Raw genomic sequence first — 144,179 nt, forward strand, 5'->3', positions numbered from 1 at the left:
ATCTCCAAAGGATGAAATTTAAAAAACTGAGATTATTTGAATAGAAAAAAAGAAAGTTTGAAAACCAATTCAAAACATATAAGATCACAAAGAAAAATAAAAGAAAAGCAGCAAGAGGAAAAGGTGGCCATGTAATGCAGGAGTTGGAAAAATGGGCCCCGGGGAGGCTTAGATGACTATTCTGTTGGTGTGGATGACTGACATGGCACTGGTGTACTAATACAAGATCAGAAGTTGGCATTTGTTTGTACAGTTGAAGACTTAGGCTTTACTGATTTTGATGTCACTCTGCTGGGTTGCCCAGGTAGCCTAAATCCTTGCAAATGCCATTTCCTTCCATAGGTAATGCATCATCCATTAGTTTGAGCGTGGCTGAGTTTGTCCACCTTGAAATGACACTTCCCAAGTCCAAAGTGAGGCAAACTTTACGACAACGATTATTCCAACCTGAACCAGTTGTGCAATACATCTCATAAGTGTGGCTATCACATCCAGCCAGAAAAGAAGATGTTCCCCTGGCAATGCAAGTCACACTGATCCCATAAGATGATATTGAATATTCTAACCCGATAACTAATATAAGTCATTCCTCCAATTATGAAATAGTTCACTACAACCTTAGAAGGATTGTGTAAGTTATAAACTATGAACAATTCATCAACTTATAAGAAATTTATGATTTGGATCTTCCGTGAAACTTCTAATGTTCTTAAGTCATGTATAATGTAAGCTCGAATGCTCAAACAAGTATTAATACATATGAGAATATAATAGTGAAAACTAAAATATGATTTGTTACATGATGTCATGATTGTTTTGGGTTGTATCCCCGACAAACAAGTCCTTATTCCTCCAATTAAGAGTTAGTATATATTGCTTCGAATGGATTGCCTAAGTCCACAAATTGGTTATGAACAATTCATCAACTTGCAAGAAATACATAACTTAGATATTTCATGCAACTTTTATTGCACCCAAGCCATGTATGATAAAAGTGATGTAAACTTGAATGCTTAAATAAAGATCAATGCAAACATGGATAGAATATTGGAGACAAAAATTATAATATATATATATGTATTAATAAAATTTTATTTTGTTACATTATATCATGCTTTTAAGAGTTTTGTCTCAACAAGCATGTCCACATCTCATATGTTGTAACTCACTTTGAAAAACATTTTTCATAGTCTTCAAATATTTACATATCAATGTTTTAAACTTTTTCACTTTTATGGCCTACCAAACTGGTTTGATCATTTTGAGCATCCTTATATGATGCAACATGTTAGTTTAAAAATAAATTAAAATACTTTATCACAAATATGACTTACATTTGATAAAAAGTATTTCAAATCATCAAAAAGTAAAAGATTTTTTAATAATAAGAGAGATAATTTTATCAATATTTTTAATATTAATCAACATTATTTTGCATTATATCCAAGAATAATCCACCCTCATTTCTTCTTAGTTGGATACTTAGAAAATAATTTAGATCACCACATGGACCCATGTGGTCTTAGGTCGTTGAGGGTTAACTTTCTTTTTTTCTTTCTTTCTTTTTCCTTTTAAATCCAAATAGATTTTAAAATAGATGTACCATAGGGAAATTTTCTCAAATGACAAGTACTATTAACATTTCTCCTTCAAAAATTGCAAAAGATTGATGGGTCACTACTTGAACTTGTTACATAATAGTTTTTATAATAGTAATGAAGTTTGTAACCCAAAAATGAATCTTATTATAATAGTTGATGTTGTTAATAGCAAGTGAACTTAAATAGAGAAAATATGTACATAGCAGAGAAATGTGACTTAGCTACTTAATCTTATTATGATGGTAGTTTTTAGTAAATATGGAAACTAAAAATAAAAATTGATTCTACAATTTATATTTTATAACTAATCCTCAAAATCCTTTTTATGGGGTGCTTGGGCCAAAAATTTGTTCAAGAGAAATCAAACTCAATTGTCACCATTTTTTTTTTTAACCATCCATGCAAACATCATTGCTTTTAAAACACTGTTTAAAAAATAAACCATAGATTATGTAGTTGTTGAAGTAAACATTAATAACATCTAATTGTAATTCAAAGATGATCAACTGAGGCATAATTTACCATTTAGAGTATTACATACTGTTAAAACATAATGGGAGAACAACTTGTATTGAGAATGATCCACAAGGAAAGAGAATGGCAAAACTCTCAAGTTCACCAAGACTCGTCTGCTAGTCTCATGGTTAGGATTTCAATCTCACAATTACCATTTCACATATTTGAATCTCCATGAGCACTAGCAACAACCATTGATGCACTGATGCACAAGTTTTCAAATGCTTGCAGAAGACATGTGCTTGTTCTTCTATCCTCCAAAATTTTCAAATTCATGAATTAGTCAACTATAGGAAGCTTTCCGATGAAACCGGGCCCATATCCTAAAATTCAAAACAAAGGCAATAAAATAATAAGAGAGAGCATAGGGGAGTTGAATTACCAAGAGACAAACGTGTAATTAAGTATTTTCTTAGATGCATTTACTGTTTTATATTTTTAAAAGGAGAAAATAGCTTGTTTATATAAAATACAAAAAAAATTAAAGACTTACATTCACATGATAATAGTTTTAAAAATTGTTTAAAATTTTGAAGTATTAAAAATGTTTTCTTACCTCAAATTTTAAAATTTTTTGATGTAATTTAAAAAAAAAAAAAAGGTAAGTCTACTTTTTGTACAAGAGTTTCTACTTTTTATATAGAAATAATTCTTATTTTTGTTTTTTTCTCTCTTAAAAGTATATCTAAACAAGATCAAAGACTGCATTAAAACTTCATCTTGTCATAATGAATATACCGTCTAAAGTAAGCCACTAAATAATATGAATCCTTTGCTCTTTACCTCATTGTAGATTGAAATTTCAAATTTGTGCTCAATTCCAAGGCTTTTGAGAAGGATTCCTCACTCCCAAGAGTACTTTAGAAGATGAATCCCTATGTTAATTGCAAAAAAACATCTAGTGAGTAATAATGTGAATTCATCCTATTCTTAAGACAAACTTTGTCACAAGTATCTATAGTACGAATGCTCACAAATTATCAAACTTACAATTATTCATGTGAAGGAAAATCCACCCAAAGTATCCTGATTTCTCAAAAACAGAGTCAATTAGGAATATGACCTGGTTGTAGGAGCTTCCTATAGAGCAGATAATATTCAAAATAATTGTCATTTTTAAAGATTAAGCTTGATCCACAACACAAAATATTAAAATTATAACCATTCCATATATGGAAAGAAAACATCTCAAAAGCAAACTTAGAAGATAAAAATAGATATAAAATAAATTTTTGCATAGAATTGAATAATTTTTTTCATAGACTCTAAAAAGTAGATGAGACAAAAATAAATTTCAATTAAAGGACACACTTCTAGAATTCTAAAAGAGCATATAGTATTTTTTTTTAATTTTTTCATATTAGACTTGTTATTCACCCAATTGAATATGACAAGAAAACAAGCAGAATAGTAACAGTTACAGCTTTGACCGTTTCACTTTGGGACAGTGAGGCTGTAGTTCTAACTCATTGAGCTCCTTTGTTAAGACCACCTGCCCATACCAAATTAACAAAAGGGAAAAAAAGAAATGACTTAAAATCCTTTTTTTTTTTTTTTTGGGTTTGCGTGTGTCATAAGGGTGTAATTCACCATAAAACATCTTGTAAAAACTGAAGAAACCTTATATGTAATAGATGACCCGAACTTGCTAAGAATATTGTCACTATCATTGTCCTATCAATTCAGTTTGTGATGTACCAGCTCAATTGCCTGTTAGAATGATTAAAGTAATGAATAACTTTCCATTAGTATTTGGTGAAATAGAATAAATACCATCAAAATATTCAAATATGCTCACAGTTCATCATAGTGTGAGAGTTGATTGCATTTCTTTCATTCCATAAGAATCTCCACTTTTTAGTCCTACTATGATGGGGAAATTAAATTAGGTTATACTTACCAATCAAAAAATCAGAAAAACTAGTTTCAAATTTAAGGGAGAGGTACAAGAAAATAATGTTGTCATAAAATAGAATAAAATATTAAAAAGCAAAATCAAAGTTTTGAGGAAAATGCCAATTCACTTCCTATAAATTTGACAAATCTTGTTTGAAAATCTGAAATGTGTTTAACCTATTTTCTATATTTTTAAATATTTTTGTAAATAACTTTAATTTGTAAATACTTAATTTTCAATCACTCTCCATATTTGTATAATTATTTTAAAAACAATATTTAGAAAAAAGTTAAAACCACCAAAAACAATTAAAATATATTCTTGGAAAACACTTTGTTTTTTGTTTTCTGATTATCAAACATGTTATGACTTTTTTTTTCCTTAAAAATAGAAAACCATTTTTGAAAACAACTCCAAACACACCCTAAGGCTCTTTTAGCTTGTTGCCTTGTATGCATAAGCAGAAAAAAGGAACAAAAGATGAGAAACACGGTGTTCAACTATATTTCCAAGTAGTTTCAAAGGTTTGATGAGAAATGCTACATGCTAAAATGAACCATATTACTAGGCAATTGAAAAGTTTGAGAGAGTGATACCTCTTGCTTTTTTGTAGTACATATTTCCAAGCAAAGGGAAGAATAAATTAGGGAGCATGCCTGAGTGATTAAGGTACACAGTAAAATCAAATAAGAGGCTTCATTAGCATAATAAGATGCAAATTTGGTTTAAAATCAAACAGAACTCAAGCAAAATCTTAATTACCTTGTATTTATTAATGGTGATGGAAATAGTATTCTGGCTTTAAGCAAAATGAACCACCAGATGTAAGGCCCCTTGCATCATGAAATTGAAGCATATTGAAAACAGAAAAAAGAAAGAAAGAAAAAATGCAACAAGACTTTTAATAGGTGTATCAACCATGTATCTCTATGTGAAATTATTGCCATGTGAAGCTGGTGGCAAATTCGATTGGGCTTAAAACTCTTTTTGGACCTGATTTAATTTTTTTTTAAAAATTTACATGGCCTAGAATGATGCATTTAGTACTGCTCTTTCATGTTTAGGATATTTACCTTTGCAGATGCTAATAAGCTGCATCAATGGCCATGAATTTTGCTTTCATCTACATCAGTCCCTTTGATTGCCATCCTGCATCTAAAAAGTAAATTCCATCATTATCAAGAAGCAAAAGCAATATTTTGAGTTAGAAATGGAGATTGTTTTTTATATCAGACTTACAATTCAATAGACTAATAATCACCTGTGTTTGGAAGAGGATAGTCCCAATACCTTAAATAGGTTTGTTTGTAAAAATCTTCCTCTGCACCATATCCAACCCAAGATCTATAGGCAGACCAACGAATGTAATCATAAGCAGGTTGTTTTTCCAACTCTTTTTGACTGCTTTTCCATGTTGATATGATTAAAAAGGCATGGCCCAGTAGCCATTTTATTTTAAAATTAAAATAGGAAATATAAGATAAAAAATGAAAATAGCATATGTACCATGCTTTTCCTAGGCCCTTTCATCTTCTTTTCACCATCACCATATTAGAGAACGAACAACCAACACCATATTCACTTCAGACATGGAATCTGCAGGATGAAACTCAATATTCCTTTCTGTTAGCATAATAATGAAAAAGAGTTATATGTTTTCAATGTAAAAGGCAAAAAAATAAAATCAAGAGCATTTCATTTTGAATATATATTCAGAAATTTTTTTAATGCAAATATAAATTGTTGCACATAACTGATGAATTAGAGAACTAAATTTCCAATCAGATAGAAGGATGGATGTGAGCAACAAGAGAAAAGAGCGACTATCATCAATTGGGGTACTTGATTGACCTTTTTACTGCTGTACAATGCAATCTATCTCCAGATATGGGAGGATATGAGCAATTTAGGGCCATTCTTTTCCTTTGTTCTTCATGAACCTCCTTTTCAGAATAGGACATCTCTCTTGATTATGTAATGTTGCAAGTATTGATAGGACTCAGTTGTTGCCATACATTTTACGTGGGGTTTCCAGAGTCACACACTGGCTAAGCACAACCCCCTCTGTAACAAGTATCTGAAGACAAATATTTTAAAAGAACTGTTAATGATTAAGATTAAAAAGGGGAAAGGAAAATAAACAAAGAAAACATAAAGTACTGTGCTCTTTCTGTGTGACTTTTAAGCTTCTTTAAGAAATAATAAAATCATTTGAATTAACAAGTGGAACTGAGATACGGAACAACATGAAGAATAGAACGTTTTAGAGAAAGAAAGTTACTAGCAAATAGAATATTTGGTGGAAGATTACAGAGAATTGTGGGTACCTGATTGAAATTGTTATTGTTAGACAATGCCATCTATTTCCATCTAGGGGGTGTAGGCAATATTGGGCCAATCTTTTCATTTGTTCTAGAATAGGACACCCATGATTACAAGTCTTGCAAGTGACGGTGGCAGCCCTTCCTTTGGCACAAAGGATAGAGGCTTCTTCATATTCTCACAATCTGAAATCGCAAGTTATTTAAGGTTGGTGGTCCAAAATTCTTTTGGAGAGAACCTCACATCTGGACAATTACATAGACCCAACATACCAAGAGCTGTGAGATTTTGCAGGATATTGCATGGAATTGGCTCTAATTTCTTGCAATTCCAAATGAAAAGCATCTCAAGAAAGGAGGGAAAGTTGCCTCTTGGAATGCACTTGAGAGACAAACATCCCAATACATGTAGTTGTTCAAGACGACAAGTGTTGTTGCTGTCAATTGAAGTGTGGTGCATAATTCCCTCAGGTAGAGACTCTAGTTTCTGGCAATCTATAATGAGTAGCTTCTTAAGGGTGGTGGATAGCTTACCTTTTGGTAATCTAATAAGAGATGGACAATCTACAATTTCTAAGCACTCAAAGGCACATCTGGTGCTCACCATTCCATCGGCCAACGTCTCCAAAAGCTCACAATTTTTCACCAAAAGAAGTCTTAGCATGGGCAACATATTTGTCTCTAGGAATGGCACAAGTTCTGGCAATTATCAATTACCAAATCTATAAGAGATGTGAGGGTGCATAGTGCATTTGGCAGCTTCTCTAAGTTGAAACATCCTTTCACTTCCAAATATTGAAGATTGCAAGGCAGCCTTTGCTCGTCCAAGGATACAACCCCATCACACCCATCCATCCATAAACCACCAAGGTTTTCCAACCCAAATCCAGGCTTCCTCAAACATGCCGGCTCATCACCAAGGTTTACCTTCAACAACTTACTTACAAAGACCTAACTACCACCTCTCATTAAGGGATTTTATCTTCAATTTATATTATGATAATATAAATTTGAATGAGCACATTTGAAATTAATACAAGTGAGGAGAGACATAATGAGAAAAAGAACAACCTGGGATATATGCCCTTTCTGTGCATCCTGAACTACTTGACATACCAGATGCTAGTAGAAAGGTCCTCTCTAGGTCAACAGTAACTACAATATCATGTAATTAGTCAAAAAGATGTAAATTTGAGGGGAAAAATATGAGAAAGTTAAAAACAATCTGATGAAATACAATGGTCAGTTTAGAAGTTCGAGAAAGTTATACCTCTCCTGTTTTTGCAATACATATTTGCAAACAGATGGCAGAATCCCAAAAAACCAAGGTGTTAAATAAAGGAGCATTCCTATGTGATTAAAGTACAGAAAAAAAAATTAAATAAAAGGGCTTCATTAACATAATAAGATTCAAATTTAGACTGGAATGAAACAGAACTAAAACAAAATCTTAAATACCTTTTAACAATTAATGGTGATTGAATCAGTATACTGAGCTTTAAACAAAAAGAACCACCAAACATAAGGCCTTTTGCCCATCCCTTGGTGGGAAGTGAAGTTGTTGCCCAAATTTGATAGGGCCTTAAAACTTGAATCACATGTAAATCCAGAAACTAGAAAAGAATGGGGCATTTAGTACATCTTCTTTCATGTGTAGGATATTTAGTATTTACCCTTGCAGATATGAATGGCAGGAAATTCTGTGCAACATAAATTCCATCATTATTAGAAAATGAAAGCAATATGTTAGGGTTGAAAATGGTGAAAATTATGTTCCATCAGAACTTACAATTCAATGCATTAATACGCGCCTTTGTTTTGGAAGAGGGCAATGCCAAATATCAATATTAAATTGTGGTAGGAAGGCCTAACTTCTGAAAAATTTGGAGAACCCCTGATTACATAACAAAAGGGCGACTCACATATTATAGAGAGAGTAGTAATTAGCAAGTAGAACCTTTGATGGAAGATTACAGAGAATTAGGAGTACCTTATTGAAGCTGTTATTGTTGTACAATGTCATTTATTTCCACGTAGGGGATGTGGCCAATCTTGGGCCAATCTTTCCGTTTGTCCTTGAGACACCTCTTTTCTAGAATAGGACACTCCCAGATTTCAAGTATTGCAAGTGTTGCCCGCCCTTGGGCACAAAGGACCAGAGCTTAGGGCAATTGTAGAGTTCAAGGCTTTTAAGAGAGATGAGGCTTTGGAGACTTATGGAGGCTATGGATTTCAAGTTGTAGAGATTTACCAACCGGAGACATGTGATAGATGTAGGAAGAAGAAGGTGAGAGCTGGGAAAAGAAAGCAGATCTGGGAATGGACCTTGAATCATGAGCTTATCAAGAGAGGTGAGTGTGTGGAGGCCCCACCCAGATAGATGCCACCTCATATTCTCACAATCTGAAATACAAAGTTCTTCAAGGTTAGGGTTCAAAAACGCTTCTGGAGAGGACAAGACATCTCGACAATTACATATTAGCAAAACTTGAAGAGATGTGAGATTTTGCTGCATATTCCCTGGAATCGACTCCAATTGCTGGCAGTCCCAAATGGAAAGGGTCTCAAGTGTTGAGGGAAAGTAACCTCTTGGAATGGACTTGAGAGATGGACATCCCCATACATGTAGATATTCAAGATGACAAGTGTTGTTGTTGTCAATTCCCTCAGGTAGAGACTCTAGCCTCTCACAATTTATAATTATCAGCTTCTTAAGGGTGGCGGGTAGCTCCCCTTTCGGAAAGCCAATAAGAGATGGACAATCTTTAATTTTCAGGTACTCAAGGGCACAACTATTTCCATATATTGGGAGTACCTGGTTGAACTTCTTGTAGTTTTATAATGTCATCTATTTCCATATAGGGGATGTGAGCAATCTTAGGCTAATATTTTCCTTTGTCATTGAGGCACCTCTCTTTTAGAATATGACATCTCCCCATTACAACTCTTGCAAGTGTTGGTGGTGGGTCAATGTGGGTAGCTCACCTTCTAGAAAGCCAATAAGAGACATCTTTGAACCCCTATTAAGACCACCTGCCCATACCAAATAAAAAGGGGGAAAATGAATAGAAAAAACTCATATCATATCACAAACAGAACAAATTAAAATAATAATAATAATAATAATAATAAAATCATACTTTTTTGTGTCTTAAGGATGTGATTCACCATAAAATATCATGGAAACATTGATGAAACTTTATATAATGCATAACTCCAAAATCAACGAAGAATAGTGCAAAAGGTGATTGTATTTCTTTCACTTCACAAGAATGGAACCTTTTAAGCCGTGCTACACACTATATAATGGGGAAATTAGTTTATAATTATTATAAAAAAATAAAAATAAAAACTTTTTTTGAAATTTAGCAAAGGTGTAGAAGCAAAATTTGTCATAAGGAGGGAAACATGACTGCTCATTCCCCTATTAAGAGAAAATATGAATCTTTCAATGGATGAATATGTCCTTTCTCTATTCTTCTTGCAATAAGGGTTGAAGCTTAGGACTCATTCAGCCTTACACCATCGCAATTCTTTTATATGGAAAAGGACTGCAATAGGATATTCTCCATTGACCAAATGTGAAGCAAAAAAGAAGATAAGAAACAGAAATTAAACTAAGACAAAGTACAATTAGGAAACAAGAATTTACCAACTCATTTACAAAAATACTTACAAACTCCCCAATTATACCAGCTCTCTGTAACTTCATCAATGCATTTGTGAAATGCTAATCTGGAAATAAATTATATAACATAAGGAGTGGAAAATTATAAAATCAGACACCAACACATAAATATGTGTTTGTGTATACCATCTTAATGGAAAGAAAAACTATTTACTTGTGGCCCCCTATGCTTGCCAAGATTTAGCTTATTTAATATAGTCAGAATCTGGTGTATGAACCTCATCCACGTCTTCAACACCTGAAGAATAACCCTAATGCAACAATAATTACAGATTGCATAAGTACGGAATGCAAAGAGAAGTGAAAATCAAGGGTATATGGATTCTTTATAGATTAATATTCAAGGAATAAATTCTGACTATATATGGCTAAATTTAATATTTAGCCATTGTCAAAGTGCTATGATAATAATTGAGTTAGTTTTTCAAATTCCAATTATTCTTAAAAATTAGTAAATTAATTAGAGAATTTAAAACATTAATTCTCATTTGATTTGGGCTCAATTAATTTAACATATGTTTACCTAATAAAAAAATTTGAGAAGGTATAGTTATGCGCATATGAGAAACAATATAATTATTGCTCATTCTAGACTAATTTTTATCTTCTTTTTTTTTATTGATTCTATTTTTGAATTTTAAATTATTTTAAAAAATTACTAGACTCATCTACAAATCTAATATGTTGAGTTTTGCTTAATTTAGAGTTTCTTTGCCTAACCAAAAAATTCATAAAATTATAATTATATGTGGAGGAGAAACAACAAAGTTTTTTTGGACTAGTTTTATGCTATGAATTTCTAATAATAATTACGTTATTATTTTATTTTTAAGTTATTTTTAAAAATTAATAAACTTGTTAACAATATTAATATATTATGTCTTGTTTAATTTGGAAGAGAATTCACTTGTCCAGTTAGAAAATTTTGAGAATTATAGTTCTATGTCAAAGAGTTTGTCCACAAATTCCAATATTAATTAGTTTAGTATTTAATTTTTATTTCTTTATTAAAAAACTACTAAACTTTTTAATAAATCTGATGTATTAAGTTTTGCTTAATTTGAAGTACATTTTTCTACATAGAAAATTCACATAAATTTCATTGTGTAAAAGAGAAATAACAGTCATTTAAGTACCAAATCTGGTTCAAGAATCTTTGATAGTAATTTTTGGTGTTTGAGTTCTAATTTTCTTTAACACTTGTTAATAGATCTAACACATCGAGTCTTATTGGATTTTGATTCTATTTGCTTAATGAAAAACCTTATAAATTTTGGTTTATAGTTAGATGTAAAGGAGAAAACAAAGAAAGTCATTCAAAATCAATTTTGGTCGACTTTCTAGTATTAATTGGATCAATTTTTTTAGTTTCATGACTTTTTAGTATTAATTAGATTGGTTTTAAATTATAAATTATTTTTAAAAATTGTCAAATCCTATGCATTAAGTCTCATTAGATTTGGAATTTGTTACACACTCCTTCGACTATGGTTGAACTAGGCATCATAGTTTTCCAATAGATTAGGGAGAATGATGAGAAAAGGTTGGGTTGCTTAGGTCGACCCTTTTGAGATGATCAAGTTTGTCATGGATTAAAGTAGGAATAAGAGATATGAGATAGAGTTCACTGTGTACTTTTTCTAAAATATGGTCTTCTTCTTGTAGTTACCTTTTGATAGATTGATTATGGGAAGACTATAAATGAGATGTTCGTTAGGTATTATTTTAAATGATTTCTATTATGTTCATCTTTAAGGCTTTAATCATTATGAAATGATTATGACATAACTGTTAGGACAATGAATAGTTTTTTCAACAACTTTTAAGGTTTGATCATTATTTGACTAATGAGGGGGTCATGTCCATTTTATAATTAATGCAAAGGTGCTCTTTGTGCGAAGGTCAGTCTTTCAAGTAGGTGGTTGTATTATCCAAACAGTGGTCCTCTTTTGTGTGGGGATGACCCATTTTGTGATGTGATGATGGTAGTAGTCTAGTCACATTTATTGCATTACAATGTGGTGGGTCTCATAATAGCTTTGTGGCTGCTAATGATGGGCGTAGTGGTGCACCACCTTATTAGCTAAACATATGGCAGAGGATTTCTATTTCACATATTGAAAGTTGATTAAAGGATGGTCTTCTTAACCACAATTTAGGGATTATTGATTATATGACAACTTTAGAAAGTCTCAAGAGATAGATAACTAAGCTTTGACTATAAAATCTTCAATTGTTGATGTTGTTGCAATATGTATTAAGACTTTTACTATCTCTGTAACACTGACTGCATCCTTTACAGAGCAAGCTCGCTTTGATTTCAAGTAAGGGAATCAATTGAGTCATCAAAAGGTTGTATTGGAGGATGAAGTGGATAAGGTAGAAGAGATCAAGGAGGGCAAAGGAGAAGAGGGTGATGGTTAGGGAGGAGTGTGATTGTTCTCTTCCTTGTTTTGGAGAAATATCTAGTATCCTTTAATTAATTAAACAAATCATCAATCTTTGGCAAAAGGTATTTATTCTTAATGGTGACTTCATTCAATTTCTTATAATCAATTCACAACTTAAAGAACCATCTTTCTTCTTAAAAAATAGTATAGGAACACCCCATGGAGAATTATTACTTGGTCTAATGAATTCCTTATCTTGAAGTTTTCGAAGTTGAATCTTCAATTCTCGTAACTTAACTAGGGTGTAATTGATGTACGAAATATACTTGGACAAACTTCAATGGTAAAGTTACATTCTCTCTTAGGAGACAATCCAAGTAATTTTTCAAACAAAAAAAACATCAATAAATTAATTAATAACATGAAAGGACTGCAAATATTTTTTTTTTTCTTTAATTTCTACTTAAACACTTGTCAAAAAGTATTTACCATCTTTCTTTAATCTTAATTGATAATACTAATTTAATGGAGGACAAGGAAATGGTGCACCCTGATCATCAAAGAAATAAACTACATCCCTTCCTAAGATATGAATCTTTACCTTTCTTTTAAAATAGTCAATAATAGCATGGTGGGGAGGATAAAAATTTATGCCTAAAATTACATCATATTCTAACATCTCTAAAACAACTAAATCTCCTTTTAATTCATGATTTAGAATTGTCATATTACATACTGTACATATTCTTTTTCTCTCTAAGTTTTGTCCCATAGGAGGACTAATAGATAAAGAGGATCTATGTCCCTTAAGTACTAATTCTAGTGCATTCATGAAGAAGGCAAAAAAGAAAGAGTAGTTGTTCTAGAATCAAATAGAACTTTTGCTCAAGAATTATAAACTAGGATAGCATCTTCCAAAAAGGCAAGAGCGTTATCTTCCTTCACTTTATCTATAACATACACATGTCCTTGAATAATACCTCCTTAATTACATTAACTCCTATTAGGATCATGACTAAATTCCATGAACTCCTGATTTCTATTGAAAATTAATGGTCAATTTCTTTGGTTTGTGATGGAAAGGTTAAATGACATTGTGGTTTTGCAAAAACTAAGGACGAATTTGTTGTCCAAAAGTCCTCTGGTTTTGGTTTGGGAGAAATCCTTCACAAGACACTCTCTCCATTATTTCCCACACCTAAAACAATCTTACCTTTACACCAAATTTGTCCAAGCCCTTGTGGCTGCTATGGGAGATTTCTCTTTTCCCTTTTAAAATTACTCCTTGAGGTAGAAGGCCCATGTCTGTTATTCTACCTATGTTCTTAAATCCTCTAAGTATTGTAATCTATTACTCAACTATTAAAGTCATGTTCACTATTATTCAATATTCTCCTAAGGATAAAGGCACCATGTTCTCCTTCATACATTCCCCCAAGAAAAGAGAAATTGGTAAATAGAATGTAAGTAAAAAGTCATGTATGTCTTTTAATAAGCATGTGCAAATCTAGATATGCATGATATCAAAAGCATAAATATAGAAGAAAAAAAAAAGAAGAAAAAAAAAAACATGTTCAAACTCATTCCCTTTGTTATTGAAAGCTTTGAAGGTTGCACCCTAAGACTTTTGAAAATAGTAGAGACATCTCATAAGTTGGTAAAAATCTATAAGTTTCATCAACTCTCATGGAGTCAATGTTCTTGTTTTCTTCTATAACAATTACCTTGTGTTTGAACCTTTTAGGAAGAGATTTAAGGATTTTCATAACTACCTTAGAATAGAGAATCTTTTCCCCAAGGTTAAACCTCAAGTTGAAAATATTACTTAATTTAAAAATGAATCCAGCAAACATTTTACCATCTCATATCCTTAAACTCTCAAATATAGCTCTGAGCATTTGAATCTTAGACAACTTCACAACCAAGTGCCCTCATGAATAATCGATAGTATGTCCCAAGCCTCAAAATTGCTATCTTAGAAGACAAAAGTTAAAAAAACATACACCTTATCCTTTTATATATAATACAAATAATGACCAAATATTTCATAAATAATTGTTGCGACTAATTTATACCATATTAATCTTAAAACCAATAAAATAATTGAAAATAGAAACACATATTTTGTTTTTTTAATAAAATTTTTTAAAAAAGAATATAATAAAATTATTTTAAAACTTGTATTTCTTTTGTCTATATATTCTTTGTTTGAAAAAGTTTGATAGTAAAGATTTCAAATTTATATTTTATTCTTTTTTCCTCTCATTTTTATGTTTCTATTCATTAAAGTTGAAAGTTAGTTTCAACATACATCTTTAAAATATATGTATTTAAAATCATAAGTAATTAGATTAAAAATAGAAAAAAAGGGTTTTAATTTTGTTTACTTGAAAAAAAAATGGTAAAAGTCTAATCATATTTGAGAAAAGTTAAAAGTTCTCCATGGTTGGAAAAAGGTAAGGTGTTGGAGCAATCAAAAAAGGGTGCTCCATAGTCCATGGTCGCAATGGAAAAAAAAAAGATAGAGAGAGTGAAGATCAAGTGTTGCATATTTTAGGAAGCGTGGGAGAAAAACCCCAAAAGGTTATCTATCTAAATTATATTTAAATATTAATATTATGGGTGAAGGTGATTAAAATAGTATTAATTAGCATGCCTCAACTCAATTTTTGTTCTCCAAATAACTTCAAATTCTATGGAAGAGAGCATTTTTGTCTTGCTTCATTTTACAAATGTTCAATAAATTCATGGAACTAGAAATCAAGTAAAACCCATTGGTGTTTCACTTTAGTAGCCAGGGGAAGAGAATGGTAGAAGTGTCAAGCTTATCGAGAATCCTCTTTTGGTCTCTCTCCATATATGAAAACTTCCTTCACAACTGAAACAACAACAACCCTTGATGGCATATGTTTTCAAATGTTTTAGCTCCTTTCTTTTCTAATGAAACAAGTCTCATATCTTGAAATTCAAGACATAGGAAATAAAACCATAAGTTGAATTTCCAAGTTCAAATGATTCTAGAAAGAAAAAACGTGTAATTAAGATTGCATTGAGATTTTGTCTTGTCACAGGCAATATATTGTCCAAAACAAGCCACTAAATAATACAAATCCTTTGTTCTTGCCTCATTATAGATTGAAATTTTAAGTTCATGCCAAGAATGCAAGAGTTTCTAGGGCTCCCAAGAAGGGTTTTTTTCACTCCCAAGAGTATTTCACAAGATGAATCCCTATTTTGATTTCAAAGAAAGAACATGTGATGAATAATAATATGAATTCATCTTATTCTTGAGATAAAAATGGTCACAAGCATCCAAAAAAAAAGAATCTACAAGACTAGTGCTTACAACAATATCAAACTTACAAATGTTCATTTGAAGTGTGAACTACAAGAGAAAATATTGAAACTTTAACCTTATTATGAAAAGAAAACATCCCAAAAGCTCAATCAAAAGATAAAAATACATATAAAACATATTTTTACACATAATCGAATCACATTTTATTCATCCACACTCTCTCCAAAGAGTAGATAACATCAGCTCCTATTTCTCAATCCTATTCCATATCCTACAATTATGACAATTTATTGAATCCCATAAGAAAATTTGAGTGAAGTAGGAGTCTGAAAATTGAATAACCTTCAAAAGAATGACACATGATGCTTAGAAATGCAAGAACTATTGAGACAAGGTAAAAATGAAGACTCATATCTTCAGTAGAATAACATTAAAGCTCAACTATTTAGATCATAAAAAATAAGCATTAGGTAGAACTAAAGATTGAGATACCAAATTAAAAGCTCAATTTGAAACATGGAAATCATAAAACAAAGGCTTGTTCTATATTTGAAGTTTTTTCTTCTCTCCACTATCTAATTTTATTTCTCTTATCATTTATTGAAGATTTGATTGATAAAGGTTTCTAACTCCTTAAGAACCTCAGACCTTTGGTAACACCACTCGCCCATACTATATGAAAATGGGAGAAAACTCATATCATCTCTTTTTTTTTTTTTTTCTTAATTGATGAGACTTTATATGTAATACATGACCTCAAAACCTTCTTAGAATAGTGCAAGAGGTGATTAACAAAAACTTTCAGACATGAAATTGGAATCATATGTACTAAAATTAAAAAAAATGGAGCACCAAAGGTAAGAAATTCCACTTTCATTAAATAGAAATTTCATGTTTAGGATATTTACCTTTGCACCTACTAATAAGTTGCCCCAAAGGTAAGAAATTTTTCTTTCATCTGCATGTACAACATAAATTCCATCATTACCAAAAGGTAAAATCAGTATTTTGAAAATTGTTTTCTATCACAACTTACAATTGAAGTATGGCAGGAAATACTTCCTTTAACCAATAAGGACAAAGCTAAGAGCACATTCCATGATTCCAGAGTTTTTGGATGCATATAGATGAATCCTTTAGTAAGATGTTAGCATTCAGAGCCTATAGTTGCAGTCTAAAGCCAAATTTCCTAGTCAAATGTTAATCAATGAGGAATTAAAAAATAGATAAGTCAATAATAAAAGTATTCCACTCACAATCACTAAGTACAAAATGCGACAACAAGGATGATAAACCATTCCCTTAGAGGAATTTTTTTTTAGCATGATGAAATTCTCAACTCTCCTAATGATGTGAGATCATGTTGCTGTAGACCCCCCATTTTGTCCTCTTAGCACATGTCCTATTAGGTATTTGTTCCGTATTTTACAACAATTCCCTGATGACCCATTACTACTCGTGTAGCCTATCTTTTCTAAGCCACCTTGGGGACTTTGGTTGAGGGATTTATTTAACTCCATTGTGACTCTTGGCAACCTTAGTTTAGACTTAGGCCCATTTGGGAACCATAGGCCCACTTATGCACCATTAGGCTCACTTAGGCACCATAAGTCCACTTAGGCACCTTAAGCCCATTTAGGCACCTTAGGCCCACTTAGGCACCATAGGCCCACTTAGGCACCATAGGCCCACTTATGCACCATAGGCCCACTTAGGCACCATAGGCCCACTTATGCACCATAGGCCCACTTAAGCACCTTAGGCCCACTTAGGCACCATTAGGCTCACTTATGCACCATAGGTCCACTTAGGCCCACTTAGGTACCTTAGGCCCACTTATGCACCATAGGCCCACTTAGGCCCACTTAGGTACCTTAGTGTCACGGACTTAGTCGTTCACTAAGCTCGTGCGGCACTTAGACAAGCCAATACGCTTGATCTTGCTAAGTTAGCCTTGCTCCCCAATGCTTAGCTTGCTCGGCTAAGACACTCGCGACTCGAAAGCTTAAGAAGCTTGGTAGGCAACTCCTTAAAGAATGGAAGCTCTTTATTACTCAAAGAAGCCTTTACAAGTGCTTGGATGCTCACTTGCTTGGTTAGGAAGTGATTTGGGTGGTGCCTTGGCCAAATGAGGCCCTTACCTATTTATAGGCACCAAGGGAACTCTCTAGAATCTTGGAGGGTTCCTTACAAATCAAGAATATTCTAGAACATCCTACCCTATTATATGTACAACCCTATGTACAAGAACATACAAGAGATTCCTAGAAGTCTCTAGAAAGCCTTGGACTCCTCCCATGCCTTCCACCATAGTGTAGAGATGTGTGGACATCTCTAGGCATTTCTATAACCTTCCACACTCTTCCCACCAATGGCTTAGTGTAGATGGCTCCAGGAGTCTCTAGAAGCTTCCCTCCTCCTATATAAGCCCATGGGGAGGGTCATTTGAAGCATCCTGTGACACTCTCCCCCACCGATGCCGTCGACGTCCTCGTCGTTGCCTCATTCTGAAACCTCTCGATGTGTTTCCAGAATTTTCTCAAGGCATCCGCATGTTCCCAGCTTACCGGCCTCTTAGGTAGTCCTTTCCATCGGACTAGATACTCTATCACAGGAGGGACCCCTTGTCTCCTAGTGACCCGTTCAGCTAGGATATTCTTCACCTCTTTCTCCCGTGAGGCCTCAGATGGATGCAGACCCATGCGCTTTCGATGCTTAGAGTGTTGCTTCCTTTTACCCATTGAGTTCACCTTTCCCTTAGTGACCTCTTCCATGCGTGTGCGGGCTACCTCAGCTCACTCCCCTTTTTCCTCTTTTACTTGCACCCCTGCTAGTAAGGAGGTCTCAGGCGTACTAGGCTTCGGGTTGAATTGGAGGGCACCTAGTAGCTGCATTGAGCCCATATGTGCTTCGTCCTCCTGCTCCCTCTCCTCGATCATGGCACTAAGCGCCTTCCTCTTTGGACAATCTCGTGCCCAATGTGGTCCGTCACATAGGAAGCATTTGATTTTAGGCGTGAACTCCTTCCTTGCCGCCTTACCCCTTTCTTCTTGGACGTTAGGCGTCTTGCCTGATCCCTTTTTAGGAGCATTGTGGTCCATTAGATCCTCGTCTCCCCCACCCATGGCGTGGCTATCTTCCAAAGACTCATCCTTGGAGGAGTCTCCCCTCTTATAATCCGTTAAAGACTCTGCTACTGCCATAGTGGTGGCTAAGTCTTGAACGCCTCGACGCCTTAATTCCTGCTCGGCCCACCCTTGCATTATCCATGAAGTTGAATAGCAACTCCTCCTCAGTCATGTTAGGAATCTCAAGCATGAGCGAAGAGAATTCCTTGACATAGTCGCGTATTGAGTCTGTGTGCTTAAGACGCCGCATGTTTTTCCTAGCCAGGTAAGCCACGTCCTCCGGGTAGAACTGCCTCTTGATCTCCCTCTTGAAGTCCTCCCACGTCTCTATGGTGCAAATGCCTTTCTCCATATCGGCAAACCTTCGACGCCACCATAGAGTAGCTGTGTCAGTAAGGTAGAGGGTCGCAGTTCTCACCTTAGCCACCTCATCCGTCAATGCGATAGCCTCAAAGTATCGCTCCATATGCCATAAGAAGTTATCCAACTCCTTGGCATCCCGATTGCCACTAAACCTATGTGGCTTCGGCACCTCCACCCTAGATGCCTCCTGTGTGGCCATGACCCGTGCTGACACAGCAGCCTTGTAGATGGCCAACTCCTGCCTAACTTCCTGGTCTCGGGACTCCATTCGAGTGGCCAAGGTCTCTATCCTTGACTCCATGCTAGCAAGCATGCTCAAGACCTTTCCTTGGAAGGACACAAACTCCTCGTGCGACACTAGTCGAACCTGTGAGATTAGCACCCTCTCGCGAAGGTCTTGGATCTGCTCCCTTAGATCCTCTAAGCCCTTCTCCATGCCTTGCTCGATCAAGTCCAACCCCTCCCGAGTGTCCGCCATGGCTAGCTCCACCTTGGCTAACCTTGCCTCCATGTTGGCAACGGCATCACGAGATTTATCCTTCTTACCCCTGCCCCGTGTAGTAGGCTCAGTCTCCCTTCCACGGGTTTGCTCACTAGTCTCCTCCACGTTAGAGCCCGACATGCTTCCTTTCCTATGCCCACCTCGTAACCGCGCTCTGATACCACTTGTCACGGACTTAGTCGTTCACTAAGCTCGTGCGGCACTTAGACAAGCCAATACGCTTGATCTTGCTAAGTCAGCCTTGCTCCCCAATGCTTAGCTTGCTCGGCTAAGACACTCGCGACTCGAAAGCTTAAGAAGCTTGGTAGGCAACTCCTTAAAGAATGGAAGCTCTTTATTACTCAAAGAAGCCTTTACAAGTGCTTGGATGCTCACTTGCTTGGTTAGGAAGTGATTTGGGTGGTGCCTTGGCCAAATGAGGCCCTTACCTATTTATAGGCACCAAGGGAACTCTCTAGAACCTTGGAGGGTTCCTTACAAATCAAGAATATTCTAGAACATCCTACCCTATTCTATGTACAACCCTATGTATAAGAACATACAAGAGATTCCTAGAAGTCTCTAGAAAGCCTTGGACTCCTCCCATGCCTTCCACCATAGTGTAGAGATGTGTGGACATCTCTAGGCATTTCTATAACCTTCCACACTCTTCCCACCAATGGCTTAGTGTAGATGGCTCCAGGAGTCTCCAGAAGCTTCCCTCCTCCTATATAAGCCCATGGGGAGGGTCATTTGAAGCATCCTGTGACATTAGGCCCACTTATGCACCATAGGCCCACTTATGCACCATAGGCCCGCTTATGCACCTTAGGCCCGCTTATGCACCTTAGGCCCGCTTAAGCACCTTAGGCCCGCTTAAGCACCTTAGGCCCGTTTAGGCACCTTAGGCCCATTAGGCACTATAGGCCTACTTAGGCACTTAAGGCCCGCTTAGGCACCTTAGACCCATTAGGCACCACTTTAGGCCCACTTAGATACACATGGCCCATTAGGCACCACCCTAGGCCCATTTAGGCACATTAGGCCCATTTAGGCACCCTAGGTCCATTTAGTCACACTTGGCCCCTTAAGCACCACCCTAGGCCCACTTAGACACCCTACGCCCATTTAGGCACGCTTGGCCCGTTAGGCACCACCTTAAGCCCACTTAGGCACCATAGGCCCACTTATGCACCATAGGCCCATTTAGGCACCTTAGGCCCACTTAGGTCATTTTTTGCATGGATGCATGGTTTGCATGGCTTGCATGGTTGCATAGCTCGTATGGCTTGCATATACTTGATTTTTTTTGTTTTTATCTTTCTCTATTAATTAGTTTTATTCATTTATTTATTTATTTTTAGGAAATTGCATGAGCTTAATAATCATATTCATTTTTATTTATTTATCTATTTATTAGTTTATTTTGATATAAAGTTACTTGAGTTGATAATTCATTTTAGTTTTGCATGTGATCTATATTTTTTAATTTCGTTTAAAATTGCATATTTTGGATTTTTAATTATTAGTTACACGTTTTTTTTATTATTATTGTAACCCTTAGTTTTCTTTTATTGGTATTTTTATTTTCTTTTTTTATTATTATTTGTTTTGCATGGATCCCACGTGTTCCGTAAAAGAAAAATGAAAAACACCATTAGAAAGGAAAGATGGAGGCAGTCGGTGGATTGGAGAGAGAGGAAGAGAGAAAAGGAAAAGCAAAGAAAAAAAAAAGAAAATTGGAGGGGATGGAGGGTGATTGGAAGAGGAGAAGAAAACCTTTTTCTGCCGTTTTTTCCATCACCGTGGTTGTAGAGAAGCTGACTAAGTGATGGAGAAAAGATTAAGAAAAAAAGAAAAAAAAATGCACTATTAAGGGGAGGTATGATGGATTACTGAAAAAGATTGAGGGTGATCTGAAAGGAGAAATGACGATTGTTTCTACTGTTCCTTATATTTCCGTGGTTGGAGAGAGGAGCTAAGGGGTGATTGAGAAGAGATTAAAATAAAGAAAAAAAAAGAAGAAGAAAGGGCACGTGGAACAGGATCCAGCATTCTGGAGAGGAGAGGGAGAGACTGCCATACACAGAGAGTAAAGAAGAGATCTCCAACTTTATGGAGAAGATCATCGAAAAAATGTTGGAGGGTGGATTCACGGATGAAGGCTGGATTTATTATTTTTAGAGAAATTGACGTATTTGGGAAGGGAACCATCAACCAGCCGCACCATTCTTGATACACTTTCAGCACGCATCAGAAGAGAGGGAAGAACGGGAGGATTTCGAAGCAAAAGAAGGAATGCGACATTTGGACTCACCGATGGTAACAACCTGAACACCCAGATTGTTTTGGTCGACCCCGTCGCTGAAGTTGACGTAGTCAAGCTGGAGTTGGTGTTTGTGTCATCTGAATTTTCCTGTCGCATCAGTATTCCGAATCTTCATTTGGCCGAAAACCGAGAACCAGTTGAACAACAACCCACCCATCTATGCCTCCTTGAAAATGGTAAACTCTCAAATTCCCATCATCGTCAAGGGTCGATCTATGCAACCAGGCGACACTAAGATTCTAAAGAATTTGCTTTTCTCCATTCTTTTGCCACACGTTTCCATGTTCATCCAACTTCTGGAACACAATATCTGTATTCTGATGGCTATCAGAATAGTTGAAAACCAATTGCATGGAGTTCTTAAATTTATACTTACCGTTCCTTGAGACGAGTTCTGTACTGTTTATCTGCTGATAGGGAAGAATAGTATTGGCTGAAGAACCAAAACTCCATCAACCAGTACACCATTGTTCTAGAGCATCATCGAAGAAGAGAAAACAGCTACACGCCACCAAGTTGTTTTGGTAAGCCGACTAGCTAAGTTATATATATATATATATATATATAGGTTTTAAGTAGAATTTAAAGTTTTGGTTTATTTTTCAAGTGTGATTATTATATTGGGTGAGTGGTTTGACTTATATTGTTAGCCCCAACATGTATTTGTTTTAACATGGCAGCATGAATAATTAGTTCCCAATTGGTGTCTCAGCTGATTCATGTCCTCTCAATGGTCCCTGACAGTGGTGCCATTTGATATGTGTCCAGCTGGTGTTCCTTGATTGTGGTCCTCAGAAGGGAGTAATCAACAAAATTTATAACCTATTACACCATGTACTAGGATAGCCTTAGCTAGCATAGCATAGTGGCTCTAGGGTCGTTCACTGGGATGGGTTTTCACTCCACAATTGATATTACTTCAAAGATGAATTGGTGTTTTTTCATTTCAAGGTTAGCTTTAAAAGAAAACATAATCTTTGGTGGAAAAGGTTGGTTTTAAGCTAACCAAAAATAATAACTGATTTTAATTACAAAGAAAAGTGTTTCTTGGAGTTTAGATCACTAGGCTCAGGTTCCTCATACAAAAAGGAGAGTTTCGATCACTTGTTTCTTTTCCTCGCATTAGAGAATTAACATATAGTCAATTCTCTAACCGGTGTAGTACAGATGCTTCCCCTTAATGGGTTCAAACACTAAATCCCTCTCAGTGATGCATCTTGCAATGGCTCATGCCTCTCACCTAGCATTTACCATTAAAGGTGATCTTTAGCCTTGGATTACCCGTCAAAAGCTCGCAAGAGATAACTAATGGATGTCTCCTTGGAGTACAAAAGCTTACCAAGTGTTGACTATTCTAGAAAATCCTACCTTCAAGTCACCTCCCAAAGGCTCGCAAAAGGTAAACTAGTGCATCTCAATGGATGGAGATCACTTGCCTTACCAAGTGTTGGCCCAGGTGATTTAGAGGCGTTTTAAGTTAACTAAAAAGATAAAAACCATTAACGGGTCACACTTTCTCTTCATTAAAAATTAAAACAACAAAACTTCCAATTTATGCATGCGGAAACTTACCCGACTTCCTTCACTCCAAGAGACGAAGAGCCTAGCCTCTCATCCTCTGAGGAAAAATCCTCAGAGTTTGATTAGCTAGAAATAAAAAGAACAAGAAAACAAAAATATATATATATGAAAAGCAGAGTAAGTGCTCTGTATTTTACTTCCTTCCAAAACTGTACAAAGGATGCGTCTCTGAGAACAAGCTCCCGAGAGATTGATGATTTTCTAAAGAAAATTACAAACTATATATAAGAGGTTATTCACCCTTTGTTCTTACTTAAAGACTAAGGAATCCTATGATAGGTGGGTTACAAGGAGAGTTTGGGGATTTAGACATCAAATATCTAAAGTAAAAAATCTCAAAATTTCGGTCGCAAATATCGGGAAGCTTCAGGAGAAATTCCGTTGCACTGTGCAAAATGGCTGCGAAATTTTCGCAGCAAAAGGACAACATTTTCGCAGCCCAAGGCTGATTTCGCAGCCATGCAAAAATTTCCTTCAGCTTGGAGTGATCTACTTGCAATGGTTGTAACTCCTTCATTTCAACTCCGAATCGTGCACTGTTTGAAGCATTGGATTTTTTACTTCCTAAGCTTCGAAACGACATATATCATGCATAAATTGAACTCCAAGAAGTGCTCCAAAAGTGGCTGACACGACTGTCATCAAGAATGCTTCATGTTAGATTTCTCTTTGCTTCCCCTCCTTGCATTCCGGATTTTCTTATGGCAAAGGACTTCAAATCTTTGGTTCTTCATGTTTCTTAGCTTTCCATTGCTTTGCCATGGATTCCAAAGAACTCTCCTCAATCTCGGATTGCTTTGGTGATCAAATTACTAACAAAAACACCAAAACTTACACAATTTGATTAGAAATGATTGCAAAGGTCCTTAATAAGTTAATTGGGTTAAAAGGTGATAACTACTACTCAAAAGTGTTTAAAAGAGTTAATTACAAGCTATCAAATAGCACTTTTTGAGTAGTAATCAATGAATCTCACTCTTGTTTAATTTTTGATTTATTACACTAAAGATTAGAATTGTGTTTAAGGTTAGTTTTGATTTATTATATTAAATTCAGAAAATAAAATTTTATGTAGTTTTACTTTGAGAAAAAATATAGTTTGATCTTTATTTAATTTAGTTTTGATTCATTTAATTATTAGTTGTTTATTTATTTATTTGCTACTAATTTAATGATTTGTAATTTATTTATTTATTTCTTATTTATTAATAAGACTAATCCTATGGGTTAAAAATTCATTTTTTTTAAAAAAAAATATGTTATAGGTAGTTTGAATCGGCTTTAGGTTTAAGTAAAATTTTAGTTTGTTGAAATGATTGATTTTATGCGTTAAATATTAGATTTTAGACTTGCCTTAGTTAGTGTTAAAAACGTTTGTTAAGCTTAAATTTTATTTTAGTAATGTAAGTTTAGTTAAAAAAAATTAATTCCATGAGTTCATATTTCGTTTTAGTCATATTTATTTATTTATGTGTTATCTACTTATCCATTTGTTAATGAGTTTGATTTTATAGGTTAGAAATTTAGTTTTAAAATTTGTTTTGGGTAGTTTTATAATTTAATTTTTGGTTAAGGTAAAATTTTAGTTTGTTGAAATAATTGATCTTATTTGTTAAATATTTGATTCTTAAATTTGTCGTAATTAGTGTTTAATTCATTTTGAGCTTAGATTTCAATTTAATAATGTAAATTTATTTAGGAAATTGATTCTATAAATTCATATTTTGTTTTAGCTAGCTTTCATTTCATTTGATTCATTTTAATTATTTTAGGTATTTTTTTTATAATTCTAAGTTATTAATAAATTCAAATCCACATTTAGAAGGTGTCTGTGTTTAGTTTACGCTGATTTAACTTCACTCATCTATTCAGTTAGGTATTTTCTATAATATTAGCTCACTAATAAAATTAATTCTATGATTGAAAATTCATGTTTGCCCTGATTTAATTTGGTCTATTTTAATCAATCTAGATGCGTTTGTGTGTTTAATCGATCACGTGTTAATTTGTGATTATTACTCTTAATTGATATGTTCCTTGAATATTAGTCATTAATTTAATTGATTTAAGTTTGAACAGTTTATTGCTTTAGTAGTCTCTGGTAAAATTTACTTTTTGGAGGCCATCGGAAAATAGTGAAGATTGGCCTCCATTCTTACTATTTTAGTTTGCTCGATTGTAAAAAAAATAATCATTTTATGATTTTGTTTTTTCTTTTGTTTTGCTTGGTATTTTGTTTATTATGTTCTATTGTTTTTCAAATTATTTTATTTTAAAATAAAATAAAATACATTTATCAAAATGTTCCTCATAAAAATCTATTTTTAAAAAAAAAATCCATTTAGAGTCCTTATAATCCAAATCTCATTTTCTTAAAATAACATGCAACCATTTTTTGATCAGTTTGCATCTTTCTCGATTTTCAATCAAAATTTTGGTTTTGAATAAAACACGAATCAAAGTTTGTGGTCCCAAATAAATGGGATGATTCTAGGCTAGACTTTTGTATACCAATTGGGGAATTGGTGAATTTCCTACATAAGAAAAATTTTCAAGACTCTTCCATGCTACCAGTTTTCACTCAGCCACTGACCCTTTAGATTTAAAATTTGTTTTAGCAACTTTGGAATGTTTTTAAAAAATTTTCCAAATCTTGTATGACTTTCCTCACTTCTTGAACTTGAAATTTAAAGTTTCGTTTGAGTTAGAAAGTCATTCTAGAATAAAAGATATAAACGAGTTTTTAAGGGGACTCTGCTTTCACCCAGATCTAGACACCCGAGATCTTTTTGCAAAATTAAAATACCGACAACTTTTTAAATTTGATCCAATATTTTTCCTCAATTCTAGGCTTCTTGAAATTGATCTTAGACACCTACTGTGCATGATGAAATTTGGACATCTAATTACGTTGGAGCATTTTAAAAATATTTTAGAGTACTACCTAACCCTGAATTTGTTTTCCTTTTCATATAGACACCTTGAACGATGTATGTGATTTTTTGTACGGATTTATGTGATGTCTTATTATTTTTTTAAAAAATTCATTTATGCATGTCACTATTTTTTTTACCTAATCTGGACCTTTTGGAACTTTTTGGTGTCTTTGCTGTAATTTTTCATTCAAATGAGTGTTTGGATTTTGGTATCTTGTTCTAGATATGTAGGAGTAGCTTCCTGAAATTTTTGTGATGAAATTCCACTCCAAGACATTTTTTTTTTCAATTGTTTTGTGATGCTCTCTTTACTATATGCATGTTGATGACTCAGTACTTGCTTGAATTTGTTATCTGCTTTTGGAGTCATTTGACTTACCTTGGTTCACTTTTGGATTTGGTACTGTATATTAGATATAATAGAGATGTTATATAATTTATACTTTTCCTAACCATTCTAACATTTTTGGAGGAATCTTATAAATTATGCATGTTATCAAGGTACGTTCTCTATCATTTCTTTTCGGAATTCCATGAACATGCATGTTGTCATGAGCCTTATTTATGCTTGATATGATCCTTAAGTGCTTAGATGTGTGCTTGATTTGCTATGATTAAATACATGTCGTGTGTTATATTTCTATACTAACTCTGATGTTTTATGATAGCGCTTAAGAAACGGTTCGGGTACGCATCCTAACTCTTCTTTATTATGATTTGATCTTGTTTGACATGCTATTTTTTTGAAATCACCTTAGTCTACCTAGGTATCCTCAATTAATCAATTAATTGTTACATTTCCCTCAACTTAGTCAGTAGAGACCTTTGTAGGGGTTAGAGGGGTGCTACCTTTTAGAGGTACCTTCCCAATAGGTAACCTGATTCCTGGACCTAGACTCGGGTTTTCCAAAGACACACTTTTCCAAAAACTATATAGTCATTTTTTTTCTAGGGTTTTATTTCTTATTTTAATTTCTGTGGACCCGCATTTTTCACGTGCGTCCCCACTCGATCAGCGAGACTCGCTTTTTTATTTATTTGTGAAAAATTGATTTTTGAAAAAAAAAAGTTGGAGTCGCCACTTATTTTATTTTTATTTTTGAAGGGAAAATAAAACAAGAAATAAAACCCTAAAAAAAATGACTCCATAATTTTTGGAAAAACGTGTCTTTGAAAACCCAAGTTTTGGTCCGGGGATCAGGTTACTTATTGGGAAGGTACCTCTAAGAGGTAGCACCCTTCTAAGCCCTAAAAAGGTCTCTACTAATTAAGTTAAGGGGAATATGGCAATTAATCGGTTAATTATGGATACTAAGTAGGCTAGGTGATTTCAAAAGATTTGCATGCTAAACAAGATCAAATTGCCATAAAAGAAAGGTTAGGATGCGTACCCGGACCGCTTCTCAAGCGCTATCATAAAACATCAGAGTTAGTATAGAAGTATAACACACAACATGTATTTAATCATAGTGAATCAAGCATACATCTAAACACCTAAGGATTATCAAACATATGCATACTTCATAGTGACACGATTGTTTACAAAATTTAGAAAGTAGGCGATAGGGGGGGCGTACCTGGATAGCATAAATAACTTACAATACGCTCCCATAAGACATGAGGGATTAGATAATAATAAAATAAAGAAACCCTAGCATGCTTGTTATCTAATTAGCATAACAAAAATTATCAAAGTATATGAAAACATTAATTATCACACACATCTTATATACAATTCCTAAAAAAGATAGACATAATTTCAACAAGTGACAAAAATGGCAACAAAAATAATTTTTGAAAAGATTTTCTTATGTAGGGGTTTCACCAATTCCCCAATTGATATACACGAATTTAGCCCAGAATCATCCCATTATTTGGGACCACAAGCTTTGATTCGTGTTTTTGTTCAAAACCAAAATTTTTGTTGAAAACCGAGAAGGATGCAAACCGAACAAAATATGGTTGCATATTATTTTTAAATAATAAAAAAAAAGAGATTTTGATCCTGAGGACTCTAAATGAGTTTTTGAAATAGATTTTTAAAATGATTTTTTTGAGAAAAGTATTTTATTTTAAAATAAAAGGAATTAATTTGGAAAAAATAAAATATAAGAAATAAAATACCCAACAAAACAAAAATGAAACCTCAAAGTAAAATTTTTTTAGTAATTAACAAAAATGATAATGGTGATGGTAGAGGCCAATCTTCATGATTTTCCAATGGCCTTTGAACAAAAAGGAAACTATCAAAGCAATAAATTATTAATATTTAGATCAAATAAGCTAATGAAATATCCATCAAGAATTAGCAACAAGGATTCAAGAAGCGCATAAATTGAGAATAACAATCCATAATTAACATAAGATTAACTAAACACATAAATGCCTCTAGACTAAAAAAATAAATTAAATCAAGATTAAACTTTATCTAACGGGATTAATTAAACTAATGTATTCAAATCACAAACACATACAAGTGAAGAACAAATTAAAACTAAATTAAATTGTAATTAAAAACATGAACTTTATTTAATAAGATTAATTAAACTACTAAATTACAATTACAATCACATCCAAATTAAAAATAAATAAAAGCTAAACTAAATCGGAATTTCAAATATGAACTTTATCTAACAAGATTATTTAAACTAATGAATTAAAATCACAAATATACTTAAACTAAAAGATAGGTTAAAACTGAACTAATTTAGAATTAAAAAAATATAAACTTTATCTAACATGATTATTTAAACTAATAAATTAAAATCACATACATATTTAAACTAACAAATAAATTAAAAATAAACTATTTTGGGATTAAAAACATGAACTTTATCTAACATAATTATTTAAACTTAAGAATTAAGATCAACTAATGCATTTAAACTAAAAACGAATTGAAATCAAACTAATTGAGATTAAAAACACAAACTTTATTTAACGTGATTATTTAAAGTAAAGAATTAAAATCAACAAAATACATTTAAACTAAAAACAAATTAAAATCAAATTAATTGGGATTAAAAATACAAAATTTATTCGATATGATTATTTAAACTTAAGAATTAAGATCAACAAAATGTATTTAAACTAAAAACGAATTGAAATCAAACTAATTGAGATTAAAAACACAAACTTTATTTAACGTGATTATTAAAAGTCAAGAATTAAGATCAACAAAATATATTTAAACTAAAAAAACGAATTGAAATCAAATTAATTGGGATTAAAAATACAAGCTTTATTTAACGTGATTATTTAAAACAAAGAATTAAGATCAACTAATGCATTTAAATTAAAAATGAATTGAAATCAAACTAATTGGGATTAAAAATACAAACTTTATTCAATACAATTATTTAAACTTAAGAATTAAAATCAACAAAATACATTTAAACTAAAAAACAAGTTAAAATCAAACTAATTGGGATTAAAAATACAAACTTTATTCGATATGATTATTTAAACTTAAGAATTAAGATCAATAAAATGTATTTAAACTAAAAACGAATTGGAATCAAACTAATTGAGATTAAAAACATAAACTTTATTTAACGTGATTATTTAAAGTCAAGAATTAAGATCAACAAAATACATTTAAACTAAAAAACAAATTAAAATCAAACTAATTGGGATTAAAAATACAAACTTTATTCGATATGATTATTTAAACTAAAGAATTAAGATCAACAAAATACATTTAAACTAAAAAACGAATTGAAATCAAATTAATTGGGATTAAAAATACAAACTTTATTTAACGTGATTATTTAAAACAAAGAATTAAGATCAACTAATGCATTTAAATTAAAAATGAATTGAAATCAAACTAATTGGGATTAAAAATACAAACTTTATTCAATATAATTATTTAAACTTAAGAATTAAAATCAACTAATGCATTTAGATTAAAAATGAATTGAAATCAAACTAATTGGGATTAAAAATACAAACTTTATTCAATACAATTATTTAAACTTAAGAATTAAAATCAACAAAATACATTTAAACTAAAAAACAAGTTAAAATCAAACTAATTGGGATTAAAAATACAAACTTTATTCGATATGATTATTTAAACTTAAGAATTAAAATCATTAACAAACTTAAACTAAAAGATAGATTAGAATTAAACTAATTGGGGATTTAAAAAGAAAAAAATATAAACTTTAACACAAAGAATTAATCAAAAACTAAAATTTCCAAAAAAAAAAAAAAAAAAAAAAAATCTAGGCTAAATAAAAGTACTATATAGAAAACTAACCTTTGAAGTGAAAGAGAAAATCCTCTCTTGATGATTAAATGACAGCCCGATCTCCGTTCGAAGTCCCTTGTTTTTTTCCAAAATTCCGTGTGCTCTGCCCCCCCAAAAAAAATCCCCCCTATTCTTTTCCTTTTCTCACCTATATATATCACCCCTCAAGACCTAAATTTGTTTCCAAAAAGGAAAATTCTCCTCCTTCCTTTCTTCTTCTCTTTTTTTTTTTTTTTTTTTTTCCAATCAAAAGCAATCTTCCCAATTTCAAATTCCCCTCCAAAACCTTCCAAGGAGAGTCCCATCTTCCTTAAACTCTAATGGTAAGTTTCCTTGCAAAAACATGAAATTTTTGAAGTTAAATAATTGCATGTATAGATAAATAAGTAAATAAATTAAAAAATGGTAAAAATAATAAATAAATAAATAAGTTAAGGAAAATAATATAAAGAGGAAGATAACCAATAAAAAGTGAATGATAATCATAAAATTAAAATTAAAAACAAAATAAATAAATAAATAAATAAAATAAAATAAAATAAAATAAAAGTCTTCGTAGGCCTAGTGTGCCTAAACGGGCCTAAGGTGAGACTAAGTGGGCCTAGGGTAGTGCCTAATGGGCCAAGTGTATCTAAAAGCTATCCTAAAAAAACAAGAAAAGCCTAAGTCTAAGTTAGGGCTGCCAATGGTCACAATAAGGGATCAAATAATCCCTCAACCAAAATCTCCGAGGTGACTCAGAAAAAGGTAAGTGGTATGAGTAGCCATGGGCTACCAAGGAACTATTGTGGAGCATTGAAAACGAATTTTAAAGACATGTGCTAAAGGGACAAAATTGAGGGTCTACAAATATGCCCCTCTTCGGTATAGATCACGAGTGTAGAGAATGTGAGTAAAAATACGAGTAATGAGCAGAATGAAGTGAACTATACCGAAGAATTAAAGAAGAACCAGAGATTTTGTCCTAGCACATGAAGAGGTAAGATCAAAAGATGGGGTCTCAATGATATGGATGGGACAACTCTATGTGGGGGAAAATGACAATAAAGAGAGAAGGCATGTGACGAGTAGCACATAGATGGAAAGAGGTGAAAAGGATGATTCAAAGTCATAGATGACATGAATGACTCTGGATCATGGACAAGGTGAACGACTCTGGATCTAAAATAGGATAAAAGACTCTGGGTCATGAGCTCAGGGCTCTAATCAGAAAGAATGACTCTGGGTCAAGATGGAAAACGACTCTAGGTCGAGAGCCCTAGGCTCTAAATGGAAAAGAAATAACTCTGGTCCGTAATGGAAAATGACTCTGGGTCGAGAGCTCCAAGCTCTAAAATAGAAAATAATGACTCTGGGTCGAAATGGAAAGTGACTCTGGGTCGAGAGCTCCGGGCTCTAAATGGAAAGGAATGACTCTGGGCCGTAATGGAAAATGACTCTAGGTCGAGAGCTCCAGGCTCTAAAATAGGAAAGAATGACTCTGGGTCAAAATGGAAAGTGACTCTGGGTCGAGAGCTCCGAGCTCTAAAATAGGAAAGAATGACTCTGGGTCGAAATGGAAAGTGACTCTGGGTCGAGAGCTCCGGGCTCTAAAATAGGAAATAATGACTCTGGGTCGAAATGGAAAGTGACTCTAGGTCGAGAGCTCTGAGCTCTAAAATAGGAAAGAATGACTCTGGGTCGAAATGGAAAGTGACTCTGGGTCGAGAGCTCCAAGCTCTAAAATAGGAAAGAATGACTCTGGGTCGAAATGGAAAGTGACTCTGGGTCGAGAGCTCCAAGCTCTAAAATAGGAAACAATGACTCTAGGTCGAAATGGAAAGTGACTCTGGGTCGAGAGCTCCGGGCTCTAAATAGATAGCCGATCAGGATACTTTCCGACTCAAGATGTCGGGTCGAGGCCACTCACAAGTGGCTAGAATGATGAAAACGAAACATCTCAGGGATGTGAATAATGCAAATGACTCCGGGTCGTGAGCTCAGGGCTCGGGGTGCTATGAATGACTCTGGGTCAAGATGGAAAATGACTCTGGGTCGATGAATAGCTCAGGGCTATGAGCTCCGGGCTCTATGACTGATCGGCTAGAAGGAGAATGCGATACGCAAACTCCAGGTCAAACCACTCATGGGCGACCAAGTGATGAAAGCTCAGCTAAGAGCTGGAAAGACTCTGGGTCTATAGGAAATGATAGCTCAGGGCTAGCGGGCTCAGGGCCTAGAAGGAATGAATAACTCATGGCTACGAGGCTCAGGGCCTAAAAAAGGATAGCTCAGGGCTAGCGGGCTCAGGGCCTAAGGGAAAAAGGATGCTCAAGGCTATAAGACTCGGGGTCTAGAAGGAATGAATAACTCAAAGCTATGAGGCTCAGGGCCTAGAAGGGAATAATAGAGAAGACCAACTCGAAAGTGGACATGAAATAAATTGGCTCAAAGCCACATACTCAAAATGTCAAGGGTCGGACTACTGAAACTAAGAAGGGAAATATGCCCCAGTATCCAGGGTGCTCACACTGCCGAAACAACCAGTAAATCAATCATCCGCTGAAATCAATAGGTCAGAAACTGATGCATCGCGACAAACCTCTGAAAAGTCTAAACTGAAGGAACCCTCTATGTCTGAAAAGCTGCTCTGTCGATGAATCTCAAAAGGTAAATCTCAAAGAGTGTATATCATGGCTCATCTAAAAGTAAACCTCAAAGTGTGTAAAATACTGCTCATCTGGATAATCCAATCTACAAGGTAACAATGACGAAAACAAATCTGTCTCATGAACATCTGGCTAAAGGATCCACCCACACTCCTCGGGTGAAACCTGATGCGATCCGTCTCTATCTCAACAAATCCATGTAGGGAGGCCCTGATACAGTCGATCGTCGGAAGCTCTGGGCTAGTGCTCAATCTAAAACCAAGCTGGCCACTGTCTCAATCTCAAGGATACTCAAAGAAAATGGGGGAAGTATGCCCCAGTATAAGATCTAACGTCAAAGTCATAAGCTAAACAACCGACACCAGTCATCAATCCTCATATCACTGCCCAAATAAATCTCGTAATGGAGAGGGGAATATGCCCCAGTATGGATATCGGATGTCGAAGTCGTGAGGCAAACAAACTAACAATGATCATCCATCCTCGTATCGCTGTCCAAACACAATCTCATCAAGGAGAGTGGAATATGCCTCAGTGTGGATAATCTAATGTTGAAGTCGTGAGGTAAACAAACTAACAATGATCATCCATCCTCGTACCGTATACAATAACAGATAAGAATCTCGGAGGAAGGGGGGAATATGCCCCAGTGTGAATATATGATGCATAACCAAAGGATGAATCCGACATCATCAATCAACTATCCTCAGCTCAACAATAATCCGCTAAGAAGTCAGAATGATGTATCAACCAATGTCTCAAGGGAGACACTCTAAATCTAATCTCAAATGAATAGCCAAAATGATGAGGAATGTGGTAATCTCAAAAGTAGAAACCTGTCTCTAATGAATCCCTGACTGAATCTGATAGGAATCTGGTAACCTCAAAATGGGGAAATATGCCCCAGTATGCCTAGTCTATACACTGCACTGAAAACTGCCTCCAACTCAATAATAATCCACTAGTCTATCTCAGAAGTACTCCGGGAATGGAACCACTAGGGGCTCAACGATGCTCCACTAGAACTGATATAGTCTCAACATACCTCACTAGGGATCTCTGATCGGTGAAAATACCCAGACTCAAAGAAAGTGCTCCACTAGGGGCTCATCTCAGCCAAATGAAAGGGGAATATGCCCCAGTATGGATATCTAATGCACAACCAAAGGATGAATCCAATATCCTCAATGAACTGTCTCCAAACCCAAAAATCCATCAAACATCAATATGCCAAGCAAGAGAGAGACCAAATGCTTCCAAAAGTATCTTCCATAAAAGAGAACATAGTAACGACCAAACTTCAACCAATCTACCAAAAACCTGTCCAAGTGAAGACTGTCAAAGATAACGTCTGATCTCGTGGCCTCAGGGTGGTCTTAAGACACGGGACGTAACGTAGGCCAAGGTGATAGGGTGAAAGAAATGAAGGGAAACTAGGCTCAAATACCCAATGATCAAACCCGTACCCTCGTGCACAAGATGTAATGCATAGAAAAATCTCATGAGTCATGGACTTAGAAGTAACCAAAGGGAATGTTGATAATGAAATGAGAGAAAGGATGAATGGTCAAGCCATCAATGAAATATGTGAATGATGTGAAGAAGGTATCAAATCAGTAATGGGTATCAATATGTAAGGAATGAATAAAAGGTGGAACAAAGATTTGGAAAGAGGTAATGGGATACAAAAGAAAACAATGGGAAAGTGGAATGAGTGATGATCAACCCATGTTAGTACAATAAAGGAAAGTCATATCACCAATGATGGAATGGTGGGTATAAGACAATGATCCGGAGACCCTAGTAAAAAAGTCACTCATCTCTCATACCTAAAATATATCAATCATGATCCAAGAAGCATAGGATCTCATAGAACTCTCAAATGAACCCTCGACACTCCAAATGCATAACAGGAGTGGCTCAAGGACTGAAAAAACTCATAAAAACTCACAAAAACCCATAATGACAAATATACCCAATAAATGAACCTCAAAAGGTGGCATAAATACCCAATGGAATGAGATACCATACATGAGCATATCCTTGCGCTTTTCTTTTCTTTCTTTTTTTTTCTTTTTTTCTTCTTCTTTTTTTTTTTGATTTTTTTTTTATTATGATTTTTTTTTTTTTTTTTTTTTTTTTTGCGCATGCTCTGATCATCAATAAATCAAACTCCAATGGAAAAATATAAGAAATGAACAAACTCTCTCTGACCACTGATGGATACATGAACCCCAACCCCTGAGATAACCTCTCAAACTAAAATCTCCGAATCAATGTCAAATGATGGAATGAATAGAGTGATATGACAGCCCTCCTTGCACTAAGACGTGAAGAATCATCAACCCAAGGAAGAGAATAGATAAGATGAAGCAAATAATGATAGGGACAAGAAAGAGAATGAATATGTGGTGATAATAAAATAGAACAAATAGGGTGATAAGAGGATGGTAACAAAATGAGAAGATAGACCTATAAGTCTAAAGCTCATGAGACTTTCCTAGCAAAGCATCCATGTACATCAAAGGGCCCCAACCCGGGTGTAGAAATGGTAATCAAAGCTATAAGAAAGAAATAAGGCTATAATATACCACGTGAGGCTCAATGGGCTAGCAATGGTTTAATATTTCAATAAAGGTGATAAGGTGTAAGGTTAACCGAAATGATGGCCACCCATCCTGCGACTACGGTCTCAAACATAATACTTCTTCAGCTGATCCACGTTGGTAGGCTCTGAAAATTGGTTTCCATCTAAGTCTGTCAACCATGCAGCCCCTTCTGGAGTCAACTCCTGGATAACATAAGGTCCACTCCAACTAGGTCTAAACTTTCCTCTAGGGTCTCCAATCAAACCTCTGAGAATCCTCAAAACTAAGTCCCCTTTTTGCAATGGTCTAGGCTTGACTCGTTTCTTGAAGGCACGAGCCATCTTTCTCTGATAGGCCTGAACATGATCTGCTGCTCTCAATCTCCTCTCATCTAAAAGGTTAAGCTGATCAAATCGAGCCTGAGCCCACTCTGTCTCAGAAATCTGCTGCTCAAGGGCTACTCTCAATGAACCCATCTCTATCTCGACTGGCAAAACAGCCTCTGTACCATACACTAGAGAGTAAGGCGTAGCTCCTGTAGAGGTGCAAAGAGAGGTGCGGTACGCCCACAATGCAAAAGGAAGCTTCTCTGACCAATCTCGAGAAGTCTCAACCATCTTCCTCAAAATCCTCTTAATATTCTTGTTTGCAGCCTCTACTGCCCCATTGGTCTGTGGCCTATATGCTGAAGATCTATGATGTTGAATGCCATACTCCTGCAACAAAGTGTCTACCTCAGCTCGGAAGTGCGCCCCTCTGTCGGAAATCAACTCATGAGGAACCCCATAGCGGCAAATGATGTGTGATCTGATGAAACTAGCAACCCTAGCAGATGTCAACCTCGCATATGATGCAGCCTCCACCCACTTGGTGAAATAATCTATGGCAACCAGGATGAACTCGTGACCACTGGAAGATTTTGGTGAAACCTTCCCAATAATATCAATACCCCATACTGAGAATGGCCATGGCGAGGTCAAAGCGTGTAACTCTGATGGCGGTGCATGAATGAGATCACCATGAATCTGACACTCTGGGCATTTCTGGACAAACTGACAACAATCTGTCTCCATAGTCAACCAGAAATAGCCCGTCCTCATAATCTTACGGGCTAGCATGTGTCCTCCCATATGCGAACCATAAACTCCTGAATGAACCTCTCTCATCACTCGATCTGCAGAGGCTCGATCTAAACACAACAGAAGCATACCATCAGTTGATCGTCTGTACAAGGTATCTCCGCAAATCACAAATCTAGTAGCCAAATGCCTCAGTGCTCTCCGATCCTTGGTAGTGGCTACCTCAGGGTATGTGCCAGATCTAAGGAACTGATAAATGTCATGATACCAAGGTAGGTCATCTTGGACCTCTGTCTCTCCAATCAGACAACAATAGGCGGGTGCAGACCTGGACTCAATCAGTAATGGACGTATGACTACATCAATCGGAATGTCCACAGAGGAAGCTAAAGTAGCTAAGGCGTCAGCAAATCGGTTCTGCGCTCTAGGCAGATGAACATATCTCAAGTCGTCAAATCTCGCAACCAACAACTCTAAATAAGCATGATATGGCCTAAGCTTCACGTCCCTAGTCTTCCAATCCCCCTGAATCTGCTTGAGTACCAGATTGGAGTCACCAAACACCTCCATCTGTCTAATGTCAAGCTCCAATGCAGTCTCTAAACCAAGGATACAAGCCTCATACTCAACTATGTTATTCGTGGCAGGATGTCGATCAGAGAATGCCAAACGAACGGACCTCGGAATATGATCACCCTGAGGGGATACCAATAGAACACCTATCCCATACCCTGACTGATTGGCTGCACCATCGAAGTACATGCACCATCCTGATAAGCTGGTCATAACAACAAACTCCTCATCTGGAAAATCATCATCAACTGGTCTATCCTCAGATGTCGGTAGTGAGGCTAAGTGATCGGCAACAATACTTCCCTTAATAGACTTCTGAGAAACATACTGAATATCGAACTCTGTCAAAAGTACAAGCCATCTCATCAATCTACCAGTCAATGTAGGTCTATCAAACAAGTATCTCAACGGGTCCAGGCGGGATATCAAATGTACTGAGTACTCTGTCATGTAATGCCTCAATCTCCTAGTAGCCCAAACTAGTGCTAAGCATAGGCGCTCAATCATAACATATTTCATCTCATACTCCAACATCCTCTTACTTAGGTAGTAAATAGCTCGCTCCTTTCCTAAGTCATCAATCTGAGCTAACATACATCCCAAGGCCATGTCTGAAACTGACAAATATAGAAGAAGTGGACGTCCTGGCGTAGGAGGCACTAAAACAGGAGGAGAAAGCAAATACTCCTTGATCTTCTCAAATGCAAACTAACAGTCATCATTCCAAACTGTTGGCTGGTTCTTCCTCAAAAGACGAAAGATAGGCTCACATATGTCTGTCAATCTGGCTATGAACCGACTAATGTACTGTAATCTGCCCAGAAAACCTCTAATCTCTTTCTCAGTCTTTGGTGCAGGCATGTCAAGTATGGCTTTGATTTTATCTGGGTCGACCTCTATGCCCCATTCACTGACTATATGTCCCAATAACTTCCCAAAAGTCACTCCAAAGGTACACTTCTTGGGATTCAACCTCAATCTAAACTTCCGGATCCTCTCAAAGAATCTCTCTAAAGCATCTAGGTGATCTGCTCTACCTCGGGATTTCACAATCATATCATCCACGTAAACCTCGACATCCCTATGCATCATGTCATGAAACAAAGTGGTAGCGGCTCTCTGATAAGTGGCTCCTGCGTTCTTCAACCCAAATGGCATAACTCTGTAACAGTAGGTACCCCACTCAGTAATAAAGGCTGTCTTCTCCATATCCTCTGGAGCCATCAAAATCTGATTATACCCTGAAAACCCATCCATGAAAGACAACATCGAATGGCCTACGGTGCCATCAACCAACAAATCAATGTGTGGAAGGGGAAAGTCATCTTTAGGGCTGGCTTTATTGAGATCTCTGAAGTCAACACAAACCCTAACTTTGCCATCCTTTTTAGGAACAGGGACGACATTAGCCAACCACTCTGGATACTCAACTACTGATATGAACCCAACACTGAGTTGTTTCTGAATCTCCTCTTTTACCTGTAGACTCCAACGTGGATGCAACCGTCTCAATTTTTGCTTAACTGGTCTAGCATGTGGTAGGGTAGGTAAATGGTGCTGGACTATAGAGGGATCAAGACCTGGCATGTCCTCATAAGACCATGCAAAGACATCCAAGTATGACCTGAGTAAATGGATGAGTCTATCTCTCTCATCTGTAGATAGGGGTGAACCAATCTTCAGCTCTCTAGGCTGATCCTCTGTGCCAAAATCAACAGTCTCAACGTCCCCTGCAGCAGGTGAAACTCTCTCATCTATGGGACCAGAGTCATGATCAAAAGAGTCCCTATCCGAATTGGGCTGTGCAATCTCATCATCTATATCAAATATCTGTGTAATGGGTGAGTGGGGTGCAGACGTAGAGATACTATCACAAGAGACAGGCGAATACTAAAAAATGCTCAAATCCATAAATGAAGCAACAGAAACATCGTCAGAGCGGGAGACAAATCCCGATAAAACATCAAAAGAAAGAGGTGGGTCCACAAGGTCGGACGCTCCCTCAACTGGGCTAACAATGCCCTCAAACAAACTACTATCATCCTCTGGAAGCTCTGGAACAGGAAGAGTCTGAGTCCCCTCAAAAACCTCAATGGTAGATACTCCAAACATATCAAATGCTGAAACAGGCTGAAGCTGAACAATGCTGGTAATCTGGCTCACGGTCATCATGTCCATCTCATCACGGTACTCATCATGGGGAACAACTCCATCAATCACCTCAGTAGGATCAACGATCACCCCATCACTCGTGATCTCCTCTGGAAAGCATAGAGACAACATGCTAGCTCGATCTGGAGACGTGGGAGTAATCGTCAAAGGGAAAGAAGAGTCGGGAGTCCCATCACTCAACTGTAGCTGGTGAAATAGATGCTGAAGCTCGGTCTCTCTGTCTGTATGAACCACACTATCAATCTCCTCTAAACGAGGTCGAGTCTCTGATCCTCTAACAAAGTAGTCAGCCAAACTCATCCTATAGGGTCGAATAGGATAATCAAATGGTGTGTGGGATAAACGGGCTCTCACCCTCTCCTTGCGCAGCCGCGCCATGTGACGGTAATCGGCCTCAGTAGGGATGAATCCAAGTCCAAATGTCGTATCATGGTCAATGGCAGCTATGAACTCGCTCGGTCCCTGCTGACGTCGTCCTAACCCCATGCCAGGTAGAAAGGTCATACCCCTCATCATATCAAGGACCACTGTGCTACTGTGCTGATCAAATGACATAGCCACAAAGTCTCTATGAAAATCCTCAATCTCGAGAGTCTGTATCTCATCAAAAGTAAATCCAGTCAAAAATAGGTCATCCTCACTGTGACTAATCTGAAGTACTGGCTCGGAAGAGGCTAACATATCCCTGGTAGACTGTACTGTGATAACCTGCCCATCATGAATGAACTTCACCTTCTGATGAAGGGAAGAAGGAATAGCTCCAGCTACATGAATCCATGGTCGGCCCAGTAGCAGGTTAAAGGATGTAGGAATCCTCAAAACCTGGAACAAAGTGGAAAATGTGGCTGGACCAATCTGCAAATCAATCATCAAGGTACCCATAACCTCCCTCTTGGTGCTATCATACGCCCTGACTGTCTGAGTAGAAGGACCAAAATCTGAAGGCGCGAAACCAAGGGCTATAGCGGTGGCTAAAGGGCAAACATTCAGGGATGAGCCGTTGTCCAGTAGGACAGACGGGACTCTACGGCCTGAACATCCAACTGTGATGTATAGAGGGCGCACGTGGTCTAAACCATCGGGTGGCAAGTCATCATCTGAAAATACAATGCAAGTGGCCCTGCTAGCCGTCATCATATGAATCAATCCCTCTGGAGTGGTGGTAGTCTCTACTCTGATCTGACTCAAGGCTCGAATCAAAGCATCTCTATGAGTACTGGATGATGCTAATAAACTCCAGATGGAAATGCGAGCCTGAGTGCTCTGTAGCTGCCTCAAAACCTCATCATCCTCTCTCCTAACCTCCTCATGAGAGGCTGTACCCTCAAATGGTCTGACTGCTGGTAGTGGTGGCTGAGCTATCCTCCCACTACGAGTCACAATCTGTATCTCTCTCCCCTCTGAATCATCATCCTCTGGCCATAAGGTGAAAGGGACAAAAGTATCCTGATATCCGATAACTAAGGGTGTAGGATAAGTCAACTGAAATGGTGCCTCGTCCGGGATCAAACTGAATGGTGCAGGAGTCTGAGGGACCACTGAAACCCCATCAATCTCATAGCTGTCATGCAAAACAATCGGCTCGGGTAATCCATCATCCCAACTCAACATGTGTATACTGTCATCCTCTATAAGGTCCATGTGATGAATATCTCCTGAAGATGGTTGCATTGCGTGTGTAGAATGAGCAGGAAGAGGGTTAGTGGTCACACTTGGCTGCCCCAAGTTGACCAAACCCTGATCTATCAAATCCTGAATAGCATGTCTCAAAGCAGTACAATGGTCCATGTCATGCCCTGGTCCCTGATGGTAGGAACAATGTAAGTCCATCCTAAAGCGAGGTGGTATGGGTTGGGGTAAAGGCCTGGATGCTAATGGAGTCAATAATCCACCCTCTGTGAGCTTCTGAAAAGCTCGACTCAAAGGCATACCCAACTGAGCAAACTGACGTAGTGGCCTCTGCACATAAGTAGTGGTCTGCGGAGCTCGGGGTCGAATACATGGGGCAGGAGGCCTCTCTGCGACGTGTGCAGCGAAAACAGGCTGTGAGACTGGATGTAGGTAGGTAGGAGTCATAGGTCTGGAGGGAACAGGTGGCCTATACTGCACATGGGGTGAAGGTGGATAGTAGTACCCAGGAGTCTGCCCAACTGTCTGATAGCGTCTAGAAGGTCTCATCCCTGCTGAACTGATAGCACCAACATCTCCTGATCTCTGTCCTCCTAAAGGCCTCTTCCCCTTAGAATCAGTAGGGGAAGACTCAGACCATAATCCTCTAGCAATGCCCTCCTCTATACCATACAAAGCCTGTACCAAAGATCCAAAATCCGTATGAGGAAATCCCATCAAGTGTCTAGCAAATCTAGGCTGCAAGCTCCTCATGATCATGCTAATCTGATCCTTCTCTGAAGGACGGTCTATAATCTGTGAAATCTTCTCCCTCCAGCGGGAATTAAATGAAGTGACTGACTCCTCCGACCTCTGTCTCAAAGCCTCCAACTCTCTCCTCGAAACATCAATGACAGTGTTAAATGCAAACTGTCTCAAAAACTCCTGGGCCAAGTCGTCCCAAGTCCTACGGCGTGATACCTCCAATGAAGCGAACCAACGCTGTGCAGCTCCACTCAGGGACATAGGGAAAATCATAACCATCTGGGCCTCATCCAGTCCATGGGCCCTCATAACAGTACTATAGAGTCTCAAATGGATGCGAGGGCATCCTATGCCTGTGTATCTCTCAATCTCAGGCATCCTGAACTTGGCAGGTAGACTGGCCACTGGTGCTCCATCAAAATCCTCCCAAGTAATAGCTCCCTCTGAAGTCCTCATCTGTCTCAACTTCTGCTCAAGTTTATCCATACGAGCATGTGGGTCCTTTGAAGCCGGGATAGGCGATGTGATAGGAGGCGGGGCAACCTCGATCTGACTATGCAGAGTGAAAGGTATAGCCTGTGGTACTGACTGACTAGGCAGAGGTGGTGGCGGTACTGTGGTATCGAACTGGGTACTCTCCTGAACTGGGACCTGCTGGGTCTGCTGTCCATCTATCCTCTGACCAAGGTTAGCTATAGCCTCCTGGATAGAAGCCATGGCTGCGGCAAACTGGTCAACGGTAACTACCTGTGAGTCCATATCCCTCTGATCTGATCCCTGATCTGACTGGTCTGATACTCTGCTCAATCTGCCTCCAACTCTAATCCACGAAGGTGAATCCAGACTGGTCACGATAAACTCTCCTACAAGTAGGGAAAACACTGGATAAGGTGCGGTACGAAGACGACTCTGTATGAACAATTGATAAGTGTGCAGGAAAATAGCCCAAATGTACTCAATCTGATACCCTCCTCTGATTACACCAAAAGGAGACTAAGGAAGGGATAACTAATTCCAATTGTGACCAAGGTAGCTCTGAAGGTCCACAGATGCACCCACGTGTAGGAATGAAATCTTAATTGGGTCTAGGCTAACCTACAAGGTTAAGGTGGCTCTATAAGATAAAATGGGCGGGTCAAAGGATCCCTAGCAGAAGCGATCGTACCCTCCGGCGGTACGCAACCCTCTGCACGCCTCCAAGGAGACGGGGTGCTTCCATGCAAGGTGGTCATCACCTCCACACATGCACTTCCTCGCGTTCCCAGGGGGTTTCTTAATGGTGAAGGCTTTCCCATCTCTCAACACTCAGGGATAATCTAAAGTGCACAATGAAGGATGTGGGTGCATCCGAAAAACCTAAGATCTAAAGTGAGATGGTGAACAAAGACAAGCAAACATATAATCATGCAAGAGAAAGGGTTGTCATGCAACAAGCAGTCATACCAAGCAGATGAATATCATACAATCAAAGTCCTATCTAGCATATGTGAGAGTGAATCATGCTGAAGTGAGCAAACAATCAAGTGATCATCCAAGGAAATCAAGCATGTCAAGATAGCAGACCAAACAAGTAAATCAAATCACCTTGCCTAGGAAAAAAAGAGGTACCCACTAATTGACCAATTAAACGCCACATTTTCCTCAACTAGTGTTCAAGCTTGATCCTCAAAATCCCCAGTGGAGTCGCCAATTTGTGGACCCGCATTTTTCACGTGCGTCCCCACTCGATCGGCGAGACTTGCTTTTTTATTTATTTGTGAAAATTGATTTTTGAAAAAAAAAAGTTGGAGTCGCCACTTATTTTATTTTTATTTTTGAAGGGAAAATAAAACAAGAAATAAAACCCTAAAAAAAATGACTCCATAATTTTTGGAAAAGCGTGTCTTTGAAAACCCAAGTCTTGGTCCGGGGATCAGGTTACTTATTGGGAAGGTACCTCTAAGAGGTAGCACCCTTCTAAGCCCTAAAAAGGTCTCTACTAATTAAGTTAAGGGGAATATGGCAATTAATCGGTTAATTATGGATACTAAGTAGGCTAGGTGATTTCAAAAGATTTGCATGCTAAACAAGATCAAATTGCCATAAAAGAAAGGTTAGGATGCGTACCCGGACCGCTTCTCAAGCGCTATCATAAAACATCAGAGTTAGTATAGAAGTATAACACACAACATGTATTTAATCATAGTGAATCAAGCATACATCTAAACACCTAAGGATTATCAAACATATGCATACTTCATAGTGACACGATTGTTTACAAAATTTAGAAAGTAGGCGATAGGGGGGGCGTACCTGGATAGCATAAATAACTTACAATACGCTCCCATAAGACATGAGGGATTAGATAATAATAAAATAAAGAAACCCTAGCATGCTTGTTATCTAATTAGCATAACAAAAATTATCAAAGTATATGAAAACATTAATTATCACACACATCTTATATACAATTCCTAAAAAAGATAGACATAATTTCAACAAGTGACAAAAATGGCAACAAAAATAATTTTTGAAAAGATTTTCTTATGTAGGGGTTTCACCAATTCCCCAATTGATATACACGAATTTAGCCCAGAATCATCCCATTATTTGGGACCACAAGCTTTGATTCGTGTTTTTGTTCAAAACCAAAATTTTTGTTGAAAACCGAGAAGGATGCAAACCGAACAAAATATGGTTGCATATTATTTTTAAATAATAAAAAAAAAAGATTTTGATCCTGAGGACTCAAAATGAGTTTTTGAAATAGATTTTTAAAATGATTTTTTTGAGAAAAGTATTTTATTTTAAAATAAAAGGAATTAATTTGGAAAAAATAAAATATAAGAAATAAAATACCCAACAAAACAAAAATGAAACCTCAAAGTAAAATTTTTTTAGTAATTAACAAAAATGATAATGGTGATGGTAGAGGCCAATCTTCATGATTTTCCAATGGCCTTTGAACAAAAAGGAAACTATCAAAGCAATAAATTATTAATATTTAGATCAAATAAGCTAATGAAATATCCATCAAGAATTAGCAACAAGGATTCAAGAAGCGCATAAATTGAGAATAACAATCCATAATTAACATAAGATTAACTAAACACATAAATGCCTCTAGACTAAAAAAATAAATTAAATCAAGATTAAACTTTATCTAACGGGATTAATTAAACTAATGTATTCAAATCACAAACACATACAAGTGAAGAACAAATTAAAACTAAATTAAATTGTAATTAAAAACATGAACTTTATTTAATAAGATTAATTAAACTACTAAATTACAATTACAATCACATCCAAATTAAAAATAAATAAAAGCTAAACTAAATCGGAATTTCAAATATGAACTTTATCTAACAAGATTATTTAAACTAATGAATTAAAATCACAAATATACTTAAACTAAAAGATAGGTTAAAACTGAACTAATTTAGAATTAAAAAAATATAAACTTTATCTAACATGATTATTTAAACTAATAAATTAAAATCACATACATATTTAAACTAACAAATAAATTAAAAATAAACTATTTTGGGATTAAAAACATGAACTTTATCTAACATAATTATTTAAACTTAAGAATTAAGATCAACTAATGCATTTAAACTAAAAACGAATTGAAATCAAACTAATTGAGATTAAAAACACAAACTTTATTTAACGTGATTATTTAAAGTAAAGAATTAAAATCAACAAAATACATTTAAACTAAAAACAAATTAAAATCAAATTAATTGGGATTAAAAATACAAAATTTATTCGATATGATTATTTAAACTTAAGAATTAAGATCAACAAAATGTATTTAAACTAAAAACGAATTGAAATCAAACTAATTGAGATTAAAAACACAAACTTTATTTAACGTGATTATTAAAAATCAAGAATTAAGATCAACAAAATATATTTAAACTAAAAAAACGAATTGAAATCAAATTAATTGGGATTAAAAATACAAGCTTTATTTAACGTGATTATTTAAAACAAAGAATTAAGATCAACTAATGCATTTAAATTAAAAATGAATTGAAATCAAACTAATTGGGATTAAAAATACAAACTTTATTCAATACAATTATTTAAACTTAAGAATTAAAATCAACAAAATACATTTAAACTAAAAAACAAGTTAAAATCAAACTAATTGGGATTAAAAATACAAACTTTATTCGATATGATTATTTAAACTTAAGAATTAAGATCAATAAAATGTATTTAAACTAAAAACGAATTGGAATCAAACTAATTGAGATTAAAAACATAAACTTTATTTAACGTGATTATTTAAAGTCAAGAATTAAGATCAACAAAATACATTTAAACTAAAAAACAAATTAAAATCAAACTAATTGGGATTAAAAATACAAACTTTATTCGATATGATTATTTAAACTAAAGAATTAAGATCAACAAAATACATTTAAACTAAAAAACGAATTGAAATCAAATTAATTGGGATTAAAAATACAAACTTTATTTAACGTGATTATTTAAAACAAAGAATTAAGATCAACTAATGCATTTAAATTAAAAATGAATTGAAATCAAACTAATTGGGATTAAAAATACAAACTTTATTCAATATAATTATTTAAACTTAAGAATTAAAATCAACTAATGCATTTAGATTAAAAATGAATTGAAATCAAACTAATTGGGATTAAAAATACAAACTTTATTCAATACAATTATTTAAACTTAAGAATTAAAATCAACAAAATACATTTAAACTAAAAAAACAAGTTAAAATCAAACTAATTGGGATTAAAAATACAAACTTTATTCGATATGATTATTTAAACTTAAGAATTAAAATCATTAACAAACTTAAACTAAAAGATAGATTAGAATTAAACTAATTGGGGATTTAAAAAGAAAAAAATATAAACTTTAACACAAAGAATTAATCAAAAACTAAAATTTCCAAAAAAAAAAAAAAAAAAAAAAAATCTAGGCTAAATAAAAGTACTATATAGAAAACTAACCTTTGAAGTGAAAGAGAAAATCCTCTCTTGATGATTAAATGACAGTCCGATCTCCGTTCGAAGTCCCTTGCTTTTTTCCAAAATTCCGTGTGCTCTACCCCCCCAAAAAAAATCCCCCCTATTCTTTTCCTTTTCTCACCTATATATATCACCCCTCAAGACCTAAATTTGTTTCCAAAAAGGAAAATTCTCCTCCTTCCTTTCTTCTTCTCTTTTTTTTTTTTTTTCCAATCAAAAGCAATCTTCCCAATTTCAAATTCCCCTCCAAAACCTTCCAAGGAGAGTCCCATCTTCCTTAAACTCCAATGGTAAGTTTCCTTGCAAAAACATGAAATTTTTGAAGTTAAATAATTGCATGTATAGATAAATAAGTAAATAAATTAAAAAATGGTAAAAATAATAAATAAATAAATAAGTTAAGGAAAATAATATAAAGAGGAAGATAACCAATAAAAAGTGAATGATAATCATAAAATTAAAATTAAAAACAAAATAAATAAATAAATAAATAAAATAAAATAAAATAAAATAAAAGTCTTCGTAGGCCTAGTGTGCCTAAACGGGCCTAAGGTGAGACTAAGTGGGCCTAGGGTAGTGCCTAATGGGCCAAGTGTATCTAAAAGCTATCCTAAAAAAACAAGAAAAGCCTAAGTCTAAGTTAGGGCTGCCAAGGGTCACAATAAGGGATCAAATAATCCCTCAACCAAAATCTCCGAGGTGACTCAGAAAAAGGTAAGTGGTATGAGTAGCCATGGGCCACCAAGGAACTATTGTGGAGCATTGAAAACGAATTTTAAAGACATGTGCTAAAGGGACAAAATTGAGGGTCTACAATTTCCCTTTAAAATAAAATAAAATAAGTGGCGACTCTGATTTTTCCAAAATCAATTTTTCACCAATAAAAACGAGTCTCACAATAGAGTGGGGGTGCACGTGAAAAATGCGGGTCCACAAATTGTTGACTCCACTGGGGATTTTGAGGATCAAGCTTGAACATTAGTTGAGGAAAATGTGGCATTTAATTGGTCGATTAGAGGGTACCTCCTTTTTTAAAACAAGGTGATTTAGTTTGTTTGCTTGCTTGGTTTGCTATCTAACATGTTTGATTGCCTTGAAGGATCACTTGATTGCTTTGCTCACTTCAGCATGATTCACTTTCACATATGTTAGATAGGACCTTGATTGTATGATACTTATCTGCTTCGAATGACTGCTTGTTGTATGACAACCCTTTCTCTTGCATGATTGTATGATTTCTTGTCTTTGTTCACTATCTCACTTTAGATCTTAGGTTTTCCTTATGCACCTACATGCTTCACTCTGCACTTTAGATTTTCCTTGAGTGTTGAGATATGAGAGAGCCTTTACCATTAAGAAACCCCCAGGGAACGCGAGGAAATGCATGTGTGGAGGTGATGACCACCTTGCATGGAAGCATCTTCTTTCCTTGGAGGTGTGCAGAGGGTTGCGTATCGTCGGAGGGTACGATCACTTTTGTTAGGGATCCTTTAACCCACTCATTTTATCTTATAGAGCCACCTCAACCTTTTAGGTTAGCTTAGACCTAATTAAGATTTTCATTCCCACATGTGGGTGCATCTGTGGACCTTCAAAGCTACCTTGGTTACAATTGGGTTCGGTTACCCTCTCCATAGTCTCATTTTGGTATGATCAGATACGAGTATCAGTTTCAGCATACATGGGTTGTATGCTTGATTACCTTTAAGTCGATTCCTACAGAGCTACTCCTGTATAGCGTCTCATCCAGTGTTTCTGTGTTTATAGGAGTATTTTTGTGTCCAATCTGGATTCACCTTCATGGACTAGAGTTAGAGGCAGGTTGACTAGAGCATTAGATCAGCCAGACCAAAGACTAGATTAGAGAGATATGGACTCACAGGTAGTCACTATTGCCCAGTTTTCCGTGGCCATGGCTTTGATTCACGAGGTTATAGCCGACCTTTCCCAGAGAATAGATGGGTAGTAGGCCCCGCCTCGGGATAGTGCACAATATGACTCTACAGCATCACCACCTTCTCCACTCGATCAGTCGGTTCCACACCCTGCACCGTATGTTTTACATAATTAGACTGATGCTACCCCACTTCCTGTCGTAGCACCCGTTCCGATCTTAGAGGATGCACATGCTCATATGGATAGATTCGAGCAGAGAATGAGACGAATGAGGGTTTCAAATGGAGCTATTAGTTGGGATGATTTTGATGGAGCACCAGTGGCCAATTTACCAGCCCAGTTCAGGATGCCAGATATTGAAAGGTATATGGGCATAGGTTGCCCTAAGATTCATTTGAGGCTATACAGTAGTGTGATGAGGGCCCATGGGTTGGATGAGGCCCACTTGATCATGCTTTTCCCCATGTCCTTGAGTGGTGCAGCATAGCGTTGGTTTGCTTCCTTAGATGCCTCACACCGTAGGAATTGAGATGATTTGACCCAAGAGTTTTTGAGACAGTTTGCATTTAATGTTGTCATTGACGTCTCGAGGAGAGAGCTAGAGGTCTTGAGATAGGGACCAGAGGAGTCAGTGACTTTGTTTATCTCCCGATGGAGGGAGAAGATCACTCAGATTATTGATCGTCCCTCAGAGAGAGACCATATTAGTGTGATTTTGAGGAGTTTACAGCCCAGATTCGCCAAACATTTGATGGGATTTCCTCATATGGATTTTGGATCATTGGTACAGACTTTATATGGTATAGAAGAGGGCACTGCTAGAGGATTGTGGCTCGAGTCTTCCCCTCTTGACTCAAAAGGGAAGAAGCCCTCAGGATGACAGAGACCAAAAGATGTGGGTAATATTAGTTCAACAGGATCGAGACCTCTCAGGCGTTATCAAACATTTGGGCAGACTTCAGGAGCCTATTACCCATAGTGTTATGTTCAATATAGACTGCTCAGGCCCATGGCTCCTATAATAAACACCAGACCTTAGATCTTGTTTTTGTTGCACAGGTTTCAAAGTGACCTCCTACTTTATACCCTCGGCCCTGAACCCCACAGACTGTTATTCCTCTTGTATAGAGACAGACATGACAGTTCTCCCAGCTAGGTATGCCTTTGAGTCGAGTTTTCCAGAAGCTCATGAAGGGTGGTTTGTTGACTCAGTTGGCTCTTAGACCTATATCCCAACCCGTGCCACTACGCTTCAGGATGGATCTGCATTGTTCCTACCACCAAGGTCCAGGGTGGATTGTTTACTCATTAATCTTTTGTTTTTTGAATCATGTGGTTTTTCCTATATGACTCAGACTCCATGTCACTCAGGAGGTACCACTTCCTCCCTTTATTTACAATCATTCTTGCCACATTGAGGGCAATGTTGATCTTGGTTGGGGAGAGAGTAAAAGAAGGAAGTATTGTTAATAATGCTAAGTTATTTTGTTAATTAAGTACTTTTTGCTTAATTTAAAAAAAATGCTTAATTTTAAAAGTTTTTACTCTACTCTCCATGGTTATTAAGGAAAAATTCTCAAAATGAAATGGGAGAAATTGAGTTCTTACCTTTTTACTTGAATATTAGAGTCGTATTATGTTTATTGAAGTTGATGAATTATTGAAACTCTTATTGATTTCAACCTTATTTCTTCCACTTTAATCTTACCACACACTATGCACATAGGTTCCGTTTATAAGATGAAAAACTATCTCACCACTTGAACTTAAGAAAATTTAGACTTGATACCTTTGACCTCGTTTTAATAGTGTTGAGACACCTGATAAAAAGCCAATGAGCCTTTGAAAAAAAAAAGAATAAAGTGTTTCGCTTGCCTTGAAACTCGAGCAAGGTCCGAGGGGTATATGGCGAAAGTCTTTAAAATCCGGTGCCTTAAGCCTTTATTAGTTGGGAGTCACCGACCTCAATGCTCGTCACAAGGGTGAATAGGTGGAGTTTAACATATTGTAGGTGCTTGGGTATTAAATTTCAATTTCAAAAGTCCGGGGTAAAAATCCGAGGAGTTAGTGGTCAAAAGATCCTTAAAGCTTGATGCCCTAAACCTTGACTGGTTGGGAGTCATCGATGGATCCCCGTTACATGGATACTTTAGAAAACAATACCTTTAGCATTGCACGCCTACAAGAAAAAAAATTGTGAAATAAAAGAGATGCGTTCTTAGCCTATTGGAAGTGGTCAGTTTGCTAAAGTCTGAGAAAGAACTAGGTTGGGGGAAGAGATTAGTTCAGAGTACTATATTCGGAAACTAATAAGCTTAACACAAATTTTTGTGGAAGAGTAATGATTGAGCCTAGGAGAGTGAAAATCCTCTCATTACTTAAATTTGCGTAATACCTACTTTGTATGAATTATGATCAGGTAAGATTTTTTATATCCTCTTGTTGAATGATGGGTTTTGCTTCTTTAATATTCCGTGTGAGAATATGCTTTACAATCATGTCACTTATGATTTTTTGGAGTGATCAGCATGAACTTGTAAATTATTTTACTGTCTTATTTTTGTTTTTCTATCCTTCATTGCTAAGGGACTAGCAATATATCGGTTGGGGGGAGTGATTACTACTCAAAAAGTGCTCTTTTGTAGCTTCTTATAAACTCTTTTAAACACTTTTGAGTAGTATTTATTACCTTTTAACTCAATTGGCACATTAAGAACCCTTACAAGTGTTACTAATCTGTTTTTGGCAAGTTTTGATGTTTTTTTATAGCTTTTTTATCATTAAAACAAGCCAAGAATGAGGGAGAACTTGGTATAATCCATGGCAAAGCAAGATTGAAGCTAAATTACATGAAAAATTCAAGATTTGGAGAGCTTCGAAGCCTTTGCCAAATCAATCAAGTATGCAAGGAAGAGAATCAGAGAAGAAATCTAACACTGAAGAATTTCGCAACCTCTTTTCACCATTTACGAAATTTTTGCAAGCCAGAAGAAATTTTCGCAACTCCTTTTCAACATTGCAAAAATTTCACAACTCCTTTCAACCTTGCGAAATTTTCACAACTCCATATCTAACTTGCGAAATCTTCATGTAATCTTCAGATATTTGCGCACCGACTCAGTTAGATTTTTACCTCAAGATATTTTGTGTAATTATCTATTCTCTCCTTGTAATCAGCTAAATATCTTTTTAGATATTTAGGATATCTAATTGAGGGGTTAAAAATATCTCTCTATATATGTCTTAACATATCTCTTTTTGTAATATCTATCTCAGAATCTCGGAAGACATTCTTGGGGATCACTTGTACATTTTTTAATAAGAAATATATAGAGCTTTGCTCTGCCTTACCTACTCACTTTGATTGTATTTTCTTTCTAGCCAAACAATTTCTGAGGATGTTTTCTTAGAGAATGAGTGGCTAGACTTTTTGTTTCTTGGACTGAAGGAAGCTAGGTAAGGGACCCGGATACAAAAGTGGGAGTTTTCCTTGTTTCAATTTTTAATGAAGAGGAAGTTGTGACTCGGTAATGGTTTTTATATTTTTAGTTAACTTAAAATCCCTTATAATCACCCAGGCCAACACTTGGTAAGCTTTTCGGACTCAATCCATAGAGATCCATTAGTTATCTCTTGCGAGCCTCTGGGAGGTGGTTTAAAGGTAGGATTATCTAGAATAGCCAACACTTGGTAAGCTTTTGGACTCCCTGGAGACATCCATTAGTTATCTCCTGCAAGCTTTTGAAGGGTAATTCAAGGTTAAGGATCACCTTGAATGGCAAATGCTAGGTCAGAGGTACGAGCCATTGCAAGATGCATCAGTGAGAGGGATTTAGCGTTGAAACCATTAATGGGAAGCAACTGTAACACACCGGTTGGGAGGATAACTGTAGGTTAAATCCCCAATGCAAGGAAAAGATCTGGAATATCCCCTTTTGTATAAGGAACCTGAGCCTAGTGACCTGAAACTCCAAGAAACCTTTTCTTTATAATTAGTATCAGTTACTATTTTTTTGGTTAGCTTAAAACCAACATTTTTCAACCAAAGATTATGTTTTCTTTTAAAGCTAACTCATAAAAGAAAAGGCACCAATCCAATTCTTTAAACTAATATCATGTGTGAAATGAAAACTCATCCCTGTGGACAATCCTAGAACCACTATGCTATGCTAGCTATGCTACCCTAGTACATGGTGAATTAGGTTTATAAATTTTGTTGATAACTCCCGTCTAAGGACTGAATCAAGAGTACACCAATTGGGGACGAATCAATTCCCCAATGACCAATCTTAGGGCAACACGTGGTCTTCCAAGAGCCTTCCACCTGGAAAAAATGATCTGCAAAAATACACCCCAAAATGGGGGTCTACAGTATGACATAAGTTATAACACCCATTTAAACCCTAAATCAATATCTAATATCAAGTTGAGAGAACTTCAATGATTTCTACGATTATTTTTTGTTGGAGATCTAAAGCATGTAATCAAATGTTATAATATATAATCAATATCTGAAGAGAATAAGGATATAAATATACACAACAATCATAAGGCATGACAATAAATGACTACTATTAAAAAAAAAAAAATTAGTCGATTCAATTCAAGTAGAGAGTTATGGATTTCTTTTAAAATGCATGTGCAAATGTGGATATCCATGGTATCAAAAGCACAAACATAAAAAAACTATCTTCAAACTCATTCACTTTGTTCTTAGAAGCTTTGAAGGTTGCACTTTATTTTTTGTTTGAAAAATTTTGATGGTAAAGATTTCAAATTTATGTTTTATCCTTTTCTCCATCATTTATGTTTTAAAAAAAATAAAAAAAAAATGGATTGTTTTAATTGAAAATAAAATAAAATAAAAGGTTAATCATATTTGAATAAAGTAAAAAGTTCTCCATGGTTGAAAAAACGTGAAGGTGTTACAACTGCTAAAAAATAGGTGTTGCATGGTCCACGATTGCAATGGAAAAGAGAGAGAGAGAGAGAAGGACAGAGACAGAGAGACAAAGAGACAGAGAGAGAGAATAGAGTGTTGCTTAGTGGATGCTTGTTGGTTTGAAAAATGGTAATGTTGCAGTAGTGTTGCTAGAAAGGAAAAAAAGGAATAGGGCAAAAGCAAAAAGAAGATAAAGTCTATCTTTTCATTTTTTTTTCAATTATTCACTTTATCATTATTATTATTATTATTTCTTCTTTCAAAAATTATTTTATTTACAAAATAATTATACTACATGCATGCGCAAAACCAATATACTACATATAAAAGGCACATATAAGATATTATTTTTATTTTATTTATTTAGATTTTGGCCATGGAGAATCGTTTGAAAAAATGTAGTAAGAATATTGTATTTATTGGTGAAGATAATTTGGCATTAATATTTTAGGCATAATCACTAACTTAAGGCCAATGCTTTCTGGTTTTTATATATATATATATTGAGGTTTTGCCTAGTAAATATGTTTTGATTGTTTTGATATCTAGTTGAGTGGGATGGAGGAAACACTTACCTATAGGCAAAGATTAAAATTTCATATTTTTCAGCAAAATATCGTTGATATATCAAATATCAATGGTGCCCGACATAATATTAGGCACCAATTATCAATCGATGAGAATTTCGAAAAAATTTCGGTAATATCGGCGAAATATCGATGATATATCGGTTTGGAGGTGAAAAATCGATGAAAAAATCGAGCATAGAGTGACACACGAAGCAACAGAGGAAGACTGTTAAAAAATCATCGATTTTTCAAAATGCCGGGGATTTTTTCAAAATTTTGGCGATAGACCAATGCTTTCTCTCCATAAGGTACAATGCATTTAAGGCAATTAATAAAATTGTACGTAAGGAAATGCTTGGCTACTTGCAAGAATCCTCTTTTGCCCTCTCTCCATGTATGAAAACTGTTTTCCCAACTGAACCATTGATGCATTGTATTTCCATCTCTCAAATCCAAATCTGGGTGGGCAAAAGCAGCAACCATTGATGCATAAGTTTTCAAATGGTGGGATTCACTTGGGTTCTACCTACATTCTTTTTTAGATGAAACAAGTCTCATATCCTGAAATTCAAAACATAGGTTGAATTATTACTAAGTTCAAATGATTCTAGAAAGAAAAACGTGTAATTAGGATTGCATTGAGATTTTATCTTGTCATAGTCTGAAAATTGAATAACCTCCAAAAGAATGACACTTGACACTTAGAAATGCAAGCACCAATTGAGACATGGTAGAAGTGAAGGCTCAATTTAGATCATAAAAAAATATAAGCATTGGGCAGAACTAAAAGACCGAGATCACATATTAAAAGCTTAATTTGAAAGATGGAAAGCAAAAAACCAAGGCTCACCCTGGATTTGAAATTTCTTCTTCTCACCATTGTCTAATTTTATTTCTCTCAACATTTGTTGAATATTTGATTGATAATGTTCTCTAACTCCTTGAGGCCCTTAGACTCCTATTAACACCACTTGCCCATACCAAACCAAAGGGGGAAAAAACTCACATCATCTCAAAAACGGAACAAAAAGAAGAGAATTAAAATTAGTTTTGTGTTTTTTTTTTTAACTGGTGAGTCTTTATATGTAATGCATGACCTCAAAACCTTTTGAGAATAGTGCAAGAGGTGATTAACAAAAAATGTTAGACTATAAATTGGAATCACATGTACCAAAAGTAAAAAAGAATGGTCCACTAAAGGCAACAATTTTGCTTTCATTAAACATAAAATTTCATGATTAGGATATTTACCCATGCAGATACCAATGAGCTGCACCAGACCTAAGAAATTTTGCTTTCATTTGCATGCCATCCTACATGTACAACATAAATTCCATCATTATCAAAAGGTAAAGGCAATCTTTTGAGTTGAGAATGGTGAAAATTGCTTTCTATTAGAACTTACAAATTAAAGTGCGGCAGAAATGGCTTATTTTGGCCAATAAGGACAAAGCTAAGGGCACATTCCCAATTCCAGAGTTTTTGGATGCTAGAGAAGTTGGAGTGATGGGACCATGCATATAGGTGATTGTTTTAGAGAGATGTTAGTGTTTAGAGCCTATAACTGCAGTCAAAAGCCAAAACTCCTAATCAAATTTTAATCAGTGAGGAATTCAAAAGTAGATAAGTCAATAATAAAAGTATTCTCCTCACAATCACTAACCACAAAATGACAGTCCCTTCAAAGGAAAAGATTTTTGAGCATGATGAGTCTCAACTCTACAAGAGATATGAGATGATCATGCAGCCTTTTCTATCGTCTTTTCAGGTTACCGTGATTAAAAGGCTTTCACATTTGCTGCGGGTCACGAAATTGGGCTGCATGATTGAACTTTTTACTGTTGTACAATGCTATCTATCTCAGGGTGGGTTGTTGGCAATTTCATGAAACCCTTGGAGCTTCTTTTAGAAATAATAGAATCCTTGAGGTAAAAAAGGACAAGAAAAGACTAGAACATATTTAAACAAAATAATAATTAGTGAGTAGAATCTTTGGTGCAAGATTACAAAGAATTGGGGTGCCTGGTTGAACTTGTTATTGTAATACAATGTCATATGTTCCCATGTAGGGGATGTGGGCAATCTTGGGCTAATATTTTCCTTTGCTCTTGAGGCACCTTTGTTTTAGAATAGGACATGTCCCCATTACAACTCTTATAAGTGTTAGTGGCAGCCCTTCCTTTGGCACAAAGGACGAGAGTTTAGGCAGTTGTAGAGTTCAAGGATTTTAAGAGAGATGGGGGTTTGGAGATCCATGGAATGGACTTTAGAGATGAACATCCCCATACCTCTATTCATTCAAGACAACAAGTGTTATTGTTGTCCATTAAAGCATGGTGCTTAATTCCCTTGGATGAACATCCCCAGTTTATGACAATCTTCAATTAACAACCACTTAAGGGTGGTCGGTAGCTCACCTTTTGGAAGGCAAAAAACTGTTGTATGAACCTCATCCACATCTTCAACACCTGAAGACTAGCACTAATGCAACAACAATTAAAGATTGCGTAAGTATGGAATGCAAAGAGAAACAAAAATCAAGTTTTATGGATTCTTTATAGATTAATATTCAAGCAATGAATTCTGATTATAATTAATATATGTGTGTGTGTGTGTGTGTGTGTTGAATATATATACTGAAGTACTAAATGAAGAGCCCTAAGAATATAACTATTTTCCATGTATATAGACAAAGAACATGAAGGTGCAGCCAAACACATGACAAGGAATGGAAAAGTAGGAAGGGAGTAAAAAAGGCTTTAGAGTCAAAGGAATGTTGGAGATGTTACATGGGCAGACCTACTTCATTCTACCTCCACTAAAATTCTTCTCATTGTTATCAAGTCCTAAAGTATACAATTGTCCTGTTATTCAAGAAATTTTGGCTTGTGGTGGTCTATGGCTTTGAAAGTTGGACTAGGACCTTAGGAGAACACTTTTGTTATTGTGGCATAGAGATGATAGATATCCAGATGGCAATTTTCAAAAAATGAATTTGCAATATGGAAACTACAAGTGTGTCCAAAGTTGTTCTACATGTTTCATTAAGACAAGAAATTATTCTGGGTGTCACACCTGGTGGCATGTTGGCAAAGCAGAAATCCATACTTCATAGAGTATGCTATTCATAACTTAGACCATGCCTTAGCAAATTTTGCTCTTGCCAAAGCAGGAGTCCATACTTGACACTTTGTAAGAGGATCCAAGGGTTATCATTTTAGTTTCTTTAACTCTTCCCTCTTTTAAGCTCCTCATGGTGTGGAAAGGATCCACTCTTCCCTCTCAACATTAGCTAATTTCCTTCCTTTGGATAAGTTATTTCACCTCTTTATCAAATCATTCTTCAATAAATTCATCTGAATATTTTTTAATTCTGCAATCTTAACATTACCATTACAAATATTCTTACAATTCACCAATATCTTGCCAGGTGTCTTTGAGAGTCATGAGGTTCAATATAAAGAGGAAAAAAAAATGAAAGAAATAAGAATAAAAAATAAAAAATACGAAGAAAAGAAAAGGCGGGAAGCAGAGGGAGGGCATTGTTCAATCTCATTTCTTGCACCTAGACCAAAGCACATAGCAAGGGAGGTACTAATTGTTGATTGAACCAATATTTGCCCTCTCTTCTTTACTTTCAACAACTAACTTACAAAGACCTAACTACCACCTGTCATTAGAGGATTTTATCTTCAATTTATATTATGCTAATATAAATTTGAAAGAACACATTTTTGAAATCAATAAAAGTGAGAAGAGAGATAATGAGAAAAAGAACAACCTGGGATATATTCCCTTTCTGTGCATCCTGAACCACTTGACATACCAATTGCAAGTAGAAAGGGTACTATCTAGGCCAACAACAATTACAATGTCATGTAATTAGTCATAAAAGTTGAAGTGGCATAAGCAGAAAGACAGAAAAAAGATGAGAAAGTTAAACACAACCCGATGAAATGCAATGTTCAGTTTCAAAGTTTGAGAAAGTTATACCTCTCCCATTTTTGCAATACATATTTCCAAGCAAATGCCAGAATCCTAGAAACCTAGGCATTGAATAAGGGAGCATTCCTGTGTGATTAAAGTACAAGACAAAATCAAATAAAAGGGCTTCATTAACATAATGAGATTCAAATTTAGATTGGAATGAAACAGAAATAAAACAAAATCATGAATACCTTTTATTAAGTAATGGTGATTGAAATAGTATACTGGCTTTAAGCAAAATGGAGTACCAGCTTCAGGGCCCATTGTTGTGGGTTAGTTCTACAAGTTGACCAAGCTGCCCATCCCTTAGTAGGAAGTGAAGTTGGTGCCAAATTTGATAGGGCCTTAAAACTTCCTTTGGACCTGATTAACAGAAAATTTACACATGAAACTGGAATCACATGTAAACCCCAAAATTAAAAAAGAATGGTGCATCTAATACATCTCCTTTCATGTGCAACATAAATTCCACCAATATCATTAGAAAATGAAAGCAATATGTTGAGTTGAAAATCGTGAAATTGTGTTCTATCAGAACTTACAATTCAATGCATTAATTCGCACCTCTATTTTGGAAGAGGGCAGTGCCAAATACCCAGTTATTAAACTGCGGTAGGAAGGCTTGTCATCCGAAAAGCAAGGAAAAAGCTAAGGGTACACATTCATGAGAGTCGAGGTTTTGAGCACAAAACATCGTAGCTTATTGTTGACCATGGCAAACCCCTGATTACAGAACAAAAGGGAGGCTCAAATATTATAGAGACAGTAGCAATTAGAATGTCGAACTTTTGATGGAAGATTACAGAGAATTGGGAGCACCTGATTGAAGTTGTTATTTGTTTTTTAATTGTAGTACAATGCCATCTATTTGCACGTAGGGGATGTGGGCAATCTTAGGCCAATCTTTTCCTTTGTCCTTGAGGCACCTCTCTTTTAGAACGGGACATTCCCTGATTACAAGTATTGCAAATGTGGAATTCAAGGTTTTTAAGAGAGATGAGGCTTTGTACACTCGTGGAGGCTATGGATTTCAAATTGCGGAGATTTCCCAACCGGAGAGTGGTGAGAGATGTAGGAAGAAGAAGGTGAGAGCCAGAAAAAGAAAGCAGATCTCGGAATGGGCCTTGAATAAATAGCTCACCAAGAGAGGTGAGTGTGTCGAGGCCCCACCCAGATGGAGGCCACCTCATATTCTCACAATCTGAAATACAAAGTTCTTTAAGGTTGGGGTTCAAAAACGCTTCTGGAGAGGACACCACATCTGGACAATTACATATGTTCAGAAGTCGAAGAGATGTGAGATTTTGCAGCAGATTCCCTGGAATCGACTCCAATTGCTCGCAGTCCCAAATGGAAAGTATCTCAAGTGTGGAGGGAAAGTAGCCTCTTGGAATGGACTTGAGAGATGGACATCCCCATACATGTAGCCATTCAAGTCGACAAGTGTTGTTGCTGTCAATTCCCTCAAGTAGAGACTCTAGTCTCCAACAATCTTCAATCGCCAACTTCTTGAGGGTGGCGGGTAGCTCACCTTTTGGAAATTCAATAAAATATGGACACTCTTTAATTTCCACGTACTCAAGTATACAACTGTTCATCATCATTCCATCAGGCAGTGTCTCCAGAACCCTGCAATTTCTCACCCCAAGAGGTCTTAGCATAGGCGGCAAACCTGTCTCTGGGAATGATAGGAGTGTTGGGCAATTATGAATTAGCAAATCTGTAAGAGATGTGAGGGTGTGTAGTGCGTTAGGCAGCTTCTCTAAGTTGTAACATCCATTCACTTCCCACTATTGAAGATTGCAAGGCAGCCCCTGCTCTTCCAAGGATACAACCCCATGACACCCTTTGATCCATGAATGTCGCACACCACCAAGGTTTTCCAGTTCAAATCCAGGCTTCCTCAAACATGCCAGTTCATCACATTTAGCAATTCCCAGATCTTCAATGGCTATTAAGCTCCGTGCAAGCCTTTCCCATAAACAACTCAGGCTTGAAATTTTCCAAATGTATAATTGGGTGAGTGAGGGGACATCAACAACCCAACTTTTTAACAACCCAACTACTATTAATTTAATAAGAAGTGGAAGTCGTGGAATTGAAATTTCCAATTCTTAGCATTCTTGAACATGAAGCGTCACAAGGGAAGGTAACTCATGAGATAAGTTGATGAGTTTTGGACATTTTATTGTTATAAGCTCACGGAGGCAAGGAAACAATGCTTGGGTTTCCTCATGAACCAATTTAGGAATTAACAAATCTTTCCATTGGGGCATTTTCTCAAATCTCAGATGTTCTAAAGCCCGAAAAGAATTCGCAGTCTCCCCATAGAACTCATCGCCTATGCTTTTAACTTCATTCATGCCTTCAATCACCAAGTTTTTGAGGAAAGGTAGTCCCCCTAGTGCTGGCAAAGATGTGCAATTTTTACAATTTATAAGATCCAGATACACCATTTTGGAGAAGGATGGATCTCCTATCCAATTTGGGAATTTTGAGCCACCATAAAATCTAATATCCAGTTTTTTCAAACTTTGATGAGGTTGCAACCACTTAAGGACCTCTATCTCGGTGCTTTCATTCCTTGAATTGCCATACTTTTCACTCCATACCATGATTAAGTCTTCAATATTCCGTCCCTCCTTCGAATTGACTTACCTCGCATCTCTTGGATCCAAAATATTCTCCAACCCTGAAATGCTAAGCTCTCCTTGGAGATTCAACAAGTTCTTCAATTCTTTTATTTGTGACCCATTACCCTTGCTTAGAAAAAACCTATTCAACGTTTGCAAATTTATCAACTTGCCAACTTGTGGAGGCATCTTTTTCAACATAGTTGAACCTCTAATATCAAGATGGCGAAGATTAATTAAATTTATGATGCTCATAGGTAAATTAATGAGTTGCACACAATTGCATAATATCAACGATTGTAAGTTGTAAAGACCACTCACTGTTTTAGGTAATTGTTTGATTTTTGTAGAAAACAAATTAAGAAATCGTAAATGTTTCAAATCACCAATCGAATCCGGTAACTCATTTATTTCATAACCACTCAAAGAGAGCACCCTCAATTGTCCCAACTTTGGCAACAAGCCATTAAGCACCTTATTACTTAAGTAGCATTTCTTCTTATTATCTAGTGTGATGGGTAGTGCAACAAATGTTCGTATTTGCTTTGGTTTATTTAGGACTTCAAATTTTTTGAACACATCCTGCTCACCACGCACGAATGACAAATGACGAGTCCTTTGAGAGACCTTATATATATTCTCGAAATTGAAACATATTTCTGTAGCAACTTCTTGAGCAAGATCATTAATCAAGTCATGCATTATGAATTCGGATTTACTATCACTTGATGGTTGGAAAAAGCATTTTGATAACAATTCATTAAAATAATCAGCACCTAGATCTTCTTCCATTTGACAGTTATCTTCTTCTGCTTGGTGAATTAAATCCCCTGCCATCCACAATAAAATTAGCTCTTTTTGCTTAAATTCATAGTCCTTTGAAAACAACGCACAATAAGCAAAACATCTTTTTAGATGTGAAGGGAGATGTTGATAGCTTAATCTTAGCACTGGAAAAACACCACTCTTATTCCAAATTTTTCTACTCAGTACACGTTCCCATCGATCCTGTGGTTCGGAGCGTAGAAGCCCACCAAGCATCTTTGCTGCTAAGGGCAGGCCACTACATTTCTCTACGATCCTTTGTTGAATTAATTCCAAATTTGGATGTTCATTGGCATTCTTGTTTTCAAATGCATGTTTCACAAATACATTCCAACAATCATCATTGGATAAAGGCTTGAGCAAATGGTGGAAGCTGTCTGCTCTCATCAAAGATGCAACATTCCCATGACGTGTTGTTACTGCAATTTTACTTCCTCTAGCTCCGGACTTAAAGGGAGTCTGTAAGTGATTCCATCGCTCATAATTGTTGATGTTCCACACATCGTCCAAAACTAGCAAAAACCTTTTTCCAGCCAGATTATTGCTTAACTTGAGCTGCACTTGATTAAAGTTATCCCCATCACGGACTTCATTCGGAGAGACAGCATTGAGAATTATCTTCGTTAACTTCTCTACATCGCTCTCATCTGATACACACCCACACCCTTGGCTCAAAATGCTTCACTATTTCTTCATCCCTGTATATCAACTGGGAGTTTTCCCCATCCCACCTATACCTACAATGGGAATTACCCCAAAGTTGCTTTCACCTGCTTCATCCTTCAACAGCATCTCAATAATGACTTCTTTATCTTTATCCCTGCCGTGAACAGCTTCGTTAATCAAAGATGTAGAAGGGGGTCGTTGCCAAGCAGAAGCTGCTTCAGATGCAAAACTTCCCCAACTTGTTTCAACACCCGGGACCATATCAAAACCCAGCTCAGCTTTCCGGGTTGAACTATCGCCTAACCGCCTAGTGATTTCCTTGATCTTGGTCCCCATCTCAATATTAAACTTAACTTCATCAACAGGATTGAAACCAGTAAAGCAAGTCGGGATGAGGCTCCGTACCTTACTTGTGGTGGCCACCTGATCAGCACCTTCTGACATCAACCTGCATCGCAACAGCTCGGTCGCGAACTCATCCAGCACATCTTCCATGTCGTAAGCCAAGTCTCGGAGATTGTCAAGCCAGTTTTTCACGGACGGCTTTGATGTCTGCTTCTCCTCAGCTTCGTCCAGCACTTCATTAATCATCATCAGTTTCTCCTTCCAGTTTTCAAGTTCAGCAATGACCCCCTCTTGGCCAGCAAAGTTGAGCAACTCAGGGAAAACCAACTTACCGAACAGAACTTGGAGGGCAGCAGAAAGAACAGACTCTCCAACAACCTCCATCGACTAGTTCTTTCCAGAAATCGAAGGGCAGGCAGTGGAGACAAAAGAAACAAGCGAGATTGAAAATTTTATCAGCGCAGACGTGAGCAACTGGTGTAGATTGCAATGGTGGTTGCTGGGTCAACAAGGTTTGGAAAAGGAAAGCGTGGCAGAGAGAGGGGCACATGGGCTGCACTGATATAAAAAGATCAATTATGAAACTCCATGTTATATTATAGCCAATTGTATGTGAGGGTTTAAAAAATAATGTGAACTGCTGTGGTGGTTGATGTGGTGTGTGCTGCCATTCAATTACTGAAGAGAGAGTATGATGCACACTGCTCTATGTTTAGAAAATCCTAAGGGCAATTATGCAACCATATGGGTTTAAAAAAATGTATTATTTTAAAGAAGGCAATCCTTGTCTTTTATACCTGCTAGATCACGTAGAAATAGTCTCTCAAATAAGCACTTCAAGGATGTAAAAATAAGAATTCCATATTTGCCCATACTCCTCCAGCCACATAAGCAATTCGATGTGGGATTGCCGTCAAATGCCACGTAATCAAAACACTTGGACTTAAAAAAAAATGAAAAATGAATTTCCTCACATTTCCTCATGCCTCCATAACCTTTCCCAAAAACAATACCCTAACAAAGGAAAAAAGACAAGCTCTTTCCATATGACCTTAATTCTTTCTTCGAGCTTTTCTGCTATATGATTATCATTGTTCCCTTTCAAGAAGGCTTGAATAAAAAATCTGGTCTGGTTTTATATAAGTGTTCACACTATCCTATAGAATAAGTGTTTGATTTTGTTGTTCTTATGTTTTGTGGTTTTTATTACAATTTGAGGTATACCAATGTAAGGTAATCACTTTACAAAAGAGGTGAATAGTAATAGTCACTTTTTACAAATTTAAATTTAGAAAGTAAGTGATATTGCAAGTACATGGAGAAAACACAAATGCAAGTACTAGTTTTTATGAATGGTTCGGCACAAGTCCGCCTACATCCATCTCCTTAAACTTTTAATTGAGTGAGGGTTCTATAAATCAAAACTTCAATCCGAGTCTTCAAGTTTCACAATTGGATTATAATTCTAATCAATCCTTTTAAACTTGTGACTCCAAGTACTCTTTTAGAAAATGATTTCACGCACCATTTACAAAACACCTTTAAGATCACACCACATTTGGAATTCCTCAAGTATTACCCCACACATGAGCCTACCTCACAAGGTATATGAGAAAAGATTTGGCAAGAATATAACTTCTGGTTTATAAATTGGCACAATGGAATAAAAAATCTATAATAAATGGTACACAAAGCTTGGAGCCTTTAAATAAAAGTTGAAGACCTAAACTAATTGTTAAAAACAATTTGGGATCGATTAGTCAACCAATTGGTCACTAGTTTTGGGTGATAGAAGATACAAAAAAATGACTATTACATCATAGGAGCTCAACCAGTTGTACCAATCCTCAATCAATTGAGTGAACAATAACCAATTCAACCAATTGAGTCACTTCAATCAAGCATATGCAAAATATGGAAAATTGATACATAAATGACTTTTAATGACTCAAATTATTTTAATATGAAAACATAACATTGAAAAAAATACCCATTTAAATGATGAAATATATGTCAAAATATGAGTTTTAATCCTTGAAATAATCAATTTTAATTTTGACATGTAAAATTCATTGAAATATGCATAAATGAATTCTATAATTTTCACAAAATTCTTAGGAAAACCTAGGTAGATAAACTCCTTTTCATTTTAAAGACCTTTTAAACTATGAATAGTAGTTGGTTTTCATTTAGAAAGATTCTTCATTACTTTATAAAAGAATAAAGTCGATTTAGAAAATTGGATGATTTTAGGTACTTGAATAAAAATAAAATTCACTTTGAACCTAGTGCATCAACAATTTTATAAAAAGATCCTAGACATGAGTCTTGCTTGATTTCCTCTTTAAGGTCTTCTCTTTTTCTTGATTTCACTTTATTATGTTGTTGTGATTGGTTCTTTGGAATTCCTCTTGCTAAAAAACACTTAAAATAAATTATTAGTTTCAAACCTTGTTTTGTTATTAACAAAACCGAAATTAGTCAAACTTTTGTTTCACAGTCTCTTTGCCATGCATATTTCTTTAAAAAATAGAATCATTGAGCTTCTTAATGTGTTTGGTCAATGAGGAACATTTGCTTATGTTTTTGTTCCACTTCATAATATTAGAAATCTCTTTTACTCATGTTTTCTATTTTGTAATTTCACGTATTCATTAATTGGCAACATCCAATTTTAGCTATAGAAAATTTTGTTAAGTTATTTTCATGGATGAAGAGCATTTGACACAATTCCAATTTTAGATCTTCACATTTTATGGTTTTCAAATCATATTTATGATGGACAGTGGCAAGGTAAAATTGTAGAACATGCATTAAAATGATGCCCAAGGTAGCAAAAAGAGGGGCCAACCCATGGATGGAGAGGTCGACTTATCCCCTTCTACGTTGTCCTATTTTAATGTTGGTAGTAGCTAATATAGGAGTCGACCTTTGATTAGAGAGGTTGACCTTGATTAGATAGGTTGGTATGGACATCGCATCTTTTGCATGCGTCCCCACTCTATGGTGAGACTTGTTTTTTATTGTGAAAATTTTGATTTTTTGAAAATTATTTTTGGAGACACCATTTATTTATCATTTTTAAAGGAAAAAACAAAATAATAGAGAAAAACTATAAGTGTGACTCATGAAGGAAAAAACAAGTCTGAGAAAAATTGAGTCGAGGTCTAGGGATCAGGTTACCTATCGAGAAGGTACAGCGATAAACCGTAACACCCTTCTAAACCCTAAAAATTAGGTTTCTACTAATCAGTTAAGACAAGTGTGACAAATGATCAATTAATTGTGGATACCAAAGATCTTATAGAATGAAAGCAAATCCTGCACAATAATGAATAAATAATTAAGATGAAGATGGGAGCATACTTGAGCAGCAAATCAATAGTGTTTTCATGAAAAACATGGTTAACTCAATAATGACAAGCACAAAATATCTCACGCAAGTTATAGAGCAAGGCAAAAATAAATTAATATTGAATAAATATAGCAATCAGAATTAACAAACGAATGGCGAATGTCTCATGTGTTGGGCCCCACCAATGATCAATTTATTTTTGCATGAATTAATTCCATATATTTCATTATTTTTAAATTGTAAAATTGTATTCATGCTTATTAAAAACATGAAAAACGGGAAAAAAAATGGCAACTAGTTTATCAAAACTGAATTTTATTTTCTAGTATCTCCAAAGGATGAAATTTAAAAAACTGAGATTATTTGAATAGAAAAAAAGAAAGTTTGAAAACCAATTCAAAACATATAAGATCACAAAGAAAAATAAAAGAAAAACAGCAAGAGGAAAAGGTGGCCATGTAATGCAGGAGTTGGAAAAATGGGCACCGGGGAGGCTTAGGTGACTATTCTGTTGGTGCAGATGACTGACATGGCACTAGTGTACTAATACAAGATCAGAAGTTGGCATTTGCTTGCACAGTTGAAGACTTAGGCTTTACTGATTTTGATGTCACTCTGTTGGGTTGCCCAGGTAGCCTAAATCCTTGCAAATGCCATTTCCTTCCATAGGTAATGCATCATCCATTAGTTTGAGCGTGGCTGAGTTTGTCCACCTTGAAATGACACTTCCCAAGTCCAAAGTGAGGCAAACTTTACGACAACGATTATTCCAGCCTGAACTAGTTGTGTAATACATCTCATAAGTGTGGCTATTGTTGAGGCCTCGCGTCCCTGGTGATCCACGTAGTTGCCAAATGAATGGACGCACGATCTCAACCTATAGATTCTTGATTCAGTCGTTCTACCTGCAAAAGGCGTCCGGACAGGGTGTCCGGTCGCACCCTTCGATGGTTTTGTTAGCCATGGTTAGAGAGAGAGACATAAATCAGTTGGCCTTTTACTAGGTATAGAACAGCTTACCTTCCTTTTTGTGTGAAGGCTCATATATATAGTATCAGAGGCTTCGTTTCCCTCTTTAATGGTAGGGAGATATTTTGTGTTGTCATGATGGCACTAGGTGGTGGCAGGGCCATCATCACCCTACGGGAGGCTGACAGAGATCGTGGTAGGTGTTGTCACTGTCAGAAATCGTGGTAAGTGATCGTGGGAAGTGATCGTGGGAAGTTACTTGTCGTCACTTCATTCTTGTCCTTTCACACTACAGGTGGCGGACGTGGGCCATGGCAGGCTGTTGCGGTAACGTGCAAGACTTGCTTACTTCAGTCAATGATCCGGGCAAACATATCCGGATAGCATATGTCGGTCGTCCGGATGCGTTTGTGGAAGTCATCCGGATGTTATGCTTATGAGTGTCGTGTGCCTCTCCTTGGGGTAGTCCGGATAGGAGAAGCATGCCAAGTACTCTTATGGAAATCCGGATGAGGGTGATCCGGATGATAATGCGTGCCACGTGTCACCATGAGGTGTGTGGCACGTGTTCTCAGGAGGAGGGGTCCCTACAGCTATCACATCCAGCCAGAAAAGAAGATGTTCCCCTAGCAATGCAAGTCACACTGATCCCATAAGATGATATTGTATATTCTAGCCCGATAACTAAGATAAGTCATTCCTCCAATTATGAGATAGTTCACTACAACCTTAGAAGGATTGTGTAAGTTATAAACTATGAACAATTCATCAACTTATAAGAAATTTATGATTTGGATCTTCCGTGAAACTTCTAATGTTCTTAAGTCATGTATAATGTAAGCTCGAATGCTCAAACAAGTATTAATACAAATGAGAATATAATAGTGAAAACTAAAATATAATTTGTTACATGATGTCATGATTTTTTTGGGTTTTATCCCCGACAAACAAGTCCTTATTCCTCCAATTAAGAGTTAGTATATATTGCCTCGAATGGATTGCCTAAGTCCACGAATTGGTTATGAACAATTCATCAACTTGCAAGAAATACATAACTTAGATATTTCATGCAACTTTTATTGCACCCAAGCCATGTATGATAAAAGTGATGCAAACTTGAATGCTTAAATAAAGATCAATGCAAACATAGATAGAATATTGGAGACAAAAATTATAATATATATATATATATATGTATTAATAAAATTTTATTTTGTTACATTATATCATGCTTTTAAGAGTTTTGTCTCAACAAGCATGTCCACACCTCATATGTTGTAACTCACTTTGAAAAACATTTTTCATAGTCTTCATATATTTACATATCAATGTTTTAAACTTTTTCACTTTTATGGCCTACCAAACTGGTTTGATCATTTTGAGCATCCTTATATGATGCAACATGTTAGTTTAAAAATAAATTAAAATACTTTACCACAAATATGACTTACATTTGATAAAAAGTATTTCAAATCATCAAAAAGTAAAAGATTTTTTAATAATAAGAGAGATAATATTATCAATATTTTTAATATTAATCAACATTATTTTGCATTATATCCAAGAATAATCCACCCTCATTTCTTCTTAGTTGGATATTAGAAAATAGTTTAGATCACCACATGGACCCATGTGGTCTTAGGTCGTTGAGGGTTAACTTTCTTTTTTTCTTTCTTTCTTTTTCCTTTTAAATCCAAATAGATTTTAAACTAGATGCACCATAAGGAAATTTTCTCAAACGACAAGTACTATTAACATTTCTCCTTCAAAAATTGCAAAAGATTGATGGGTCACTACTTGAACTTGTTACAAAATAGTTTTTATAATAGTAATGAAGTTTGTAACCCAAAAATGAATCTTATTATATTAATTGATGTTGTTAATAGCAAGTGAACTTAAACAGAGAAAATATGTACATAGCAGAGAAATGTGACTTAGCTACTTAATCTTATTAGGATGGTAGTTTTTAGTAACTAAGGAAACTAAAAATAAAAATTGATTCTACAATTTATATTTTATAACTAATCCTCAAAATCCTTTTTATGGGGTGCTTGGGCCAAAAATTTGTTTTGTCACCATTTTTTTTTTTTACCATCCATGTAAACATCATTGCTTTTGAAACATTGTTTAAAAAATAAACTATAGATTATGTAGTTGTTGAAGTAAACATTAATAACATCTAATTGTAATTCAAAGATGATCAACTGAGGCATAATTTACCATTTAGAGTATTACATACTGTTAAAACATAATGGGAGAACAACTTGTATTGAGAATGATCCACAAGGAAAGAGAATGGCAAAACTCTCAAGTTCACCAAGACTCGTCTGCTAGTCTCATGGTTAGGATTTCAATCTCACAATTACCATTTCACATATTTGAATCTCCATGAGCACTGGCAACAACCATTGATGTACTGATGCACAAGTTTTCAAATGCTTGCAGAAGACATGTGCTTGTTCTTCTATCCTCCAAAATTTTAAAATTCATGAATTAGTCAACTATAGGAAGCTTCGGATGAAACCGGGCCCATATCCTAAAATTCAAAACAGAGGCAATAAAATAATAAGAGAGAGCATAGGGGAGTTGAATTACCAAGAGACAAATGTGTAATTAAGTATTTGCTTAGATGCATTTACTGTTTTATATTTTTAAAAGGAGAAAATAGCTTGTTTATATAAAATACAAAAAAAATTAAAGACTTACATTCACATGATAATAGTTTTAAAAATTGTTTAAAATTTTGAAGTATTAAAAATGTTTTCTTACCTCAAATTTTAAAATTTTTTGATGTAATTTTAAAAAAAATAAAAGGTAAGTCTACTTTTTGTACAAGAGTTTCTACTTTTTATATAGAAATAATTCTTATTTTTGTTTTTTTCTCTCTTAAAAGTATATCTAAACAAGATCAAAGACTGCATTAAAACTTCATCTTGTCATAATGAATATACCGTCTAAAGTAAGCCACTAAATAATATGAATCCTTTGCTCTTTACCTCATTGTAGATTGAAATTTCAAATTTGTGCTCGATTCCAAGGCTTTTGAGAAGGATTCCTCACTCCCAAGAGTACTTTAGAAGATGAATCCCTATGTTAATTGCAAAAAAACATCTAGTGAGTAATAATGTGAATTCATCCTATTCTTAAGACAAACTTTGTCACAAGTATCTATAGTACGAATGCTCACAAATTATCAAACTTACAATTATTCATGTGAAGGAAAATCCACCCAAAGTATCCTGATTTCTCAAAAACAGAGTCAATTAGGAATATGACCTGGTTGTAGGAGCTTCCTATAGAGCAGATAATATTCAAAATAATTGTCATTTTTAAAGATTAAGCTTGATCCACAGCACAAAATATTAAAATTATAACTATTCCATATATGGAAAGAAAACATCTCAAAAGCAAACTTAGAAGATAAAAATAGATATAAAATAAATTTTTGCATAGAATTGAATAATTTTTTTCATAGACTCTAAAAAGTAGATAAGACAAAAATAAATTTCACTTAAAGGACACACTTCTAGAATTCTAAAAGAGCATATAGTATTTTCATATTAGACTTGTTATTCACCCAATTGAATATGACAAGAAAACAAGCAGAATATAGTAATAGTTACCTACCTCAGCTAGAGCTTATTACAAGCTTTGACCGTTTCACTTTGGGACAGTGAGGTTGTAGTTCTAACTCATTGAGCTCCTTTGTTAAGACCACCTGCCCATACCAAATTAACGAAAGGGAAAAAAAGAAATAACTTAAAATCCTTTTTTTTTTTTTTGGGTTTGCGTGTGTCGTAAGGGTGTAATTCACCATAAAACATCTTGTAAAAACTGAAGAAACCTTATATGTAATACATGACCCGAACTTGCTAAGAATATTGTCACTATCATTGTCCTATCAATTCAGTTTGTGATGTACTAGCTCAATTGCCTGTTAGAATGATTCAAGTAATGAATAACTTTCCATTAGTATTTGGTAAAATAGAATAAATACCATCAAAATATTCAAATATGCTCACAGTTCATCATAGTGTGAGAGTTGATTGCATTTCTTTCATTCCATAAGAATCTCCACTTTTTAGTCCTACTATGATGGGGAAATTAAATTAGGTTATACTTACCAATCAAAAAAATCAGAAAAACTAGTTTCAAATTTAAGGGAGAGGTACAAGAAAATACTGTTGTCATAAAATAGAATAAAATATTAAGAAGCAAAATCAAAGTTTTGAGGAAAATGCCAATTCACTTCCTATAAATTTGACAAATCTTGTTTGAAAATCTGAAATGTGTTTAACCTTTTCTATATTTTTAAATATTTTTTTAAATAACTTTAATTTGTAAATACTTAATTTTCAATCATTCTCCATATTTGTATAATTATTTTAAAAACAATATTTAGAAAAAAGTTAAAACCACCAAAAACAATTAAAATATATTCTTGGAAAACACTTTGTTTTTTGTTTTCTGATTATCAAACATGTTATGACTTTTTTTTTTTTTGTTAAAAATAGAAAACCATTTTTGAAAACAACTCCAAACACACCCTAAGGCTCTTTTAGCTTGTTGCCTTGTATGCATAAGCAGAAAAAAGGAACAAAAGATGAGAAACAAGGTGTTCAACTATATTTCCTAGTAGTTTCAAAGGTTTGATGAGAAATGCTACATGCTAAAATGAACCATATTACTAGGCAATTGAAAAGTTTGTAGTGCATATTTCCAAGCAAAGGGAAGAATAAATTAGGGAGCATGCCTGAGTGATTAAGGTACACAGTAAAATCAAATAAGAGGCTTCATTAGCATAATAAGATGCAAATTTGGTTTAAAATCAAACAGAACTCAAGCAAAATCTTAATTACCTTGTATTTATTAATGGTGATGGAAATAGTATTCTGGCTTTAAGCAAAATGAACCACCAGATGTAAGGCCCCTTGCATCATGAAATTGAAGCATATTGAAAACGGAAAAAAGAAAGAAAGAAACAATGCAACAAGACTTTTAATAGGTGTATCAACCATGTATCTCTATGTGAAATTATTGCCATGTGAAGCTGGTGGCAAATTCGATTGGGTTTAAAACTCTTTTTGGACCTGATTTAAATTTTTTTTTTAAATTTACATGGCCTAGAATGATGCATTTAGTACTGCTCTTTCATGTTTAGGATATTTACCTTTGCAGATGCTAATAAGCCGCATCAATGGCCATGAATTTTGCTTTCATCTACATCAGTCCCTTTGATTGCCATCCTGCATCTAAAAAGTAAATTCCATCATTATCAAGAAGCAAAAGCAATATTTTGAGTTAGAAATGGAGATTGTTTTTTATATCAGACTTACAATTCAATAGACTAATAATCACCTGTGTTTGGAAGAGGATAGTCCCAAATACCTTAAATAGGTTTGTTTGTAAAAATCTTCCTCTGCACCATATCCAACCCAAGATCTATAGGCTGACCAACGAATGTAATCATAAGCAGGTTGTTTTTCCAACTCTTTTTGACTGCTTTTCCATGTTGATATGATTAAAAAGGCATGGCCCAGTAGCCATTTTATTTTAAAATTAAAATAGGAAATATAAGATAAAAAATGAAAATAGCATATGTACCATGCTTTTCCTAGGCCCTTTCATCTTCTTTTCACCATCACCATATTAGAGAATGAACAACCAACACCACATTCACTTCAGACATGGAATCTGCAGGATGAAACTCAATATTCCTTTCTGTTAGCATAATAATGAAAAAGAGTTATATGTTTTCAATGTAAAAGGCAAAAAAAATAAAATCAAGAGCATTTCATTTTGAATATATATTCAGAAATTTTTTTAATGCAAATATAAATTGTTGCACACAACTGATGAATTAGAGAACTAAATTTCCAATCAGATAGAAGGATGGATGTGAGCAACAAGAGAAAAGAGCAACTATCATCAATTGGGGTACTTGATTGACCTTTTTACTGCTGTACAATGCAATCTATCTCCAGATATGGGAGGATATGAGCAATTTAGGGCCATTCTTTTCCTTTGTTCTTCATGAACCTCCTTTTTAGAATAGGACATCTCTCTTGATTATGTAATGTTGCAAGTATTGATAGGACTCAGTTGTTGCCATACATTTTACGTGGGGTTTCCAGAGTCACACACTGGCTAAGCACAACCCCCTCTGTAACAAGTATCTGAAGACAAATATTTTAAAAGAACTGTTAATGATTAAGATTAAAAAGGGGAAAGGAAAATAAACAAAGAAAACATAAAGTACTGTACTCTTTCTGTGTGACTTTTAAGCTTCTTTAAGAAATAATAAAATCATTTGAATTAACAAGTGGAACTGAGATATGGAACAACATGAAGAATAGAACGTTTTAGAGAAAGAAAGTTATTAGCAAGTAGAATATTTGGTGGAAGATTGCAGAGAATTGTGGGTAACTGATTGAAATTGTTATTGTTAGACAATGCCATCTATTTCCATCTAGGGGGCGTAGGCAATATTGGGCCAATCTTTTCATTTGTTCTAGAATAGGACACCCATGATTACAAGTCTTGCAAGTGACGGTGGCAGCCCTTCCTTTGGCACAAAGGATAGAGGCTTCTTCATATTCTCACAATCTGAAATCGCAAGTTATTTAAGGTTGGTGGTCCAAAATTCTTTTGGAGAGAACCTCACATCTGGACAATTACATAGACCCAACATACCAAGAGCTGTGAGATTTTGCAGCATATTGCCTGGAATTGGCTCTAATTTCTTGCAATTCCAAATGAAAAGCATCTCAAGAAAGGAGGGAAAGTTGCCTCTTGGAATGCACTTGAGAGACGAACATCCCAATACATGTAGTTGTTCAAGACGACAAGTGTTGTTGCTGTAAATTGAAGTGTGGTGCATAATTCCCTCAGGTAGAGACTCTAGTTTCTGGCAATCTATAATGAGTAGCTTCTTAAGGGTGGTGGATAGCTTACCTTTTGGTAATCTAATAAGAGATGGACAATCTACAATTTCTAAGCACTCAAAGGCACATCTGGTGCTCACCATTCCATCGGCCAACGTCTCCAAAAGCTCACAATTTTTCACCAAAAGAAGTCTTAGCATGGGCAACATATTTGTCTCTAGGAATGGCACAAGTTCTGGCAATTATAAATTACCAAATCTATAAGAGATGTGAGGGTGCATAGTGCATTTGGCAGCTTCTCTAAGTTGAAACATCCTTTCACTTCCAAATATTGAAGATTGCAAGGCAGCCTTTGCTCGTCCAAGGATACAACCCCATCACACCCATCCATCCATAAACCACCAAGGTTTTCCAACCCAAATCCAGGCTTCCTCAAACATGCCGGCTCATCACCAAGGTTTACCTTCAACAACTTACTCACAAAGACCTAACTACCACCTCTCATTAAGGGATTTTATCTTCAATTTATATTATGATAATATAAATTTGAATGAGCACATTTGAAATTAATACAAGTGAGGAGAGACATAATGAGAAAAAGAACAACCTGGGATATATGCCCTTTCTGTGTATCCTGAACTGCTTGACATACCAGATGCTAGTAGAAAGGTCCTCTCTAGGTCAACAGTAACTACAATATCATGTAATTAGTCAAAAAGATGTAAATTTGAGGGGAAAAATATGAGAAAGTTAAAAACAATCTGATGAAATACAATGGTCAGTTTAGAAGTTTGAGAAAGTTATACCTCTCCCGTTTTTGCAATACATATTTGCAAAAAGATGGCAGAATCCCAAAAAAACCAAGGTGTTAAATAAAGGAGCATTCCTGTGTGATTAAAGTACAGAAAAAAAATTAAATAAAAGGGCTTCATTAACATAATAAGATTCAAATTTAGACTGGAATGAAACAGAACTAAAACAAAATCTTAAATACCTTTTAACAATTAATGGTGATTGAATCAGTATACTGAGCTTTATACAAAAAGAACCACCAAACATAAGGCCTTTTGCCCATCCCTTGGTGGGAAGTGAAGTTGTTGCCCAAATTTGATAGGGCCTTAAAACTTGAATCACATGTAAATCCAGAAACTAGAAAAGAATGGGGCATTTAGTACATCTTCTTTCATGTGTAGGATATTTAGTATTTACCCTTGCAGATATGAATGGCAGGAAATTCTGTGCAACATAAATTCCATCATTATTAGAAAATGAAAGCAATATGTTAGGGTTGAAAATGGTGAAAATTATGTTCCATCAGAACTTACAATTCAATGCATTAATACGCACCTTCATTTTGGAAGAGGGCAATGCCAAATATCAATATTAAATTGTGGTAGGAAGGCCTAACTTCTGAAAAACTAGGAGAACCCCTGATTACATAACAAAAGGGCGACTCAAATATTATAGAGAGAGTAGTAATTAGCAAGTAGAACCTTTGATGGAAGATTACAGAGAATTAGGAGTACCTTATTGAAGCTGTTATTGTTGTACAATGTCATTTATTTCCACGTAGGGGATGTGGCCAATCTTGGGCCAATCTTTTTGTTTGTCCTTGAGACACCTCTTTTCTAGAATAGGACACTCCCAGATTTCAAGTATTGCAAGTGTTGCCCGCCCTTGGGCACAAAGGACCAGAGCTTAGGGCAATTGTAGAGTTCAAGGCTTTTAAGAGAGATGAGGCTTTGGAGACTTATGGAGGCTATGGATTTCAAGTTGTAGAGATTTACCAACCGGAGACATGTGATAGATGTAGGAAGAAGAAGGTGAGAGCTGGGAAGTAAAAAGCAGATCTGGGAATGGGCCTTGAATCATGAGCTTATCAAGAGAGGTGAGTGTGTGGAGGCCCCACCCAGATAGAGGCCACCTCATATTCTCACAATCTGAAATACAAAGTTCTTCAAGGTTAGGGTTCAAAAATGCTTCTGGAGAGGACAACACATCTCGACAATTACATATTTGCAAAACTTGAAGAGATGTGAGATTTTGCTGCATATTCCCTGGAATCGACTCCAATTGCTGGCAGTCCCAAATGGAAAGGGTCTCAAGTGTCGAGGGAAAGTAACCTCTTGGAATGGACTTGAGAGATGGACATCCCCATACATGTAGATATTCAAGATGACAAGTGTTGTTGTTGTCAATTCCCTCAGGTAGAGACTCTAGCTTCTCACAATTTATAATTATCAGCTTCTTAAGGGTGGCGGGTAGCTCACCTTTCGGAAAGCCAATAAGAGATGGACAATCTTTAATTTTCAGGTACTCAAGGGCACAACTATTTCCATATATTGGGAGTACCTGGTTGAACTTGTTGTAGTTTTAAAATGTCATCTATTTCCATATAGGGGATGTGAGCAATCTTAGGCTAATATTTTCCTTTGTCATTGAGGCACCTCTCTTTTAGAATATGACATCTCCCCATTACAACTCTTGCAAGTGTTGGTGGTGGGTCAATGTGGGTAGCTCACCTTCTAGAAAGCCAATAAGAGACATCTTTGAACCCCTATTAAGACCACCTGCCCATACCAAATAAAAAGGGGGAAAATGAGTAGAAAAAACTCATATCATATCAAAAACAGAACAAATTAAATAATAATAATAATAATAATAATAATAATAAAATCATACTTTTTTGTGTCTTAAGGATGTGATTCACCATAAAATATCATGGAAACATTGATGAAACTTTATATAATGCATTACTCCAAAATCAACGAAGAATAGTGCAAAAGGTGATTGAATTTCTTTCACTTCACAAGAATGGAACCTTTTAAGCCGTGCTACACACTATATAATGGGGAAATTAGTTTATAATTATTATAAAAAAATAAAAAATAAAAATTTCAAAGTTAGCAAAGGCGTAGAAGCAAAATTTGTCATATAAGGAGGGAAACATGATCTCTGCTCATTCCCCTATTAAGAGAAAATATGAATCTTTCAATGGATGAATATGTCCTTTCTCTATTCTTCTTGCAATAAGGGTTGAAGCTTAGGACTCATTCAGCCTTACACCATCGCAATTCTTTTATGTGGAAAAGGACTGCAATAGGATATTCTCCATTGACCAAATGTGAAGCAAAAAAGAAGATAAGAAACAGAAGACAAAGTACAATTAGGAGACAAGAATTTACCAACTCATTTACAAAAATACTTAGAAACTCCCCTATTATACCAGCTCTCTGTAACTTCATCAATGCATTTGTGAAATGCTAATCTGGAAATAAATTATATAACATAATGAGTGGAAAATTATAAAATCAGACACCAACACATAAATATGTGTTTGTGTATACCATCTTAATGGAAAGAAAAACTATTTACTTGTGGCCCCCTATGCTTGCCAAGATTTAGCTTATTTAATATAGTCAGAATCTGGTGTATGAACCTCATCCACATCTTCAACACCTGAAGAATAACCCTAATGCAACAATAAGTACAGATTGCATAAGTACGGAATGCAAAGAGAAGTGAAAATCAAGGGTATATGGATTCTTTATAGATTAATATTCAAGGAATAAATTCTGATTATATATGTATATATATAAATTGAAGCACTAAATGAAAAGCACTAATAACATAACTATTTGTCATGTATATCGACAAAGAACATGCAGGTGCAGCCAAACACATGACAAAGAATGGAAAAGAAGTAGGAAGAATCTGAAAAAGCTTTAGAGTCAAAGCAATGCTGGAGATGCTACATGGGCAGGCCTAATTGATTCTACCTCCACTAAAATTCTTCTCGTTGTTATCAAGTCCAAAAGAATACACGTCCTGCTATTCAATAACTTTTGCCTTGCATACTCCTTAAATTCTATAGATTAAGAGGATCCAAGGGTTGTCATTTCAGTTTCTTTAACTCTTCCCTCTTTTCAAACTCCTCATAGCATGGAAAGGATCCACTCTTCCCTCTCAAGGTTAGGCAATTTCCTTCCCTTACAGAAATTATTTCACCCCTTATCAAATCCGTCTTCAGTAAATTCATCAGATTATTTTTTTAATTTTACAATCTTAACATTCCTACCATCACAAATATTCTTTACAATTCACCAATTTCTTGACATGATTCTCAGAGGCATTTCTAGAGGGTCATGAGGTTCAATATAAAGAGAAAAAAATAAAAAATAAAAGAAAAGGTGGGAAGTGGAGGGCATGAGGTTCAATCTCATTTCCCTATGTTGATTGAACCAATAATTGCCCTCTATTCAACCCTAAACTGATTATGAAAGAGGGCCTTTTATCCCTATTAGATTGGGCAGATTAATGCTACATGAAGTGAGCCTCCAAATACAAATGAGACTCCAAATACAAACTGATTATGGAAGAGGGCCTAAGTAATTATTTTACAAAGACTAACTAGAGATATTAGTGGACTCTCTTCTTCATCAGTTTGTAACATGAATCATCAGGGTCAAGTCTTTTACTAATCCACAACCTTCACCTTCTGGTATCACATGGGCAGAGCATGCCCATTGTAGCAAACAGTATGATAAAAAAAAAAAAATTATGTAGCACTAAGTCAAAAGAATTCTGGTGCAGAAGCCTAAGCAACCATATAGAAATATGCAAATGTAAAAGCTAGAAAGACAGTAATAAAATATCACCTTACCTGGCTAGGTTACAATCATCATGTGCCCCAATTAGGGGATTTTACCTTCAACAACTTACTTACAAAGACCTTAATTTGAAAGAGCACATTTTAAATCAATACAAGTGAGAAGAGAGAGAATAAGAAAGAGAACAACCTGGATATATGCCCTTTCTCTGCATCCTGAACTGCTTGACATACCAGTTGCCAGTAGTAAGGGTCTAGGCCAACAGCATTTACAATGTCATGTAATTAGTAAAAAAAAATTAAGTGGAAAAGCAGAAAAAAGGGGAAAAAAATCTCATCAACAAAGAAGTTATACCTCTCCCCCGTTTTGCAATACATATTTCCAAGCTGATGGCAGAATCCCAGAAAACCTTGGTGTTTAGTAAGGGAGAATTCCTGTGTGAATAAAGTACAAAACAAAATCAGATAGAAGGGCTTTATTAAGATACTAAGATGCAAATTTAGATTGGAATGAAATAGAACTAAAACAAAATCAGAAATACCTTCTATTAATTAATGGTAATTGAAATAGAATACTGGCTTTAAGCAAAATGAAGCACCAGATATAAGGCCTCTTGTTGTGGGTTAGGTTCTGCAAGTTTGCCAAGCTGCCCATCCCTTGGTAGGAAGTGAAGTTGGTGCCACATTTGATAGGGCCTTAAAATTTCTTTTGGACCTGATTAGCAAAAAATTGTACAGATGAAACTGGAATCACATGTAAACCCCAAGATTAAAAATGAATGGTGCATTTATTACAGCTCCTTTCATGTGTAGGGCATTTCCCCTTGCAGATATGAATAAGGTGCATCAATGGCAGGAAATTTCCCTTTTATCTACATCAATCCCTTTTCCTGCCATCCTATATGTACAAGACATCATTATTGGAAATTGAAAGCAGTATTTTGAGTTGAAAGTGCCAAATATCCAGTTATTAAACTATGGTAGGAAGGCCTTGCTTAAGAAAATAAGGAACAAGCTAAGAACACAATCAAGAGAGGTGAGTTTTTGAGCACAAAACTGTTTAGCTTATTGTAGGAAATGAAGTTGGTGCCAAATTTGATAGGGGCCTTCAAACTACTTTTGGACCTGATTAGCAAAAAAAATTGACAGTGGAGACTGGAATTGCATGTGTAAACCCTGAAATGAAAAAAGAATGGTGCATTTAGTACAACTCTTTCATGTTTAGGATATTTCCCCTTGCAAATAAGCTGCACCAATGGCCAGAAATTTTGCTTTCATCTACATCAATGTGCAACACAAATTCCATCATTATCAGAAAATGTAAGCGATATTTTTAGTTGAAAATGGTGAAAATTGTGTTCTATCAAAACTTACAATTCAATGCATTAATAAGTACCTCTGTTTTGGAAGAGGGTAGGGACCTTCCTTTGGAAAAATAAGGAAAAAGCTAAGGGCACATTCATGAGAGTCGAGGTTTTGAGCACAAAACTCCACAACTTATTGTCGACCACGGCAGCCCCTGATTACGGAACAAAAGGGAGACTCAAATATTACAGAGAAAGCAGCAATAAGTAAGTAGAACCTTTGATGGAAGATTACAAAGATTTGGGAGTACCTGATTGAAGCTGTTATTGTTGTACAATCTTATCTATTTCCACATAGGGGATGTGAGCAATCTTGGGCCAATCATTTCCTTTGCCCTTGAGGCACCTCTTTTTTAGAAATGGACACTTCCAGATTACAAGTCTTGCAAGTGTTGGTGGTAGCCCTTCCTTTGGTACAAAAGACCGGAGCTTAGGGCAACGGTGGAATTCAAGCCTTTTAAGAGACATAAGGCTTCGGAGACCCATGGAGGTTACGGATTTCAAGTTGGGGAGATTTATCAACCCGAGATGGGTGAGAGATGTAGGAAGAAGTAGGTGAGAGCCGGAAAAAGAAAGCAGATCTGGGAATGGGCCACGAATCACGAGCTCATCAAGTGAGGTGAGTGTGCGGAGGCCCCACCCAGATAGAGGCCACCTCATATTCTCACAATCTGAAATATAAAGTTGTTTAAGGTTGGGGTTCAAAAACGCTTCTGGAGAGGACACCACATCTGGACAATTACATATGTTTAGAAGTCGAAGAGATGTGAGATTTTGCAGCAGATTCCCTGGAATCGACTCCAATTGCTCGCAGTCCCAAATGGAAAGAATCTCAAGTGTGGAGGGAAAGTAGCCTCTCGGAATGGGCTTGAGAGATGGACATCGGCATACATGTAGCTTTTCAAGACGACAAGTGTTGTTGTTGTCAATTCCCTCAGGTAGAGACTCTAGTTTCTCACAATTTTCAATTAGCAGGTTCTTAAGGGTGACAGGTAGCTCCCCTTTCGGAAAGCCAATAAGAGATGGACAATCTCTAATTTCCACCTGCTCAAGGGCACAACTGTTAATCATCATTCCATCAGGTAGTGTCTCTAGACCCTCACAATTTCTCACTCTAAGATCTCTTAGCATGGGCGGCAAACCTGTCTCTGGGAATGACACGAGTTTCGGGCAATTATGAATTATCGTATATGCAAGAGATGCGAGGGTGTGCAATGCATTTGGCAGCTTCTCTAAGTTGGAGCATCCCTTCACTTCCAAGTATTGAAGATTGCAAGGCAGCCCTTGCTCTTCCAACGATACAACCCCATCACACCCATTGATCCATAAACGTCGCAGACCACCAAGGTTTTCCAGTCCAAATCCAGGCTTCCTCAAACATGCCAACTCATCACATTCATTTATTCCCAGATCTTCAAGGACCATTAAGCGTTGTGCAAGCCTTTCCCATAAACAACTCAGCCTCGAAATTCCCCAAATGTATAATTGGGTAAGTGAGGGGACATCACCATCCCAACTTTTTAACGACCCAACTACTATTAATTGAGTAAGAAGTGGAAGTCGTGGAATTGACATTTCCAGTTCTTGGCATTCTTTAACATGAAAAACCACAAGGGACGGTAACTCATGAGGTAAGTTGATCAGTTTTGGACATTTTATTATTATAAGCTCATGGAGGCAAGGAAACAATGCTTCAGTTTCCTCATGTCCCAATTTGGGAATTAACCAATTGTTCCATTCTGCCATATTCTCAAATCTCAGAGATTCCAAAGACTGAAAAGGGTTTGCGGTATCCCCATAGAACCCATCACCTATGCTTTTAACTTGATTCATTCCTTTAATCACCAAGTCTTTGAGGAAAGGTAAACCCCCAAGTGCTGGCAATGATGTGCAATTTTTACAATCTATAAGTTCCAAACAAACCATTTTGGAGAAGGATGGATCTCCTATCCAATGCGGGAATTTTGAGCCACCATAAAATGCAATTCCCAGTTTTTTCAAACTTTGATGAGGTTGCAACCACTTAAGGACCTCTATCTCAGTACTTTCATTCCTTGAATTACCAGAATCTTCACTCCATACCATAATTAAGTCTTCAATATTTGGTATCTCCTTGAAATTGACATACATTGCATCTCTTGGATCCGAAACATTTTCCAACCCTAAAATGGCAAGCTCTCCTCGGAGATTCAACAAGTTCTTCAATTCTTTTATTCGTGACCCATTATCTTTGCTTAGAAAAAACTTAGACAATGTTTGCAAATTTACCAAGCTTCCAACTTGTGGAGGCATCTCTTCCAACATAATTGAACCACTAATATCAAGATGTCGAAGATTGGTTAAATTCATAATGCAAATAGGCAACTTAATGAGTTCCATGCAATTGCATAATATCAATGATTGTAAATTGTAGAGACTACTCACTGCTTCAGGTAACCATTTGAGTTTAGTATGAGACAAATTAAGATACCGTAAATGTTTCAAATCACCAATCGAATTTGGCAACTCATTTATTTCATAACCACTCAAAGAGAGCACCCTTAATTGTATCAACTTTGGCAACAAGCCATGAAGCACCTTAGTGCTTAAGTAACATTTCATCTTATTATCTACGGTGATGGGTAATGCAACAAATGTTCGTAATTGCTCCGGTTTATTAAGGACTTCAAATTTTTTGAATACATCATACTCGCTACGTATGAATGACAAATGACGAGTCATTTCAAAAGCTTTACGTATATTCTCTAAATTGAAGCATATTTCTGTAGCAACATCTTGAGCTAGATCATTGATCAAATCGTGCATTATAAATTGGGATTTACTATTGCTTGATGGTTGGAAAAAACATCTAGATAATAATTCATCAAAATAATCAGCACCTAAATCTTCCATTTGGCATTTTTCTTCTTCTGCTTCATGAATTAAACCCTCCGCCATCCATAATAAAATTAGCTCTTTTTGCTCAAATTTATAGTCCCTTGGAAACAATGCACAGTAAGCAAAACATCTTTTTAGATGTGAAGGGAGATGTTGATAGCTTAATCTTAGCACTGGGATAACACCACTCCTATTCCACATTTTGCTACTCAGTACATGTTCCCATTGATTCTGTGGTTTGGAGCGTAGAAGCCCACCGAGCACCTTTGCTGCTAAGGGCAAGCCACTGCATTTCTCTATGATCCTTGTATCAAGCAATCTCAAATTTGGATCATTGATATTTTTGTTTTCTTTCACAAACACTTTCCAACAATCATCATTAGACAAAGGCTTGAGCAAGTAGTGGTAGTTGTCTGCTCTCATCAATGATGCAACATTTGTATGACGTGTCGTTACTACAATTTTACTTCCTCTAGCCCCCGACTTAAAGGGGGTCTGTAAGTGACTCCATTGCTCACAATTGTTAATGTTCCACACATCGTCCAAAACTAGCAAAAACCTTTTTCCAACCAGAATCTTGCTTAACTTGAGTTGCACTTGATTAAAGTCATCCCCATCGCGCATTTCATCTGGAGAGACGGCATTGAGAATTATCTTCGTTAGCTTCTCTACATCACTCTCGTCTGATACACACACCCACACCGTTGGCTCAAAATGCTTCACTATTTCATCGTCCCTGTATATCAACTGGGCCAGTGTAGTTTTCCCCATCCCACCTATGCCTACAATGGGAATTACCCCAAAGTTGCTTTCACCGCCTTCATCCTTCAACAGCATCTCAATAATGACTTCTTTTTCATCATCCCTGCCGTGAACAGGTTCATTAATCAAAGATGTAGTGGGGGGTCGTTGCCAAGTAGAAGCTGCTCCAGATGCAAACCTTTCCCAACTTTTTTCAACACCCGGGACCATATAAAAACCCAGCTTAGCTTTCCGGCTAGAAATATCATCTAACCGCCTAGTGATTTCCTTGATCTTGGTCCCCATCTCAATATTAAACCTAACTTCACCAACCGGATTGAAACCAGTAAAGCAAATCGGGATGAGGCTCCGTACCTTACTAGTGGTGGCCACCTGATCAGCTCCTTCTGCCTTCAACCTGCGTCGCAACAGCTCGGTCGCGAGCTCGTCCAGTACATCTTCCATGTCGTAAGCCAAGTCTCGGAGATCATCTAGCCAATTTTTCACGGACGGCTTTGTTGTCTGCTTCTCCTCAGCTTCGTCCAGTACTTCATTAATCATCATCAGTTCCTTCTTCCAGTTTTCAAGTTCAGCAATGACCTCCCCTTGGCGAGCGAACTTGAGCAACTCAGGGGAAGCCAAATTCCCGAACAGAACTTCAACGGCAGCAGAAAGAACAGACTCTCCAACAACCTCCATCGGCTAATTCTTTCCAGAAATCGAAGGGCAAGCAGTAGAGACAGAAGAAACAAGCGAGATTGAAATTTTTCTCTGCGTAGACTTGAGCAAAAGGTGTAGATTGCTATGGGGGTGGCTGGGTCAACAAGGTTTGGCTCTAGTGGGCCCCAGAATTGAAAGGAAAGCGTGGAAGAAAGAGGAGAACATGGGCTGTTGCCATGAAATTATTGAAGAGAGAGGAAGTGAAACCCATTGGTACATACTGAAGAAAGAGGAGAACATGGGCTGTTGCCATGAAATTATTGAAGAGAGAGGAAGTGAAACCCATTGGTACATACTGATCCGTGATTAGAAAATTCAAACCTTCAAAAATTAAAAATAATCACATATTTTCTTAGTTAATTATAATAAGAGAAATAAAAAGTGAAAAATAATAAATTATTTTGAAATTTGCATTTTTAAAACTATTTATTTATTTATAGTAAGAAAGTTAATAAGGTGTATATGATTTCAATTTCTATTTAATATTTTTTTTCATTATTTCTTCATTTTCTATTTATTAATACTATATTTGATTCCAGAAAAATTTGAGATGAAAGAAAATTTAAAAATTAAAAAAAAAAATTTAAATTTACTAAATTATTTTTATGTGTTACTTCAAACTTATTTTACTTATTTCTTATAAAATTTAAAATAATTTAAAAAATATATAAATTTTTGATAAATTTTAATTATATTTTATTTTCTTTTATACTTTTCATAGTAAAATTAAACGTAAGAAAACTATTTTTTTAACACTTTTTTCTTCAATTAGTATTTTCTATAACCAAATATAGTTGTTTCAATAGATTAAAAAAGTTAATTTTTTTACTTTAATTTTAAATTTATTATTATTTTTATTTTTATTTTCTTTTCACTTTTAAATCTCTCCATTCTCTTTGGTGGATATTTTCTCTTAAATTTTCTGAAAATAAAAAATCACCTTCATTTTTTTAATCTAAAAATGTTAAGATACATCTTATTTTATATAAATACACCAATTTTAATTTATTTAATATATTTATTAAATTATATTTATACATTTAAAGGTTATAGTTTTTTTCTCAATTTTTATAATTTCTTTTCTAAAAAAAAATAAAGTTATATATGATTTGAACTTGTATTTATTTTTCTTTCCTCCTAATTTCAACATACTTAAAAATAATTTTTTTATTTAATAATATTCTTAGGTTAATTTAATTTATTTGCTTCAACAAAAAAAAATTTATAAATGTAACTGTTATATCTTTACAAATAAAATAAAATATATTTTAATCTTTTTAAATTGGAAAGGTAAATAATTAATCATATTTTCTAAATATGTTTATCCTCATAATTAATTAATTAATTAATTGGTCTCCATTGTTTAATTGTTTCCAAAAATCAAAGGGCAGGGGAGTGGAGATATAGATAAAGGTAAAAGTTTGCTGTGCTGTGAAGAATTGACCAAAGAGGTACGGATTCCTGAGGTGGTTGGTGTGGTGGGCCTGAATACGAATGGAAAATGTGTGATGCCATTCAATTATTGAAGAGAGAAGAAATAAAAATTTATGGTAAACACTGATGGATGCTTAGAAAATTCTTGAATTGATCCCTTTATGGCTACCGTAGCTTGGAGTATTAAGACTAGGGAAAAAAGCAAGCTATGACTTCAATTCATTCTTCAAGCTTTTCTACAATATGATTATTATTGCTCCCTTTCAAGAAAGCTTGAACAAAAAATATGGTTTTGCTTTATATAAGTGCACACGCTATCATATTATAGAAGAGGTGAATAGGGTGATGATTACTTTTTACAAATTTAAACTTAAAAAGCGAGTGACATTGCAAGTAATATTGCAACAAGTAATAAAAAAGAAATACATATAAAATAAATAAAATAGGGAAAACACTAGTTTTTATAAATGGTTCAGCACAAGTCTGCCTATATCCATCTTCTTAAACTCTTAATTGAGTGAGGATTTTATTAATCAAGGTTTCAACCTAAGTCTTTAAGCTTCACAATTGAATTATGGTTCAAATAAATCCTCTTAGGCTTGTGGTTCCAAGTACCCTCTTAGAAGATGGTTCCAAGCACCCTTTACAAAATATCTTAAGAGAACAACTTTTGAATCCCTCAAATGTTATACCACATTTGGAATCCTTGAAGTGTTACTCAATATTTGAGCCTGCCTCACAAGGTATATAAAAAAAGATTGACAAGAATATAACTTCTAGTTTATAAATTGGCATAATGGAATAAAAAAAAAAAAATCTCTAATTAAATGGTACACAAAGCATGGAGTCTTTAAATGGGTGTTGAAGATCCAAACTAATTGTTAAAAACAATTTGGGATTGATTAGTTGACCAATTGGTCGAATTGGCTACTAGGTGTTGAGTAAGAAAAGATACAGAAAATGATTGTTAGGTCATAGGAGCTCAACCAGCTCTATTGGTCCTTTAATCAATTGATTAGTGAACAATAACCAATTCAACTGGTTGAATCACTTCAATCAAACAAACACAAAATATAGAAAATTAATACATATATAACTTTTAATGGCTTAGGTTATTTTAATATGAAAACATAAAAAAAGTACCCTTTTTAATGATAAAATACATGTCAAAATATGAGTTTTTATCCTTTGAAATAATCAATATCTTTTTTATATATAAAAATCATTAAAAGATGGATAAATGAATTCTATAATTTTCACAAAATTCTTAGGAGAGGTTGGAGAGATAAACTCCTTGTCATTTTAAAGACCTTTTTAACTATGAATACTACTAAGCAAAGTTGGTTTTCATTTAAAAAGATTCTTCATCTAATTTATAAAAGAATAAAATCAATTTAGAAAATCGGATGATTTTAGGTATTTAAATAAAAACAAAATGCAATATGGACCTAGTGTATCAATAATCTTATAAAAAGATCCTAGACATGGGTCTTGATTGATCTTCTATTTGAGATCTTCTCTTTCTTCTTAATTTCATTTCATTTTTTATATTATCAAATTAAACCATACATAAATATAAATGTATTAATAATTTAAATTTTATTAAATAATATATATATCTATATTATTTAAATGTGAAGAAAATTATTAAAGATAGAAGATAATTTGTTACCTATATATTAAAAGGTATATATTATTTTATTTTATAAATCTAGCTAAAAGATACTATATTAATTTACTTATAATTTTTATGTATTAATTGTTATAATTTTTTAAATAATCATGTTATTTTAGCTTTGGTTTGCAATTTTTAAATATTAACCATAAGAAGCAAAGTGATTACGTCCCCATCCCTTGACTAAGAGTCTTTATTTCACAATGGCCTAATGTTTCAAAAACTCAATATCCTCCTCCATTCCACAACGAAAAAAGATGATGACGAGAACACCCTTTAAAAACTCAATATCCTCCTCCTTCTCTATCCCACATCGAAAGGAGATGAGGACAAGAAGGCCATTTAAACTATTAAGATAGAGCCCATGATCACTAGCCTAATGCTCTGGGTTGGACTTTAACCATTTTGTTGAAGGAAAAAAAGAAAAAGAAAAGAAAAAAAAATGCCTATTGAGAAGAGATGGCTCAATATTTTCTCTCTTGTTTATTGAATACATTTGTCAGCTTTGTGTATGTTATCTAGATTCGCTATATTATTGCAACTTTTTATTTAAAATTCTTGTGATCGGGTAAAAGTTACTTTAGAATATATAGCAGAATTAATTTATAAATTTTGTTTTAAATGATAATCTGATAATAAAAAGGAATCATTGTTAAAGGATGGTACTATGAGGCTAAGGTGACCAAAACAATTTTTGGTGAAAATTTTGCACTTGTGATTTTCATCACAATATTAGTGAGAGATTCTCTTTACCATTACTCCATCATCTTTCTTTTTCTTTTTTTTTTTCATTGTTAATTGTAGTTTAAGTGTTTTTTCTAATAAATTTGATCAATTTTTTTTTTTTTTTGCAATTTGAATTATTGATATAAAATGCGTCACTAAATGAACACTTATTCTAATAAAGGAGATTAACATCCATATTTTAGTATTGTAATAAAAACTATAATCTATGATTTTATTATAATAGATGTATTTATATTTTACAAAAAAAAAAATTTGTTTAATCTTTTTTACTTGTAAAACTATTCTTTTTAACAAGATTTGAATTAAATTTAATTAATATTATATAACTTGAATTTACAATTTTTTATAGAATCAAAATATAAAAAATATTTTTTAAAAAACTAAAATTTACTTATTCAAAAGAGTTTTATTTATTTATTTATTTATTTTTTGCTTTTTGCTTTTTGTCTTTTGAAAATTGTTCTTAAAAACAAATTCTTGATATCCTTATTTTTAAAAATACAAAAAAAAAAAATAGTTTTTATTCTTTAATTTAAAAATAAAATTTTAAAAAATGACCAAATGAGCCTTACTAATTCAAGTTACCTTCACAAACTTTTTAGTTGATTATTTTACTTTTTTATGTTGCAAGTTTAATAAGATTAACAAATCATTTGAAGTAATTTTGAAAAGGGGTAAAAACAATCTCCATTGTTTGGAAGGATTTTCTTATAAAAATTATATGTTTGGTAAATTTTTGAAAATGACTTTTAAAAATTTAGAGATTCACTTTAAGTTATTAGAGTGCATTTGAGACTATTTATTTGAAGTGTTGTTAGTTGAAATGCTTTCTCTAAAAATATTTGGTATCATATAGTTGTTTGTTGTAACAAAATAATGAAACGATCATGAAATCACATGCTTTTAGGATAGTTGCTTAATGATGGATAGACAACTTTGAATTTTCTATACTTTGAAAAAAAAAAAAAGGAATTTAATATTAGAAAGTCATTTATTGAAAGAACATTTTGATCATCTTTTATTTATTTTAAAGAATAAGAGGATAAGAGACTAAGGATATCAACCAATTTTAGAAGAAATATACCTTGTTAGACACTTATTCAAATCATAAGGTTAGAAGATTGAGGGGTTTTGACATTTTTTTATGAAGGTTTGAGTTCTTAATCCCTCCAATTTCTAGACACTATTTATGAAGGTCAATTTCTTGGCTTGATCCCTAATAATCATATTAAATTGATCAATGCATTGATTATATGCAATTTAATGAATTTTGATAGGCAAAATAAAGAAAAATGGGAGGAGAAAATGTTGATCTTAGTTGGGAGGATTATTTTAATTCTTCCTATGTTGCAACATTTTCATCTATTAGACCAAGGTTTGGTTAATCTTGGTTGTGATAATAACAAAATAAGGTGTAGATTTAATAGTTATAATTAAGTGTGATAGGCAGGAAAATCTCCTTCAAACCATCAAGAAGAAGATACATGGAGCTAAAGAGGAATTCAAGAAGAATAAAGCAAAGGTTATCAAGTTTATTATTAGGACATTATATATAAAATGATGGGTGTACTAAGTTATAATTAATTGTATATTTTTGTTAAAGTAGCAAAACATCCATTCATAAGTTCTTAATTGGTTTTATACTTTTATATTCTAAATGATTATCATTTTGAGAATGCAAAGACCTACTTAGCCTAGGAGACTACCTTGAACCTTAGGTTATTCATGAAAATCTTTTAAGATTTCTTAAGAACATTATCGATTTAATCAAATAAAGGCCTTATACTTGAAAACCTTTCTAAATATCAATTAAGTTTTTGTTAAAAGGTAGTTTTCTTTCATATGGATTAGTTAAAAAAGGTCATAACCCCAAAACATGCATGAACTTTAAAAAATAATTTAGTTTGAGCACATGAGGATGACCAAGTGATCATTCATCACTTGTCATGTAGGCGACCACGTGGTTATTTGCTTGCTCTATTTTGGTTATAATAACTACTGGAAGCCATGTGGACGGCTATGTGATTGTTCTCTTGCTAATGTGGATGACCAAGTGGACATCCATGTATGCTTTTTGACTTACAACAACTCCTTACAATTCATTAAATTCTCTAATGGCTAGTATGCAAATGAGTATGCAGAAGTTTGGTTTTAGGAAACATGCATGTTTCTACTAGCTAGTTTGACATTTTAACTCATATAGGCTCTATACTTTATTTATTGTACATCAAAGAGTTCCAAACTTTTATTTAATCATCTTTTGAGCCTTTGAAAAATATTTTATTGTATTAAGTTTAAACTTGCATTCCATTCTTATTGTTCTTCTTAATCCTAGTTTCCTTGTGTTCTGAGTAAAAATTTGTAAACTAGAAATTTGTATTAAGAAATTCATTTCTTGTAAACCTTGTGAGGTGAGCTCAAGTGCAGAGTATCACTTGAGAGAAAAATCTAAGTGTGGGGTATCACTTAGGATTTGCCAAGTGTAGGGTATTACTTGGGAGTTTAAAAGTGAGACATCTCTTGAGGAAAAATTGTAAGTGCTCATTAGAATCGATTAATTTAAGTGTAAAGCTTAGGGGTTTGGATTGAAAGCTTTGGTATGATGGAACCTCAAGCTTAGGATTGAAATTAAAAAAGAGGAGATATAAGCCAGGATTGGGCCAAACCACTATAAATTGGAGTTAATATTTCTCTCTTCCCTTCTTTTTATTTATTTTCATTGTCTATTTAATTTATTACATTGCTTAGATTGTCTCTTACTTTCATCATAACTAATAATTATATAATCAGCATAAAGAGACTGACACCTAATTCACCATTTTTCTTGGTTGTTGACCTTGGGTTAGTATAACTAGAATCCTAATTAATAATTCATATCAAAGTTTTGTCTCTAGTTTAGGACTTAATGTCTTAGAGGTATTGCTATGCAAGGTTGCTTAACACTCATGGAAGGGTTTTTCATCAATAAACCCTTTTTTTTTTATAGGTGAGGATTATTCTTATTAGGAAACAAAAAATGACATGGTTTTTTAATATTGATTATTATTTGTGGGAAGTCATTCAAAATACTTATCATGTTACTATAAATTTTGAAAATGGAATGACTTTTTCAAATCTAAACCATAAGTGGAATGAACTAAAAGAAAGAAATGTACAACTAAATGCTAAAACTATGTGATATCTTCATTGTGCATTGGATATAAATGAATATAATATGATCTCTCAATATGAAATAACAAAAGATAGACTCTTAGAGATAACCCATGAATACACTAATCAAGTAAAAGAATTTATGATAAATATCCTTGTGCATAATTATGAATTGTTTTCAATGAAAGATCTTGGATTTATCATTGAAATGTTTATTGGGTTAATGGAGATTACAAATAAAGTTCAAAGACCTACATTAATGAAGTAGAGAAATTCATAAAGATTTTGAGGTTGTTACCAAAGAAATGGGAAGCTAAGGTGATTGTCATCCAAGAAGTCAAAGATCTTTCAAAGCTCCCAATTGAAGAACTCATTGAATCACTCGCGACTCATGAAATAAATGTGAACAATCATCAATAAGTTGAAGAAAAGAAGAGGAATGATATGACATATAAAACTTCAACAATTGATGATGAGAAGGAAAGTGAAGATGAAGACATTGATCTTGTCTCAAAGAAGTTCATGAAATATATCAAACTTGATAAAATCAAATGAAGAAGATCTCAATCAAAGAAAGAGTCCTCTAATACTAAAAAGAAGAAGAAAGCTATGATGGTCACATGAAGTAATAGTGAAGAATCCTTCAATGAAGAATATGAAGATGGTGTTGATAATATGTGCTTTATGGCTTTGAAGGACCATAAAGATAAGGTGGATTTCCTCTACTACTAATGATGCACTTAAAAATGCTTTTGAAATATTATGACTTGATTTTGAAAATCCTGAAATTTCTTCTCTTGAAAAAAAGTTCAATGAGCTTAAAGAAAAAATTGAAATTTACAAGAAGACAAAAATATCATTTGAAAAAAAAAATGATGATTTAGAAAAGAAAAATGAATAGTCAACATCCTCTCTAACAAAGTTTTCAATTAGGCAAAAATCTTTTTATATGATTCTTGCTAGTCAAAAATGCATATTTGATTAAAAAGTGGTTAGACTACCATACTTTCAAAGATAAAAATTATTTCAAGAAATTATTTTGTTTTTTGAAGCATATTCATTATATGCAAATTTTATGGGAGATGAAATTATATTAATTAGTGGTATTTGTCCTGTAGGGACCACCTCCAAACGCCCACATGGCAACCCCGCACAACACCCCCCCAAGGGACATGTGGCACACCAACCCTCTATCTGGATTCCCTTAGGGGGGCATACGACACTCTCAAACCCACGATCCGGACGACCCTCTCCCTTGTCCGGATATGTTGTCCGGACCCAGCGTTAGCAACTTAATCAAAAGCCTTGGCTATGAAACGCGGGCCATCCTGGTCTACACTGCCAGAAGCACTTTCGACGGGACCATGCTGAGTCACCTTAGACAACCTGTCACAGCCCGCATTCCACCGCCTGCAGAGCAAAAGGACAGGAATGACGGCAAACCACCCCTTCCCCCTCTCCTCCCCCCACGATATTTGACAGCCGCCTGCAAGACAATGATGGCTTTGCCACTACCTTAGCGCCATCATGACAGGCCAAAAAGTCCTCCCACCATTAAAGGGAACAGAGCTTCTGACATTATAAAAGGGCCTTCATGCGATGAGAGAAAGTAAGCCTTCCTACTTAGTAAAAAGAGAAGATTGATTATCAGATAGTAAGCTAACAAAACCATCGGAGGGTGTGTCCATACAACCTGTCCAAAGGTCTTTTGTAGGTTGGTTGAGGCATGAATCATCTTTAGTTGAAAGAGAGCGTCCATCTGGCTACTGCGAGGACCCCGGTGACGCTAGGCTTCAACATGTCCTTTAAAGAAATCTCCCCAAGTCATTCAAAATTATAAATCATTTTGAATTCCAAAACAAAAACATGCTAAGCCTCTAGGACCCAAGAAGATATGACTTTCAAAGTTACTAATATTTGCTTTGGAAGGATCCAACCAAGAAAAAAGAAAGAAGTGTTCATTATGGAGACAATGCAAAAAGAATGGTCATTGGCATTAGTAGTATTGCTAATAATGTCTCTCCTAGAATTAAAATGCATTTGAAATATCATTTGACTAAGCATTAATCATATAAGAAGAAATATTATGAAAATCATATTTTAATTTATCATTTGAATGCGAGCCATTGCAAATCAAAAGAAAAATTTTGGAAAATTTTGATTAATAAAGAATCATCTTTTATTTTATTTTATTTTATTAATTTAACCTTCTTTATTGATAATATGTCATGTGATAATGAACTAGGAAATTGGAAAAAAGAATTAATGAAACTTAACTCAACAACAAGGGAAAATGGAGGAAAATAAAAGATCAAATTAAGTTGAAGAAAACTCCACATCAAAGAGTTGCAACAAACACAAAATCTTCAAAGAAATGAAAAGAATATCAATCATCAGTAAAGGTTTAAATTAACATAAAAGGGGTAAATATTTTCCTTCAAATTGATTTTTTCATCCTATGGAATTTAATATTCTTTACAAAAAAAAAATGATAATGCTTTGAATTATGGTCATACAAAGAAAAACATGGGAAATAGAACCTTGTAAGACATAAAAATAAAGTGAGAATCCAAAACCCAAAGAGAGAATTTGAAAGAAGAATATCCTAAGACGGCTTAGAATAAGAGAAAAGTTCTCAAAAATGGATTGCAAAATGGGTATTTATACCTATAATCCTCAACTTAATTGCCCTTGGTAAGATATTAAAGGATAGGAGCTTAAAAGAGATCCAACAACTAGGAAAGCTTTGAAGCTGCCCCAGTGCAAGATGGATTTCCTTCTAAGTATTATGGATTTCTCAAACTTGGCTGAAATCAGTACCCTTTAGCATGCAAATCCATCATTCTTAGAGTAAAGTTTCTCTTGAAGGCTTGCTTTCGATTTCTTTTCTCAAAACTTTTCCCATAAAGAGGCTATTAAACCTATCTTGAAACAAGAGAAAATATTTTTTTTAAAAAGGAAGGGGGGTCATTCATTTTTGACATTTTGAACCTTTTTCTTACTATTTATTAAATTAACGAAATTATTAAAAAATATATTTGCAAATTTTCTTATTGAATTAATTTTCCATCAAAGTAAACTTTGTTTTGACTTAATATTTAATGCATTAAGTATGTAGATATAATCCTTAAAATGAATATAATTTGTCATACTTGGATTCAAAATATCAAAGACAATGATAAAGTTGCCTTAAATCATTGATGCATATCATCAGTAAGTGGGCTAATATGCAGTTTCCAATAGATGGGACAATAACACATCCATACAAACATCTGCAAGGCAATTCCATAGCAATTTGAATGTATAAATCAAAATAAAAACATTCCTAATTTTGTGTTTTATTTTGAAAGAAACCTAGAAAACCTTCAAATTTACTTTTTATTAGTTTTTAAGAGAATAAAAGAAAGTAAGAAAATTTTAATTGTAATTTTAATTTTTGATGTTTTATAATTCTAGACAAGAAAACAAATATAATTTTCTTAGAAGAGAAATCCAAGGCCAAGTAAAATGACTAATTTTGTGGCATACTTGTATCTCCCACACAACATTACCTTACGAAGAATATACAAGATGTTCTACCCTCTGATGCATTGGAAATAGTTAAATCTAGGTTTAATAAGATTTCTTTAAATGTGTAGATATAGTCATAAGGTGGAATATTAGCGCAAATCATATTTGGAAATGAAATATGCCAAGGTATTAATAAGGTTGACTTGAATGTATAGATATAAATAAATAAAATGGAATATTGGCATAAGTCATATTTAGAAATGAAATATGCTAAAGTATTAATAATGTTGCCTTAAATTGAATGGCTATGATCAAAAGTTAAAATTATCATTCAATGGTTGAGATTCACAAAAGCTCTTATGAGACACAATATAAACGAATGCAATTGGCTTTGACAAGCATAAAAAGTTTTGTTTTGGGTTAAGTTGTTGAATTGGAGATGTACTCTGGTTGGTTGGTGATTTACCATAGAAGTGATGGAGGAATGATACTTCTTGTTTAGTTCCATGGTAAATCACTGATCCAATTAGAGTTTAGTTCTATTTGAAGCTCGAGCCAATAGGATTTTGATATTTTCTTCATTTTATCAAATTTCTATTTTTTTTTATTTACCAAAAGTTTTATTTTGAATTTTTTCTATAAGTTTGATAATCTTATACCAATAGAGAGAGGCTCGTACATTCTTCTTATCTATATAGAGTGGAACTTTCTTGCTAAAATATTTACTCGATTTTCTTTCATTCTAAGCAAATACTTAGGTTATGTTTGGTTTTGAAAAATACTAAGGAAAGAAAAAAGAATATTAAGGAAAATGTTTTCTCATGTTTGGTTGTCCTATGAAAAATATTGGAAAAAAAAATCAAATATAATTAAAACTAGTTAAAAATTTATGCATTTTTAAATTATTTAATCTCTACATCATTGAGTTAAAATAACTACAATAAATTTGAAGTAGTAAATAAAAATAATTTGTCAACTTTTCATCTATTTTTATCTTCCTTTACTTTTTATTTCCTTATACTTTTCCTTTGTATTTTTCTTTCCCTTGTATTTTCCTTCAAATTTTTCGGGAACCAAACATACCCTTAGGTTATGTTTCATTTCGGAAAGTACTAAGGAAAGAAAAAAAAAAAGGAAAATGATTTTCTCATACTTGGTTATCCTACGAAAAAAACTAAAAAAAAAATCAAATATAATTAAAATTATTTATAAACTTATACATTTTCAAATTATATAATCTTTATGTCGAAGAATTAAAATAAATTAAATAAGTCTAAAGTAAGATATAAAAATAATTTATTGACTTTAAATCTATTTTTTATTTTCCTTCACTTTTTCTCTCTTTCAACTTTTCCTCTCTATTTTCTTTCTCTTGCATTTTTTCTCAAATTTTCCATGAACCAAACATTGCCTTAATATTTTCATTACAAGTTAATCTTTATTATTATTATTATTATTTGCTCTTTTTTTTGTCAAAAGCTTTTCACCAACCTTTTGATGAATTTTGTACAACATCAAATGACATGGTTTAAAATAATATGCACCCAATCAAATAATAAAATGGATATCCATCAATAAAAAAAAAGTCATTCTTGTTGGAAAGATGGAATTTAAATTTTCTAATAACAATAATAATAATAAAAAAAAGTAAGCTTGCAATAATTTATATGATAGAGAACATTGATTATGGAAATCACACTAAGTTCAAGAATTCAGAATGGAGTTGGCCTCAAATAGTACATGTGGACATTTAGCCTCGCCAAGTCAATAGAATCTATAGTCGAAGCGTTGATTCTGTTTATGAGAACTCAAGCAACGTGCTCTATAGGCCTAAATCCAATAAAAACGGATCAACTCCAAATTGCAAATCAAACACAAAAGGAATGACAAAAACAAATATAAATGGAAAAATAACTAAAATGACAAATATAACAATCAACTATTATAATTAATAAAAGACTAACAAACTTTATGCTTTCAAAAGACTACCTCACTATAACATTCTAGTACCAAAAACTAAAACCGACACTAGAAAAAAGAAAAAAAAAACAAAATAATAAGTCCAATAACTAATAGAACCAATGTAGTTTTCCTCGGATTAAGCCAACTCCAACACTTCTAGTAAATATTTTTAGCATGTACTTCATGGAGAAAAGGTTTTAAACTTATCTAGGCTTGAATCAACAAGCTTAGAGTTGACTACTTTTGAGAAAAAAAAAAAAAGTTTATCTTGCTTTTTAATTTGCTAGTATGTTGCCTTGATCTAATCTCGAAGTGTGTTTAATTGGATGGGCAATCTCTTGAATATAGAAGATAAAAGGGAAGAAAATAGGGTAAAGTTGGTGGCTCTTTTTGTCTCCATCATCAATGTTAGGGCAATTGTTTTTATATTAAAACCGTATCGGATTTTATATAGAGCTAAGATTCTAAAGCAAAAGGTCTATCATGCCTTTAGTGAGAAAAAAGGACCACTTTATCCTTTATGAACCACAACCATACACTATCGTGCAACCAAGACTATGAGTACCTTCATCTTTCGCCTAAGCCAAAAATTCATAACATAAAAAGATTGCTCAAGTATGGACCATCAAAGCCCATAAAACAATTAGCTCCCATAAAGTTATAACCAAATCTTTATAAATCTTCACTTTATTAAAGAAGATCAATTACATTTCAATCTTCTATGAAATTATAATAAAGCAAGATGCTAGTGTCAAGGATAAAAAAAAAAAAGATATCCTATAAGAAAGAGTAAGCATGGTTAGGACAAACCCCTTAAAGGCATGACAAAATGTAACAAATTTTAGAATTTATTATTTATTTAATTTTATTTTAACAGAACTTTTATCTATCCTTGTTTCATGCACTATTCTTTATGAGCATTCTAACCTACATTTATTATATTATATGTGATTTGGGTATATTACGAGTTGCATGGAACATCGAAGTCATAAGGGGATTGAGCCTTTAAAAGCAAAACATAATGTAACAAAGTTAGACTTCACTTTCCTTTTGTTATCCCTTTTATGTATTAATATTGATTTGATCATTCAGGCATATATTACTTGCTTTGTACATGACTTAAATGCACTAGGAGTTGCATGGAAAATACAAGTCATATGTTCCTTGCAAGATGATAAGTAAGGATAAAAATATCGGTAATTATAGATATATCAATGCTTAGATTTTAAAGATATATCGGATATATCGAGGAAATATTGGTAGATATTTTGACACAGAATATTGGTAGATGAAAATTGTTGAAAATTTCATAAAAATATTAGAAAAAACTAAAAAAATGATAACAAAAATAATAATACTTATATTGAAGGTTTTTTAATAAAAAAAATTTGATATGTATTGAAGGATATAATGCATTTTGGATATATTAAAGAATATACAAGAAATGTTTATATATATATATATATATATATATATATATATATATATATATATGAATCTTATAAAACCAAAATCAACATAGTTTTACTGTCAAGTGACTTAAATTCCATATAGAATACCAGAGTTAAGTCCTAGTGGTGTGCTTTGGGTTTAAGATTTTTTAAATCTTTGTGGAAGTGAGTCCCACATAAAAAATGGGGGGCAAAATGAAGTTGTATTTAAGAAAGGATGTTTTCTTCCTATGCACTATTGAGGCGTGGATTGGGCTATAGCAAGTTGGCTCAGATGATGCATGCTTTTAAGGCCCATTTCAAAGTTTTAAATAAAATGGAAGCTAACAACTAACATGATGTGACATTGATTTATTGACAATATCACCAAAATATCGATAAATTATTGAAATATTGTTGATATTTCAACGATAAATGGAGATAAATGGAAAAATCGGATGGTTGATATTTCCATCTCATATATGTGTTAGGTCATTTTGACACTCAATATATCGTCGATATTTTAGTGATATATCATGATACTTTCGTCTTTAATGATAAGTAGTTCACAATCAATTCATGGATTTAGACAATCCAATAGAGATTGTAGTACGCTACCTCCTAATTTTTTGAATAACTTGTCTTGGTTGATGGGATGGGTTTCCCATGGTGAGAGTACTAGTGTGTATAGTTAGACATTGGATAAAACCTACAATGAGTCATGACATAAGACTATCAAGTTGTCATGACTTCACCCAGTTATTATATTGCATAGACTTTCAACCTTAACAGGATATTAAGGTTGTGTTCAAATCAATAGGAGGATTTGAATTATGGGTAAGACCCTAATGTGATCATGTATCCTTACAAATGGGGTCATTGTTGCTGGAAGCTGATGGCAATAGGTATTCTTAATAGAGATACCATGATATCTCATAGCATTAAGATAGTATATCCCCTTAGGTGATCCTAAGGACATGTGATCCAGAAATCTGTTGTCATAGTAATTTCTTAAGCGGAATTTGGCATATGCTCTTCACGAGCTAGATTATGTTAGTTAATCACATAATAGGAGGACTTGTAACTCAAGGATTAGAGAGATAATCATGATGAGCTGATAGAACTACCCTGTTAGATTACTGGCACCAATTCATGGTGAGTTTCCATGCAATGAATAGTAATCACGAACTAGAGCTTTGTCTCATTGTAATTTCATAGGATACTAAAATGTAGTTTACTATGTTTAATGCAGTATTGAGTTAACCTCAAAATTAGATTTTGAGGAAGTCAGTATTTTCCTATGGGTCCTAATGATCCCTACTCAAGCTCTTAATTCATGGTGGCACATTTTGTTTGAGGGATTTGGGTTTGTAATTCATAATTGTGCATAAGGGTGTTTTAATAAAAATGCAAGGTTGTAGTAGATTTTATAAACAGTCTTTCTTGATTGGTGGATTGGGTTAGTTAATTAATTGGATCCTATTAGGGATAATTAATTAATTAGGACCCAATTGGGCAAAATTAGGTAAACTAAGCTCACTTTGAGCCCAAGTCACTTAAGCCGACAAGGAATCCTATATAAACCCTCTTAAGGGTTTAGGATTCAAGATTTTAGCACTTTTTCCATCATATTCTAAAGAGAAAGTAAGAGAAAAACCTAGCCACCCTTAAAAGATGAAAGAATCCCACCCTTCTTTTGTATTAGGATCCATGAAATGAGATATTAAATGGAAGATTGTTGGGTAGATGAGTTTTAAGACAATAACCGTGGATTTGACATATTCTTTGGATTGGATTTGATATGGGAACATCTAGGTCGTGAGTATGGTTCTTCGAATTTCTAGATATAATACTTGTTTATTTCCTTTATGCTTAGATCTAGAGAAGCGTAGGATAGATATCATGCACGTTAATGATCTAGGGCTAAGGAACAGAGTAATTCAAGGTTCCCAACAATAGGTTCCTTGCAAGTTAATGGTGTGTTCATAACTGGTTCACTGACTTAGGCGATCCATTGTAGGTTATAGTACATTATCTTCTTATTGGAGGGATGGTTGGTCTTCACCATTGGGATATGGTTCCCATGGTGAGTGCACTAGTATGTATTGTTACACATTGGATATGACATATAGTGAGTCATGATGTAAGACTATCGGGTAGTCATGATTTCACTAAGTTGTTATGTTGTGTTATATCTCAACCTTGAGAGAATATTAAGTTTATGCCAAAGTTAGTAGTGGCTTTGACCTACAAGTGAGATCCTAAAGTGATCATATATTCCCCTATGGATTGAGTCACTATTGATAGCAATAGGTATTTTCAACAAAGGACCATGATATCTCATGGGATTGAGACAACATGTCCCTTTGGGTGATCCAAAAGAAGTGTGTTCATGTACAAACTATGGACATAATAATTTATTAAGTGGAACTTGACATAAACTCTTGGTGAGCTAGGATATATCGGTTGATCACACTATAAGAGGATCTAGAATTCAAGGATGATAAATGTAATCTTGAGAAATTGACAGTTTCACCTTGTTAAATTACGAACACTAGTTCATAGGGAGACTGTAAACAGTGGATAGTAGGACACGGACTTGAGCACTTCGCGTCTCATTATTATTTACATATGGTATTAGAATGTAGTTGAGTCTTTATAGTGGGATGTTGAGTCAACTTCAAAATTGGATTCTAAAGGAGCCAATATTGTTTTATAGATCCTAGTGGTCTACGCTCAGGTTATATACCTTGTTGGCATAGTTTATGAGAGTTGGATCAACTCTTAGTTCACTTACGTGCAAAAGGGTGTTTTTGTAATTATACAAGGTTGCACAAGGGTTGGTGAACGACAATTTTAAATTAGGTTAATTGATTAATTAAAAAGTCTTATTGGGTTTAATCAATTAAGACTCTTTTTAAGCTAGATTAAGTTATCTAAGCTCGAGATAGGCTCTTAAGTTCAATAGGATTCTATAAATAGCCCTTACAATGTTGTAGTTTTAGGTTCTTCCACTATTCTTCCCACATTCTACAGAGAGAGCCTTAGCCATCACCCTCCAAACTTTCACCGTTTGAGTGTCTAGCATCAAAGGAGAGTCATTAGGTGGAAGATCAAGGATTTACGAGATCTTTAGCAACTTTGGCATTATTCTTCACCATAAGGAAACAATTTGGAAACATCTAAATCTTTGGTAAGCACTCTAATCTCGTTTTCTAGATCTTAATATTGTTTTGAATGAATATTGTTCCACTATGCATAGGATCTAGTAGACATAGAGAAGTTCCATGCATCTAATGAGATCAAGGGCCAAAGAATGAAGTAATCTGAGGTTCCCTATAAGCACACCTTAGAATAGTTCTAACATGCAAAAACCTGACCTAGGACTCTAATATTAATTGATAGGAATTCTAGATTACTTTGTTCCCTATCTCTGGATTAGGTTAGGTGCATAAAACTACTCCTATGGTTACTAAATTCTATGCATAGAGGAAACAAGGCATATAAAACTTTTTATAGGATCTAGATTACGCGTTTAGAATGCTTACCTAGATCTGGATGTCCCATATCAAATCTTTGTAGTGAGATTATCGTTTGATGGTGAGGTAGTTGAACGCGATTTCGCAAACCCCTAAATTTTCTTCTCCATAACTCCTCCTTCAAGCTAAGCACTCAAATGGTAAAAGTTTGGAGCATGGGGGCTAAAGCTCTTTCTTTAGAACGTAGGGAGAATGGGTGAAAGAAGACTGAAACTTTAACCCCATAAGGGGTATTTATAAGGTTCATACTAGATTTAAGTGACTTGATCATATCTTAAGGTTGGGTCACTTAATCTAATCTTAAAAAGATAATTAATTAACAGGGCTCTAATTAATCAATTAGTCTAGTCCAAAGATGTCCATTAATTCTTGTGCAACCTTGTATAATTACCAAAATGCCCTTATGCACATAAGTGAACCAAGAGTCAATCCAACGCTCATAAAATGTGCTATCAAGATATATGAGCTCAAACAAGAACCATTGGGACCCATAGGATAGTATTGACTCCCTTATAATCTAATTCTGAAGTTGACTCAAATGCACCTTTAAAAACTTGGTTTATTCTTTAAAATTTCAATTTCATTAAAACTTGAGTTTTATCAAATGTACCTTAGGCAAAAAGTTTCAAAATTGGCATACTAATTTACCTAAAGACCTTGCCTAAGTGTTAGAAAAGAAAGGAATTGGAAAAGATAGGTTTTTCGGGGCTAAAAGGCTGAATCGGTTAAGGCTCTGGCGAATCGGCTCAATTGGTTGGGGAACCGGTCGACCGGTTGCCCTTGTCCGGTCGAGAAGTGTCAAAAACACTCTTTCTCATTCAGTAGTTTCCTCTTCCCAGTTAAGGTTTCCTTCTTCCCGGTCAACCTCCGATCGAGGTCTGGTCGAGGCAACGGTAACCTACCAAAGCATTAAATGTTTCACGACTAGTGAACCGGTCAACCCCCAGCTCGACCGGTCTAGGCTGCCTTTTGCTTTTCTTGGCTCCCGAGCTTAGAAACCTATAAATTGAGAGCTCCACTTCATTTATGATATAGAGAACACTTGCAATCAATTGTCTACCTACCTATTCTTGGCCTAAAAGTTCTCATTTCTTTCTTAGTGCATTAAATCATCACTTGCATATCTTTTAGTGCACCCTTGTGAGTTATCCTAGCATTGTTTTGTATTTGAGCTATTTTTGAGTTGGGTTGAGGGATTCATTCTTGTAAAAACTGAGTGTTAAAGCCTTCAAGAGGTTTGAATCTTGAAGAGATTGTGTAAGAGCCCATTGGAGCTGGAATCCAAGAGTAAGAAGATTGGAAGCTTGGTTGAAACTTCAAGTTAGTGGAACCCTCACTTGGTTAGGAGATTGAGGAGAGTGGACATAGGCAAGGAAGTGTCGAACCACTATAAAATCCGAGTTTGAATTCTCTAACTCTATCTCTTTATTTTTTATTATATTGTGCTTGAATTTGTTGTATTGAAAAAGTTTTTGAAAAACCCAATTCATCCCCTTCTTGGGTGTTTTTCTTAATTAAGTATAGCCTTTATTTTCTCAATTGGTATCAGAGCTAAACCTCTTGTTTAAGACCTAATAGTCTAAGAGGAAATGACTATTCCATCAAGCTCATCTCACAATGAAATTTTTGCAAAACATAGAGCTTCATTTTTTTACAGGAACCGACTATCCCTATTGGAAAACTAAAATGACTTGGTATTTACAATCAACCGATTTAGACGTATGGGATGTCATTGAAGATGACCCAACTTTTCCTACAAAACTAGTTGATGGAGTCATGGTTCCAAAACATAAGCAAGAATGGAATGAGCTTGATAGAAGAAATTTTCAATTAAATGCTAAGTCGTTTTTACTTTGCAATGTGTTATGGATAGAAATGAATATAATAGAATATGTCAATGCAAATCGGCTAAAGAAATTTGGAGATTGCTTGAGATAATTCATGAAGGAACAAATCAAGTGAGAGAGTCAAAAATTAATTTACTTGTACATAGCTATGAATTATTTTTAATGAAAGAAAATGAGACTATTTTTTAGATGATTACTAGGTTCACCGACATTGTCAATGGTCTTGAAGCATTGGGAAAGACCTACAAGGAATCCAAAAAGGTGATGAAGATATTGGGGTCACTCCCATCAAAGTGGCATACAAAGGTCACCGCAATTCAAGAAGCAAAAAACTTGACCAAGCTACCTATGGAAGAGCTCATAGGGTCATTAATGACACGAGATCAATTTGGAAAAGAAACTACAAGAAGGTGAAGACAAAAAGAAGAAGAGCATAGCTCTCAAAGCTACAACCAAGGAAAAAGAAGATGTTGAAGAAGAAAAACCAAGTGAAGAAGATGATGATTTAGCCCTCATCACAAGAAAGCTCAACAAATACATGAGGGGTGAAAGGTTTAAAGGAAGAAAGTTCACTTCTAGAAGAGACCTTTCCAAGAAGGAATCTTCATCTCATGGTGACAAGGAGAAATGGGAAGAGAAAAGAGATTTGGTGTGCTTCAAATGCAAAAAAAAAAGGGACACATTAAATATGATTGTCCTCTCTACAAAGTGAAGCCAAGAAAAGAATGAAGAAGGCAATGATGACCACTTGGAGTGAACGTGAAGAATCCTCCGAAGAAGAAAAAGAGAAAGAAGTGGAAAACATGTGCTTCATGACAATAGATGAACTTGATGAGGTAAACTCTAACTTTAGTGATGAAGATATGCATGATGTTTTTGAAAAATTATATGAGGATTTTGAAAAGTTTAGTTTGAAAAATAATTCTCTTAAAAATAAAATTGAAGAACTTGAAAAAAAACTTGAAGAAGTGAAAGAAAAATTTTCAATTGTTGAAATTTCTAAAACTCATCTTGAAAAAAAAATGAGATTTTTGAGAAATGAAAATGAGATTTTGAAAAAGAAAAATGAATTGTTGACCTCCTCTCTTTCAATTTTCTCTTGTGGACAAAAATCTTTTGAAATGATCTTAGCTAGCTAAAAATGTGTTTTTGACAAACAAGGGCTAGGATTCAAATCCTCAAAAAATCAAAAGTATTTTAAAAACTATTTTGTAAAAGAATCCTCAAGTTCAAGTCATTCTACTACTTGCAACTTTTGTGGAAAAGGAGGGCATATTAGTAGCACATGTCCCTTAAGAAATGGTTCTCAAAAGAATTCAAATGCAAAAGTTAAAAATGTTTGGATTGAAAAATCCAAGGTCACTAACCCTCAAGGACCCAAAAAGATATGGGTACCTAAATCAAATTGAATTTTATTTTGTAGGATTCAAAAAATGATAAGTGGTTCTTGGATAGTGGATACTCAAGATACATGACCGGGGATGAATCCAAGTTTGCTTTCCTTACAAAGAGAAAGGGAGGACATGTTACCTTTGGAGACAATGCAAAAGGAAGAATCATTGGTCAATGCAACATTGACACATCCTCTCTTATTGAAAGTGTTTTATTAGTGGATGGTTTAAAACATAACCTTTTAAGCATTGTCAACTTTGTGACAAAGGTTTTAAAGTAATTTTTGAAGCATCACATTGCATCATCAAGGATAATCAAAATGATAAAACCATCTTCATAGGCCATAGATGTGATAATGTTTACGCTATAAATATTTCAAAATATGATGGCCATGATGATGCTTTTCAAGCATGCATTATCAAAGTTGGTTGTGGCATAGGAGGTTGGGACATGCTAACATGGACCTCATTTTCCAACTCAACAAAGATGAACTCGTTAGAAGCCTTTCCAAAATAAATTTTCAAAAAGACAAAGTTTGTGAAGCTTGTCAAATGGGAAAGCAAATAAAAAACTCTTTTAAAAACAAAAATTTCATTTCAACAACTAGACCTCTTGAATTGTTGCATATGGATTTATTTGGTCCCTCTAGAACACCAAGTCTTGGAGGAAAATCTTATGCATATGTTATTGTGGATGACTTCTCTAGATACACATGAGTCTTATTTTTAAGTCAAAAGAATGAAGCCTTTTATGAGTTTTTAAAGTTTTGCAATAAGATTCAAAATGAAAAAGGTTTTACAATTACTTATATAAGAAGTGATCATAGGAGAGAATTTGAAAATATTGATTTTGAAGAATATTGCAATGAGCATGGTATTAACCACAATTTTTCAGCTCCTATAACTCCTCAACAAAATGGGGTAGTTGAAAGGAAAAATAGAACTCTTCAAGAAATGGCTAGAACAATGCTAAATGAAAACAATTTGCCAAAATATTTTTGGGCCCAAGATGTTAACACCTCTTGTTATGTTTTAAATAGAATATTATTGAGGCCCATTTTTAAGAAAACTCCCTATGAGCTTTGGAAAAACAAGAAAGCCAACATTAGCTTTTTCAAAGTCTTTGGGTGCAAATGTTTTATATTAAACACCAAAGACAATCTTGAAAAATTTGATGCAAAATCGGATGTTGGAATTTTCCATGGTTACTCAACTTCAAGTAAAGCCTTTAGAGTTTTTAACAAAAGAACCATGGTTGTAGAGGAGTCCATCCATGTTATTTTTTATGAATCTAACAATTCTCTCCAAGAAAGAGAAAGTTTTGTTGATGATTTAGGCATGGAGACCTCCATGGGAAAATTGCAAATTGAATATGGAAGGCAACAAGAAGAAATTGGAGAGAATCCCAAGAAAGAAGAATCACCTTTGGCACTACCCCAAGAAATTGGAGAGGATCTCAACAAGTGCAAGGTGAATCAAGTCAAGACCTTCTTAAAGATTGGAAGTTTGTCATCAACCACACACAATATCAAATTATAGGTAATCCATCTAGTGGGGTAAGAACTAGATCATCTCTTAGAAATATTTGCAATAATCTTGCTTTTATCTCTCAAATTGAGCCTAAAAATATAAATGATACTATAGTTGATGAAAGTTGGATGATTGCTATGCAAGAAGAGTTAAATCAATTTGAAAGAAGTAAGGTATGGGAATTAGTGCCAAGACCTTCAAATCAAAGTGTTATTGGAACTAGATGGTTCTTTAGATATAAAATGGATGAAAATGGCATAATTGTTAGAAATAAAGAAAGATTGGTAGCCTAAGGTTATAATCAAGAAAAATGGATAGATTATGAAGAAACCTTTACTCCCATAGCTAGATTGGAAGCCATTAGGATGCTACTTGCCTTTGCATGTATTAAAGACTTTATTTTATATCAAATGGATGTGAAAAGTGTTTTCATAAATGGCTTTATAAATGAAGTATATGTTGAACAACCACCCGGTTTTCAAAGCTTTAACTTTCCTAACCATGTTTTTTAACTTAAAAAGACACTTTATGGTTTGAAACAAGCACCTAGAGCATGGTATGAAAGATTGAGTAAATTTCTTTTGAAAAAAGGGTTTTTTAATGGGAAAAATTGACACAACTCTTTTCATAAAGACCAAAGAAAATGACACGCTCTTATATCAAATATATGTTGATGATATTATTTTTGGAGCTACTAATATCTCTCTTTATGAAGAATTTTCTAGGTGCATGCATAGTGAGTTTGAAATGACCATGATAGGAGAACTCAACTTCTTCATTGGACTTCAAATCAAACAACTAAAGGAAGGAACCTTCATGAATCAAGCAAAATATATAAAAGATCTTCTCAAAAGGTTCAACATGGAAGAAACCAAAACAATGAAGACTCTAATGATTTCATCCATCAAGCTTGATAAGAATGAGAAAGGTAAATCCATTGAATCAACTATGTATAGAGGCATGATAGGTTTTTTGCTATATTTGACTACTAGTAGACCCGATATCATGTATAGTGTATGCTTGTGTGCTAGATTTCAATCTTGTTCTAAAGAATCTCACTTAAGTGTCGTAAAACGAATTCTTAGATATTTGAAAAGGACAATGGACATAGGCTTATGATATCCTAAGAGTGATAACTTTGAATTAATTGGATTCTCGGATGCCGATTTTGCTGGTTGTAAGGTTGAAAGAAAAAACACTAGTGACACTTATCATTTCCTAGGACACTCACTTGTTTCATGGCATAGTAAGCAGCAAAATTCGGTAGCTTTGTCAATGGCGGAAGCCAAATACATAGCAGTTGGTTTATGTTGTGCACAAATTCTTTGAATGAAACAAACATGTAGTGATTTCAATTTTTCTTTTGAGCATGTTCCTATTAAATGTGATAACACTAGTGCTATGAATATTTCAAACAATCTCGTGCAACACTCTAGGACTAAGCATATAGAAATTAGACATCATTTTCTTAGAGACCATGCACAAAAGGGTGACATTACACTTGAGTTTGTAGGCACAAAAGATCAACTTGCCGATATATTTACAAAACCTCTAAGTGAAGAACAATTTGTTGATATTAGAAGACAACTAGGGGTGATTTCTTTATGATCTAATGATTATTTAATGAATTCTTGTTGAATATACCCTCTGATTGCATGAATTTCATGTCATATGCATCATATAGGCATACACTTAAGAAAATGGTCAAATTTTGACCCAAAAAAAATCAAAATTCCCTTGGAATTGGACATAAAATATTGGGGATTTCAATTGAAAATGGCAAAGGGAAGATCACGAGACGAGAAAATGCATAAAAATCGAAGCATTGACCATGTTAACCGTTGACCGTTGACCAGGCGGTCGACCGAATCAAGACCAGTTGACCAATTCGTCGGGCTGCTGTTTTAAATGCCCCTCCTACGCCTCATTTTTTCATTTGGTTCTTCAAGGGTTGTGTCGCTTCAGCTGCCTAGAAGATATTTTTAATGCCATTGCAACAATTTGAGGAGTTCGGATTGATTTTTGGGACTAGGGCTTCAGATTTGGGACGGCTCCTCCTTCAGCGCGCTTCATAGCCGGTTTCAACTTTGTTTCTGCGCACCTAGGGCTTTTGTTTGGGTTTGTTTTATCTTGGTTGTGCTCGGTTCTTTCTCTTTAGCCTCGTCCCCTTCTTTTTTGACTTTCTAATGGCACCTAGGAGAGAGACAACTTCCTTTAGGGCACAGGGCAAATGCTCTATTGAGCCATCTTAACCTGCTCAGACGGAGGCTCGCCGAAAGGCAAGGTTCGACACGACCCTCTTCAGCACTGTGGAGGATTATCAGAGGTACAAGCAAAAGTTCGCTTAGAGGAAGGTGGTTCCAGGGAGAAATATTAATTTATCCCAACTACAACATTTCAAGTTTGAGAGACTTTTTGGATGGATGGGGTGGATACCCATAGTGACTATTTCGAAGCCAATTTTTTCGACATTAGTGAGGGAATTCTATTCGCGGGTGACATATGGACTTGGTGGACCGAACATTTCCACCGTTAGAGGTGTTGAGATCCAGTTGGACCCGGAGAGCATCTACCGCATTTTCGACATTGCTCCAATTGGACTCAGGGTATATGAGTCTAAGGCTTAGCCCAGTGTGTCGGGTTTCGAGCCTAAAGAGGTTATTTAGAGGATGTATGAGCTTGTAGATGCCTAAAGGATGGGCAAACATCGGCACATAGCCTGATCTTGAGTGGTCGAGTCTTTCACCACATGATCTGCTCCATCCTACTACCACAAGGCGGGCATTGAGACGAGTTCTCCTAACTTGAAGCATTCCTCATAGACTCGATTCTCACAAGAAGACGGATTCACGTGGGGTATTTGATGATGATGCACATGATATCATGCTGCGAGAGCACGACTCGCGTACTCCCTTATGGTCGCTTCCTCACTAAAGTATTCAAGGATTTTGGGGTTGATTTGAGCAGAGAGACACACTTCGAGGCCCCTAGTATTTATGATACTTATGATGAGCAGTTCTTGGGCGAATGAAGTTTGAGAAGGCCCCTAATGGCTCCTGGATTAGGAGTCCTGGATTAGGAGAGCTAAGCGACAACCAGCACAGGCCCGGGGATAGGGACAAGTGTATCCTAGAGTAGAGGAAGAGGTCGAGATCCGAGAGATGGAGGGTGGGTTAGAACTTTAGAGAGGCTTTAAGTAGAGAGAGCTCAAGCTTGACATCCCTCCACTCTAGTTTGAGGGTGTTCAGTTTGAGGCCCCATTCTCTGAGTCGATGATGTTTGAGTTAGTTTACACAACAAGACCATATTCTCAACCGTCCTTCACTGAGTCTCCTCACACCGAGCCATCACCTCATCAGGCACCTCATGTTCTTGATCATGCGCCTTGGATGGATTTATCAACTCAGATTAGCTCAATTGGCACTCGCATGGAGGAGCTTGTAGTAGTCAGCGATACTCGATTCTACTCTATGGAGGATCACATGGATCAATATCAAACTGGCTTCACTTCTCAATTTGAGTATCTACAACAGAGATTTGAGCGTATGGAGGATCGCATGAATCAGCAACAGACTGCATTTGATCATCTCTAGCAGAGGATTGAGAGTATTGAGAGTATCCAGGAGAGTCAGTATGCAGAGATAATGGCTTACCTCCGCTCCCTGTTTCCACCTCCACCCTCTCAACCTTGATTTCATCAAGACCCTCTTCGTTTCCTTTTTATGTTGCCAAAAGGGGAGAGATATTTAGGATCTAGGAGACCTACATGCATATCATTGTCATATCTATTTCATTTATGTTTCGTGTACATTTAACTTTACTATATATGTATGATATGTTATTTTCATGATTTACATTGTTTCCTATTGAAATTTCGCATGCCTTGATTATCTTGGTAAATTTTAAATTGATTGATCCATGATTGCTTTGAGGGGGAGATTTCTTTCTCTCTTAGATAACCAAGGTTTGTCATCATCAAAAAGGGGGAGATTGTTAGTACAAGAGTTCTCCTAATCAGGTTTTAATGATAAAAAAAATCATAGTTAAGTGACTAATTGGTTTAAATGGTAAAGAATCTCAGGTATAAATTCGGAAATTCATCAAATGACCAAATGGATACAAGATCGAGACTTTTGGAAGACTTTTGATCATAGGAAACGAACATAAGATGAATGCATGGGTGCACTTAGGTTTTTCATACATTTTCATACATCTTTAAAAACTCGGTTTATCCTTCAAATTTTTTATTTCATTAAAACCCGAGTTTTATCAAATGTACCTTATGTAAAACATTTCAAAATTGGCATATTAATTTACCTAAAGACCTTGCCTAAGTGTTAGAAAAGAAAAGAATCGAAAAAGATAGGTTTTTAGGGCCAAAAGACTAAACTGGTCGAGGCTCTGCTCAATCGGTTGGGGAACCGGTCAACCGATTGCCCTTGTCTGGTCGAGGTCCGGTCGAGGAGTGCCAAAAAAACTCTCTCTCATCCAGCAGCTTCCTCTTCCCATTTGAGGTTTCCCCCTTCCCGGTCGACCTCCAGTCGAGGTCTAGTCGAGGCAACGGTAACCTGCCAAAGCATTAAATGCTCAAATGGTTAGTGAACCGGTCAACCCCCAGCTCGACCGGTCGAGGCTGCATTTTGCTTTTCTTGGCTCCTAAGATTAGAAACCTATAAATTGAGAGCTTTACTTCATTTATGATATAGAGAACACTTGCAATCAATTGTCTGCCTACCTGTTCTTGGCCTAAAAGCTCTCATTTCTTTCTTAGTGCATTAAATCATCACTTGTATATCTTTTAGTGCACCCTTGTGAGTCATCCTATCTTTGTTTTGTATTTAAGCTATCTTTGAGCTAGGTTGAGGGATTCATTCTTGTAAAAACTGAGTGTTAAAGCCTTCAAGAGGTTTGAATCTTGAAGAGATTATGTAAGAGCTCATTGGAGTCGGAATCCAAGTGTAAGAAGATTGGAAGCTTGGTTGAAACTTCAAGTTAGCGGAACCCTCACTCGGTTAGGAGATTGAGGAGAGTGGAAGTAGGCAAAGAAGTGTCGAACCACTATAAAATCCGAGTTTGAATTCTCTAACTCTATCTCTTTATTTTTTATTATATTGTGCTTGAATTTGTTGTGTTGAAAAAGTTTTTTAAAAACCCAATTCACCCCCCTCTTGGGTGTTTTTTTTAATTAAGCATAGCCTTTATTTTCTCGCTATGTATATTACAATGATACACAGGATGCTCGAGTCTATAACCTACCATCTATTGTATACACTCTTCCCATGAAATGGTGTTCATAATCTAGCAAGGTGAAAGTTATCAACCTCTCAAAATTACCTCTATCATCCTTAAGTTATAGGTTCTCATATTACGTGATCAATTGACATGTCCTAGCTCACACAAAGTTAAGCTTATGTTAAGTTCCATTTAAGGAACTACTATGGCAATAGTTTATTTAAACACACGTCTTAAGGATCATCCAAAGGAACATATTATCTCAATCACATGAGATATCATGGTGTCTCTATTAAGAATACTTGTTATAATTGGCTTCCATTAATAGTGACCCAATCTATAAAGAATTTATGATCACTTTAAAATCTCACTCATAGGTTAAAGTCATTGCTAACTCTGACACTAACTTAGTATTTTGTTAAGGTTGAGAAAGAATACAACATAGCAACTTGGTGAAGTCATGACAAATTGATAGTCTTACATCATGACTCACCATAGGTCCTGTCCAATGTATAATCGTACACACTGTTGCACTCACCATAAGAATCTCATCACAATGATCAAAACAAACCATCCTTCCATTAGAAGATAGTGCACTACAACCTCCAGTGGATTACTTAAGACAATAAACCAATTGTAAACAAATCATCAACTTATAAGGAACCCACTGCTCCCATTTCTAACATAGCTAGTCTTGTCCAAAAGAAAATTCATATCCCTTGATACCTTGGCCCAACGCATCATTGAGGTCGTGATGGCCCAAAATCAAGATGAGCCTTAAGATGATAATGAAAGTTCATAACCCTTAATTCCTTAGACTAACCTACCGTTGGGATGGCGATGGCCCAAATCAAGATGGACTTGATTTTGGAGGCTATGGATTTGCCTATGGCTTCCTCACATTTAATCTTTTAATTTAATTTAGAGCTTTTTTAAAACCTTAGTAATACCTTTGATGAATAAATTATCGTCTATCAAAATTTTCAAAAATAACTACTTTTTAATTGGAAACCTGGCGTGATAGGAAAATGTAAACTTGAAAATTTTAATATTTCTATGAGAGTATTTTATCCAAAAATTAATTTTGATAAAAAATATCTACTCTCAAATTTTAAAAATTATTTTTATAAAAATTCTCCTTTACACAATTCCAATTTTAATAAATATTTTATTTTGAAAATATTCAAAGAAATTTATTTCCATCAAATTGTTAAGTTTCCTTAAAACGTTTTTAGAAATATTCTTTAATATATTTTATAATGTTCATTAATGAAAAATAAATAAATTAAATATTTTGAGTTTTACAAACAGTTTGTTACTATTATAAAATAAATTGGATTAATTTTTGATAGTTTAAATACTTCAATGAACAGTTAAACCTAATAAAAATAAAAGTTATACCATAAAAATTTCCATTTATGATTAACTATTTAAAGACTAATCATAATTAGAAATTTTTCAAAGTAATTTAAAATTTCACAATTAATTTTCGCATAATGACAAAGTACATTCTAAAAGTAAAAAAGCAATAAAAACAAATTAATTATTTATGATACCTCAAAAACCAAATGTTCAAAGATGCATCAATTCTAAGTTCAATCTTAATCCTTATGACATTTATAACAATAAATATATTTTCATACAAATGAAATAAATATTAGAATAATGTATATTTACATATAATGAATCTGTAATATAAATTTTATAGGGTTATTTGATTAAAAGTGATGAAATCATCCTCATTTATAAATCTAACCCTTCATCTTTTTTTACCCTAAAAAATATTCATTTTAGACAAAAATGTCCACATTTTTTTCTTACAAAATTAAAATTTTCTTTTAAAACACATATAAATAATAGAAATGTTGAAGGGTATTTATGTCCAAAATAGGTTTGTAGACCCCCTCAGGTAGTATGGGTTATTTTTTTTTTTTTTTTTTTTCTGGCCACCTTGAGGAGGAGCCGTTCTCGTGCAGCCAAGGAAGACCAAAAAGGAAGAAAGACAGTTGATGGGTGAGTTGTTTCAAAAAGATAAGACAACTGAGTGAAAAGGTGGCGGTTACAAAGGGTTTTTGCAGTTTTCTTGGGGAGTTTAGACAGACAATAGGAGGGGACAAAGGGAGGCGTGTTCTGCAAGCTGGCTGGTGAGAAAGAGATTTTCTGGGTTGGTTATAGAGCAAACAGAAAAGGAGAAAAAAAAAAAGGTCTTTTAGAGTTACAGAGGCATGATTTGAGGGGATATGGGTAGGAGAGAAATGAAAATAAAAAAGTAGCTTGAGAGAAAGCAAATGGGGGATAAAGAAAATAAAGGAGTAGAGAAGAGGCTGAGAGGGTCTTGACAGAAAGGCTAGCTGAGAGGAGGAAGATGGAGCTTCAAAGACGATAAAATTTGGCTCGATGAGACATTTCAGGTATGTTCACTATGAGCTATACATTTCCTCATTTTTGGATGTTATTTTACATGGCATCACTGTGGATTTTTGCGATATTCATGCACCTGTGCTGATGATTCTTTTTTTGTTTCTTTAATTTGGGCTTGAGAAACTGATGAGGACCTTTATCATACCCATTATGGGACATCTAGAGATATGAGTAGCATTGTTGTTTTGAGTCTATTTATGTTTTTCTCCACTAATATGAACCCATGAAATCGGTCCTGAGATGTGGTCTCATTGGGATTCTATTTCCCATGTTTGTCATCTTCCTCCATCCTCTCTTTTGCCTTCACTATTTACTTTTGCTCCAAGAGACACTATAGTTTTCTGGTGACTTTTTTTTTTACAAATGTTTTGTATGGATTGAGATTTTTGGAGGATAAAGATAGGGAGATCCTGTACTAGAAGAATCTTAAAGAGGGATGCCAATGAGAAAAGCAGAACAGGGGATATTGATGAATTAATTATAGAAGTATTTTCAGAGGGGAGCGATTGAACGAAACTTGAAAATGAATAGGGAGTTAGAATCTGAACCAGTGGATGTCGAGTTGTATGAGGCTAGAAGGGAGCCTTCCCTTGCTATGTGGCCAGTAATGAACGCGAGATCAGAATGAGGCCGAGTCTGTAAATCAAACAACATTCTGATGCTTCTAATGTGTTGGACGATGGGATGACCAAGGAGACCTCTTCCATCCACATACTTTCCTTCACATCTATCGAGCCCGCTTCTATCACTACCCATAGCCTCATTCAACACCTATCCCCACAAACCCATTTATCCCTCTACACCATATACCCATTTCCTACTCATACCCACTGCCCACCTCCTCACACCTAAGCTCACCGTCTCATCCTTCCTAACCTTTCATGCATATCACCGTTTCTTTAATACCCCATTAACCCATTTCTCATACTACATCCCCATCATCCATGCCACCCATGAACAAGGTCACTAACCCATTTTTCTCATTTTTCCTCACTACCCAACTTACCCATATCATCATACCCACCATACCTATTTCCTCACCACTTTTCCACCCCATGCCCATATTCTCCTATGCCAATCACCCTCACCACCCATCAAACCCACCCTCCTCTCATTTTTATTATTTCTTTCATGTGCATGGAACCCCATGCACACGACCACCCCAATCACCCTCCATGTTTGCTTATCCCATTCCTCATGCCATTCATCCCCCACCAGCTCACTTTCATTGTCTCAACATGCATGAATTCCTATGCCTTAGCCATCCTCATTTCTCTATCCCTTCATACCCACCAAGCCCCTCCTACCCATTTTCTCTCACTAACTCGTTCACTCTTTATTTCCTACCCATTCCTCTCTCTACACCACGTATCCGTTTTCCAAATGCTCATTAAACTCATACCTCACGCGTTTGCATGGCCACACTAACCCTTACTAACGTTTCTACCATCTCATTCCATCCCTCAAATTCCATTACACCCATCACCACGCCTACATCCCCATACCCGCCTCCATTCATGTGCATCACTTCCCTAACTATTCCATCTCACCCCCATTTTTCATAATACCCACGTTTCCACTTTCTAAATACCAATCCCATCACTTATAACCCTTACTTTCTTTCTCATGCACACGACCACCTCCATTTTACCCCGTTTTTAATTTCATACCACTCATGCTCGTCACCACTCATGTCTTCATTTTTTTTATATACCCATTTCTTACACATGTTCATAGGAATAGAGGTGCGGGAATATGGAGGGTGGGGAGAAGTTTGAAACAAATGGAAGGGTTTAACATGCATGGTGGTGAATATGCCTAGACCAAGTCCTTTTTTTTATATTATTTCCTTAGTTTTCTCCAACTTTTGATGCAAAAAAAAAATTAATTTTTAAAATTTTAATCTTAAGATAATTTTCCATAACTCCATTTTTCACATTTATTTATTTAATCATAATTATTTTCATTATTTTTATTATTATTTATTTATTTATTTTTAAATTTCCTTCTTTAAATAATTCTTCAAATTTCCGATTTCTAAATTTAATTTCCAATTTCCAATTTCCAAAATTTCTTTTTTCACATTTATTTATCTAATCATTCTTATTTTCATTATTATTGTTTATTTATTTATTTTTAAAATTTTATCTTTAAATAATTCTTCAAAATCCCAATTTCCAAATTTAATTCCCAATTTTCGAAATTCCAATTTTCCAATTTTCGAATTTAATTTCCAATCTCCAAAATTCCAAGTTTCACAATTATTTATTTAATCATTATTATTTTCGTTATTATTATTATTATTTTATTTATTTATTTATTTTTAAAATTCCATATGTAAATAATTCTTCAAAATTCTGATTTCCAAATTTAATTCCCAATTTTCTAATTTAATTTCCAATTTCCAAAATTCCAAGTTTCACATTCATTTATTTAATCATTATTATTTTCACTATTATTATGATTTTATTTATTTTAAATTCCATCTTTAAATAATTTTTCAAAATTCCGATTTCCAAATTTAACTCCTAATTTCCGAAATTCCAATCTTCACATTTATTTATTTATTTATTTATTTATTTATTTATTTATTATTATTATTATTATTATTATTTATTTTTAAAATGTCATCTTCAAATGATTTCCAAGATTCTAATTTCCATAATTTAATTTTCAAAACTCCGATTTATTTCAAAATCAGTTTTTATAACTTCAATTCCTTAATTTAATCTTCAAAACTTTAATTTCCAAAACTCCAATTCTCAAATGATTTTTTAAAATTCCAATTTCTTTCAAATTTAATTCCCGAAACTCCGTTTCTTAAATTTAATTCCCGAAACTCCATTTCTTAAATATAATTTTCAAAACTCCAATTCTCAAATAATTTTCAAAATTCTAATTTCCTTCAAATTTAATTTCCAAATTTCCAATTCTTAAATTTAATTTTCAAAACTCCAATTTTCAAATTTAATTTTCCAAACTTTAATTCTCAAATAATTTTCCAAAAATTCCAATTTTCAGATTTAATTTTTAAGAAATCTCATACCCAAATAATTTTTCCAAGTTCCAATTTTCATGACTCCCAGTTTCAAATTATTTTTCTAAAATTTCAATTTTCTAATTTAGTTCTTAAAACTTCAATTTTCAATTTAGTTTCAAAACTTGATTTTCAAAAATTTGTCTTTTAGATAATTTTAAATATTTTAAATTTATTTATTTGATCTGTTTATTAGCCTAATTTAATTATTTTACTTATTCATCTTTCATATGATTATTCATTTATTTATTTTATTTTATTACTCTATTTTATTTATTTATTTATTTATTTGCCATTATTATTATTATTATTATTATTATTATTATTATTATTGTTATTTTCTTCATTCTGTCTTTTTTCTTTTCTTCATTAAAATTTTGATTCACTAAAACCTAATTTTTAATAAATATGCTGTCATTTTTCATTTGGGCATGCATCTTGTGATCTTCTTTGATTTTTAATTATTTTCTCGTTTTTCACTATTTTAATAAGCACGAAAACAATTTTCATAATTCCAAAATAATGGAATTTGTGAGATTAATTCACGCAAGATCGATTGGGCTTTGGTGGGGGCCCTACATATGAGTTTTTTCTTCTGATTGTCAACTGTTATGCTTAATGAATTTTGTTTGATCTTTGTCTTACTCTTTGATATGCTTATGATGATTTTATGCTTGAGCTAACCCCATTTCCATGATAGTGCACTATTGCAGTCAAGGTACGCTCCCACTCCCACTTTGCTTACTCTTACACGTGATTCATTTTATTGTTTGATTATTTTATTGGTAACCATTGATTCCCTTATCAATTGTCACACTTGTTTCACATTATTTAGTAAAGACCTTATTATAGGGCTTAGAGGGGTGCTATGGTCTGTCACCGTACATTCCCAATAAGTAACCTAACCCCCAAACCCAGACTCAATTTTTCATAGACTTGTCTTTTCCGAACAAAGAGTCACACCTAAGGTTTTCCTTCTTATTTTGTTTTTCCTTAAAAAAATAAAAATAAAAATAAAAAAAGTGGCGACTCCAAGTCATTTTCTTAATGAATAAAATCATTTTCAAAATAAAAAGCGAGCTCGCCATCGAGTGAAAGCGCATGAGCAAAAATACGGGGTCCACAAGGTTACTCTTTAAGTTCAAAAATGGGAGATGTTAATTTTATAAATTTGGGTTCTTTCCATCCCTTCTAATCAATTAATTCAATTTTATATTAATACTTAGGATTAACTAATTAAAAGGATGAAAACATTCCAAATTTGTAAAACTAACCCCTCACATTTTTTAACTTGAAAAATAACTATTTTTTTAACATTAATACCCTTTAATATTTTGATAATTTATGTACGTGTCTCAAAAGAAAGTTATGTCATAAAAAAATAAAAATAAATAAATAAATAAAGTATGGGCACTCTTGTCCAAAATAAGTAATTTTAGTGTGAAAAATGATGGAAACTTAGTTTTACAAATTGGGATGCTTTCATCCCTTTTAATTAAATAACTCAAATCTAATTAGGATTATGTTACATTAGCCCCAACTTGAGCTTAATCTAAGTTCAATTAGGTTGATATTTGGTCCAAATGAAATATAAATTACAATTAAGCTGGCTAAATCAATTAAAAAAATAATTAATTTCAAATTGAATTGGGTCAAACCCAATAAAAAAATTGAGTTAGGTTATGATTGAATTGGGTTAGGGAATTATTACAATATCACTTGACAAAATTATTATAAGTTTCTAGCATTATTACAAATTAAATTGCCTAAATCAATAAAGAAAAAAAAAGTTAAATTCAAATTGAGTTGGGTCACACCCAAAAAAAATTGAGTTGGGTTAGGGAATTTTTACAATAACTATGGAAAAAAATATTGTAAGTTTCCAGCATTAATGTGAACAAATTAATAACAAGGCCATGGGAAAAGGGAAAAACCTCTATTTGTCAGTGTCACTTGCTTGAATAGACAGAACATAGAATGAGGAGTCAAAAGCTATTGGCTGAGCACGTAGGTGGTTGGATCTTGTGGCTTCAATAAGAATATGGAAACACAAAGGACAAAACCATACATGGTGATGGGCATCCCATCCCTATTCAAGGGATTGGTTTTTTATTGGCTAGTTTAAAATCGACCGGGTAAAAAAGTTTCTTACTCAATTGGTGGGTCAACTTTGTCAATTAATTGAAAGAGAAAAATTTTAAGATCACACCCAATCATATAAATATTGTCCGTTTTGAGTATTTGGTGTAATAATTCCATAGGATACAATAATGATCTTTATATAAGAGTATTTGTAATGTCTCATACCAGATAAGAAAATAAATTATGACCTTATATATATATATAAACTCCTTTTAACCATTTAGACATGTTTTAAAACTATGAAAACTTCTTTATGATCAAAGCAGATAATATCTACATGAGTTGAATATAGGTCGTTACAAGATCTATTTGTTTAATCTTTAACTATTTTTCTCCCATTTTTCTTTGGTTATGTTTAATTTGGGCAAACTATTAAGGAAAAATATTTTTTATTTTTTTATTTATGTGAAAATATGAAAATATATATATAATCAAAATTGATAAAAATAAAAAATACATTTAAGAAAGTAAAAAAAAATGAATTTAGAGTAATATAAAAAAAATTATTAATTTTAAGTTTATTTTTATTTTGCTCTCATTTTTCATTTCTTTTACTTTTTTTCCCTATTTTCTTCCTCTTATGTTTTTTCTCAAACTCTAAGAAAACCAAGATAACCCTAATATTTTTTCCTCATCTTTATTTATTATTATTTTTATAGTATCCAAACAAAAAAAAATATTATTTCGTTTTTTTCATTTTCCCAAGCATGTCCTCATTTGTCCAAATAAGAAATTGCTCAAAATAATTTATTTTTTTTTTTAAATAACTTGATTTCATGACTTCCAACTTTTTGCAAGTTTTTGTTATTTAGCTTGTTACCTCCTTAAATATTAAATATAGTTTTTATGGAACCAATAATTGAAATTCTTTTTAGCTTTTATCTCCATTAGAAATATTAATTTTTCCTTTTCTCAATTGGAGCTCCTACAACACCTAAGCACAAATCTTATCTTCTTTCCAAGGCTTCCGTTCAAACATGACTCTCATTGGCCAAAGGCAGCACATGCACTGCCACCAAACACTCCAAATCCCCTTTAAAACTAGATTCTCTTACCCTTCGTCGCCTTCTTTTCGTTTTATATGAACACTTTTTATGCTCATCTAAGCTAAAATGGTAATCTTATCTTCTTTCCAAGGCTTCTGTTCAAACATAACTCTCATCAACCAGAGGCAGCACATGCACTGCCACCAAACACTCCAAATCCCCTTTAAAACTAGATTCTCTTACCCTCTGTCGCCTTCTTTTCGTTTTATATGAACACTTTTTATGCTCGTCTAAGCAAAAATGGTGACTTAATTAATTTTGTAAATTTTCTACGATTTTACTATTGTAAGAGTTTGATATTTTTATGTAGTTGGAAATATATGATAGAATTGTGAGTTTTAGCTACTGTTTGTTTTTAAATTTTTTTGTTGAAAATAACTTATTTTTAAATTTCGTATCATTTATTTTTTAACTTTTTATTAATTTATTACTTATTTGTTAAATTTTTTATTAAATAGAAAAAATTAAAATATTTTAATTTATTTAAATGTTAAATATAACCTGTTGATTTTTTTTTTCAGTACTTAATAAAAATAAAATATTAAAAACAAAAATAAACAAACAACTTAGTACTTAATACTATTAAAAACCATTTAATTTTAAATTTTATTTAGAATTAAGTAAAAAAAAACACCACCTTATTCTTTAATTTAATTTACCTTTTTTATTGTTAGATAAATATTTTATTTTCTTATATAAAATATACGAAAACATAATATTGTTTAAGAGCAAAAAGATATAATTATTAATTGTTAGAATTTTTTAGTACATATAAACAAATTTATTTAAAAATAATTTTATTTATAGTTTTAATATATATAAATATTTAAAGATGATGAATATATAGAGAGTATTTTGTATTATTTAATTATTTTAAGTTGAGTTTAAATTTGTTATTAGCAAATTTTTTTATTTAAAACTTATTACTTAATTTTTTATTTTAAGAATTAACGTTATTTGACAAATTTAACTTAAATTTTATTCTAAATTATTAAAAAATAGGAAATGTTAGTTTTACAAATTTGGGCTCTTTTCATTCCTTTTATCAATTAATCCAGATTTATATTAATATCTATGATTAACTAATTAAAAGGGATGAAAATATTCTAAATTTGTAAAACTAACCTCTCATATTTTTAAACTTGAAAAATAACTCATTTTTTACATAAATACCCTTCAATATTTTGATAATTTATATATGTGCTCGAAAACAAAGTTACTATTATAAGAAAAAAATGGGGGTATCATTGTCCAAGATAAGTACTTTTAGGGCGAAAAAAGATGGAAGCTTTTATTTTACAAATTGGGGATGGTTTTATCCCTTTTAATTAAATAACTCAAATCTAATTAGGATTATGCTACTTGAGCCCCAACTCGAGCTTAATCTAAGTTCAATTAGGTTGATATTTTTTGGTCCAAATGGAATATAAATTACAATTACGCTGTCTAAATCAATAAAAAGAAATTAATTTCAAATTGAATTGGGTCAAACCCAATCAAAAAATTGAGTTGGGTTTTGGAATTTTTACAATGACTCAGGACAAAAATATCGTAAGTTTCTAACGTTAAGGGAAAAGGGAAAAACCTCTATTATCACTTACTTGAATAGACAACACATAGAATGAGGAATCAAAAGCTATTGGCTGGTTGGATCTTGTGACTTCAATAAGAATATGAAAACACAAAGGACAAAACCGTACATGGGTTGGTTTTTTATTGGCCAGTTTAAAATCCATTGGGTAAAAATGTTTCAAACTCAATTGGTGGGGCCACTTTGTCAATTAATTGAAATGGGAAAATTTTAAAAATTATAAAATAAAAGTATAAATTTTTTCTTTTGTTTAAGCCCTATAAAAAAGTTAATAAAAAAAATATATTAAAGATCTGTAATGACTCACATCCAATTATGTAAATATTATTTATTTTAGGTTTTTGATCTGATAATTTTATGAAACACAACGAAGACATTATGTTTATATGGAAGGTATTTGTGATATTTCTTATTAAATTGAAAAAAAAAATTCTAATATAATATATATAAATTCTTTTTAATCTTGTAGTTATCTTGTATGTAGGTCGTTACAAGATCTATTTTTTAATTTTTGGCAAAAAAATAAAAAATAAAAAACCTTTGGTTATGTTTAGTTATGGCATAGTATTAAGCAAACTATATTAAGAAAAATATTTTTTTTTAATTTTTTTATTTCATTGTGAAAATATAAAAAATAATAATAATTAAAATTAATTAAAAATATATTTGAGAAAGAAGTTAAATAATTTTGAAGTGATATATAAAAATAATTTATTAATTTTAAATTTATTTTTTATTTTTCTTTCATTCTTTTTTCTTTTTTTATCTATATTTCTTTTCTCTTATATTTTTTTCTTGAATTCCAAGGGAACCAACATAGCCCTAATTTTTTTTACTCATCCCCCTTTTTTTTTATAGTATCCAAATATTAAAAAAAATATTATTATTTTAATTTTTTTTCTCATTTTCTTAATACTTTACATGAACCAAACTTATCCTCATTTGTCCAAATAAGAAATGACCCAATTTTTTATTTATTTTAAATAACTTGATTTCATGACTTACAACTTTTTGCAAATATTTGTTATTTAACTTGTTAATTCCTTAAATATTAAATATCAAGAAATTCTTTTTAGCTTTTATCTCCATTAGAAATATCTATTTTTCCTTTTCTTAATTGGTGCACCTACAACACCTAAGCACAAATCTTATCTTCTTTCCGTGGCTTCCATTCAAATATTGACCCTCCGTCGACGAAAGCAGCACAAATCTTATCTTCTTTCCGCAGCTTCCATACAAAAATTGACCCTCCGTCAACGAAAGCAGCACATGCACTGCCTTCACATGCACTGCCATTAAACACCAAATCGCCTTTCAAATTAGATTCTCTTGCCCTTCGTTGCCTTCTTGTCGTTTTATATGAACACTTTTTATGCTCGTCTAAGCTTGACCGACTTAATTAATTTTGTAATTTTCTATGGTTTTAATATTGTAAGAGTTTGATATTTTTGTATATTTGAAAATAAACCATAAAATTGTGAGATTTTAGTGTTATTTGTTTTTTTTTAACTTTTTGTTATAAACAACTTACTTTCATATTTCGAGTGTTTGTTTTTTAAATTTTTTGTTAATTTATTACTTATTTCTTAAATTTTTTATTAAATAGAAAAAAAGTTAAAATAATTTACTTTTTTTTTAATTATAAATGTAACATATTGATTTTTTTTTTTTAAAAAAAAAAAACCTTTTTAGTAATCAATAGAAATAAAATATAAAAAAAAACAAATTAATACTTAAACACTGTTAAAAATTATTTAGTTTTAAGTTAAATTAGAATTAAGTCAAGAAAACACCACATTATTCTTTAATTTAATTTTTTTTTAAATATGAAATATATATATATATATATATATATAATATTGTTAGTTTTAATATATCAACCCACTTAAATAGGATGAATAGATAGAGAGTATTTTGTATTATTTAATGACTTAAGTTGATTTTAAATTAAATTTTTCTTAAATTATTGCTTAAAAACTTATTATTTAAATTTTTATTTTAAGTATTAAGATTATTTGATAAAATTAACTTAAATTTTATTTTAAATCATTAAATTGTGTCATTTAAACCTAGTAACTTTGACTAGATTTATTGTCATTGATTTTAGTTAATATTTATTTTCATTAATCTTAAGTAAAAATTTATTTGTTAAACATTCATATTTAAAGAATTGCAAATACATAAGATAACCATAATATAGTCACTATAAAAAGTGAGTCATAAATATGGAATTATAATTGTAAAATACACTATCACTAAATGTGGATTAATAAAACAAAAAATACTTGAGACTATAAATAAGTTAATTATTTTTTTATTAATATTTAAAATCATTTTTAATTTTTTTTTAAAATATTTGAGATTATGATTAAGTTAATTTTTTTTTATCTATAAGTAAATTTTTAACGCTATGGGAACTTGAATCCAAAAGGCATTCCGCAAATCGTTTCCAATCTTTCGTCACCTCGACAAAAAATAAAAGAAAAAAAAACAAATGTTACCTATTACTCTTTAATTTGTTGATGAACGTGGATTGGAGTAAGATCTTAATAGAAGTTAATAAAAGCTAGAAGACAAAATTGTTAAGGACCATGATATACATGTTGGGTTTAAATCATGCAAGTTTAAGTTTTTAGGAAACTTGATAGTTCAACATGATATTAGAATTTAATTTGGTGAAAGGTTGAGTTTTTTTTTTTAATCTTTTTAATTTAATTACATCTTTAAAAAAAAAAAAAAAACAAATCATATCCAGTTAAAATTTTAAGGAGCACAATATGGGTATTGAGCTCTAGTCCTAATCAAATCCAACTTAAGCTTTTAAAAAAAATTAGTATTTCAACGAAATTCTTAATCTCTTTAATCTAATTACATCCTTTTTGGAAAAAAAAAATTATATATTTTAATTAAATTTAATGCAATACTCACAACATCCCATAATAATTTTTAATATGACTTCTTGTAAACGTGTTTGATAAAACTTAGTGTTTATTACTTAATGATTTGTTGATTTTAAGTTAAATTATAATTAAGTTATTGACCTAAAATTTATTACTTAATTCTTACTTTAAATATTAAGGTTGTTTAATAAAATTAATTTAAAATTTAATATAAATTATCAAATTAATATATTTATCTTTATAAATTATAATTAGAACAAAAGGGGTCATGTAGTAGTAAAATAAAATATATCATGGAGGTAATTAAGACAAATGAGGATAAAAAGACAAAATGAAGATATGGACTTAAGAATAAATTAATTGTTTTTACTTATTTTTTACTTTAATTTATACCATTAAGTTATTTTACCAAACACATTTAATTTATTTAATAATTTAAATTAAATTATTAAGCTATTTTAAGTTATTAAGTTTGTTTACCAAACACCCACTAAAAAAACATATATGAAGAGGGTTAAACACATGGATTGTGAAGCAGCCAATTACACAAAACAAGTAAAATCATTGTCCTAAAAAGATCAAGTACTTATCATCGATTTTAGAAAACTTCCAACATTTGAATGTCAAAATATAACTTTTAAAAGCCTTTGGATGGAAGCACTTATTCATGAGCTCACACTCTCAAATGTGAATTATCCTTGTTTTTTTTAGAAAAACAATACATATCCCAAACATGAAGTTTAATCCCAATGATTAATAATTACTCTGCTTTGCCAAACAGGGCTTTAAACGGGGTTGATGATGGGAGGATTTCATGGACTCCCTATTATTAGCAAACCCTTGTCCCTAATATTAATTAATTAATCAATCTATTGAAGAAGTGACATACAAATGTTAGCTGTGGGATTGGAGTCACGAGAAACTGAAATGAGTATGTCTTTTTGTGCCGACAATTGGTCCCGCTGGGCAGCAACTTGGCTCATGGGGTCACAGTGTTGCTTTAAATCCTCTTTCTCATCTGCAACACCCCCCAGGCTCCAACCACATCAAAATATGGGAGTTGAAGTGAGAAGAGGTCCTTCTTTGCTGGCAACAACAGTACCGATTCTGATAATGCTCCTCCACGCACATATCTGTAGAGCTGTGTCGCCTGTGAGGGGCAACTCCTCCACAAGTGGGTGCTGCAATGGCGACCAAGAGGAGTGGCTGGTTGGGGACATAGCCCCGGAGGAGGAGTTTTTGATGGGTTCTGAAACAAACAGGATGTTGCAGGCTTCCCATCCTTCCAAGAATACCGTTTACAAAGCCCTCATTGGGAAGAAACCAGGTGCGCCTTGTGGACAGTATAAAAGCTATGGATCTTGCCTCCCCAGAGGAAACAAAAGAGTTAGTAAAACCGGACATTGTGGCACTTACACTCGTGGCTGCTATCATTGATCTCGCCTATCCCTCATTTTTATCGTCTCATTTGGTGTTCAATAGTGTATGCCCCATGAAATAAAACTCCCTTGGCAGGAAGTGTATGTTAACAAAATTATTTGCTTCTACCATTATTTGTGGTCCTCCGTCTAGAACTTATTCAACGCTTGTAACCTCTCTTTCTCGTTGTTCGAATTCTATGTTATATATGTTGTGTTCTTTTGGATTGAATAATTCACTCTTACCAGCAAAATGTCCACTTGAAGGTGTGTCGCCTAATTATACTGTTAGTGCTTGTCTTGGCAATTTTGGTTCAAAAATCCTATTCGGCATGATTAACTCGGTGTCATGCTCCTTTCTCGGGCCGCTTGCTTTTCCAAACTTGATCCAGGTGGGGGAACATAAGCATGTTTTGGATTGATTTCATCCAATTATTCCCAAGAGGCCTGACACAGGAGTACTCGAGGTCTTTAGAGGTGGTTGATCAATCTACTTATGGATGATAGCAATCAACGCCCTAACAGAACTGTCAACTCCTGATTGATTTTCTGATAATTGCCTAAGATCAATTGGCCGCCCCTTCTTGTAGTGCTATCAAGCACTTGTAATTCTTTGTCTTTGCCGGACTAGTCCATGCTCAAATCTTCACATCTGTGGTTCAATTTGAACCGTGGAAAAGGATGTTTATGTATCTCATTGCTATTCTCGGTGAAAATTTACCATAGTATCCATGCTTATGTAAGGAAAACCATAAAATGGGGAAATTTGTTTGAAATTTGATCTCTTAGTTTGACGTGTATGTCTCTTTCTTATTCCCCAATTTCAAATTTGATCACCATGGGGGCTTCAAAATCCCTTCCCATGTGGCAATAAGACATCATTTGCAAAATCCATCCCGTATAGCACAATAAATACAATTAGACAACCACCGTCGTTTTATTAATCAATAGAATAAAACCTTAGAGGCTAAACACTTTTTTATTTGAGATTGTCTTTTTATTTTGACTTTTAAAAACTTTTGTACAAGAGTAAATTGTAACACCCCTTTAAACCCTAATGAATATTGTCTTTAATAAATATACGAGGAAACTTTTACATTCGATTAAATAACCAATAAATACACACAAATGATGTGACATGAGATACAAATGAATATCAAGGAATAATGAACAAAAGAATGAAAATATAAATAATTTGAATGAAAGTAAATTAAATTCATTTCTATTTTCTTCCTTGTCAAAAATATATACAAACAAAAAAACCTCAGTTATTTATAATGACTTATTCTCAAAATGGTCTCACAAAAATTCAATTATTTATTGGAAGGGAAGTTTAGAAAAGGAATTTTATTTTCATAAAATGTAATTACAAAGAATCTCACTCCCTTAAAATACATTATGAATCGTAATTTTAATCATTTTCCAAAAATTAACTAATCACTATTTTCAAATTATTTCAACAAATTTATTATTCAAAAAAAAAATTATACCAAATTTATTTTTGGAATAGTACTCCAACTGAAAATTACTTATGCCTAAATTATTTCCAAAACAAACTTTACCCAGCTATCACTTCATCCCTAAATTGAATTTTAAATAAATTTCCATCATTTAACAAAGATATCAAAAGAGTCTATTGATCCTAACTTCTTTTCAACATAATCCTATCAAATTTTCCTTCTTAAAACATTTACAAAATTAATTTAATTCCTAATTTTCCTAGAAAAAATCCCAATTATTATTAAAAATACCACAAAAATAAAAATTAGTCCTAATTTATTTGTACAAAATTCTAAAGAAGATACCCATTTTATTTCTACCACATTTTCACAAAAAGAAAAAATATCTTTTCACAATTACCATTCATTTTCTTTCCAAGATCTAAAAACAATGTCATTTATACCTAAATTGTTCTATGATACAAAAAAATAAATAAATCCTAATTTATTTTTAGAGCAAATCCCAATTGCTTACACTAAAGAAGTTTATTTTTACACCAATTTATTTTCACAATAGTCCTCAATTATTTTATAGCAAAGAAAGTTGAATAAAAAATTTCACTTTATTCCTAAAATATATGTAAAAAGATCCCTAAAATTAATCTTTGAAAAAAAAATTACCTTCCAAAAAATTGATTTTACATGGTAAGATATTTTGGCAAAAACCCTGGTGCATACCCACTCAATTATTTGCTTTCACCCATTTATTGATTAAAAATAGCTCTCTTGTTGTGATTATTTATGACCTTACTCATTCATGTATGCATTGGATTTTCCTACCCTAAAACAAGAGGAGCAAACATTTTGGGCTCCCGCACCCGCCCACCAAAGCAAGCTAAACAAGCATTGGAGCAAAAAAAAACAATCCAACATGGCGACAACAAGCTTTTTCACAATGATAAATAGCATATATGATCCACGTGACCAAATCCAGTAAGTGCCTTAATTCAAATTTCTTTTGAAACCTATAGGTCTAACAATCTTATTATAAATCTTTAAAAAAGTAAAAAATAAATAAATAAATAAATGGAAGCTTTCCTAGTTTACACGTGTCCGAACACCTCTAAAATAGATCCCTTCAATGGGACATTCTTCAAGAAATGGTAGGAAAGTATATTTTCTGTTATAGATGTGAAGTGGGACATATTTTAACTATCTTAAAGCCTGAAGATGATTTTGAATTTTTGCCTACTTGGGAAAATGGAAATAAATAAGTTAGGTATGTCATCCTTAGCACACTCACAAATGAAATATTTGTTGTATATTGTCAATGAGAAATTGCAAAAGATATTGGGGATGTCGTAAATAAAATATATAAAATATATATTCAATAAGATGTTGGAACCCAAAAATATGCCATAGGGAATTTTAGGATATTTCAAATGACTAAGGATAAAGATGCATCATCTCAAAACCAAAACTATCATCTACTTATTAATGACTTAGCCAACGAGGACATAAAATTGCTTGAACCTGTCCCTGGAAGGTGTCATAATCCATATTAGGATTGAAAAACAAAACCAAAATAGGGACAAAGTTGAGAAAGCCAAAGAATTGTTTTTCAAGGCTAATGTGGTAGAAAAAAGACTTGGGCTAAAAAACAACAAGTTCAAAAAGCAAAACTTTAGGACAAGCCCAACACAACAAACAAGGTACATAACCCATCTATCAAAAAAAGGGTAATTGATTGTTTTTGGCAAGCTTGGACATCATGCAACTCAAGAAAAGAACTAAGAAGTCCAACCCAAGAACAAACATGGTTGAGATAGAGGTGATCCTTACAATGGTCTCATTTGAGGTAAGTATGGTCACTAATGTGAAAGACTGGATGGTAACCCACATTTTTCACATGCATCTCCACTCGACGACGAGACAAAAAGGTTGGAGTCGTCATTTATTTTTGTTTATTTTTAAAAGAAAAAACAAAATAAGAAATAAAACCATAAGTCGCTCTTTTTGAAAGAAAAAGCATGTCTACAAAAAAAAACGACTCAAAGTTCGAAAGTTAGGTTATTTATTGGAAAGTTATCATAGGGTAACACCCCTCTAAGTCTTAAAAAGGTTTCTACTAAACAAATGGAAGGAACTAAGACCATTAACTAATAGAATAATAGATACCAAGAAACAACAACAAGAATATACAGTAAGGCAGCGATGATGAAGAGTAAAAGATAAAGAACACTCAAAGCATGACATACATATCAAAGGAATAAAACAAAGAAGGGATGGAGTGTTCCTCAATAATGCCCAAAACGAGTAGCGCTTATATAAAGAAAAGAGGGTTAGTTCACAAATAAGACAAGGGATATGTTATCAAAACAAAAGTCTCCCAACATATACAATATGTACACAACTCAAGTTAAAAAGCAGAGATGACTAATCTAATAGCAAAGCAATCTAATATACATTAATCATGAGCAGGGGTCAAAATAGGGTTGTAAGTATGCAATCATAAAATAAATCCAAATAAAATAGATAAAAGAAATATATGATACAAAGAAAAGCTTATCTAACATGTACAAGACATTTACAATATGAATCAAAAGTTACAAGATGTCTACAATACGAATTAAGAATCAAAGGAGGTTAGAAGTGTGCAAAAGGAGACTAAATTAGTAAGTTTATATAAAATATATAGAAGTTAGACAACAAGTAGATATTTATAAAATAAATCCAAATAAAATAGATAGAGATGAGATAAAAAAAAAAATTATATAACATCTTCAAAGTGGCTAAAATACAATACAAAACCTAAAATGTCTAAATATGCACTAATTATCACAGATTTCACAAAACATATTATTGCTCAGAAGCATGGCAAAACAACAAGTCATGCAAAGAATGAATTATTTAACAAGTCTAGAGGTTAGATAAAATCAAACAAAAATTTTTACATAATAATCAAGTGTCTAGATCACATAAAAATTTCTATGAAGACTAATTAACTTGGATTGCAAATAACATTTCCCAACACCAGATTCAGGTCAACACAACAAACAAAGAAAGATAGAATTAATTCTCAAGCTTGAAAAATGACATTTGAATGAAACCAAAGCCCAAAACCTTATTTAAGAAGTTTAGTATACATGAAAAGTATAAAAAACATATTAAAAACCCACAATCTATGACTAATTTACAAAATCATTTTAGGTGTCAAAAATAGGGTAAATCTGGACATTTGGAAACACCAATTTATTCAACAAGCTTGGAAAAGGCTTTTTCAACAAAAGAAAAAAAAATATTTGATGCATTAAAAAAGTCTAAAACAACATCCAAGCCTCAAAAATATTTTAGGATAATCCAAAAAAATCTAGATTTAAAAAAACATTTTTAGGGGTAAAAAACATAATAATAAGTGAGTGAATTTTGAAAATAAAAGAATGTGGACTTTACCAATGCCCAAATTAAATTCCATGTACTAATCCACATCCCCAACCCTTTAATGATCATGGAAAGAAGCTCGTGAGGGTTGGCAATGATCTCATTAAGTTAAGATTTCTGAGATTTATCTATGTTTCCAAAATCAAGAAAATTTAAAAATCATTGGTTTGAAAATTGAGTGATGTAGACCAAAGGAATGAGTTGTAGATTTATTCACAAGGCATTCAATCCTTCTCAAACCTCAAATGAGTATGATCGAATTTGAACATATAAGAGACATGGAAGGCCAAATTAACACTCACACATGAAAAGAGAGTTGAGATGCACAAAGAAATACCTCTAGATGATGATATTTTCATGTGAAATCATGCATTATGTATCAATGAACATGACAGCTATTAATGACCACAAAATTTTTGGCATCTTAGATCTAATCAATGGAAGCAATACCAATTTTTTTTTTATAAAAAAAATGATCTTTAGGTTAAAATACTAACCTTTAGGTTTGGATGTTTCCTAACCTTTAGGTTTGGATGTTTCCTAACCTTTAGGTTTGGATGTTTCCTAACCTTTAGGTTTGGATGTTTCCAAACCTTAAATTCCAAGTGTTGAAGAATTAAATCAATGTCCTTAAAAGTCTTGTAGACCCATGATCTTCTATCTCATGACTTTTCCTTAATCTTAGCACACTTCTAATAGGGGGGAGAGATGGTGGAGGTTATGACTCTTTTTCTTTGGAGGTGGAAGACAACTCTATGGAAACCCAAACCCCTAAGGGGAATATTTATAGGCTTACCCATTGGGCTTAAGTAACTTGAACCCACTAAGAGCTTGGGTCACTTAATCTAGCCCAAAATGTGTTCTAATTAATTAATTAACCCAATAGGGTCTCTTAATTAATCAATCCAATCTAGAGACTTTGTTCACTTATCTCTACGCAATCTTACAGAATTACCAAAATATCCTTATGTATAAAAGTAAACCTAAAGCCAATCTAATCCTCATAAATCGTGTCAACAAAGTATATAAGGTGAAGTGGAAACCATTGGGACCCATAAGGTAGTCCTATGTCACGGACTTAGTCGTTCACTAAGCTCGTGCGGCACTTAGACAAGCCAAAACGCTTGATCTTGCTAAGTCAGCCTTGCTCCCCAATGCTTAGCTTGCTCGGCTAAGACACTCGCGACTCAAAAGCTTAAGAAGCTTGGTAGGCAACTCTTGAAAGAATGGAAGTTTTCACTAACTCAAGGAAACCTTTACAAGTGCTTGGATGCTCACTTGCTTGGTGCCTTGGCCAAATGAGGCCCTCACCTATTTATAGGCACCAATGGAACTCTCTAGAACCTTGGAGGGTTCCTTACAATTCATGAATATTCTAGAATGTCCTACACTATTCTATGTACAAGCCTATATACAAGAGACTTCTAGATTTCTCTAGAAAGCTTTGGACCCTTCTCATGCCTTCTACCATAGTGTAGAGTTGTGTGGACTTCTCTAGGCATTTCTAGAACCTTCCACACTCTTCCCACTAGTGGCTAAGTGTGGATGTCTACAAGGGTCTCTAGAAGCTTCTTACCTCCTATATAAGCCATGGGGAGGGTCATTTGAAGCATCTTGTGACACTTAGCTTTCTTAAAATCCATTTCTAAAGTTGATTCAATATCTCATTATAGAAAATCAACTACACTTTAATACCATGAATAAATAATAACGAAACACTCAGTGTTTGGCTCTATGACCTTCTATCCATTGTGTTTAGTCTCCCCATGAGCTAGTTATCTATAGTCTATTAAAGTGAAAGTTATCCATTACATTAAGTGCTCGATCAATTAGTTTGTTCTTAAAAAGGTCTTGAGTCGCACGAAAAGGTCCCAAATGAGCTCCAAATGAGTTGAAACTTTGAGGAAACTTAAAGTTTTGCTAAAGTCATGCAACAAATCCAAAAACTTTCTCCAAAAAGTCTTCAAAAGTGGCTTAAGAGTCAGTGGTAAGACTGAGTAACAGGTGGAAAGAAGCTCGATGAACAACTAAGTAGAAGGAATCCTACACGTATACTAATTGAAAATGATTTTGCAAACCCTCAATCTTCTACTCAATGACTCTTCCTTAAGGCTAGGCACTTAGATGGTAGAAGCTTGGAGCATGGAGACTAAGGTTCCTTCCCTAGAATGCAAGGAGAAAGGGTGAAAGAAGACTAAAACTTTCCCCATAAGGGGGTATTTATAAGGTTCATACTAGGCTTAAGACACTTGACCCCATTTTGGGTTTAGGTCACTTAATCTAACCCAAAAAGGGTCCTAATTAATTACATAACCCAACAGAGCTCTAATTAATTAATTAGTTCAGTTCAAAGATGTTGTCCATTAATTCCTATGCAACCTTGTGTAATTATCAAAACATCCTTATACACATAAGTGAACCAAGAGTCAATCCAACTCTTATAAACTATGTCATCAAGATATATCTAAGGTCGAATATGGGTCATTAGGACCCATAAGATAGCATTGGCTTCTTCATAATTCAATTCTGAATTTTACTCAACATTCTATTATAGAGAGTCAACTACAATCCACTACCTTATGTATATTATAATGAGACACAAGATGCTTAGGTCTGTGACTTGCTATCTGTATACACTCTCCCCATAAAATGGTATTTGTAATCTAATAAGATGAAAACTATCAACCTCTCAAGATTACCTATACCATCCTTGAGTTACAAGTCTTTCTATTGTGTAATCAACTAACATGTCCTAACTCATAAAGAGCTTATATTAAGTTCCACTTAAGGAACTACTATGGTCATAGTTTATCTGAACACGCATCTTAAGGATCATCCAAGGGAACACACTGTCTCAATTATATGAGATATCATGGTGCCTCTATTAAGAATACTTGTTGCTACTAGCTTCCATCAATTGTAACCCAATTCATAGAGAATATATGATCATTTTAAGATCTCAACCACAGGTTAAAGTCACTACTAATTTTGGCACTAGTTTCGTATTTTGTAAAGGTTGAGAAACAATACACTATAACAACTTAGTGAAGTCATGACAAACTGATAATCTTATTTTATGACTCACCGTAAGTCTTGTATAATGTGTAATTGTACACACTATTATACTTACCATAGGAATCTCATCTTGACAGTCAAAACCGGTCATCCCTCTAATTAGGAGGTAGTGCACTACAACCTCCAATGGATTACCTAAAGTCCACAAACTAGCTGTGAACAAATCATCAACTTACAAGGAACCCATTGTTCCCATTACTAACATAGCTAGTTTTGTCCTTAAGAAAATCCATATCCCTTGATACCTTGGGCCACCTTGGCCCAACCCACTATTGGGCCAATGATAACCCAAAATCAAGATGGGCCTTAAGATGATAATGAAAGTTCATAATCCTTAATTTCTTATACCAACCCATCATTGAGATGGTGATGACCTAAATCAAGATGGACTTAATTGGAGGTAATGGATTTGCCCATGGCTCCCTCCCATTTAATCTTTTATTCAATTAAGAGTTTTTTAAAACCTTAGTAATATCTTTGATAAATAAATTATCTTCTATCAAATTTTCAAAAATATTTATTTTTTAATTGAAAACCTAGTGTAATAGGAGAATGTAAACTTGAAGACTTCAAAATTTCTATGACAATATTTTATCCAAAACTTAATTTTGATAAAAATATCTACTCTCAAATTTTAAAAATTATTTTCATAAAAAAATCTCCTTCTTTACACAATTCCAATTTTAATAAATATTTTATTTTGAAAATATTAAAAAAAAAATATTTTCATCAAATTATTAAGTTTCCTTAAAACCTTTTTTTAATAATGTTCTTTATATCTTTTATACTGTTTATTAATGAAAAATAAATAAATAAAATATTTTGAGTTTTACAAACACTTTATTACTATTATTAAATAAATTGGAAAGTTTTTTTTTATTCAAAATCTATTTGATCAAAGAAAACTATAAAAAGAAAAATGCATTATGTTTAAGAATTGAGTTTTATTACTTTGTATACCTACTTAACATGTATTTTTTTTTTTTACCTATTATTATAAATCTCAATTTTATTTTAGTTTTTTTGTTAAAGGCATTAAAGTAAAATTATGTATTTCATTTTATTTCCTTGACAACTAACAAATACTTTAAAACAATCATTTTTATTTTTATTTGATTTGTTGATGGTTTAAACACTTCAATGAAAAGTTAAACCCACAATAAAAACAAAAGTTATACCATAAAAATTTCCATTTATGATTAACTATTTAAAGACTCTTCATGATTAGAAAATTTTCAAAGTAATTTAAAATTTCATAATTAATTTTTGCATAATGACAAAGTACACTCTCAAAGTAAAAAACCAATGAGAACAATTAATTATTTATGACACCTCAATAACCAAATCTTCAAAGATGCATCAATCCTGAGTTCAATCTTATTCCTTATGACACTTAAAACAATAAATATATTTTCATATAAATGAAATAAATATTAAAGTAATAGATATTTACATCTAACATATTTATAGTATAAATTGTATATTAATATCTAGGATTAATTGATGAAAAGGGAGAAAAATATTTCAAATTTGTAATACTAATTTCTCCCATTTTTAAACTTGAAAAATAACCTATTTTTTACATAAATACCCTTTAATATTTTAGTAATTTACATATGTGTTTTAAAATAAAGAGTTATTTTTGTAAGAAAAAAGTGGGGGCATTCTTCTTCAAAATAAGTATTTTTTAAGGTGAAAAAAGATAGAGGGCTAGTTTTACAAATTAGGGATGATTGTATCCCTTTTAATCAAATAACTCAAATCTAATTAGGGTTATGTCCCTTAGCCCCAACTCAAGCTTAATCTAAATTCAATTAGGTTGATATTTTTTGGTGGAATATAAATTACAATTAAGCTGATTAAATCAATAAAAATAAAAATAAAAACATTAAAAAAAAAGAATTAAATTTAAACTAAATTGGGTCAAACCCAATCTAAAAAGTGAGTTAGAATCTTATTGAATTGGGTTAGCGAATTATTACAATGACACTGGACAAAATAATTCTAAGTTCCTAGCATTATTACAAATTAACTTGCCTAAATAATTAAAGAAAAATTAAATTCAAATTGAGTTGGGTCCAACCTAAAAAAAATTAAATTATGAGGTATTTGGTAAAACTTAATACTTATTATTTAATTATTTAAGTTAATTTTAAGTTAAATTATACACAAGTTGTTAACTTAAAATTTATTACTTAATTTTTACTTTAAGTATTAAGGTAGTTTGATAAAATTAACTTAAAACTTATTCTAAATCATCAAATTGACACATTTATCCTCATAAATCATAATTAGGATAAAAAAAGTCGAGTAAAAGTGGAGGTTGTGCAACAGCAAAGGAGATCGTGGAGATAATAAAGGCAAATAGAGGTAAAAAAATAAAATAAAGATATGTATTTAAGAATAAATTAATTATTTTTACTTATTACTTAAAGTTGTGTAGACCCCCTGTTTTAAACCAAGTGTATTGGTTCAATGGTATGATTTTTATTATTATTGCCTTCTTTTATTATTTTTATAAGTTGAAGCAAGGTGGCATTTCAAGGATGATCCCGAAGTGGGATTTAGTGAGGAGGGGGGACCTCCATTTCGGCATGAAAGCAACTATGAGAGATGAGATGTGCAGCAAGTCAAGATGGCAGGGGCCATGCTGGTGATTGGAGGGCCATGCTGCTAATGCGAGGAACAGTAGGGCAAGTAGTGGCTTGCCAAAGAAGACATAAACAGGGGATGAGATAAAATAAAAATAAAAAAGGGGGGAGGTGACAGTAAGCACTCGGAGGGTAAGGCTGGAAGATCAAGAGGACAGAGAAAGGGAGTTGGCTGCAGGCGAGCCTGAGGTGAGTTCCTTGTTTACTTTGGTTTTTTTTCTTCTTTACACTCCTCATCTCCTTCCGTTTTGTTTGCTTTGTACTCGTTGGTTGATTTAGGTATGGATGACGAGGGTTATACCTTGAACTCCATTGTTTTCTAGATCATATTCTTACTTTGTTGTTGTTGGTTTTATTGCCATTCTTGTGGTTTAAGTTTGGGGCTCGTATGACTCTGCTGTGCATGCACTGTACTAACCCGGTTTCAGGGGATGTTTTGAGCCTCCTAAAATGAGGCTCTTTATAATCGTTTGAGCCTCCTAAACCTATGTTCTTGCTTTCATCCCTATGTCCTCACTGTGATGGGTGGGTTATTTGATCTGGGGTTGGAATAAAATGAACCGAGCCGAGTCATACCTGTGGTTTCGGGTTTATCTTGTTGATAGTTTGTGGCTCAAAAGTCCAGAGAAGAGCTAGATGTAAGCGGAGAGGGACCTTCGGAGCATTAGTTACATTGCCGTGATTGCAAAAGTGGAGAATATTGGCCCATTACAGAAGTTGAAGGAGATCATGGATTTGTGCCTTGGCGGTATGAGAAACCATGCACGTATCCATGTTGATACCCGTTCTTCCATGACACCCAACAAGCCCATCTTCCAAGTCCCACGCACAGGGACACCCCCATATCCTCTTACCCACATATCCATCACCAAGACCCGAGCTCCATTCCTTCTTCATACCCATCTTGCTAACCTTCACACTCATCTTTCTCTCTCTACACCACGTGCCATCTCAAACTCGTTTTCTCCACTCTTCCAACCCACTTCCTTCATCTATCCTCACACATGCATGTCATCATCACTCTTCACACTCCCCGAACTTGCAGCCATCCACTCATCACGCCACTAACTGTCATCCCCGCTCCGGCTACGCGGACGTTTGCACTAGCCACCATGGCAGCGGCGTCTTCTGGACGCTGCCACGGCTCCCCTCGTGATGCCCATTCCCGTCCACGCATGGCTGCTCCAAACCTCCCTCGCACCTTTCCGCAATCCCGACGTCTCCCGTTCCGTCGACCAGCGCACCGAAGGTCGCCTCCGGCACGCCCAAGAGGCCGCGGCTGCTGCTACTGCTGTCACCACCCTCCAATCTGCTGTCATATTCCAGTATCATCCAAACGGCGACGACTGTGGTGCCCAAATCCCCGCCGGCGCCGTCAACGATGGGGTAGCGGAGGTGATGAAAGGATAGCTTGAAATTTCTCTTGGTGGCAGCACTGTTCAGGGAGTGTTCATGGTAGCTACTGGGCTTGAGGATGATGATTTTTGCTAAGTGGGCTTGGACTTGATGAAGGTGAAGCCCAAGGCCCATTCCAGCCTTTAACCCCTTTTCAAAGCCCAAGGTCCATCCCTAAAGGCCCGGATCCTAAACCCCTTTTAACCCATTTTCAAGCCCATTGGTTCCTTTTGTTTGTTCTCTTCCAGGCCCATTTTCAAAGTCCCTATTGTTATTGCATGGGTATCACTCCCGGGCCCATTTTTGAAATCCATTTTATTATTATTATTACAAGGCCCATCTTCAAAGTCCCTATTATTATTGCATGGGTATCACTCCCGGGCCCATTTTTGAAATCCATATTATTATTATTATTACAAGGCCCATTTTCGAAGTCCAAGCCTAGTATTATTATTATTATTATTGATTCAACTTTTAAAACATTATTATTATCATTATTATTAATTCAACTTTCAAAACCTTATCATTATTATTATTATTATTATTATTATTAATTCAACCTTTTAAAATATTATTTTTATTAATAAACTATTATTGTTTTTATTAATTCAACTCTCAAAATATTATTATTATTATCATTATTATTAATTCAACTTTTAAAATATTATTCCTATTATTATTATTAATTCAACTTGCAAAATCTTGTTGTCATTATTATTATTATTATTATCTCTAAACCTTATTGTTATTGTTATTATTATTATTATTATTGTCATTATTGTTATCACCCTAAGCCTTTATAATTCCAAAGCTCTTTTAATCCCTTTTGTTTATCCACATTATTATCGCTATTATCATTTATTGTTATTTTTATTATTAATTATTATTAAAAATCTATACTCTCTCTCAGTTCAATTTCCTAATATCATTTATTGTTATCTTTATTATTAATTATTATTAAAAATCTATACTCTCTCTCAGTTCAATTTCCTAATATTACTATATCGTTATTATTATTGTTATTATTAAAAATTTGTATCCTCGCAATTTAATTTTCTAAAGTTCATTTCTTATTATTATTAAAAATCTATATTCTAGCAATTCAATTTCCTGAAGTTCATTTATTATTACTATTATTTTTATTAAAAATCTATACTCTCAATTTCTTAAAGTTCATTCCTTATTACTATCATTATTATAAATTCAACTTTCAAAGGTCTATGGTCTCGCAGTTCAACTTCCTAAAGTCCGTCTCTCATTTTCTTTAACAAATTTCAATCTAATCACCGGAGCTCTAATCTTCAGAATTTAATTCCAAATACTCCAAGTTTCAAATAAGCTCCAATAATCCAGTTTTCACTCGAATAGTTTTTAATCACATTTCAGGTCCTAAATAATCTTCTGATCTTCCTGATTTTACATAAGCAATAGTGATTCCTTCATAATTCTAAAACACGGGATTTGTGGGATTAGCTCATGAACAATAAATCGGGCTTTGTTGGGGGCCCTATGTTTGACCCCTTTTGACTGTCAATTGTCATGCTTAATGTATTTCGCTTGAGCTTCGTTTCGCACTCCGATATGCATAGGCTATATTTTGTATTCATTAATTGTGCACTAATCCCGTTTCTTGATAGCGCATTGTTGTTTGCTGCCCAGGTACGCATTCACTCATTCTGATCATACACAGTACATATTTTGTTTCTCATATATGCATGATTGATGTGAGTATCCATTGACTTTCTTATTCGATTGCCACGTCAGTTTCATTTTATTAGTAGAGACCCGACTTTAGGGACTTAGAGGGGTGCTACGGTCTCTACCGTACCTTCCCGATAAGTAACCTGACCCCCGAACCCGATCCGGTTTTTCACAGACCACCTTTTCCAAAACAAGGAGTCACACTTAGGGTTTTTCTTTCTTATTTTGTTTACCCTTTAAAAATAAAACAAAAATAAGTGGCGACTCCAAGTCATTTTTTTTTCTTAATCAAATAAAATCATTTTTCTAACAAAAATCGAGCTCGCCATCGAGTGGGAAACGCATGAGCCGAAATGCGGGGTCCACAAAATGGCGACTCCACTGGGGATGATTTTTTTAGAGGGTCAAGCTTGAACTTAGAGTGAAGTAAACGTGGCATTTGATTGGACGATCAGTGGATGCTCATCTTTTGATTGTACATTGAGGTTTTCTTGATGCATACTTAGATGTCGTATTCATTTGAGATTTTGACATGCTGGATTATTGATGATTGATCTTATTGCATCACTTAGCGTATTGATTCTGATTTTGGCATGATTGTTCTGATCACTTCACATGCATACACTCACCATTGCATATCACTCAGCTTGACATATTGATTCTCTGACTTGTATACTATTTTGGATTGTCTTTGAGCATGATGTTTGTATCACTATTTGTCTTGATTGTCGTATTCTCGCTTATCTTGTGTGTACATGAGTGATATATCCTGCTCTGCCTGACTGTATGATGCATGACTGCCCTCCCTCTGCATGATTGCATGTCGTCTGCCTATGTGGGTCTCACTTCTACCCCCCTACCTCCAACTCTCTTGGTTTCGGTCATTCCTTTCATCTCGGTTCTCACTATTGCAAGTGTGAGACCTTCTGTGTGCTTGCTCTCTGACCGAGCCGGAGATTAGGAGTAGGGTCTAGTGACGGGCTATATCGATGTACGGGAGCATTCCGGAGAAGGGCGACACTTTGATGTCGATTGGAGTCCGATCATTGAAGACCTGTATAGCCCCAAGCTAGGTTTCATGGATAGTTGTGCGACCAGTGTGTTTCCTCTTCTGCTTTAGATTCTTAGGTTTTTCGGATGCACCCACACCATTCACTGTGCACTTTAGTTGACCATTAAGCGTTGAGAGTTTGAGAGGTTTCACCATAGGAAACCCCCTGGGATGTCGAGGTAGTGCATGTGTGGAGATGATGACCACCTTGCATGGAAGCACCCCGTCTCTTTTTGAGGCGTGCAGATGGTTGCGTACTGCCGGAGGGTACGATCGCTTCTGCTAGGGATCTTTTAAAGTCCACCCATATCCATTTAGAGCCACCTTCACCTTGTAAGTTGAGCCATAGATCCTCCGATTAGGACTCTCTCCCTACACGTGGGTGCATCTGTGGGCCTTCAGAGCCGGTTCAGTAGTAACAGGTTTGGTTACCTTCGTAGTAGTCTCTTATATATCTGCTCAGGATTGGATATCGATTTGTTTGCTTCCAGGCTACCTTTTGACACATTTGATAGACATTCTTTGTGAAGTTTCCCTTACCCCGCACCTTATCTAGTATTTCCACTATTGTAGGAGTACCGATACGTTCAGTCTGGGTTCGACTTCTTGGATTAGAGTTGGGGGTAGATTGATCAGGGTATCGGACCAGTTAGACCAGAGATCAGATCAGAGGGATATGGATTCACAGATAGTTACCGTCGATCAGTTCGCTGAGGCCATGGCTTCGATTCAGGAGGCTATAGCTAGCCTTGGCCGGAGGATAGATGGGCAGCAGGCCCAGCAAGCCCAGCAGGTCCCGCCCCCGGATGGTGCCCAGTATGACCATACAGTGCCACCACCCCCTCCACCCAGTCAGTCAGCACCACAGGCCATGTCGTTCACCCTACATAGCCAGATCGAGGTTGCTCCGCCTCCCGTCACCGTGCCTACCCCGACCTCAGAGGACCCACATGCTCGCATGGATAGGCTTGAGCAGGGGTTGAGGCAGTTGAGGACTTCCGACAGAGCCATTACTTGGGAGGGTTTTGATGGAGTGCCGGTAGCTAGTTTGCCGGCTAAGTTCAGGATGCCTGACATTGAGAGGTATACTGGCATTGGTTGTCCACGCCTCCATCTCCGATTATACAGCACCGTGATGAGGGCTCATGGACTGGACGAGCCTCAGATGATTACTCTTTTTCCACTATCTTTGAGTGGGGCGGCCCAGCGTTGGTTTGCATCTCTGGAGGCCTCGAGGCGCCGCACATGGGACGACTTGGCCCAGGAGTTCCTACGACAGTTTTCGTTTAACACTGTCGTAGATGTATCAAGGAGGGAGCTCGAGGCTTTGAGACAGAGGGCAGAGGAGTCTGTTTCTTCTTTCATTTCCCGCTGGCGCGGGAAGATAGCTGAGATTATCGATAGACCATCAGAGAGGGACCAGATTCAAATGGTTTTGAGGAGCCTACAGCCGCGGATCGCCAGACATGTGGTAGGAGCCCCGTTCGCAGATTTTGGGTCTCTGGTTATGGCTCTGTATGATGTCGAGGACGGCATCTCGAGAGGATTATGGACAGATTCTTCCCCTAGTGACATTAAGGGGAAGAAGCCCTTCGTAGGACCGAGGCCAGTAGATGTGAGCGCTATCGGTTCTTCCAGTCAGAGGCCTCCTAGGCGTCATCAGCCGGTCCCACAGCTCCTAGAGACTCATCCATCTTACACACCTCAGCAGTTCAGGCCACGGGCACCTTGCCCGGCTTTTGATCAGACATATCAGGCTCAGCCATTGGCTCTACCTTACTATGCCACTCAGGGCATTGAGAGGCCTCCTGTTTCATACACGACCACTGGACAGCCATGTTACGCTGCACAGTTCACTCCGAGGCCCGCACCTTCATACCCTAGGCCTCGAGCTCAGCAGACCTCTGCACCTTTTGCTTTGAGGACGCAGAGACAGTTTTCACAGATAGGCATGCCTTTGAGCCAGGCTCTTCGGAAGCTTACAGAGGCTGGGTTATTGACTACTCTCACCCCTCGGCCACCTCCTCAGCCGATTCCACCTCAGTTCAGGATAGATCTACACTGTGCATACCATCAGGGGCCTGGACACGAGACCGATCGATGCACTGCTTTGAGGCATGCCATTCAGGATTTGATCGACCAGGGTTTGGTACACTTGGGTCAGCCGAGTGTGACCACGAACCCGTTACCTGCTCACACCACACATGCAGTCCCTCCACCAGCCGATGGCATTCACTTCTTAGAGTTTGATGTGATCGATGACCACATCCACATGCTGAGTGATGATGATTCAGACCCAGAGCCTATCATGCCAGATGTGATTTATGAGACGAGTGGGGTGACTCCGGGTCCTCGGATGCCTGCTCCATTCCGATTAGTTCCCGAGGCAGGGTCCGTGCAGGCTGCCACCGTTGAGCCATTGATTTTGCCGCATTACAGTGTCCGGACGCCTTTCATCTTGATCCCGGATGTTGCGGGGGTTCAGGCTTCGTGCATTGATGATTCTCAGACTCTGGACATTCAGTATGTTCTTCGAGGAGGTAGAGTGATGAGACAACCACCTCCAGCCGCTGCCGCTAGACCCTTAGGGGGTACGTCATCCCAGGAGGAGGTCAGAGCAGAGGATGACGAGATTTTGAGGCAGTTGCAGAGCACTCAGGCTCGTATTTCTATATGGAGCCTTTAGCGTCCTCCAGTACTCATCGGGATGCACTGACTCGAGCTCTGAGCCAGATCAGAGTTGATACCATGACCACTCCTGAGGGACTCATTCATATGATGACGGCTGGCAGAGCCACTTGTATCGTCTTTTCCGATGACGACTTGCC

General features: G+C 34.3%; 1 protein-coding gene across 50 annotated transcripts; it reads right to left on the reverse strand.

Annotated features, from left to right (window-relative positions):
• Positions 1-2,100: 2,100 nt before the first annotated feature.
• LOC104878283 (putative disease resistance RPP13-like protein 1) lies at positions 2,101-84,787 on the reverse strand. Of its 50 annotated transcripts, none has more exons than XM_059738185.1 (30): positions 80,510-84,786; positions 80,291-80,413; positions 79,437-79,609; positions 79,250-79,329; positions 79,085-79,148; positions 77,661-77,757; positions 77,471-77,553; positions 75,812-76,855; positions 75,633-75,715; positions 75,280-75,521; positions 75,092-75,171; positions 74,893-74,976; positions 10,178-10,274; positions 10,012-10,070; positions 8,326-9,368; positions 8,125-8,229; positions 7,794-8,035; positions 7,606-7,684; positions 7,407-7,490; positions 5,866-6,091; positions 5,521-5,610; positions 5,305-5,358; positions 5,088-5,169; positions 4,777-4,847; positions 4,611-4,670; positions 3,738-3,827; positions 3,539-3,609; positions 3,108-3,197; positions 2,901-2,992; positions 2,101-2,440 (listed from the first exon to the last, which is right to left on the reverse strand). In XM_059738185.1, the coding sequence occupies exon 1, from the start codon at positions 84,573-84,575 to the stop codon at positions 80,523-80,525; it is 4,053 nt and encodes a 1,350-aa protein (XP_059594168.1). In that variant the 5' UTR covers positions 84,576-84,786; the 3' UTR covers positions 2,101-2,440; positions 2,901-2,992; positions 3,108-3,197; positions 3,539-3,609; positions 3,738-3,827; positions 4,611-4,670; positions 4,777-4,847; positions 5,088-5,169; positions 5,305-5,358; positions 5,521-5,610; positions 5,866-6,091; positions 7,407-7,490; positions 7,606-7,684; positions 7,794-8,035; positions 8,125-8,229; positions 8,326-9,368; positions 10,012-10,070; positions 10,178-10,274; positions 74,893-74,976; positions 75,092-75,171; positions 75,280-75,521; positions 75,633-75,715; positions 75,812-76,855; positions 77,471-77,553; positions 77,661-77,757; positions 79,085-79,148; positions 79,250-79,329; positions 79,437-79,609; positions 80,291-80,413; positions 80,510-80,522. The 50 variants fall into 50 exon arrangements, with proteins under 50 accessions (XP_059594168.1, XP_059594195.1, XP_059594179.1 ...); XM_059738212.1 differs by having other exon boundaries at positions 4,777-4,809; positions 5,088-5,163; positions 5,276-5,358; XM_059738196.1 differs by having other exon boundaries at positions 4,777-4,809; positions 5,276-5,358.
• Between the last annotated feature and the right edge of the window lie 59,392 nt (positions 84,788-144,179).

This window comes from Vitis vinifera, chromosome 7, assembly GCF_030704535.1.
Source record: "Vitis vinifera cultivar Pinot Noir 40024 chromosome 7, ASM3070453v1".
NCBI lineage: Eukaryota > Viridiplantae > Streptophyta > Magnoliopsida > Vitales > Vitaceae > Vitis > Vitis vinifera.

What these genes read in the sequence shown, in the direction of transcription:
- LOC104878283 (XM_059738214.1), bottom strand. Translation starts at nt 84,575, where the DNA reads ATGGAGGTTGTTGGAGAGTCTGTTCTTTCTGCTGCCGTTGAAGTTCTG.